The sequence below is a fragment of the Staurois parvus genome, unplaced genomic scaffold, assembly GCF_062004578.1.
Source record: "Staurois parvus isolate SC_StPar_1 unplaced genomic scaffold, SC_StPar_1.0 ptg000091l, whole genome shotgun sequence".
Taxonomy (NCBI): Eukaryota; Metazoa; Chordata; class Amphibia; order Anura; family Ranidae; genus Staurois; species Staurois parvus.
The window spans coordinates 4,959,488-5,080,000 of NW_028317887.1; the positions used below are offsets into that span (position 1 = coordinate 4,959,488).

At 41.3% G+C, this 120,513-nt stretch overlaps 1 protein-coding gene across 3 annotated transcripts; it reads left to right on the forward strand.

Moving 5' to 3' along the window:
• Positions 1-470: 470 nt before the first annotated feature.
• Positions 471-91,933, forward strand: TBC1D2 (TBC1 domain family member 2). Of its 3 annotated transcripts, XR_016311779.1 has the most exons (15): positions 471-742; positions 8,554-9,003; positions 23,588-23,729; positions 25,361-25,493; positions 37,043-37,134; positions 41,727-41,917; positions 49,515-49,895; positions 52,223-52,333; positions 65,573-65,763; positions 71,314-71,784; positions 74,869-74,989; positions 79,178-79,363; positions 83,333-83,454; positions 84,975-86,503; positions 90,324-90,458. XR_016311779.1 is itself a non-coding variant. In XM_089670584.1 (14 exons), exons 2-14 carry the CDS (start codon positions 8,590-8,592, stop codon positions 90,523-90,525), a joined length of 2,757 nt encoding a protein of 918 aa, XP_089526710.1. In that variant the 5' UTR covers positions 471-742; positions 8,554-8,589; the 3' UTR covers positions 90,526-91,933. The 3 variants fall into 3 exon arrangements, 2 of the variants coding, with proteins under 2 accessions (XP_089526710.1, XP_089526711.1); XM_089670584.1 differs by lacking the exon at positions 84,975-86,503 and having other exon boundaries at positions 90,324-91,933; XM_089670585.1 differs by lacking the exon at positions 84,975-86,503 and having other exon boundaries at positions 25,364-25,493; positions 90,324-91,933.
• The last annotated feature ends 28,580 nt before the right edge of the window (positions 91,934-120,513 follow it).

The following is a 120,513-nucleotide window of genomic DNA, read 5'->3' on the forward strand; positions in this document are numbered from 1 at the left end:
CAAGTGGGTGATTGCTGCTAGGGAAAAATATGGATCCACAGAGTGATTCATTTCTACATGCCAAGTTTGTTTTATCTGAGTGCAAGTTTATGATTTTTTTTTTCCAATACAAAATGTATTGATTAGCTCCAACAGCCTGCTTAGATTTTCTGTTTTTCTTTAATGTGACCTCCTGTTGTCACGAAGGCTGTTTTTGTTGTGGCTACACATATGCGGTAATAGTAGGCACAACAGCATTCCAGAGAAAGCTGTCAGGTGAGAATCAAAACTGAAGACGTATGTCTGTAGGTATATTTACCGTGAAAACTTTCCCTTTTTTCGTGCAAAGTGATATAAAAATCATATAACAAACCCTATCAGCATGTGAATATGCTTTCAAAATGCAAGCATGTCATGATTGCTCAATAGCAGAGGTCAACAGGCGCTGGCTTGAAGGATTGCTGAGCCCTCCCCAGACACTGGGAGGATTTCCTAAGGGAGACGTCATGGTATGTATGGCAAAATCTAGCTGTTGGGAAATAGACTGACAATGACACATAAATGAGAATATGACTGTCAGTAGCGGCACCGATTTCTGTGTGCACAGTGTCATAAGACCATCTAGAAGAAATACCAGGCGGATGGAATGTATTTGAAGAATATTATCCTGTATTAACTTGCTGAGCTGATTCACGTCTCACTGTGATCAGGAAGTCAGGAGGCTTTGTGGATCCACAAGAAGCAGCATTGCTGTGCTAACTGGGTATGTCTGCCTTGAAAGTTTAACATATTTACTCATTACCTTTATCAGGCTTGTGATTATGTATGTTGTTTGGTAGTTATTGATATTACAATTATTATTATTTATGTCAATATGTTTATTATTTGTGTTTACTGTTTTATTTATTTAGTGACAAACAGTTCTTTGGGAAAATATGTAATGCTTTGTCTTCTGTTTTCTGATAAACACTCATATTGGTGTTTACAACACTTTCTATGATGTTCATTGTTTGCTGATTAGTGTTTAAAGTGTTACTAAACAGTAAAATCAGTCTGTATATGCAGTCAAGCATGCTTGTTATACTCACTGTGGAACCTAAGGGGTTAATCATCTGCATTGTGTAAAAAGGTTGTTTGATCCTGTCTTCTCTATTCCTCCCCTTTTTCAAGTGACCACCACTTATCTCCAGACTGAACCGTAGGCATGCGCATGCTCAGTTTGATGTATATTGCTAGAGAGGTTTATTTTTTTTCTTGGGAGAGTGCATGTGATCAGCACAGAGCCAATCTGCACTGTCCAGACAGAGGGTCAGGTGTTTCACATCCTCCTAGAGCAGAAAGAAAATTCCTCCTACAAGCTAGTGCTGGGCTAGATACTGACAGAAGCCACAAGACTGCTATATACTGCTGATGAGAAAAGGTATTTAGCAGTTTATATTTACTAAAATAATTGCATTTCCTTGTTCTGTGTACTGTGGGTGACCAGATATAGTGAATGCAGGGTCCTGGGTTTAGTAACTCTTTAATCTTAGATTGTAAGCTCCAAGGAGCAGGGCCCTCCTAACCCTCTTGTATTGAACTGTATTGTTGCTGTATTGTCTCTCGTTATATTGTAAAGCGCTGAGCAAACTGTTGGAGCTATATAAATCCTGTATAATAATATTAATAATTGGTGAGTTTCATTCACCAAAAACACTCGCCCCTGTGGCCTCTTTCACATGGACGTTCTGTTTTTTTCATCAGTCCAGTCACGTTTTTTCAAAGAAAGAACAGATCAGTTTACATCTATTTTTTCATCAGTTTACATCTGTTTTTAATCAGATAACATCAGTTTTTCCATCAGTTTACATCTTTTTTCATCAGATAACATCAGGTGTTTCATCAGTTTACATCTGTTTTTAATCAGATAACATCAGTTTTTCATCAGATAACATCAGTTTTTCATCAGTTTATATCTGTTTTTCATCAGATTACATCAGTTGTTTCATCAGTTTACATCAGTTTTTAATCAGATAACAGCAGTTTTCTTCAGGTAACATCAGTTTTTCATCAGTTTACATCTGTTTTTCATCAGATGACATTCGTTTTTTCATCAGATAACATCAGTTTTTCATCAATTTACATCTTTTTTTTCTATCAGATGTCAGTATTTCATCAGTTAACATCTGTTTTTTTCATCAGATAACATCAGTTTTTCATCAGTTTACATCTGTTTTTCATCAGATAACATTAGGTTTTTCATCAGATAACATTAGGTTTTTCATCAGATAACATTAGGTTTTTCATCAGATAACATTAGGTTTTTCATCAGATAACATCAGTTTTTCATCAGTTTATATCTGTTTTTTCATCAGATAACATTAGGTTTTTCATCAGATAACATCAGTTTTTTCATCAGTTTACATCTGTTTTTCATCAGTTTATATCTGTTTTTTCATCAGATGACATTAGTTTTTTCATCAGATAACATCAGTTTTTTCATTAGTTTACATCTGTTTTTCATCAGATAACATCAGTTTTTCATCAATTTACATCTTTTTTTTATCAGATAATATCAGTATTTCATCAGTTAACATCTGTTTTTTTCATCAGATAACCTCAGTTTTTCATCAGCTTACATCTGTTTTTCGTCAGATAACATCTGTTTTTTCATCAGTTTACATCTGGTTTTTATCAGATAACATCATTTATTAAAATATTACATGCAATCAATAAAACAAGGATTGTACATAGAACAATATCGGACCTCTGAAAAGTATAAGCATGCATATGTACTCAGTACTTGGTTTGGGCCCCTTTTGAAGCATTTACTGCCTCAATGCGGCGTGGCATGGAAGCTATCAGCCTGTGGCACTGCTGAGGTGTTACGGAAGACCAGCATGCTTCAATAGCGGCCTTCAGCTCTTCTGCATTGTTCGGTCTCATGTCTCTCATCTTTCTCTTGGCAATGCCCCATAGATTCTCTATGGGGTTCAGGTCAGGCGAGTTTGCTGGCCAATCAAGCACAGTAATCCCACGGTCATTGAACCAGGTTTTGGTGCTTTTGGCAGTGTGGGCAGGTGCCAAGTCCTGCTGGAAAATGAAGTCAGCATCCCCATAAAGCTCGTCTGCGGAAGGAAGCATGAAGTGCTCCAAAATCTCCTGGTAGATGGCTGCGTTGACCCTGGACTTAATGAAGCACAGTGGACCAACACCAGCAGATGACATGGCTTCCCAAATCAACACAGACTGTGGAAACTTCACACTGGACTTCAAGCATCTTGCAGTGTGTGCCTCTCCATTCTTCCTCCATCTTCCTCTTTTCTCATCAGAAAAGAGGACTTTGGACCACTGAGCAACAAACCAGGTCTGTTTGTCTTTAGCCCTGGTAAGACGCTTCTGACGTTGTTTGTTGTTCAGGAGTGGCTTGACAAGAGGAATACGACATTTGAAGCCCATGTCCAGGATCCGTCTGTGTGTGGTGGCTCTTGATGCACTGACTCCAGCCTCAGTCCACTCCTTGTGAAAGTCCCCAACACTTTTGAATGGCCTTTTCCTGACAATCCTCTCCAGGCTGCGGTCATCCCTGCTGCTTGTGCACCTTTTTCTTCCACACTTTTCCCTTCCACATAACTTTCTAATAATGTGCTTTGATACAGCACTTTGGGAACATTTAACTTCTTTTGCAATTACCTTTTGAGGCTTTCCCTCCTTATGGAGGGTGTCAATGATTGTTTTCTGCACAACTGTCAGGTCAGCAGTCTTTCCCATGATTGTGATTCCTACTGAACCAGACTGAGACCATTAAAGGCTCAGGAACCCTTTGCAGGTGTTATGGCTTAATTAGCTGATTAGAGTGGGACACTTTGAGCCGAGAATATTGCACCTTTTCACAATATTCTAATTTTCTGAGATTGTGGATTTGGGGTTTTCATGAGCTGTAAGCCATAATCATCACAATTATGACAAATCACGGCTTGAACTATCTTGCTTTGCATGTAATGAGTCTATCTCATATATTAGTTTCACCTTTTAAGTTGCATTATTGAAATAAATGAACTTTTGCATGATTTTCTAATTTTTCGAGTTTCACCTGTATATATTCTCCCCTGCTCTCATGGAATCTCCTCCATGATTATACCCCATCCCATAGGCGGGATGAAACGTGTTGGGAGAATGGACTGGATGGAGTCTGGCCTGAGGCTGCTTTTACCATAGTTTGGTGTATGTTGCTAGAGAGTTTTTTTTTTTTGTTCTTTGGGAGGGTGCATTTGATCAGCACTGTCCAGACAGAGGGTCAGGGGTTGTGCAATCTCATAGGGCAGTGAGAGGAGAAAGAAAACTCCTCCTACAAGCTTTAACCATTACTCTTCTGGACACTAATAGAGGTCACAAGACTGTAAAAAGGTATTTAACAGTTTATATTTACTAAAATAATTGCATTTCCATGTTGTGTGTACTGTGAGAGACTAGATATAGTGAATGCATAGTCCTGGGTTTAGTAACACTTTAAGCACAAATCGGAGCAACTATGTGAATGTAGAGCTGAGGGAAGTTTAAAATCCACCTCAGCTTTAATGTGTCATATGGGAGGACTTCCCTCACTTTGCCAGATGTCACTGGTGAGTGAAGTTTACAGAGGAGAGGGGAAATTGTGATGTGTGTTACATACTATTGACCTCTGCAGACTACATTACTTACTCAGGACCGCTGCACTGTGCATTGCTTATTCCTGAGTCCTGCACTCTGCATTACTTACTCCTGACCCCTACACGCTGCATTACATACTAATGACCTCTTTACTCTGTATTACTTACTCCTGAGCACTGCACTTTCCATACTATTGACCTCTGCACTCTGTATTACTTACTCCTGACCCCTACACGCTGCATTACATACTAATGACCTCTTTACTCCGTATTACTTACTCCTGAACCCTGCACTGCGCTGTCCATACTATTGACCTCTGCACTCTGCATTACTTCTGCCTTCTGTGCTGTGCGTTGCGTATTCCTAAAACCTGCACTCTCCAATAATTACTTCTTACCATGACACTCTGCATTACATACCCTGCACGCTGAGTTACTTGGGGCCCATTCACACGAGCCTGGCTCAGTGTGGTGGTTTAGAGGCATGTGCTTTATGTTGTGTATTAGCGGTGTTAGGGCAAGCCATTCATTTGAATGGGCTGCTCAACGTACTATGATAGACCAAAAAATTGTGCATGTAGCATTGCTGGCAACGCACCACAGTGACCCCTGACCTATTCATACCTTTTAATGGAGCTTTGCTAGGTTATCTCCTTCACAAAAAGTGTATTGTACCCAGGTGATCTTTGATTTTTTTAAATGTTGTTTAGGTAAATCTCTACCTCTCAAGGATTACCTTACCCTTGAGAGATGAGTTTGAACTGCCCAGCTTTACTTTAAAAAAAACTTCCTACTGGGCAAAGTGGAGTTAAATACCTTTCTGGTTCTACTTTTCAGTCCTATTGACAGTAGTCCTAGTCATCCAACAAAGTATACTTTACATGCTTTGTTGGGTGACTATGACTAATGTCAAAAGGACTGCAAAGTAAACTCAGAAGGGTGTTTAATGCCACTTCACCCACTAAGTTTGTTTTAATGCGTTAGTATGCCATCAATTCAGAGTGCTGAGCAGCAGCTGTGACTCACGTGTACATGCGTGGGAGTGATGTTATTGCAGTCCCACCATTCAAACTCTGCTGCCAGACTCTCCGCTGTCAAAATACACTGACCGGCACTGCAGCTGATCGAAGAAGGCTTTTCAGCAGGACTGTTTGACAAAAGACGATCTCATGATCGACTTCTCTTGAACTGGGAGGGCTACACACAGATCAGAATTCAGCCTGTCCCTACTGAACTGGATGATTTTAGGCCCCTGTGTACCCAGCTTAAATCAACATGAAGATTAGATGCATCTTGAGTTTTGGACTTTTTATAGTTTTAGTTTTTTGTGAAAAAGACAATGTTGCCTGTTAAGTTCTTCCACATTTGACACCCTTTGACTAGAACATCTACTTAAAAAATGAAATTATTGGGGATAAAGGTATTTAATTTGTGGAATGTTATGGTTTCTTTTTCCAATAAAGTCTATTGCCTCCCCATTGAATGGTTTGCCTGAGTGCATATTGATAGGTGTCTTCCAGCGACATTCCATCAAGTGACTTTCTACCCTGCTTTATTTCTGTTACATTTACATTGTAGTCCCTCTCACTCTCAGCTTCCCCACCAGTCTTATACCCACCTGTCCCTTATTCATAAAGGTATCTGACTAGATCGTAGAGTTGTATCTCAAAATATTCCCAGCCCTGCCTGGGTATTGCACCATTCATTCATTCCTATAGTGCTTCCAAATACAAGCTTGTTCTCAGAAGCCTCACAGGAATGAATGGCAGAACAGAGCACATGTAAAGGGGACTACAATATTAGTGGAACTGCACCTTTGGCAAAGTTATACTTTAAAGTATACCTGTGTCCAGACTATGCACATGAACAACTTGCCCTCCAGAGGATTTGCCCCCCTTCCTGACCAAGCCATTTTTTGTGTTATGGTGCCACGTTGCTTTAACTGACAATTGCGCGGTCATGCAACGCTACACTCTAATGAAATTTAAGTCCTTTTTTCCCCACGAACAGAGATTTTTTTTAATGCTATTTGATCACCTGTGTTTTTTACTTTTTGTGCTATAAAAAAAAAAGACCGACAATATTGAGAAAAAAACAATATTTTTTACTTTTTGCTATTAAACATGTCCAGTAAAAAAAATATTTAAAAAATCTAATTTCTTCATAAATTTAGGCCAAAATGTATTCTGCTACATGTCTTAGCTGAAAAAAATCACAATACATGTAAATTAATTGACTTACGTGAAAGTTATAGCGTTTACAAATGGTGATATATATACTGGAATTTGTCATTTAAAATTTTTTTCTACTAGTATTGGCGGTGATCAGCGACTTAAAGCAGGACTGTGGCAGGCATTCTGACACTGGGGGGAATTGACTTGGTGTCACTAACATCCCCAGTGACACCAATACAGTGATCGGAGCTAATGAAAAGCACCGAAACTGTACTAATGACACTGGGCAGCAAAGGGTTAACATGTGGGGCAATCAAAGGGTTAACTGTGTGCTGTTTTACTGTGTCATTTGTGTGCTTCACTGTAAGCACAGTTCTTTGCATGGCAGTGTGCATGCAGTGTGCAGGAGTTGACAGGGGAGAGATCTGTATTGTTTACTTATACAGTAGTTCTCTCCCTCTGTCCGGTAATAATCCTCGATCAACGGGTGCCGGTGAGTAATCACCGTCCAGGACAGACAGCCGAGGCCGTGAACAGTGGCCGTGTGCCCGCACCCGGAAATGCAAAATCATATATATAAATGTGATTTTGCGCACCCGTGCCGCCCTGTAGCAGTGTTACTGCTATAGGGAGGACTGGAAGCGGTTAAAATGTGTACATATTTGGAACTAGCAGTAAAAAAAATGTAACCAAGCCCTCATTCACCTTCATAGCCATAGACATTGTGGATAAATTCATCTTCACGTTCACAACAGAGGAGGTGAAATCACCTTATTTCTCTGTAAGCAGAATCTTGGCAACCTGATCTTTATTATAAACACGCAGCAGGTACTTCTAAACGCTCGTGTTTACAGTGTAAATATGCTGGTGTACTTTGGTGCTGGGAGCTCCTGGTGCTGCGTACAGCTGTCTGTAGACATGCATAGGTGTAGGTCTTAAAGTGGCAGCTAAAGTGGTGCTTGCATACACACATAAATTCTTGAACACAGATTATCTGCGGTGAGAGACTTTTATCTGTACATACGTGCCACTTGACGCAAGTAACGGTGCATACTTGCATACTGCTGCCCAGGGGCGGACTGACCATTTGGAAACTCGGCACTGCCCGAGGGCCCGGGGTCAGTAGGGGGCCCCATGAGATGCCCCTGGTACCTTTTTCATAGGCTTTTTTGAGTTTGGGCAAGGACCCATGATCCCTTATTGCTCGGGGGCCCCATGAGTTGTCAGTCCACCCCTGCTGCTGCCTACCCATTCATGTGTATGGGTGGCTGTATACAGCAGCAGAGTCTCCCGTGCTCCAAAATACACCAGCATGTTTACATTGTAAGCAGGAATATGTCTGTGTGCATGAGCCCTAAGCTGTTAGAAACCAACTGAAATTTGATTTTTTTTTTCTTTTTTTAGGGTTTTCATGGTGCCTGAAGGCACAGAGGTCAGGAGTAGTTTGTTTTAAAGTAACTTTTATTGCTTGTTAAAAATGTAAATACTTCAATGTTCATGACCTGGGTCCAGATGCACTTTAATTACTTTTAACTGATGAATTACTAATTGCCAAGGCTTTATAACAAGGAATGTGCAACCTTTCCAGTGTCTTTTTTTTTTTCTCCATATCCTTGTAAATATATGTTTGGTTGGCAGCCATATTATTCACAACATACGCAGACAATGCTAATCGCGCCTCAGTGCTGCACAACGCTTGTTTTTTTACTTTTCTTTATATATTGGAACATCAAAGACACATTGGATTGACCACTTTTTTTTATTAATTTTAGGCAGAACAAGAATGCGCATTTAATAAACTATAAAAAATGGCTGGAAACGATCAAGCAAATGACGTTGCTGAGGATGGATTATCAGAAGTGAGAGATCAGGACACACATTTAAATGAGTACATTATACCATCCCAGGTGAAATGTGAAGGCACCCCAGACATGACACCGGAAGGTCTTTCTATATCTCCTAGCAAGGATGATGAAAAACTAAAGCCAAAACTGCTCTGTGGGTACCTTTACAAATTGGGGATGAAAGGACCTCTCAAAGCTTGGAAGTATCGATTTTTCTCCTATGATGACAAGAAGTTCCGCTTACTGTACTACAGGATGGCTTCAGATGTCTGCCCACTGGGAAGTATAGATCTTTGTGCAGCTACATTTCATTTCAGTATGGAATCAGAGGAGGGAGTGTTTGAAATTAAAACGCCATCAAAAACTTTTATCCTAAAGGTATGAATAATGTCAATGTGAACCACACAGAGGTTTTTAAATAACTTTAATTATAAAAATCATTCAGGTTAATTAAACGTATTGCGTATTATGGCAAACAGCAATGTAGAGTGCACATTATTTTGTGGCATTGCTAGAATTGTGAAAGACCTGGGGCACCCAGAAAAAGGCAAAGATGTTGCATAGCATGCCTCGGCAAATGATAGATTTGGTCACATTGCACCAACAGTGGAATTGGCTTAAAGAGGCATGGGTACATAAAACCTTATTCCACTCTTGCATATGCTACAGTCATTGTACTAATAAAATATACATGTAATGTATAATATAGCATATAGAGTGCAGGGGTCAAGCGTTTGTAATGTACAGCTCAGTGTAGAGTGCAGGGGTCAGGAGTATGTAATGCACAGAGTGTAGGGGTTAAGTGTATGTAATATACAGAGGTCAGGGGTATGTAACATACACAGTACAGATGCCTGGAGTAAGCAATGCATAGAATGCATGGGTCAGAAGTACATAATGCACAGAGTGCAGGGGTCATTAGGATGTAATGAAAAGGGGAGAGGTCAGTAGCATGTAACATACAGAGATCTGGAGTATGTAACACATGGAGTATAGGGGTCAGGAATATACCTGTCTATCCCTCAATTACAAATCCCTGCACCTCACCACCTCAGAGTTCCCCATCCCTCCATCAGCCCCCTCTCAAGCACTCACTAGAACTCATGCAGAGCAGTGCCCATGCAAAGTGAGTGCAGCTTCTCTTTGGCTGTATCATTTGATACAGTACCGCCTAGGAGCTCTCTCTGTTTTGGACAGCCACTCTGATTTGAGGTCCGGTGGGGGTGCAATATACATTGCTGCTATGGGGGAGTCCCTGTAAGGCTGCCCATACATTGATCTTTTTTTTTTAATTCAATCCATATTTATTGTGAATGTGGGGATCCTTTCTGCTGTTGTATTGTGTTCATACAGTGGGGAGCCTTCCTCGTCATCAGAATACAATGATCAGTGTTGCAAGCTATAGGTTGATGATCGTTCAGGAAAATCCCGACAGGCTGGTTGTACACAAGTCGATTGATAGATCAACTTGTGTACAATCACCTTGACCTTACATGGATAAAAATTTGGTTGGTCCCTGCTGAACTGGTAGCATTTCGATCCATGTATGGCTAGCTTAAGTTTTTCTATTCCATAAAGAAGTCACATGCAAATTGACATGAAGGCCCATCTATGATATTGATCATAAATCCATCACAACAAGCTATAAAGCTGATCCTAAGTTCAAGCAGGGGTAGTAACAAACAGTTTTATAAAAATAATAGCAGAAATTGCACATTGTCCCTAAGATATGTGCATTATGTTGGATATTAAAGGTGAAGTTCACTTATCAACATGCTTACCATTTTCAGTACATACCTTAGTTTAGACCCAGTGACCTCATCACTTCCTTTCTTTGCTACTTTATACAGTATAGGCACACCATGGTTAGTGAGAGGGACCACTGGGTTCTGTACATAGCTTCCTGAACACATCACACCACCCTGCCTCCGTACTCCTCAGAAGAGCCCTCAGCTCTGATGCAAAGAAGGCAGCTAGTGTTGGGCAAATATCAAAACTCTTGATGGGGGGATGTCAGTCTGGAGGAGTGGGCATTCCTAGGCAGGCAGTATTTGCAAACACACCATCCTAGGTAAATTACCATATTTGATGCTGAGTTTCCATGATTGAAAGAACTTAACTTAAATGCTGTGAATGAAGGGGATAGCCCATGGATAATCAGTCTAGGGAGGACATGGCTAGATGATGCTTGATGTTCCCTAACCAATAAATTAGGTAGGTTCTATCTACCTTGTTGTAACTTCTAACACACAAGGGGGGATTTACTAAAACTGTACCACACAAAATCTGGTGCAGCTGTGCATAGTAACCATAGTAAACCATCTTTCAGCGCTGATGCACTTTGAATGACAATTGCGCGGTCATGCAACACTGCACCCATATGAAAATTTTATAATTTTTTTTCACACAAAGCTTTCTTTTGGTGGTATTTAATTGCCACTGGGTTTTTTATTGTTTGCACTATAAATGAAAAAAGAGCAAAAAATTTGTTAATAAAAAAGTTTCTATTATAAAATAAAACAGGTAAGTTTTTTCTCCTTCACTGATGTTTATTGATGAGGTTGCACTGATAGGCAGCACTGATGTGCGTTGGTGAGGCTGCACTGATGGACACTGATCAGGCGGCACTGATAGGCTGCACTGATGCACCAGCACTGGTGGGAATTGATGAGGAGGCACTGATAGGAACTACTGCTGGACACTTTTGGGGCTGCACTGATAATCAGTGCCTTGATTATCAGTGCAGATGCCCTCTGTGACACTTGCCGGTTATCGGCAGTACTTTCCTCACAAAAGTGCTTTCAATAACCAGCAACTGTATTTACTTTCCGATCAGCTTTGTCATTGGACAGAGCTGATCGTGTGGTAAAAGGCCTGCTGTGATTGGCCTTTTACCTTGTCATGTGATCAGCTGTGTCTGTAGGACACCCTCCCAGAACTGGACAACCACGTTGTAGTCATAATTCGGCTATAGCCCGGTTGTCAAGTGGTTAAAGGATAAGTTCACCTTTCGTAACATGTTATATTGTTATACTGTATGTTACACCCATATTCAGGGTGTAACATGTTCTAAAAGGTCTGGCCTGCAAAAAAAAAAGTGGATTTACACCATATTTTGTGTGCTCCACTTTTACTAACTCTCCCTTTATGATGTGAGAAGTTCACAGTATGCAGTGAAACTGGAGTAAGCAATTTCAGTACAGAAGACTGCAACTGTGCAAAAAAAGGTAAAACTGAGCTCAGATTTAAAGTATAACTAAAGGCAAAACTTTTTATTTTAGTTTTGGAGAGGGATTAGAACATCTATTATGTTTTTATTGCTGTATGTTCCCCTGTTAGGGAGAATCTCCCTATTTGTTCTGTTTACCGTTATCGAAAGTGAAAGTAAAAGAAAATCCCAAATTTTGGCTTCTACCTAGAAAAGTAATAGAGAGGAAATCTTCCAATGGAGACACTGGACCTGGTGGTCCCCATGCAATTCCCTTAATTTGCAGGGATTTCCTCTCACTTCCTGTTTGGCTTTGGGGCAGGTAGTGAAGGGGGATCTCCACAATAGGGCACAGATGGCCAAAAAAAAAACCCTCTCTTGCTCTAACCAAAATGGGGAAAAACAGGTTTTGCATATAGTTCTACTTCAAGCAATTAACTTGACATTTTATGAGATGACTGGAAGTGACTGGAGTATTCAGTATTTACAGTCAAGAAGGGGAAAGGGCAGAAATGAGCGAAAGAAGAAAAACAAAATTATAAAAGGGGAAGAGCGTTTACAGCCAGAGATGTTGGTGGCAGGTGTTTTAATATAATGTTTAGTAAGCTTGGTGGTTATTTTTGGTTATATATAGTTTGAAAAAGTTGAGAGAAACCGTATTAACGCAGATACAGAGAGAGTCCCAGATATAATTGTTTATTGAGACCTTATCTTGTAGGATGACCATATGTCACTCCATGTTTCTACTAAAGCACAATTAATACATGAGAATCTCTTAACTGAAATGTGAGTAAATACCATTAGTAAAATTAAAATAAATTTTACAAAAAAAAGTCCCCAGTAGGTAGGTGGATGGGAGGGCAGGGAGTTTAGCAAACAGGTATAAATCCTTATTGCTTCTGTTCTGTAGATACTGAGATAAGGCATGCTTCTGCACTTGTTGTAAGTGGGAGTCTCATAGGAGGATCAACTTCCTGTAATCACATTATTACCTTTAGTACTTTCTTGACATTCCTGCAGCATTCTTTGAAGGAGTGCTCACCGAAAATGAAACACTCACTGCAGGAATATGGCAGGGATGGCTTTAGTTTGACCTCGTGATCTGTACAGATGTCTGGGAAAAGCAATGAGTCAAGGTAGATGAAATTATAAATCCTGTCTGCAGAGTACTATGGCCTTAAACTGGCCATAGTTGAATTTCAGCTGATTCTTGCTGGATTGGTCGAAGTGTCCGCCGTGGGTAACCCTATTGGCTACACCAAGATCAACAAAAGTAAATTTTGCTCTCAACCTTTGTTGGAGTTGAGAGGACATTTGTCAGCTGAACAGTGCCTGCATCCAATCAGATGCTGGCACCGTACGGTATTCTGAAGTTTGGCGGCCCCTGTAGTCAGAATACAATAGCCCAATAGATTCATCCATCTGTGCTATTAACCTGTGGGCTGCACTAAAAATCTGTGTGTATGGCCAGTTTTAGTTACAAGGCAATTCATTTGAATTGTTGCCGTTTTTGGAAAATTATGGCGGTCTGAAGGCTGTCAGGGTGTCTGAACTAAAGGTAGTTTGAATAATATTAAATAAAAAATGGCTTGTGTGGCAATTAAAATTATATCTCTTTTTGCAGTTTCTGACCAATCGAATTTACATATCTTTTTATATGATAGTGGGCTAAGCTTCTGAACCAAATATATGTTTACTCCTTGGGAAAGGGGAAACAAAGTTGGGTATTTCTTAAAAAGCATTTTAGTTATGTATATTCAGTTGTTGTACACATCAGTGGGAGTCCTTGAAACAAGCTGACATCTACAAGGGACAGTTGCCAACCTTTGTAAGTCACCAGTGGTACATATTTTTTAAACATATAGAGAAGAATTAGAACTTTTGTCAAGTTTTTATTGTTGTCCCTGATGGGGAGAGTTACCCACTCTATTTGTCCTGCTGACCACTGCAAGGATTTGTTTTTGTAAGGTTCTCGGAGTGCAGCTTTAAGAAGGGAGAACCTTCTCTTTGTAGAGATTTCTTCTCATATACTGTTGCTTCTTCAAAACAGAAAGTGAAGGAAAATCTCTGCAACAAGACAGCAAAAAATAAGCTGACAGGGTTTTAATTAAAAGCATTTCATTATTATTATTATTTGACAGGTACTTATATAGTGCTGACAATTTACGCAGCACTATACATATTTATTATACATTCACATCAATCCCCGCCATCAAGGAGTTTACAATCTAAGGTTCCTAATTCACATTTATACATACACATACTAGGACCAATTTAGACAGGAGCCAGTTAACCTATCAGCATGTCTTTGGAGTGTGGGAGGAAACTGGAGGAAACCCATGCAGGCACAGGGAGAACATGTAAACTCCAAGCAGGTAGAGCCATTGTTGGGATTCAAACTGACAACCCTAATGGCCACTAACACCATTGCTGGGAGTTACTAATAATCCAGTTGACACCAACAATGTGGCTTCTTTAACTCCCACTTTCTCGTCAGTGTAATCTGATGCCCTATTTTGTCTAAAACATAGCAAATCAAAGGAGGGGAGGTGCAACCCTACAAATCATATACCTTGAAGCCACACGCACGTGATTGACCATGTCAACTTTTGACAGTACCCACAAGTGTTCTGTGGGTAGCTCAATGCATTTTTAAAAACCCTTTAAGATGACCCTCATAATTTATTTTCAAATGTTGGCAACACTGGTTCTGTTGTGTGCACTTCCTATGCGCATCCCTAGTGCCAGAGCATGTGCCCCACATCTCCTGTCGTTTTTTTTTTTCAATTTTACAGTTTTAGCACTGTAGTGTCATTAACACATGCACTGTAACGCAACCGGCTTCTGTTATCAGATCTCAGATACAGCGGCACATCAGAACTGAGGAAGGGCTCCCCTAGGCTACGTGTTGGCTTTGATCCCATGACCCAGAGTGGAGGCCTTCCCCTCACAATGCACTGCCACTGTATCTGGAGTCTGGTGAGTGGAGACAGGAGGGATGAATGGGAAGGGGGGGGGGGATTTGGGAGTGACAGTAGAGCTCTGTACAGGAGAAGAGGATTTGCGGGTGAGGGGGAGAGAGATTTGTACTAGGGGCTTGGGGGCGGAGCTCAAGACTGAGTGGGTTATTTGGGGATAGGGGTGGGGGAAAATTATTGGTTGTGCACTGGCTTGTGTGTTACCTACTCCTGGGTCCGGTGTCACCCCGTGTGGTCGGTGTCAACCGGTGCAGGCCGCACCCCCCGCACCTGCCTCGGGGCACCCCTGTATATATGACATACTCTCCTGACCACTGCATGTATTATGGTATAGTTTTCGTTATATACTTTATCAAAGGGTTTAGTGCAGCCTTTTTCAACCAGGGTACCGGTTGCCTTGAAGTTTCTTCAGGAGTACTTTGGCAAAATGCCTAAAAATTGCCCAAAAATTGTATACAAGCCAGCGGGAGGATCAAGCCTGCCTTTTAGGTGCACAAGTTTTCATTATGCACCATTACAGCATTTCAGCCATTGGCATCCTAACAACCAATGACGCCATCAGTTGATACGGAGGATGTCAGTCGCCTGCACGGCATCGTTGTTTGACCCTCCTCTGCCCCTCTCTGTCATTAATGGGGTCACATTAGCTGAGTAATACAGAGAAACTGCAGGAGAAGAGAAGCACTGGAATACTCATCAGTATTCATGTGCAAGTGTATTTGTTTGGAAGAATAAATCCCCTCTAACATTGGGTGTCCTACATATGTGGATGTTGCTGCATTAGGTACAACTATTTAAATAGTTTTTTACATTTTACCATGGGGTGCTTTGAGACTGTCCATAATTTTAAAGGGTTCCTCAAGATTGTTCATAACTTTAAAGGGTGCCTTAACTGAAAAAAGGTTGAGAAACACTGGTTTAGTGTATCAACAGTTGCTGGTTGCTAAGTAGTCATTGACTATTTTATTTTTTGTTTGCTTTCTTTTATTAAAAACCGCAAACAATATAAAAGTGGAACAAGTCAAGAAACTTGATACTTATTATGAAGCATACAGTATTATTATTATTATTATACAGTATTTATAAAGCGCCAATAGTTCGCTCAGCGCTGTACATTACAATGGGGGACAGAACAATAACAATACAATACAATGCAAAACATGAGGGGATCGAGGCCTGCTCTTTTGAGCTTACAATTTAGGAGGGAGGGGATGGTGGCACAGGAGGAGAAAGCTGTGGGGGATGGAGTGGTAGGAAAAGTGGAGGAGGTCGGCAAGTTAGCAGGGGGTGGGGTAGGCTTCCCTGAAGAGGTGGGTTTTCAGGGTGCGCCTAAAGGACAGGAGAGTAGGTGATAATCTGATGGGTTGGGGCAGGGAGTTCCAGAGGATGGGTGACACCCTGGAGAAGTCCTGGAGGCGGGCATGGGAGGAGGAGACCAGGGAACTAGAGAGAAGGAGGTCTTGTGAGGAGCGGAGTGTGCGTGCTGGGTGGTACTTGGATATTAGGTCAGTGATGTAGTTCGGGGCAGTATGGTGGACAGCTTTGTACATCAGTGTTAGCATTTTGAATTTGATCCGTTGCGCAATCGGAAGCCAGTGGAGGGATTGGCAGAGGGGGGTGGCGTAAACGGAGCGGTTGGAAAGGTGAATGAGTCTGGCAGCCGTATTCAGGATCGACTGAAGCGGGGATAGCCAGCGGAGAGGCAGGCCAGTAAGGAGGGAGTTGCAGTAATCGAGTCGTGATATGATGAGGGAGTGGATGAGCTGTTTAGTGGTTTCTGGGGTTAGGAACGTGCGTATTTTGGCGATGTTGCGGAGGTGGAGTCTGCATGAGTTTGTTAAAGATTGGACTTGGGGCTGGAAGGATAGGTTGGAGTCCAGAATGACACCAAGTACTCTGGCCTGCGGGGCGGGTTTGATGGTGGCATTGTTGGACATGATGGAGAAGTCAGTGGGGGGTGGTGTGCGGGCTGGGGTATGCATAAACAGACAAAAATATCAAGTGTAACATATGACAGTAGTAATACAATAAAAATGACAAAATGTCAACATAGATCTAAATACAGAATGCGAAGTTGTCTAGCAGCCAGAAGGCTATGACATAAATCCCTTGTAAAGTCTCCTTACCAGCAAGTCTGGTTTTCCAAAGCTGTCTGTCCCTTTGTCACATTGGTATTAGAGCTCAAGTGACCAGTGACTTCTTAAATAAGCAAATTATGCATATGTGAGAGTTAGGATTTAGGTTTGATTGAAAAGAAGTGTTGATCATCCCTCTGGCAACAATATGGTAGCGCCTATAACCGCTTCTTTTTTGTTTTTTGTGAGATTACATGCATATACTATAAAGTCATGCTGGAAATTTTTTGATGAAATTTGCTAAACATAGATTTGCTTTAAAATGCAAACCATTCAGTTTAACCTCCCTAGCAGTCTGATTATGTCAGTATTTCTGTGCTCAAAGCGGTACATTTTTTGCAGGGAAATATGTATTTTTTTATTGTAGGCCTGTAATTCTTAGGAATAACTCACTGAATCTGTCCGAACAAGAGTCTAGTAAACATCCCGGGTATGATAAAATTTGAAACGTGAAATCATAAATTATAATTTAATATATAATAATAAAAAATAATAATATAATAATAATACATTTAATTTAATAATATAATCAAACCAAAAACACTGAAATTTGAAATAGAGCGCCAAGTTCGCACATCACTGAGTAAAGTCGCAAAATCGTTTTCAGTGTCTGATGATGAATTTCCCCACAAATCATTATCACTCAATTCTGCAAGTGGTTCTCGAGCTGGTCTAAAACGGCTTTTGACCTAAAGGGACGCTTTTTGGACGCCATGGACATTTCTCAGTTTCCAGGCAGAAAGAACAGTAAAAATGCAGGCAGGGCACAGGACAATGCACTAGGGACAAAATGTATGTGAAATGGTTTGATACAGTAATGTTTTACTATGTGATTTTAGTGTATTTAGTGAATGTCACTTTTTGTCATTTTCAAATTTCCCACCGTTCCGTCCCCGTACGTCCCAACGCTCGCAGGGGACGGAACCCAGAAGACAGATGCCGGCATCCGCCGGAGGACATTGCAGGGGACACTGCAGGAGGGACATCGTGGGAGCGCAGGACAAGATAAGTGACCGAAGGATCCTGGAGCAGCGCCACATGGTAAGCCCGAGTGTAGCTCGGGGTTACCGCATGTGGTACTGAAACTTTACCCCGAGCTACACTCAGGAATACCGCCAGGGAGGTTAATAAAGAAATAAAACTGACATACACCAAAAAAAAAAAACTAAAAGCAGGCATTTAGAAGTGTCTGCACATACTTTTATTGGTCTAACCTAGGATTGAAGACTTTCCGCCTGCTGCCATGTGACAGTTCTGGATCAGTCATTAGCATCATCACATGGGTGAATAGGAGTGTCACATGCTTCTCCATACCCAGAAGTGCAGCATGAATGGAGCTGTGGGGGGAGCAAAATAGAGACAAATATGTTGCTTGATTGGGAGATAGTTATAGTGGAGCTTCACCCAAAAGGGGAAGTTCCGCTTTAAGGACTGCTCCCCCGCTCCCCATTAAGGATTGACACCTTTGGTTGGCAGGGGGGAGCGGGTACCCGAATTTGACAGGTACCCGCTCCCAATTCCGGTCCGATTGCCTGTAGTCCTCCCTCCCTGTAGTCTTTTGGGACACGTGACAAGTCCTAGAAGACTACAGGACCATTCATGAAGAGCAGTGCTACTCGTGCATGCACAGTGGGTACCCAGCTGTGAAGCCACAAGCTATCACAGCCGGGTGCCACACTGAAGATGCCAGTTTCCTGGAATACAGGACGGCCAGTGAAACGGGCTGCGGGGGACACACCGAGGGACAGGTAAGTGGCTGTTTTTTAAAAGTCATCAGCTACAGTTTTTGTAGCTGCTGGCTTTTGTTTTTTGACAGGGTGAATAGAACTTCTCTTTAAAGTGTTACTAAACCCAGGACTCTGCATTCACTTTATCTGGTCTTCCACAGTACACAGAATATGGAAATGCAATTATTTTAGTAAATATAAACTGCTAAATACCTTTTTCTCATCAGCAGTTAGAGAAGTCTTGTGACTTCAGCAGAGCACTGGTTAAAGCTTGTAGGAGGAGTTTTCTTTCTGCTCTAGGAGGATGTGAAAGTCCTGGAGGATGTGAAAGTCCTGACCCTCTGTCTGGACAGTGCTGATTGGCCCTGTGCTGATCACATGCATTATCCCAAGAAAAAAAAAAAACCTCTCTAGCAATACACACCAAACTGAGCATGTGCATGTGACTACAGATTCAGTTTGTATCAGGTAACGGTGTTCATAGGGCGCTCTGCAATGGTATGACCTCCAGGAGAAAAGAATCTTGGGCATCCAGTGGAGGGAAGGGAGGCCAGATGACATAGGAGCACGCTGTGCACTGGAGCAGCTCTTCATGTGTGGAATCAGACTCTAGTAAAGTAAATAGCAAGGAAGGTGCCTCTAAGTGCAGTATGCAACAGTTTATTGAGTAGTAAAGGTTAAAAGCAAATTACAAGATAGCAGTAAGATAAAAGCTCATCGGGTATAATTCCAGGGAGACGCACTGAGCTGACCAGCGGTATGAGTGTGGTGGAACAAGATGGCCTCTGTACTTCCTGAAGAGGCGTGGATCACACAAGCCGGAAGTGACATCAAGGGGGTTGCAACACGTTTTGGAGCATGTGCAGACATTCCATCCTCAGACCATAAACCCCTGTGATAGGATCCATTAATTATAGTATGTAGGGGCGGGAACTGGAATAATTCCACGCCTCTCCTAGAAGTACGGTGGCCATCTTGCCTGTGTGTTCCACCACACTCACTCACTGGTCAGCTCAGTGTGTCTCCCTGGAATTATACCTGATGAGCTTTTATCTGACTGCTATCTTGTAAGTGCTTTTAACTATTACTACTCAAAAAACTGCTGCATACTGCACTTAGAGGAGCCTTCCTTGCTATTTTTCTTTACTAGAGTCTGTATCAGGTGGTCATTTCAACAAGAGGAGGGGCAGAAAAGTCAGGATCAAACAACCTTTTTACACAATGCAGAGGATTAACCCCTTAGGTTCCACAGTGAGTATAACAAGCATGATTTACTGCATATACAGACTGATTTTACTGTTGTGGGTTTAGTAACACTTTAACCGCTTGCCGCCCTGCCACTGTATATATACGTGTGCAGGGCGGCACTGGGGCTTTTTGAAACGGGTTCTGCCCTCCCGACGTTTTCGCCGGCAGGGGGCGCGCGCGCCCGCCGACCCACGGGTGACACCATTTGATCCCGGAGGGATCAATCATTCGATTTCAGCCACTAATGTCTGGCTGAAATCAGATGATCGGTCCCTGTCCTATCCTGTCCTGTGTTGACATTTACACAGGACAGGATATGATGTCATTCTTCTCTGCCTGGACACATTCCGTTCCAGACAGAGAAGAAGACATCCAAACAGTGAGTAAAACAGCACATACCCACAGTTAGAACACACCTAGGACACATTTAACCCCTTGATCGCCCCCCCCCCCCCGTTAACCCCTTCACTGCCCTGTCACCAGTGTCACTGATCAGTGAATCGATTTTTACTGATCACTGTATCAGTGTCGCTGGCGACTTCCGATAGTGTTAGCGCCCCTCCCAGATAGCGCCAGTTTGCCCGCCAGTACACCAGTAATCCCATTTAACCCCTTTATCGCCCCCCCAGTTAACCCCTTCACTGCCCTGTCACCAGTGTCATTGATTACAGTGAACAGATTTTTACTGATCACTGTATTAGTGTCACTGGTGATTTCCGATAGTGTTAGCGCCCCTCCCATATAGCGCCAGTTTGCCCGCTAATGCACGGGATTTTTTTTACCAAAAACATGTAGCAAAAAAGGCATAAATGACAGTATCTATACCATAGTTTGTAGACACTATAACTTTCACACAAAGCAATCAATATACACTTATTGGGATTTTTTTTACCAAAAACATGTAGCAGAATACATTTTGGCTTAAATTTATGACTAACTTTGAGTTTACGATATATTTTTTATAGCTGAAAGTAGAAAATATAGTTGTTTTTCAAAATGTTTGTTTTTTTTGTTTATAGCGCAAAAAATAAAAAGCGCACAGATGATAAAATACCATCAAAAGAAAGCTCTATTTGTGTGAAAAAAAGGACGTAAATTTTGTTTGGGTGCAGCATTGCATGACCGCGCAATTATCATTTGAATTAGTGCAGAGCCAAACAGCAAAAAAGGCCTGGTCATTAAGGGGGGTAAATCCTCAGGAGCTCAAGTGGTTAACTGAGTTACTTGTGCCTACATATGAAAAGTAAAGGGTCACTTTGAAGGAGGTATGCAGTTGCATTCCCCCTATGTTAGGTCCTTGTCATACTGTGGGTCTAAAAATCTAGGTGCCAGTCACTTTAATCACCTCCCGTCCGCCATATAGTAATATGACGGACGCAAGGTGGTTCTCTCGTTCTGGGAGGACTTCATATAACGTCCTCCCATTCTCACCGCGCATGTGCGGCTCAGGGAGCGCGCAGCGCGGTGATCGGTGGTGCGCTGTATCCCTCGGTCACAGCGGATCACCGATCATGGAAAGAGCCGAAGATGTCGGCTCAGTCATGTGATCAGCTGTGTTCAATCACAGCTGATCACATGTAAACAGGGAAATGCCGGTTATCGGCATTTCTCTCCTCTCGAGCTGTCACTCTGACAGCTCGAGAGGAGAGCCAGTAATCGGCTTTCTGCGGAGGGGACATGTACACTGATCATCAGGGCACTGATGATCAGTGTGCCCTGATGATCAGTGTAGCGCCAGCAGCGCCACCTGTCAGTGTCCATCAGTGCCACATCAATGCCACATATCAGTGCCTACCAGTGCACATCAATGCCACATATCAGTGCCTATCTGAGCTGCCTTTCAGTGTCACCCATCAGTGCCAGTCAGTGCCACCTATCAATACCAATCAGTGCCGCCAATCAGTGCCACCTATCAGTGCGCATCAGTGCCGCCTATCAGTGCCTGTCAAGGCTGCCTATCAGTGCCAGTCAGTGCCGCCTATCAGTGCCATATATCAGTGCCATGTATCAGTGCTGCCTTTCAGTGCCCATCAGTGATGCCTGTCAATGCCCATCAGTGCCACCTACCAGTGCCTCCTTATCAGTGCCACCTATTAGTGTCCATTAGTGCAGCCTATCAGTGCCCACCACTGCAGCCTCATTAGCGCATATCAGTGAAGAAGAAAAAACACTTATTCACAAAATTTTATAACAAAAACTAAGAAAAAACTTGAAAAAATGATAAAAAGAAAAAAATTATAAAAATTTCATATGGGTACAATGTTGTATGACCGTGCAATTGTCATTCAAAGTGCGACAGCGCTGAAAGCTGGAAATTGGCCTGGGCAGGAAGGGGGTATAAGTGCCCGGTAGGCAAGTGGTTAAAGAGACCCCAGTTTCTTAACTCGAGCATATCATTTGTAGCTCTTAACTTGCATTAAATAATGACCACATACCCCAGGCACTTACAAGGTTACAGCACAACTAGATTTGCAGTTGTCAAAGTACCTGTGTCTGCTTGACTGTAGATTATAGCAACAGTAGTATTTAAGCAGAGAAGGTTCATGTGCAACCTGTGTAACCTCCACAAAATTCCCAAACAATTTTGGGTGGTATCATTTTGCATACTACTGGATCTTCTGCCGACCAAAGCCAATACTGATGGAAAATATTTTGTCATTACAATTGTATACAGCAATGTATCTTACAATTTGGAACTCTCTGATATTTTTAAGACTTCTCTATAATTCTATCTATATTACTGCACTTCATTTTCCTTTTTTTGTCTGTGTTAAGGCTGCATTCACACTTTGAGCGTTTTATAGCTTGAAGCGCGAAGCTCCAAAAATGCTCAAACTTAAAAAATCAATTGTTCTCTATGGTGCCTGTTTGTGTGATCAGGTGTGAACAGGCACTTTAGAGAACACTTGTGTGAATGCAGCTTAAGAATCTTTTATTATATCCTCTTTCTAAGAAACTTGATCTGTTTTTTTTTTTTTTTTTTTGGCTTCTTTCTCAAAATCCTTATTACTAATACAATTTCTAGAAACTCAAATACACTGGGATTTCCCTTTATAAGACTTTTAGGGAGGGAACCGGTTGCATAAAGGTTTTGTATTTCCTGCTGTAGTTTTGAAAATAAAGATGTCGTAAGACTTCCATCATTTTATTATATTACTTTTGTTATGGCAGTCAAAAAATGTTTTTGATTGTCAAATGATAATGTAATTTTAGGTTCCTGTTAAACATTGCAAAAAATTTTTTTAAATTAATGAAACCTTCTTGAACAATAAAATAATCAATATATCTTTGAGAAGATAAAGTAGTTCTAAATGCAGAAGGTTATTTTTTTACCTTAATGCAAACCATTGCACAGAGTAGGTAAGTGTAACATGTTTGTCATTTTAATAAAAATGTTTTGATCCTTTACAATCACTTTAAGATGTGGTATAGGTATACAGAAAGCTTATTGTCACCAAAAATTCTTCACTCTTTCCTCAGGTACAGTTTAGCAAACAACAGAGCACTAGTAGTGCCCATCCTCCTGCACCAGGAGGTAGTGATTAGTATAATAATAATAATAATTAATACAAGTACATGTACATTTTCTTTTTTACAAAACTATACATTTGCTTTTGATTGGTTTGTCAGTAATGTTCCTTTATTAAACTGTGCCTCTTTATTTAGGCAAGTAACAACCATGCAAAGATGTACTGGTTGCAGCAACTACAACTGAAAAGAGGATTTAGTCAAAATGAACAAAAAATCAATTTCCAAAATGTGTTCTCCTCCAAATTCTTTGATGTTAAGTCTACCTCTAATGATATGGGTAAGTATAAAATCTGGGTAGTCTTTTCAGCATGACCAGATCATAGTTTATTCTTTTCACAATTTATCTGCCATTCTAAAATTACTGATGTGTCTTCTGCTTGAAAGAACACACAAAGAAATTCTATAGCATTTGTTGTATTCTAAGGGGATATGAACAATATAAGTCCCCTTTGATTTCTGATAGACCAATTTAAGTATTTATCTTTCAGTTTGCTCTGTCGTAAAGTGGACTTTGTAACTTTACACGTTTGCATGAATAAATTCCCGATGTGTCACAATATACATTGCCAGCATCATGTTTCAGAAAATCTTTACTTTTTATTGTTTACAAAGCAGTGCTTAAGCTCCAAACAAGTGAGCTGAGATGGTACCATCAGTGTGATGCAGGCAGTAGGATTTTCTCAGTCTCTTAACCACTTGGCGCCGGCGCCTCCCGGCCCTTTAAGGGTTTCAGAAGCCGGGAGACGGGCAGGGTTTTAGGGTCATGTGACCACCATGATTCGCTGTCACGGCGGTCACATGATCGGGAAAGGTCCTGATCACAAGAGGAGATTGGGACCTTTCCGTGAGTACCGGACATGTGTGCTGGGAGCGCACAGGGCGCACGCTCTCAGCACGTTTTTTTTAATTGCACGCAAATGTGCGACCGCTCGGCGTCAAGGCCCAGACACTGAGAGGCCACACATTTGCGTGCGCTTGGCGTGAAGAGGTTAAACCCCAGTGAACAGGCTGGTGCATTGTAACTGTCAGTATTCGTACCACTAGAAAGTGACATGGGCTCACCCAAAGCACAGAGCCGAAAAGAAAATGTTTGAATTTTTATCAGAGTACCACTCAAGGAGTGACCCTAGTGTCCCCCATGCTGCTTTGCTGCAAGCTGACATCAGGTCATGGCCCTTCTGGAATAGGGTGGTTACATTGTGATGAAAGGTTATGACATAACGGAAGGTCAACGTCTGAGCAGAGATGAAGGCCTTCAACAAGCATGAGAGTAGTTGGAATAAAAGCAGAGGTTGAGACAGGCAGCAGGCTAGAGAGGAATCATTACCCAGGCAAAGGTAGAAGCAGATGGCAGGCAAGAAAGTTATTGGTGTCCAGACAGAGTTTGAGGAAGGTGGCAGGCAAGAGAAAGACAGTAAAGAGCAGAGTTGGCAGTAGGGGCAGGAGATATGAGCAGAATAAGGCAATCTGGGTCAGCAATAAGCAAGACATTACAACAGTTTTCTCTCCCAAGTAGTGATCAAGAAGAATACCTTTCTGTGTGCAAGGACAGCTTTATTGTTCAAGTTCCACCAAGAGAATTGACAATCCAACCTACTCCTTCCACCAATGTGCTTTGCCCCCCAGTGGAGGAAACTGGAGTACCCGGAGGAAACCCACGCAGGCACAGGGAGAACATGCAAACTCCAGGCAGGTGGTGCCGTGGTTGGGATTTGAACTAATGACCCTAGTACTGCCAGGCGGAAGTGCTAAACATTTAGCCACTGTGCTGCCCCATACACGTATGGTGTAAACAAGCCCTAACAATTTAAAAAGACCTCTCCGATAATATATCACACATTTATGGCTTTACTCTATTCTTTGTATGTTTTTTCATTAATAGCAGTAACTGTTTTTTGTTTTTTTAAGGAGATGAGAATTTTTTGCCTCCAGTGAAAACACCAACCGAACTAGTAGGACTAACAGTGGCCTCTATGCCAGCCCCTCAGGAGTCAACTTCTATACAAAATATCTCTCTAAAGCATCCATGGAAGGAAATACAGTATGTGGACATTATGAATAGATTGTGGGCACATGTAAACTGCAGGCATTTCACTCATGGACACCAAATTGTGTTTTCATATTAATACAGCTATATAAAGTGCTGATATAATTGGGTTGGAGCAATGTTACTTGCAGGCAAATTAATGGTTTATGAGTTCACAGTTTGATATGTTAAAATATTTGGTGTACACAATTTGTTATAGTATTAATCTGAGGGCAAAGAAACCTGCTAATTAAGTCTTGCGACAGACACATGGTTTGTCACTGTTTAAGGCTTAAAGCTGACTAAAATTTGTGAAATTTGACCAGTTCAGTAGGAACCTGCTAAATCAGTGTGTGGCCATCCCCTGCTCAACAGAATTCGACCATTTGATTGGCTTCTGTGAAAGGGATATTTTTGAAATTTCCAGTGTATTCTGACAGCTGCATGCAGAACTGTCAGAATACAGTGTCCCAGTAGGGGAGGATTCCTCCATCCACCTCGTTTGTGCTGGCTGACCGAAAATAAAGAAACAATGAATGACCAGTTTACTTTAGCAGTAGACCTTGCTGCCACCTCTGAAAAATGATTCACTTTTTGGATGCATTTGACAAGTGGTGACCGGCTATTTTAACCCTGTACATGGCATGTGACACACCATTTGCACAAGGTTACGGTATGCAACCATTCACTAGAATGGCTCATGTTCAGCAAGCAGTAATTATAAATGAACAGGCTGTGTTGATTGTTGATTCATAATAGGGACAGATGACTCAGTGGGGCTTTGCGCTGGCTGTACCTCCTCTTACAGGCGCTCCATAATTTGGGCTTCAAAAAGGGTGGAGCTACAGCCAACATATATAGGTGTGTTTTAAGAACAATGGGTCCATTGATCAGAACAGAACCAAGTGCTGCTTGGTTCCTTGGGAGTTACAGTTAGGTCCATATATATTTGGATATATACAGTGGGGCAAAAAAGTATTTAGTCAGCCACCAATTGTGCAAGTTCTCCCACTTAAAAAGATGAGAGAGGCCTGTAATTGGCATCATAGGTAGACCTCAACTATGAGAGACAAAATGAGAAACAAAATCCAGACAATCACATTGGCTGATTTGGAAAGAATTTAGTTGCAAATTATGGTGGAAAATAAGTATTTGGTCACCTACAAACAAGCAAGATTTCTGGCTCTCACAGACCTGTACCTTCTTCTTTAAGAGGCTCCTCTGTCCTGCACTCATTACCTGTATCAATGGCACCTGTTTGAACTTGTTATCAGTATAAAATACACCTGTCCACAACCTCAAACAGTCACACTCCAAACTCCACTATGGTGAAGACCAAAAAGCTGTCGAAGGACACCAGAAACAAAATTGTAGACCTGCACCAGGCTGGGAAGACTGAATCTGCAATAGGCAAGCAGCTTGGTGTGAACAAATCAACTGTGGGAGCAATAATTAGAAAATGGAAGACATACAAGACCACTGATAATCTCCCTTGATCTGGTGCTCCACGCAAGATCTCACCCCGTGGGGTCAAAATGATCACAAGAACGGTGAGCAAAAATCCCAGGACCACACGGGGGGACCTAGTGAATGACCTGCAGATAGCTGGGACCAACGTAACAAAGGCTACCATCAGTAACACACTACGCCGCCAGGGACGCAGATCTTGCAGTGCCAGAAGTGTCCCCCTGCTTAAGCCAGTACATGTCTGGGCCCATCTGAAGTTTGCTAGAGAGCATTTGGATGATCCAGAAGAGGATTGGGAGAATGTCATATGGTCAGATGAAACCAAAATAGAACTGTTTGGTAGAAACACAACTCGTCATGTTTGGAGAGAGACAATGCTGAGTTGCATCCAAAGAACACCATACCTACTGGGAAGCATGGGGGTGGCAACATCATGCTTTGGGGCTGTTTCTCCGCAAAGGGACCAGGACGACTGATCCATGTACAGGACACAATGAATGGGGCCATGTATAGTGAGATTTTTAATGCAAACCTCCTTCCATCAGCAAGGGCATTGAAGATGAAATATGGCTGGGTCTTCCAACATGACAATGATCCCAAACATACTGCCCGGGCAATGAAGGAGTGGCTTCGTAAGAAGCATTTCAAGGTTCTGGAGTGGCCTAGCCAGTCTCCAGATCTCAACCCCATAGAAAACCTTTGGAGGGAGTTGAAAGTCCATGTTGCCCAGCGACAGCCTCAAAACATCACTGCTCTAGAGGAGATCTGCATGGAGGAATGGGCCAACATACCAGCAACAGTGTGTGCCAACCTTGTGAAGACTTACAGGAAACGTTTGACCTCTGTCATTGCCATCAAAGGATATATAACAAAGTATTGAGATGAACTTTTGATATTGACCAAATACTTATTTTCCACCATAATTTGCAAATAAATTCTTTCCAAATCAGCCAATGTGATTGTCTGGATTTTTTTTTCTCATTTTGTCTCTCATAGTTGAGGTCTACCTATGATGCCAATTACAGGCCTCTCTCATCTTTTTAAGTGGGAGAACTTGCACAATTGGTGGCTGACTAAATACTTTTTTGCCCCACTGTATAATGGATATGGGCTCAAAGTGCACACTCTCAGGTTTAATTTGAGGGTATGTTCATCCACATTGGCGGAAGGGCTTAGGAATTACAGCTCTTAAGAGTAGCCACCCCCCCTTTTTCAAGGGACCAAAAGTAATTGGACAGTTGAATCAAAAGCTGTTTCATGGCCAGGTGTGGGCTACTCCTTCATTATTTCTTCATCAATTAAGCAGGTAAAAGGTCTGGAGTTGACCTGCATTTGGAAGGTCTGCATTTAGAATCCATTGCTGTGAACCTACATCATGCGTTCAAAGGAGCTGTCCATGCCAGTGAAACAGGCCATTGTAAGGCTTCAAAAACAAAACAAATCCATCAGGGAGATAGCAGCAAAATTAGGAGTGGCCAAATCAACAGTTTGGTACATTCTGAGGAAAGAAGAATGCACTGGTGAGCTCAGCAACATAAAAGGAGTGGACGTCTGCGGAAGACAACAGTGGTGGATGATCGCAGCATCCTCTCTATGGGAAAGAAAAACCCATTCACAACATCAAGACAAGTGAAGGACACTCTCCAGGAGGTGGGCGTATCATTGTCAAAGTCTGCAATCAAGAGAAGACTTCACAAGAACAAACACAGAGGGTTCTCATTCATAAGCCTGAAGAATAGAAAAGCCAGATTAGACTTTGCCAAAAAACATCTAAAAAACCAGACCAGTTTTGGAAAAGCACTCTTTGGATGGATGAAACTAAGATTAATCTGTACCAGAATGACGGGAAGAAAAAAGTGTGGAGAAGGCTTGGAACAGCTCATGATTCAAAGCACACAACGTCATCTGTAAAACATGGTGGAGGCAGTCGGATGGCATGGGCATGCATGGCTTCCAGTGGCACTGGGTCATTGGTTTTTATTGATGATGTGACAGAAGACAGAAGCAGCCGGATGAATTCTGCAGTGTTTAGAGAGATACTTGAATAGAAAAAAAACAACAGTGAGCGCTAATCCTGAAAGCGGCTAAGCACTCTAAGCAACCAATATGTACTTAAAATGGAATAACATAAAATAGTGCAGCGCTAAAAGTAGTGATAATAAGACAGATATAAGTCCACTGAAAGTCTTGGTCATATGGACGTGTCCAGTGACAAATGAGGATTCAGAATTGGTGATCCGTGTGGAAACGGCTGAAAAACGCACTCACCAGAAGTAAGACACATAAACGCAGTGTGCATCTAGAGCTCATGGATCCTCAATCCAGAAGGGGATAAAGCTGGTCCGGTTACAGGAATGGTGGATCCCTCCTCTGTGGATGCAGCAACAGATCCTCCTTTTCCCAATTAGGTGTAGGATTCCAAGATCAAGATTCTGCAAGCAAAAGCTCCTCAGGGGAGTTTTAGGGAAGGACACCCATAGTGTAGTAGGTTATAAAAAGCAGCTTTATTAAAAACTATAGTATCCAATTCAAAGTAGGCAGGTATCATAAAGATGTGTCAGCAAGACAAACTAACCCTGACACTCTGAATAATGGCCGCCGGGCCTCCACGTGGCTCCGGCGGCGTAGCGTCTCGACGTCCAGGCTCCTCCTTACGCGTTACGTGCGCACGCACATCTTCAGAGGTATGGAACCATTGGCGTGATGACGCGAATAGGCGCATATAAATAGGCATAATGACGCATGCGCGGTTACGTATGCGCCAGTGTGCAATAACTAAGGCGCGTGTGCGTGGCTCCGTCTTCCATTTTAATGGAGCTCGAAGACACAGGATAGAAGGGCAAGAGTGCCCTATAATTGACAGATGAATGTCAATGAAGACAAGTTCAACAACAGTGTGAAATACACCTATTTGAAAGACAATCTGTTTCAGATCTATATAAAAATCTAAAATAGGCGCGATAGCGCCAATGTGTTGAACTTATTTCCAATTAAATAGTATAATTTGAGTAAGTGTATATACATGCGTCATTATATCTTTGCAAGTTAAAATTTATCAACATTCAAAAAGACATCATATGTATAAAAGTTATGTGCCAGAAAAAAGTTCTCAGAGGATAAAACTAAAATAAAATAAAAAGACTGCAGAACTAAATCTGCACCAACCTCGAAACTAATGACACATGTGAGAATCATTAAAAGATCAATAGAAATTGCTTAGATAGAAACGCATGTGAGAAGGTCAAACCATGCGTCTATAACATGGAAAAAGGGGAGAAATTAATTGTTTAAATTTACGTCACCCATTAGCAATGAAGCAGTTAAGATCTAGGTCTATATTAAGCCCCGCTGGATGGGAAGTACCCAATTCAAAAATGTGTTTAGTCTCCAGCTGGGAAACTGCTCTCACTTTATGTGTACCCCTCCAATGTGGGGTGACTAAGTCGATCCCCACAAACTTGAGTGATGTGGGATCCCTATGATGGAAACGTCTGTAATGTAGGGATAATGAATGGTCTTTATATCCATTTCTGATGTTAGCAATGTGTTCCCGAAGGCGGTCTCTAAGCCTCCTGGTGGTCCGGCCAATATATTGTTTGGAGCACGGGCATTCAAGCAGATAGACTACAAATTTGCTGTCACAACTTATAAATTTATCTATTTCATATGTCTTGTGTGTTTGACTGGAACTATAGGAATAGGTTTTCTTCTTTCTACTTCCATTGCACTTACAGGCGATGCACCTATTACAGGGGTAAAATCCTTTCATATTAAACAATGTGAGTGATTTAACAGGAGGGTTAATAATGTTAGGAGATATTTTATCTCTAAGAATGGCTGGTCTCCGAAAAATTACTTCAGGTGTATCAGGAAGTATGTTATTCAAAACTGGGTCTGATTTTAATATATTCCAATTTTTCTTGATGATATGTTTAACCGCTCTATGTTGAACAGAGAAGGTAGTGATAAACGGACAAAAAATGTCATTTATTTTCTTAGAATTGGTACCTAAAAGTTCCTCCTGACTAATCTGGGTGATTTCTGTGATAGTATTATCTAGGGATACCCCATTATAGCCCTTCTCCAAAAAACGTTCTTTCAAAATATTAGCTTGTATCTGAAAATCTGAGGTGTTTGTACAATTTCTTCTCAGTCTTAGCAATTGTCCTTTGGGGACGTTAGCAAGCCAGCTGGGATGATGGCAACTATCCAAAGGAATATAACTATTCCGATCCGACGACTTGAAAAACGTTTTGGTGATAATTTTGTTGTCTACCCTCACCAAGGTGAGGTCTAAAAAACTAACTTCTTCATGACTGAAGTTATAGGTGAGTCTGATATTTTGATTATTATAATTCAAGGTAGTGAAAAAGTTATCTAGCGATTGTGTATTCCCATTCCACAACAAGAGAATGTCGTCAATATATCTCCTATAGAAGACCAATTCTGGCCAGTCCCTGGAGTATATAATCTCTTCGCCCCCAGTCTTGCCAATTTATTTATGTCCTTCTGGGAAGAATTTCGCCCCCATAGCCACACCCTTTATTTGTAAATAATATTTGCCATCAAACCACATGTAATTCTTAACCATTGCAAATTCAAATAATTCTATAATGAAATCAATATGTGTAGAACCAAGAGGGCTCTGCTGTCTTAGGTAACATTCTGCGGCTCTCATTCCATCTGCATGGTTAATGTTACTGTACAGCGATTCAACATCTGCTGTAACCAATATTGTAGATGGAGTGATAACTACATCTTTAATGGCATTTAGGACCTGTTTAGTGTCCTTGAGATATGAGGGGGTGTGGACTACTAGTGGCTGAAGATAATGATCTATGTATTGTCCGATCTTGGAGCAAAGGGAATTGATCCCGCTGATTATTGGCCTTCCCGGGGGTCTCAAAGGGTCCTTGTGAATCTTAGGTAAGATATAGAGGATTGGTATTTTAGGTGCCTTGGGACAGAGAAAGTCCCTTTCTTTTTTGTTGATGATATCTCTCTCAAAGCCTGTCTTAATGATAGCTTTCAGGGCGTTCTTAAAGGTCGTTGTAGGATTATAATTGAGGGGAAGGTATGTGGAGGAATCTTTCAAGATGTTGTATACTTCCTCCATGTAATCCTGTTTGTTAAGGACTACTATTCCTCCACCTTTATCCGCAGGGCGGATGACCAAGTCATTTTTCTCTAACAGTGTTTTAGTTGCACGTTTAAGACTTGCATCTGCATATACTTTTTTAATCTGTAATTTCTGTAAGTCTCTTAAGGTTTGATCTCTAAAGAGACCCACTGCAGAATTAGTTTGTGGTGGAGGGTTGAATGTAGATGCATTACTGAGGTTAGAGGAATTCCTATTTTTATTTGTAGTTACATCTTTAGCAATGGGATTAGTTTGAAAATGTCTTTTTATGGACAATTTTCTAGCGAACTTGTGCACGTCTATGAACGTCTCAAATTTGTTAAGGGATCTAGCCGGTGCGTACTTTAATCCTTTATCTAGGAGCTTCAGTTCATTATCTGAAAGGGTTGTAGTACTCAGATTAAAGATACCTTTACCTATTATACCTTCCTCCTTTTTTGGGTATCTATGTATTCTTCTTCCTCCTTTCTTTCCTCTTGGTCTGCGCTCCTTTTTCTTATCCTGCCTGATCCTAAAAAACGTTGTTCCTGATTATTATAATAATGATAATCATTAGTATTATGGACCCTAGGAGTTACTGGAGGGTAATAGTTAGGAGCAGGATTTCTCGGAGGGTTGTAAGATTTTTTGTGTGGTTTTTTTATAATTCTTGTTTAGAGAGATACTGTCAGCCCAGATTCAGCCAAATGCAGCAAAGTTGATTGGATGGTGCTTCACAGTACTGATAGACAACGATCCAAAACACACTGCAAAAGCAACCCAGGAGCTTTTGAAGGAAAAGAAGTGGAATATTCTGCAATAGCCGAGTCAATCACCTCATCTCAACCCAGTTGAGCATGCATTTCACTTGCTGAAGGCAAAACTAAAGGCAGAAAGACCCACAAACAAAGAACAACTGAAGAAAGGTGCAGTTAGAGCCTGGCAAAGCATCAGAAAGGAGGAAACCCAGTCTTTGGTAATGTCCATGGGTTCCAGACTTCAGGCAGGCATTGCCAGTAGAGGACTCTCAACAAAATATTAGAAATGAACATTTTATAAATGATTATATTCATTTGTCCAATTACTTTTGGTCCCTTGAAAAAGGGGGGATGGCTACTCTTAAGAGCTGTAATTCCTAAACCCTTCCTCCAGTTTGGATGCACATACCCTCAAATTAAACCTGAGAGTGTGCACTTTCAGCCCATATCCATTATATAACTATAGCTTCAATATGTTTTGGTAAATACCTGAAAAAATCTAAAATTGTGCATGTGTCCAAATATATATGGACCTAACTAAATAAAATGCAAAGCATTTTTAACAATGCTTCTTTAAACTTAATGGGGCTACTTTTCCATTCCCCACACTTTTTTTTACAAAAATAACAATGAATAACCTTTTCATTTGCACAAGCATTTCAGGTTAATAAAAATAAACTTATTGGCTTTCACCGATGACCTCAATATTTGGATATTCTAGTTTCCTGACTATCCTGCTGATGGTTTGACAATACTTTGAGTACTCTGAGTTACCAACCCAGAACAAGCATGGGGAAAAGGAATTATGACGCTTCTCTGACTCATTAGTTTGGGTTTTTGACTTTGAAGTATGGAGGCCAGGCACATTCAGGCAACTAGTATTTTTCCAGATGAGACTAAAAATGGCAGCCTTCACATTTCCCTTGTGACTGGCATACAATATTGAAGGTTTTGTAAGTTAACCCAGCTGACTTTAAGCTTTGTAATCACTGTGAGGAGCAGTTCAAAGGGCCCATGCACACCACATCGCTGTGTGTTTCTACCCATGTTATTGCTTTGAAGGACATTGTGTTAGGCAGCCTATTAATTTTGAGTTGATTGTGAATGCATAAAAAAAAAAAAAAACATAGAACCTGTTCTTTTTTCAAAAAACGTACAGAATATTTGCATTTTGTGTTCTGGTGTATTGCAGTGCAGTGTATATGTGCACTGGAGCACAGTTATCAGTGCAATTAATAAATGGCAACACATATATACAGTCTGTAACCATCGTGCATGCACATGTGTTGTGTCATAAAGAAGCTCCTAAGGAAACAAAGCACTAGAAATGTTGTTCTTCAACCTTTTAAATGACCAGGGCAGGTGTAAAATTTGATGGTTAAGGGAAGAGAAAAAACATTTCCTAGCTCTATAACAGTTTGAAGCAAATCCAGATTTCCATTGACATCAGTCTTTTTCATTGTGGAAATGCTTATCACTTGTAGCTGTAAATTTAGCTGCAGTACATCTTTTGCGGTTTGACCTAGTTAATGTAACCTACAGTATATGTTTTATTTTGTATATTTTTCACTCCCTGCTTCCTATCCAGCTCAACAAAACATCTGGCTTAAGATCTATTAACTTGCAGATTTTTGAGTTGTAGAAATGAAAACAATGCAGCTTTTAGCAACTGTGAACATAAAGCAAGATTTTTGTCATTGGTTCAGAATGGCAAGCCATGGCATTTTTCTAGAATCTCTTATTTCATAAATATAAAACATGATGCTGAATGATCATCATGATAGTTAACCGCTTCCTGTCCACCCTATAGCAGAAATACTGCTACAGGGCAGCATGGGTGCGCAAAATTACGTATATATACATGATTCAGCATTTCCGGGTAGGGGGCACGCGCGAGCCACATGTGCACCCTACCTGCGCCACCATTCGTGGCCGCGGATGTCTATCACCAGGTCTCGCACGGTGATTACTTGCTGGCGCCTGGTGGTTTCCGACGATCTCCGACGGGGGGGGAACTGTTTTGTTTATGAACAGTTCTCCTCCCTGTCAGATTGGGCACACTGCTTTGGATGGCTGTGCACAGCACACAAATAACAAATATGTTATACTTACCTGTTCTGTGCAATTGTTTTGCACAGAGCAGCTTTGATCCTCCTCTTTTCAGGTCTCCCACAGGTGCTCCTGGCCCCTCCCCCTGCCGAGTGTCCTCTGAGCAAGCCTCTTGCTCTGGGGTATCTTGCGCATGCTCACTCCCAAGCCCCGCCACCCCAATCCCTCCTCACTGGCTGTGATTGACAGCAGCGGGGAACCAAAAGGCTCTCACTGTGGTGTCTGTCAGTGGCTCCTTCTGCTGTGTCTCAGCCAATGAGAAGAGAGAGACCAGGGAGAGCTGCTGCTCCCATGCACATAGCTGGATCAAGATCAGGCTTAGGGTAAGTATTAGGGGGGCTGTGAGGGAAGCTGCACACAGAAAGATTTTTACCTTCATGCATGGAATGCATGAAGGTAAAAAGACCTTCAGCCTTTACAACCACTTAATTGTATCTTTTCTATAGTTTTGGTTGGATTGTTTTGGATGGAGAAGGAAACTGTTTAACCCACTGTTAGATTTTTATTGCTGTCCCCCTGCTGTGGAGATTCACCCCTCTTTGGTAAAAAAAAAAAAGAGGGAAAACGCAACATTTTAAAGCTGTGCCTAGAACTAGATGTGAGGGAAATCATCCAATGGTGACACCTGGTCCAAAGGCAGTTGTCTACGACTGGAATTTCCCATCACAGTGAGAGATTTTCTCTAACTTTCTGTTGCACCCCTTGGACAGGAAGTGAAGAGAAAATTTGCCAAATGGTAGACATACTTTTATTGTGTGACTGTAAATGTTATTTTTGTTTTTGGAGCATGAAAGGTTCTGGAAGAATTTACCAGGCCTTGGTCTTAAAAAAGGTTGAGAACCACTGCTCTGGTTGACTTAAGAATGTGAACGCAGAAGTCTCAGATCTTGACTATAAATAATATACAGACTGACTATTGCAAGTTTGCTGCTAGTGATCTTGACTGCATTTTTTTAGTATAGAGACATAATGTAGATAATTTTGATTTTAACAGTCTGCCCAAATATAAATGGTATTGCATGCTTCACACTACAAATAAAGTCTTGCTGCTTAGACCAGCCATTCTTAAACAGGGTTCCTGCAGAGACTGCTGGGTGTTCCATGAGCTGTGGCTGATTGATTTCCCATATCATGGTACCTGCATAGTTCTAGGGCCAACATGACCCAATGATCTTTTTAGCTGGCTGTAAGGGTGACGTCCTTCCTATTGACAACCAATGTGAGGATCATTTTCTCCATTGTTACCCATTGAATTCGTTTTTTTAAGGGTTCTTTGAGACCTAAAAATTATTTCAAGGTATCCTCTGGGGCTCTAAGGTTTAGAAAGCCTGGCCTAGAATATCTGTGTAATGGGCTAGACTGCATTGTTGAACCATTCCTTTCCATTTGGATATACTGTAATCATTACATGGGCAGTGGCTAGTTTTAAGACTTTGTCTATCTTCGTGGATCTTATAATAAAATGGAATTATGCAAAATGTTTACCATTTGTAACTATCTGCACTGTAAGTGGAGGAATCATGTATGCCAACTACTACACATTTTGGTGTGTTTGGTAACTATCATAGGAGTAGGAGTTAAAACTTTCTTCTGGAAATACCTGTAAGTCTATCATTTTGGTCCAATGACCCAAGTATATAAGCAGTAAATGACCCTGAGCAAGTATGCTGAGTTGCTGATCTGAATACTTGCTGCAGGTTAGTGTCTCAGAAACTATTAATACCAGGCAGCAACTAGTAATTTCAGGTTTCAGATGGGGCTCAGTAATGGCAGTCTCTATATTTCTTTCTAGTCTGATTTCATTAGAGGGGAGTGAAAGTAAGAACGGTGACCTCGTCAATGTGGCCTTGCTACATTAGAGTCCTAATTGATGACCAGGCTGTATGGCCAAACTGCAGGGAAAAGGAAATTACCCAGCTCAACTGTGTCATGGCACTAGAGTGTCTAAATAAATATATGCATCTCAGTCATCTTTCCAAACACATATTTAGCTGTTGGCCTAGAGTTTAGCTTTCAGGAGCTGCTGCTTTAACTCTGATTGTCAAATAACATGATTATAGGTTGGATTTCTTTATGATGAATTTCTTTTCTTTTTTCTTTTCTTTTTCTAGGAATACAGTTCGTAATTTCTGTGGCACAAAGCCTTCTCCACCAATTAGCAGAAGTGTTTTTCATTTTGATGATTTAGAACCAGCTGCTGATGGTAAATTGTGATATTTACTTTTTTTTATCCATTTAAATTCTCTTTTTAAAAGATTAAAATGTGTTACACAGGAAGCACAGCAAGAGGCTAAAAAGTTGTTTGTGCTACTAAGGTGCAGATTACATAATCCACTTTTCATTTGAAAATCTCTACTTTGGAAAAATTGTTTCTGTTTGAAATAGAATGGTTTAGCAAAGATATTTTTGACAGACCTAAAAGAAATATGAGAGCAATATGTAGACTGTCTGAAAGGGCCCTGGTTTGGACAGAGGTTCTCACCAAGCTGGCCCAGGTCATGTCCAGGTTCTTCTCCAGATAGGATACCACAAACCTGTCTTGTTGGAGAGACTTGGCTATTTTGTGTCATGGACATTCCAGGCCTGAGGCCCACCCCTTACTCACTTATTCTTCAGCCAGAGGCCTGTTTCCTGGAATAATACATTTCTGCTCAAAATGGCTTTTCAAAGATTTACTGTAGAGTAACTTGTATAACACACTGGTTGAATAACATTGATATTCTTCCTCACAGCGCATAGCATAACGGTTTCATCACACATTATGTCTTATTGAACAGCAGCCACCTTCTCAAGCACTCCCTCATGAGTTCTTCAGCCACAGGTCCATTCTTGGGCATTGTCCCATCCTTTTGAGACACAGACAGGCAGCAATGGGAGTCATAGGCTTCTGCTGTTGTCAGTCAAATCCTGTGAGGATGGAGCAGGGGGTGTGGCCAAGCCACGTGTGTGTCTATGGAAGCACAGAGTCTGGCTGGGGAGTGTGTCCACATTGTTGCTCCTTCAGCGCACGGTTTGCTAAGGGGACACTTGTGGGAAGAAAGATCAGTGAGTGGGGAACTCCAGAAGAGGAGGTAAGGGACTGCTCTGTGCAATAACATTGCACAAAACAGGCAAGTATAAAAAAATTTTTTTAATTTGAAATAAAAATATGATCATTTACAATCTCTTTAAGCCTCTGGACAGTCCAACCCCATAGGGGCTCTCTTTCTGACACAGATCACAGACCTACGTGAAGTTGGTCAAGGATGATCTATTTCCATGCTCTTTTCTGCTCAGAGCTGTACTCACACCAGAACATAAAATGGACATAAATCGACACACCCACATCACCAGGGAAATGGTATTCCTAAAAGGGCATTGCACCTGCCAACATGTTTTTGCTGACTAGGGATGAGCTGCTGGTTTAGACAGAATTTTGGTTTCAGACTGAATGTTCTTTGTTTGGAGGATTGGCAAACAGCCAAAATAAATTTGTGTTCATTTGGAGTTGAATCTGCAGTGGATATAGACTGATACATTTATCAGTGGTATTATTACTGCTGCTAAAAGTGACATTTTCCTCTAAGGTTGGTTGTTAGAAGGCCGGCAACTCCCAGCTTCCTACCTCATCTCTGTCCTGGCCCCCTCAGTTGTCAGCCAGGTACTTGAGCTGATAACCACACAGTGAGAGCAGGTTCACATCAGGAATTGCACAGGAACTCACTTCACACTGGATCACACCAAAAGTAGTGCATGCACTACTTTTAAAAAACAGATTGCATAGTACTGCAGTACCATGTGATCTGGTGCAGGCAAATGCACTGCATTTGGGGTATCATTAGGAATCTATTAACACCCGCAGCAGATTGCACACCCAATGCGTTTGGAAAGCGGTGCAGGAAATGTGCATGTAACACAGGTTCCCACGCCATGTTCTGCTGTGAACCAGCACTCAAAATTTTACTTGTATGCATTGATAGTACAGCTCCACCTGTAGTTCCCCCACCTTATCTCCACTTGTTCTACATTATGAAGATTAACCATTTGACGCCCGGCCAATAGCCGTATGGCGTCCGGAAAAATGCACTAGCTTTCCGGGAGGCCACCATTCGGCATGCTCACGCACATGCGCAGTCCGCCCGCTTGCAGAGCCGCGCAGCGGCGCGATCTGTCACCGGCCGTGTACCTCGGACACGTCCAATGACAGATCTGAGTATCGGCCCCGTTTCCGGTACCATGTGACCTGCTGTGACCAATCACAGCAGGTCACATGACAGTTGTGTACAATGGATGGCTTCATTCATGCCATCCATTGTATACTAATGTCTAGCTGTGAATGGTCACAGCTAATCACATGCACATGTCATTTGATTAGCTGTGGCCAAATCACAGCTAAGCACAAAAAAAAAAAACAAAAAAAAAAAACCCTGAATGAATCGATGTCATTCAGGTAAATGCTTGCTTAAAGCAAAGTAATTCTTTGCTATGAGCAAATTGTGTAAAAAAAAAAAAAAAAAATACTGATCACTTCCCCAAAGTAGTACAATGTTACTATGGTAACATTGTACTACTTTGGACATAGTGAAATATGAAAAACAATCCTAGAAAAAAAAAAAATGTAATAAAAAATTTAAAATAATTAAAAAATTTTTAAAAAAATATATATTTTTTTCACACTGTCACCAGTCAGTGTCCCTGATCACCGCAATGCCAGTTATAGGATGACGCTGTACTGCACTGGTGACAGTATGAAAAAAAAAATAGTGAAAATTATTTTTTTTATTCATTTTCTGAAAAATTATGACAAAAAAATACAACTTCAAAAAACTTGCCATTCCTCTTATGAAGTACGTCGGACTGTCTACTCTGCAAAAAGGGGTCATTTGGGGGATATCTGTACTATTCTGACATTCTTGGACTTCAAGAAATTAGATTGGCTGTCAGTACTTCAGGATTGATCAATTTTCAGATATATACCATAGTTTGTGAACTCTATAACTTTCCTACAGACTAAAAAATACATCCTAATTTGGGTTATTTTCACCAAAGACATGTAGAAGAATACATCTCGGCCTAAATTTATGAAGAACAATTATTTATTTGCAAACGTTTATAACAGAAACAAAGAAAAACATGTTTTTTTTCAAAATTTTCAGTTTTTTTTGTTAATTTAGCAAAAAATAAAAACCCCGGCGGTGATTAAATACCACCAAAAGAAAGCTCTAGTTGTGTAAAGAAAATGATAAAATTTTAGTTTGGGTACAGTGTTGTATGACCGCGCAATTGTCATTCAAAATGTGAGAGCGCTGAAACCTGAAAAATGGCCTGGGCAGGAAGGTGTAAAATTGCCCGGTATTGAATTGGTTAAGCACACCTCCTACATTCCATAGTGCAATGGACAGTGGCTCAAAAGCTTATCATTAGATCCAGGCTTTGTCATGTGCTTAGGCTTTACAAATAGTCACCCTGAGGAAATTGTGATTGCATAGCTACTTCAAAAGGGCTGTGGTCAGTGCTGCCAGAGAATGTGCAGTAAGTAAAAATATGTGCTTATGCCACAAAAGAAGCCCCAGAGGTGGTTTGTTTACCAGGTTTCTGGGTGCTCATGCTGAAAGGATGCCCTGGCTCCAAGCGAAGTCCACAATTCAAGAAATGTGGTTGCACACTCACATTTTCAGGTTAAGCAAAAAGTTTAACATGCTGGATGGAAATCAACACAGAGCCCTGCCAGGGAAGCCTTTCACGTTTCACCACAAGTAGGCTTATTCATAGATACAGGAGGGGGGAAACCTTTCACATATATGTTTATGTAACTGAAAAGCATTTAAAGAAACATCTCCAAAAAGCAACATACCAAGACTTTGCTAAAACTGTTTCCAAGTGTGAAAATCCACCTCTTTTATGCTCAATAATGAGAATCTATCCCCCTAACTGGATTACCGACCTTCTCCCTAGGTTGATGTTTAAGACTTTTGGGATTACGGGCAAAATCGTGATTCTGCCCGGTAAAATGGAGGCATGACTCATGCTTGAGTGCCATTCATCTTTAATGGCACCCCAAATTTGGTGCAATTTTGCTGCGATTGACATGTCACAAAATGAGCGTTTAAAAACTTGCCTAGTTCAGGGCAAAAATTTGGTTCCTGAGCTTATTTTCCCCAACAAATGCACATAGGGCAGCCCATTCAAGTGATTAGGCTGCCCTTTACACAACACACAGAAGTGAGTACGAATCATTAACAAAAAATTGCAAGCAGGAACACACATTCCTGCTACACAAATTTTGAACAGGGCCTAGAGTCATGTATATCAATAAAATGCCTTGTCATGTTCTTGTTTGAGTTTTTGTTTGTCCTGATATGATCAAGAAATGATCAATAGCTTGTCCTGTACGTATACGATCATACAGCACAGCCCCTACTTTTTGGCCTCCCTTTTTTTTTAGTAGTCCCTCCTAGATTGTAAGCTCGAAAGAGTAGGGCCCTCTAACCCCTCGTGTGCTGTTTGTTGTTGCTGTACTGTTTCATGTATTGTCCCCCCCCTCTATTGTACAGCGCTGAGCAAACCCTTTGGCACTATGTAAACTCGATGTAATGTAATGTAATAGTCGGCATTTCTATTTGAGCTATTATACACACACGCACAAACATTCTACTTTTAAACAATATAAATGTAGAACATTAACTTAATGTAATTTTTATATTCCTATAAATTCTCCATACCGTGATAAACCAAAGTTCAATCTACTGCTATTAAGTTTTGTTCTTTATGTGATGATAACAGTAATATATAATCAGTTTCTGTTTGGTTTTCCAGTAAGAGAAGCAGTAGCAAAGCAAGTCCCAAAGATGTCTCCATCGCTAAACTTTGCCAGGAAGGCAAGGAAACAAAATGGGTGCTCAGCCTCTAGTAATGACAGTTTGTTGCTGGAAACCATCCCTTTTGAAAAGATATCTGATCCCCAACAACAGATACGAGCATTAACAGAGGAGTTAAAGTCTCAAAAGGTGCACCTTTCTAAATCTTCATTTCTGGTTTGGAGTCATGCAGTATTTCTTCCTCTTATGCATACTTTGCAATAAATAGTTTAAATTAATTAAGAGCAGCTTTAATAATTTTATTTCCAAACAGATCTTGTTGTAGCAGAATTATTTGTGAACCAGCATTAAAAGTACCCTTAGGCTTCAAGCACACAGATGTTTAGAGGCTTCAAAGCTCTCTAGTGTAAGATCCTCACTGCTGTCCCGTGTTTCAGCATACAGCCGACCATACAAGCTCATGGCTGTATATGGCCATACTTAGGTAGTATTGCGCTGTAGGTATTTTACAGATTATTTACACATCTAACAAATATTGTCGCTAACATGTAAAGTGTTCCCACATTCAAATACTATTGTACAAAAGAATGCAGCGCAATAATATATTCGCAAATAAAGCTAAATATATAAATTATGAATAAACATAAATCTTGCTGTGTGACAGTGTGATATGATTAAATAACCATATATGTGCATAAACTGTGCTCCATATACATAGCATCTCAAAATAACATATTATCAATGACGCACCATTCCCATAATGCTTCCTGTATCACCCATGCGTTATTTGCAACATATCCACTATGCGTCTAATATCAACAACCAGTGTCCCAATAATATGATAGCACAATCCTTGGTGAACCGTCCCTTTAAGACTTCAGTGCTCCAAGTGCTTATGTGCAATCACTCCACTGTGTATATTCATCCAGTGATTCCCAGTGCTTAATCCACCTCCAACACCCTTATGCGATCACCTTGTGGAATGACCCGAACCGTCAGGTCAGACCGCGCCTTTCTCTTTAACCCGAGCGGGTATGCTGGTATACAAATCTCCAACTCCTCCTGCACCTCCAAACTCCAAAACGCATCACAGATAAATGAAAAAAATGCTCCAAATAGTGAAGTATATCAAAAATGTATATGCTTTATTAAAACACTGTTTATTTGTGTCCACCTGGGACACTACAGGATCAAGGACTCTTTGTATATTAATATTTGTGAATGAACTGCATGGATCCCTTATTCAAAATGGCGGTACGTACACTTCCGGTTCTACGGCTTAACGTCATCGGCGTACCCTACGCGTTACGTCATGACATGTGACTTCATCAGGAGTTGCCGATTGGATGACAAGCCTTCCTTTTATTCCCATTCACTAATTACAATCTGTATCACTTGTATATATTTTATATAGTTTTAGTTGGTTGTTGAGAGAACAGGATCCCCCTGTGTCCGTTGCCTTATAAGGACGAGCATTGGCATATACAATAGTATAGGACTACAAGAAAATGGCGCCCGAGACCATGTGATGGTTTCCAACAAAATGATATAAGTGATACAAATTGTAATTGGTGAATGGGAATAAAAGGAAGGCTTGTCGTCCAATCGGCTACTCCTGATGAAGTCACATGTCGTGACGTAACGAGTAGGGTACGCTGATGACATCAAGTCGTAGAACCGGAAGTGTACGTACTGCCATTTTGAATAAGGGATCCATGCAGTTCATTCACAAATATTAATATACAAAGAGTCCTTGATCCTGTAGTGTCCCAGGCGGACACAAATAAATGTGAGTAGAACATTTTAAAGTGTTTTAATAAAGCATATATATTTTTGATATACTTCACTATTTGGAGCATTTTTTCATTTATCTGTGATGCGTTTTGGAGTTTGGAGGTGCAGGAGGAGTTGGAGATTTGTATACCAGCATACCCGCCAGGGTTAAAGGGAAAGGTGCGGTTTGACCTGACGGTTCGGGTCAATCCACAAGGTGAGCGCATAAGTGTGTTGGAGGTGGATTAAGCACTGGGGGTCACACGGAATCACTGGATGAATATACACAGTGGAGTGATTGCACATAAGCACTTTGAGCACTGAAGTCTTAAAGGGATGGTTCACCAAGGATTGTGATATCATATTATTGGGACACTGGTTGTTGATATTAGACGCATAGTGGATATGTTGCATGGGTGATACGGGAAGCATTATGGGAATGGTGCGTCATTGATAATATGTTATTTTGAGATGCTATGTATATGGAGCACAGTTTATGCACATATATGGTTATTTAATCATCACACTGTCACACAGCAAGATTTATGTTTATTCATTATTTATATATTTAGCTTTATTTGCGAATATATTACTGCGCTGCTGTCAGGGCTCCCAGGTGTGACCAGAGGTGTGTGACTGACGCAGGGAAACGCAGACTTCAGATATGTGATAAACAATATAATTTATTAACACTAACAATACAAACATAAACGCAGTGCAATACTAAAACATAATACAGTGCAAACAAACCAAACCAACCACCCACAGATAACAGTACATACAAGCAAGCGTCGTCAGGCAGGCCGGGTCAATATCAATAGGGCAGGTAGGTACAGGGGGAGCAAGCGGAGATGGGTCGGGGTCACAGGCCAGGTTCAGCAGGTAGCTAGCAGCGTAGTACAGAGGGTCAGGCAGAGGGATGGTCAGGGTCACAAGCCAGGGATCAGAACAGGTAGCAAGCAGCGTGGTACAGAGGGTCAGGCAGAGGGATGGTCAGGGTCACAAGCCAGGGATCAGAACAGGTAGCAAGCAGCGTGGTACAGAGGGTCAGGCAGAGGGATGGTCAGGAGCGAGCCGGGATCAGAGCAGGAGAAGTCAGCAGCGGTTCAGATCAGGCAGGGTCAGCAAAGGAACAGAAACAGGATGCAGGACAGATACAGGGCCCAGGACAAACACAACACCAAGGCAGAGTCTGTGGGTCTGGCCATCCCTTAAATACCCCAGCATAATCAGTTCCAGGTGTTAGCTGGCTGCAAAGTTGAGTCTCTGATTGCTGGGAGCACCCGCTGGCCAGCCCTGGTACTGCAGCTCATAAGGCAGCTGAGTCCCACTATTGCTGGCCAGTCCATTCCTGACAGCTGCATTCTTTTGTACAACATACTTGTATAAATACCAAGGGCTTCTGCATCAGTGTTTACTAGCACATGTGGGGAAATTCCAGGGGATTTTATCTTAGAGGACTTTGAAGCCTCTAGACATCCGTGTTCGTGATGCCTTATGCCTGCCATAAACAATGCCACAACCATAGGTTGCAGAAAAGAAAATCACTTGATAACCCCATCAACACAGTCAGTGTTGATGGGGAAGCCCTATCGCAGAGCTGTTGTTCTCTCCCGCCAGGGGGGTTGGGCGCTGTCCCTGCTGGGAGAACACAGTGATTATTGCTAGCAGCTATGGCCGAAATAGCATGAAAGATCCGACAGCCAGGTTATATCAAAGTTGTACAACAGTTGAATTGGGTACAATCAGCCTGCCCATAGATGGTTCTAATCTTGGCCAGACCGTCCTGAACCAGCCGAGATTCAAACCATATATGGCCGGCTTTAGATGATTGTTCTGGTGCCTTTAAATTCAATCAGATGTCTCTGGCTATTATTTTCCATAGTAAAAGCCAATTTGCCAGGCTTTATTCAAAACAGAATCACTGTTCCCTAAGAATAAGGCTGGCACTGAGGCTATCTGTTAAGTGCTTGGACATTCTAAGCTTTCCTGTTTATGAAAAAAGTGTCATTGAACCACGCATGTATGTCTGAAATCTGTAGTATGGTATAATAAAGAAATCTCTGAAAATGGGTGTGATTGCTTGCATAATGCAAATGCATCCGTTCAATCATCACTTGGAAAAAGCTATAGCATAAATGTTGAGAGAAAAAACGAATGTCAGAAACATTGTGGATGTTGTCCTATGCTTGTTAAAGGTTAAGTTCATCTTTAACCACTTCAAGTCCGGACACTTTCACCCCCTTCCTGTCCAGGCCAATTTTCAGCTTTCCGTGCTATCACACTTTGAATGACAATTGCGCGGCCATGCAACACTGTACCCATATGAATTTTGCAGCATTGTTTTGAGATGGATACAACTTTTATTTTGGTTGTATTTATTCACCAGTGGGATTTTTATTTTTTTGCTATATAAATGAAAAACTCCAAACATTTTGAAAAAAAAAAAGTGTTTTTTCTTATAACATTTTGCAAATAAATAATCTTTTTTCATAAATCTTGGCCAAAATATATTCAGCTATATTTTTAGTAAAAAAAAAATAACCCAAATTAGTTTATAACCAAAAATTATAATTTTGTCAAATTTTGTTTACATATTTAATTTTTTTATATTATTATGTTTTTTTTTAAACATACTGTCATCCTAGCAGTACAGTGTCACCATAGTGACACTGTACTACTTGTGGGGGGTGATGAAGATTTTTTTTTTTTTTACACCTATTGCTTTTACACCCATAAAGGCTGTAAAAGCAATCATTTCTCCTTCTCTCTTGCAGCCATTGAGAAATACTGTGCAAGCTGTGATTGGTCACATGGTACAAGGCTGTTGTGAATAGCCTTGTATCATGTGACCTCTGTGATCATTCACAGATTTCACAAGTAGTGTCAGAATTGACATCTTGCTTACTGCTATTCATGTGATCACAGATTGGACCTCACACAGGCAGCAGGCACCGGAGGACACAGCAGGCACCGGATCGCAGTGCTGTTTTCTCCCAGGGAGAGCGCGTAGGCAGGGAAGCAGGAGGATGTTTATAAACGGCCACCCGCCCCTGCACTGCTCCCATCTGGCCTTTTATATACATGGGCCGTACAGGAAGTGGTTAAGAAAAAAATAATAAATGCACATATTTTTGCAGGAAAAAAATATACAATTTTTGTTTTCACAGGAACCTGGGATCAGTAGACTGTGGGTGCAATTTCAGGCTCCCACAAACTCTCCCTGCAGCTCTCTGTCTGTACCTCTATACAGGCTTTCATTTAGAGAGCGGAGGATTGTCAATTGACTACTAATGTGATTAAAGAACTCACGCTCCATTTAGAAATACAAGTATGTCTTGTAGCTTCTTATCTTGATACTGTTGGTCAGTAACTCTCTTGATCCAGCAATTCGCTTCCCTACACAGATCCATACAGGAAAGCTCTTTTTTGAGTCTATTTCACATGCTTGCAAAGGCTCAAGGTTTTTCTTACCTTCATGCATGCAAACCTATGCATTCTATGTATGAAGATAAAAAACCTTCTGTGTGCAGCAGCCTCTCCCCCCAATCCTTACATGAGCCCTATCGCAATCCAGTGATGTGCACAAGAGCCTCCGCTCTCTGGAGACTCTCCCTCCTAATTGGCTCAGACAGCAGCGGGAGCCAATGAGGAGAGGGGGCAGGTCCAGGCTGCAGCTCTGTGTGTGAATGGACACGCAGGGAAGCAGCCTGGTTAGCAAGCCAGCTTATGTGCCCCAATAGCAAGCTGTTTGCTCTGGGGGCACTTGGTAGGAGGGAGGGGCCAGCACGGGGGACCCAAAAAGAGGAGGATTGGAGTTGCTGTGTGCAAAACCACTGCATAGAGTAGGTAAGTATAACATGTTTTTTTTTTTTTAAATTGCCTTTAGTATCACTTTAAGGTTCTTATCTTAACTGAAGCCCTGATGAAGGGGGAGTTTTTTCTGACCCCCAAAACATGTTGATTGTTTTTGTTAGAAAAAAGTAATTTGAACTCTTTTATCCTTTGGTCTAGTAATCTGTGAATGAGTGACACTGCTGTGCAGGCAAAGCCATGCCGATTTTAAAAGTGACAACAGCTATGGGGAACAATAATCCTGCACGCTGTCATGGGGGAGTACTCGGGGGCACAGAGGTTTGTTTGGCAACATGTTGCATGGTATACAAGTGTAACCTGTAATATGTTTCTAAAGGTGGCATTTGTTTCCCCAAAACAGAATAGAATATATGCATCAGAGGGGTAAATAATTTTTTTAACCATGACTTTGGATCATGAATGACTGGATTGAAAAATTGAAGGAGCTGGACAAAAGATTGTCAGGCAAAAAGTGTCTGCCTTGAATCAGATGCAGCTGCTGTTTGGATACTGTATTTTGACAGCGGGCAGTGATGACCATCAGAATACGATAGCAACAGCAGGAGATTCATCCATCTGTACAGCTTAATGAGGATGAAGGAATCTTACATTTCTTTAATTTAGCCAGCAGGCTGAACAAAAGAAAAATCCATGGGTGTATGGCAGCATGGATAAACTGTCATGCCCTGACCTCTTGCTGTGACACTATTTTTAACTTTTACTAAAAGAAAATTTGCTAAGCTAGTGATCTGTGCGTTTTTCACCCAAAATCCACTAAAGAAGCACATAGATGATTCAGTTTTTGTTTTTGTTTAACCAGGCAGTTAAACGAAAATAAAAAAAAAATGACCCAATCCCCCTATCCACAAATTTGAGGTAAATGGGGGAATCACTTCTGCTAATCTATTGTGTTCTAACAGTGGAGAGTTCCCCGCCATCAGAATACACTGATCAGCACTGCCAGCTATAGCCAGCGGTACTGATCAAACAACATTTATCTGTCAGGCTCAGTAAATCAACCTCTGTACAACAACTGTCCCCATAGATGGATCGAAATTCATCCGGTTCCTGCTGAACTGGCCAAATTTCGATCCATGTATGGCCAGCTTTAGGCAACATATTACCCTATGAATTAAAAAATCTGTGAAATTATTAGTCATGCTCAAGCAGTTAACTCTAGCTTCTCTTTGTCTTTAACCACTTGCCAACCACCCTATAGCAGAAATACTGCTACAGGGTGGCAGCGGTGTGCAAATCACGTGTATATATACTTGATTTTGCATTTCCCGGTACTCCGCCATTCTCAGCCCTGGCTGTCAATCACCGGGCCCCTAACAGTTCTCCTCTCTGTCAGCTAGGGCACACTGCTGTGGATGGCAGTGCACAGCACAGCCATCCACAGCAGTTTGATTACAGTGAATCACACACACACTGCCCCATAGTAAAACACTCCCAGCACCGAGTTAACCCTTTGATTGCCCCTCATGTTAACTTCTTCCTGCTCAGTGCCATTAGTACAGTGTCAGTGCTTTTTTTTTTTTTATTAAGCACTGATCACTGTATTGGTGTCACTGGGGATGTCAGTGACACCAAGTCAGTTCCCCCCAGTATCAGAATGTCTGCCGCAGTCCCGCTATAAGTCGCTGATCACCGCCATTGCTAGCGAAAATGCAAAAAATGAATCCCAGTATATATACCGCCATTCATAAACGCTATAACTTTCACGTAAAATAATTAAACTACACGTATTGGGATTTTTTTTTAGCAAAGACGTCGCAGAATACATTTTGGCCTAAATTTATGACAAAATTAGATTTTTTTTATTTTTTTACTGGACATGTTTAATAGCAAAAAATAGAAAAAAAAATGTTTTTTTCTCAAAATTGTTGGTCTTTTTTTTTTTATAGCTCAAAAAATACAAACCGCACAGGCCATCAAATACCACTGAAAGAAATCTCAATTTGTGGGTTAAAAAAGGACATACATTTCATTTGGGTGCCATGTTGCATGACTGCGCAATTGTCCGTTAAAATAACAGCGCCGTAACACAAAAAATGTCCTGGTCAGGAAGGGGGGTAAATCCTCAGGAAGGCAAGTGGTTAATCTTAAGATATTTTGATGCAGGAATATTACATGTTTGCTCTTTCTTGTATGCTAGGATCTTGTAAAGCTTCTCCATCGAGCACTTGAGTCTGCTCACCAGGAAAAGAGAGCCTGCAATGAATACCTGAATGCTGCAGAGGAAAAAGATAGACTTGAAATGATACGTCACAAGATTAGGCAAATCGAAGACCTGAAGCAACGAGTCGAGGTTCTTGAACAGGAGAAGAAAGATCTGGAACAGTGTGCCAGCTTCAAGGAATTCCACATTGATGAACTAAAAGAGCATATTCAGCTATTAATGGAGAAAAATAATGCAAAACAGCAAGTTATCTTGAAACAGAATGAACAGCTTCTCAGCCAAAGTGATCCAGATGTCTCAAACAGCATCTTAAAAGACACCTTACAGCAGCATTACCGAAAGATTGAAAGCTTAATGGTGAGATATCTTTGAAACATATCTGTAATGAAAAGCAAAGCAGCAATAAAATGTCCTAAACTGTATGTAAATTCTGACAATAAATGTATTTTATTTGCTTGTTAAAGAATATGTGAACTCAACATTTCATCTTCCTGATATGTGAATGCTGCACCAAGTATTTGTATGAAAAATAGTGGAAGTTGGGGAGCGCTTAGAACATCAACCCAGTATGGGATGGGGAATGGACCGCAGTAGGATATGTTAGTAAAAGGTCAATGTGAGAATGTCATCCAAGTGAATCTTAAAGGGAGGATGTATGGGTATACAGTCTTGTGGGAAGAGGTAGTCAGCTGTAGGAGCTTGTAGGTACTCCTGTGCACAAATAGAGAAAAGAGACAGCGGCGCCACTCTAGGTGTAGAAGGTTAAAAAGCACACATATTTAATAGTTAAAATGCACCCACAAGAGTAGAGGATTTAAAAGCATGTCATGGTTTACAGAAAGGTTTGATGTACTGGCAGTCCTATGTGGTGCTCCTGGTTGGTACCCGTCACTCCGGTGGTTTCCAGGGCTTGGGGGGTAGCAGAGAGGTTCAGGTAGGCTCAGACAGATCACGTCGCAGCACAAACTGGACTTCCAAAATGGCGCGTGTGCGAAGCATGCGCACTACTTCCTCAGGCCTTCGCATGCTCCGAATGCATGCTATTTTGGAAATTGTGCTGTGATGTGATCTGTCTGCACCTCTCTGCTACCCCCCGATTCCTGGAAACCACCGAAATGATGGGTACAAACCAGGAGCACCGCATAGGACTTGCCAGTACACCTTCTGTAAACAATGACATGATCCTAAATCTCCTACTCTTGTGAGTGCATTTTAACTATTAAACATGTGTGCTTTTTAACCTTCTACACTTAGAGTGGCACCGCTATCTCTCTTCTCTATTTGTATGAAAAATATCCTGTTCTCTTTGTACTGCTTCCTTTGTAAAATCACTAGTGTTTCTGCCAGCCGCTCTGTTTTCGTATAAAAAATTTACCACACTAGGCATGAGAGCACAGTGTGGTCAGTTTTCTAGATATGCTGGGCGCTAATTCAATGATCAGGCTTGTTCTGAAACCGCCACTCCCTGCACAGCAATTCACTGGGAAGATCAGTGTGCTGCTGTTTCTTCTCCCTGAGCTCCTTATGCAGCTGAGGACAGAGGGTGTGTGATCACTTATAAAAAAGGAAAAACGGGTTGTTTTTCAAGAATGGGTTGTTTTACAAGGTGAGGGTTTACATATTCTTTAGGTATACCTTTGAAAGTGCTTTATTATATCTGGTCACCACGTGCGAGACAAAATAACTGTTCGTTTAGCCAAAAAAACTTGTGGGCTGATAACGTCCTGTGTTCCAAGCTAACTATATTGACTACAAAACACCTCCCCTATGTTAAGGAGAAGGTGAGAAGTTATGCAGTCCTAACACATTTTGTGCCTAAATGAGGAAAGAACAAAGAGAGGGCGCACAGGCCTAGTGCATTACCATAAAAAATGTTTAATAAAAAATAAAATAGGTGTTGTACTCACAAACGACAATATAGTCAAGGCACATCATAAAAGAACAGCTGGGTCAACACCGCGCTGAATAACAGTCCGCAATGGGGAGTGTAGACATCCAATAGTCTGACGCGTTCAGAGGACTTGCCTCTTCCTCAGAGCCAGAGTGGTAATACACTAGGCCTGTGCGCCCTCACTTTGTTCTTTCCTCATTCAGTATATTTTGATTCCCCTGGTCCATTTGAGGGCAGCAAGGTGTGCATGTTCCAGGACATTCTTAATGTGGTTGTAGCATCGAGTCTATCCCCAAGCGCAGGAGCATTTGTGTTTGCTGGTACATTTTCTTCGTAGGGTGACAACACTGCTGTTCCTAGATACAATATGGTTGTCACCCACCCAGGACAGGAAGTGTGTTTCTGGCAGGATCTCCAAGTGAAAACAAAAAATAAAGAAGTGTGGGGGAAAAAAAGAAAGAAACATAATTCACCATTACATCTAAGGAAAAGCAAGCTACAATACATAAAATTTTTGTTCCCGGATTTAGGCGCGCTTTAGTGTTGGACAATGCAACCACATTTGTGTCACACTGCTCACCTAGTGTTAATAAATCTGCTACCTTTCCAAGATATCACAAAGTGCTAAAGTGTCATGTATTTGCATACAAAAAAACAGCTATTTATATGTACTGTGACCAGATGTGACAGACATATGGCTTTTTAGTATTCCAAGCAGATCCTGGTTGCACAAAATGATATACAAATGTATGGATTAACTGTAACCATTTCATTTCTTGTTCTCTTTCCAAAGGATGACATAAATGCCTACAAAACGCAGAACCAGTTTTTAAATTCTGAAATCCACCAAGTAACAGAGCTATGGAGAAACACAGCTGAGAAAGAATCTGCTCTTCTAATGAAGGTAACAGTCTTGGTTTTGTGGCTGGAGGATTCCTTCCTAGGGTCAGCTCTGATTAAAATGAATGTTTCAAGGTTGTACGAGTGCAGTTAGATTGAAATATGGTGGCTTGTTCTATCATTCCTCAGGAGCAATAATGACATCTCCAACAGAACTCTCATGCTCACCCAATTTTTCTGGCTATTAGAATGTCAAAATATGGTGTCACCCTCCCTTTATAGATTCACTATTACCCTAGGTTCACACGTTAGTTATCAACATGTGCTTTGAGGATTAAAAGATATTAGTTAAATATTTAAAATAATTTTAATAAATAATAATAAAACAGTTACTTTCACAAAAAGTAATATGGCAAACTTTTTGCATTTGTTCTTTTTTATGGTTCAATAGTTTTTTTTGAGTAAATAAACAATATTACAAATGCATTTAAATTTTTCGGATGACTTACAAGAAAGATCCAACAGGGTGGAATAAGGCATACAGTTGCAAGAAAAAGTATGTGAACCCCTTGGGATTACGTGGAGTTTTGCATGAATTGGGCATAAAATGTGCTCTGAACGTTATATAAGTCACAACAATAGAAGACCACAGTCTGCTGAACATAATACTACACAAACATTAGATTTTGCCATGGTTTAATTGTACATAACATGTAAACATTCACAGTGCAGGGAGGAAAAAGTATGTGAGGCCCTAGCTGAATGACTTCTCCCAGAGCTAATTGGAGCCAGGAGTGAGCCAACCTTGACTCCAATCAGTGTGATGATATTGGATGTGTTGCTGACAGCTGTCCTGCCCTTAAAAAACACACACCTGTTTTGGGTTTACTGGTTTCAAGAAGCACTGTCTAATGTGAACCATGCCTCTCAGAAAAGAGCTCTCAGAAGACCTACGATCAAGAATTGTTGACTTGCATGAAGCTGGAAAGGGTTACAAAAGTATCTCCAAAAGCCTTGATGTTCATGTGTCCACGGTAAGACAGACTGTCTACAAATGGAGAAAGTTTAGCACTGTTGCTACTCTCCCTAGGCGTGGTTGTCCTGTAAAAATGACTGCAAGAGCACAGGGCAGAATGCTGCATGAGGTAAAGAAGAATCCCAGAGTGTCAGCTAAAGACCTACAGAAATCTCTGGCACATGCTAACATTTTTGTTGACACATCTACAATAAGGAAAACATTAAACAAGAATGGAGTACATGGGAGGACACCACGGAGGAAGCCATTGCTGTCGAAAAAGAATATTGCAGCACGTTTGAAGTTTGCAAAAGAGCACCTGGATGTTCCACAGTACTACTGGCAAAATATACTGTGGACAGATGATACCAAGATTGAGTTGTTTGGGAAGAACACACAACACTATGTGTGGAGAAAAAAAGGCACAGCACACCAACATCAAAACCTCATCCCCACTGTAAAACATGGCGGAGGGAGCATCATGGTTTAGGGCTGCTTTGCTGCCTCAGGGCCTGGACGGATTGTTGTCATTGATGGGAAAATGAATTCCAGAGTTTATCAAGACATTTTGCAGGAAAACGTACGACCATCTGTCCGCCAACTGAAGCTCCGCAGAGGATGGGTGATGCAACAGGACAATGACCCAAAGCATACAAGTAATTCAACAAAACAATGGCTGCAACAGCACAGAATACGACTTCTGGAGTGGCCCAGTCAGAGTCCTAACCTCAACCCCATTGAAATGCTGTGGCATGACCTTAAGGGAGAGCGGTTCACACCAAACATCCCAAGAATATTGCTACACTGAAACAGTTTTGTGAAGAGGAGTGGTCCAAAATTACTCCAGATCTTTGTGCAGGTCTGATCTGCAACTACAGGAAACGTTTGGTTGAGGTTATTGCTGCCAAAGGAGGGTCAACCAGTTATTAAGTCCAAAGGTTCACATACTTTTTCCTCCCTGCACTGTGACTGTTTACATGTTATGTGCAATTAAACCATGGCAACATCTAATGTTTGTGTAGTATTATGTTCAGCAGACTGTGTTCTTCTATTGTTGTGACTTAGATGACGTTCAGAGCATATTTATGCCCAATTCATGCAAAACTCCACGTAATCCCAAGGGTTTCACATACTTTTTCTTACAACTGTAAGATGTTTTTCTTTTCTTTTTTTTGTTCTGTTTGTCACATTTGTCAAATTCAAGCCTTTTTGAAATGTTGCCCATTCATAGGAATACAGAGCTGTATTTAGAAATTATACTGGCCAGGCTCTTATGGTCAAATTTGAATTTTACTATAGCCTCCACACCAGTGTCAGATTTAGACCTTGTGAGGCAGAGCACTTCAGGTTTTAGGGACCACTTATACACAGAGTTGGTTTACAGTCTCAATAACAGTCACACAGCATAAGCACTCTATATATGGTTCGCTTGAGCTGCCAATTCTTTTTTTTAAATCATACAATATACCAGTCCAGAATAAAAACCTTTTCAGATGATGGCTAGCAAAATGTTAATTCCCAAGATACATTTAATAAAATAAATGTTTTATTATAATATTTATATTATTTTATATATTTTTTTTATATTGGTTTGTATTATTTTTGTATAGAGGGAGGCCCCTTCTGTCAGGGAGGCCAGGGCAATTGCCCCTTTTGTCCCCTTATAAATCCTGCACTGCTGCTCACCATTTGGTTTTATTTTTTGATATTGTAAGTGGCAGGTATTTGCCATGGGTTCTACATAATTGAGATGAAACAGATTTCATTGCAACTATGTAAAATATTTGTCACATTTATCAAGTCATAAAGACAAACACTGTTGCCAGTGCAAATTAAAACAATTTTTAAGCATCCTGGAAAGACCAGTAATTACTCAGACTGAGCTGGAAGCACAAATGTAGTACATATTTTAGGGTTCGTTCACACTAGGATGCTGTGTGGGAAATGCGCATTCCATGCGCGTTTCCCACATCGCATTCAAAACGAGTGTGTGAGCTGATATGGGTGGTAATGTATTCCTAATGATAGCCTGAACACAGATTGCAAATGCAAATTGCAAATGATGACGTTCAGAGCACATTTTACGCCCAATTCATGCAAAACTCCACGTAATCCCAAGGGGTTCACATACTTTTTCTTGCAACTGTATATAAGATATCCATCATGTTAGGTAAGTTGCGGTTACATATTAGAAATGTAAAATATACAGAGCGTACTATAAAAGGAAAACAAAATGGACAGTTTCAGTAAAGCATAAGCTTTTATTCTTTAAGTAGGGATTCTGGGAATTTCTTGAAAAACTACATCCTTTGCTGTTCCAAACCTCTGGTCTACACAACACATTTGTACTGGTCTGTGTCCTGTTGGTAACAAGGCCGCAGAGCAGGAGGCTTAATCTGTTCACACGGAAATGGAAAGCAGCCAGAGCGGTAAAGCTCACAAGGGAACGGAGGGCTGCCAGCTGTGGTTGGAGGCAGTGTGGTGCGCGATTCGGTGCATCCAACAGCTCCCTTTATGTTTTTGCTTTGTACAAACTTTATTTGAAGCATTCAAACGTACACTTCAATAAAATGCAGCATATCTGCATTTTATTGTGGCATGCTGCAGCACAAACATAGGCTGCTTTTGCAGTGTGAATGGGACACATAGGAAACAATTGTTCCCTTTGCAGTGACAGATGTTTTATAATGCAGTGAAACATCTGTCATTGCACACTATGTGAGTTAGCCCTTCAGCTGCATGCAATACTGCCTGAGCTCCACCTCCTGTCAGATCAGCAACAGTATTAGATTGTCATTGGCGAACCGTACTGTACACTGTGTATACAAGGGATCTAGGTTGCGCGCTGCTTATGAGAATCTAATGCCTGATGATTTGAGGGATTTTGAGGCTGTGATGCTAGCGCTGGGGAGTAGCTGCAAATACAGATCATTAGCACAGAGACTCCTATGAAAACCCTATCAGTGAGTGGCAAATGACTGCATCTGGTGACAGGCTATATCACTCCCCCTCCCTTGGTCCCTGTAAAAACTGCCTTCCACAAAACCAGTCCCTGGTGCCAATAAGTTTGAAAAGTTGGGGACTGCTGGTGTAGACATCCTGATAGGCTTATGACCATAATGAAATGTTTACATAATTCTTTTTAAAGCAGTGGATGGGTTTTATTTCTTCTTTAGAGGCCCACTAGCAAACAATATTGTATTCTGATAACTTTTGGAGTTAATACCTGCAAAGACAGCATTCAGTATATTAATATTTATTTTCCATGGCTTTATTTAAATTTTTTTTCCACATTCAGGGCTCGTTTACACCATGGTGCAGAGACATCAGTTGTTTCTGCATGTGTTTTGCAAGGGCACAACAAAATCAATTGTTCTTTATGTGCCCTGTTCATACCACAACACTAGTATCATGTGCAGATTATTTCTGGTCAGGTATCTGCAATGTGTATAAAACTCATTGAAGCGTGTATGAAAACTGATGTAAACTGTTGTCTCTGCAAGTGAAATCTGCACATCAGTTTTTCTGCACGCATCGTGTGAATGAGGCCTTACATGCAGGACATGCTGTCCAATAAATTGGCAGTTACAAAGGTTGGAAAAAAATGTTAAAGATAAATATTTAAATAAAAAAAAAAAGATAAATAATAGTGCCACGCTTCTCAAATATCAATAAACGTTACAAATACAAAAATAAAACAAAATATAACTAATATTACGGTGATTTAAATGTTCGTGAGTCTCAATCGTATTTGAAATATCACTAGTATTGTGACATCATCTTCTTAAATCAATATCCGTGTTCTTATGAAAACATATACATCTTCAGAATCCAATATCAGTGCTCCTTCACCAAACACCACAATTGTGCTCTCCCCTGAATAATTTGACCTCAATGCTTGGTCATACTGCACTTGTGTCCCTTTAATGGACTGGGGTGGCAATGAACCATGAACAGGAATCTTCTTTCAAAGTAAACAGATCACCTTCTCCATACACCTCTTACTACTCCTTTCTCCTCTGCTTGACATAGAAAATTAATGGCTAATAGTGTCTTATCCTTATAAAATATCAGTTTATTTAACCGCTTCCACGCTGCCCTATAACAGAAATACTGCTACAGGGCAGCACGGGTGTATAAAATCACGCGCACCATACCCGCGCCGCTATTCATGGCTTCGGCTGCCAATCACCAGGTCCCGGCCGGCCTACGATCTCCAAGGATTACCGAAGGGGGAGAGACCTGTGTATAAACAACACAGATCTCTCACCTGTCAGCTCCAGCAAACTTTAGTACATAGCTGCCATTAGTACATTGTCAGTGCTTTTTATTAGCACTGATCACTGTATTGGTGTCACTGGGGATGTCAATGACCAAGTCAGTTCCCCCCAGTATCAGAATGCCCGCCGCAGTCCCCCTATAATTTGCTGATCGCCGCCATTATTAGTAAAAAAAAATGTAAAAAAAATTCCAGTGTATATATGGCGCCATTTGTAAACGCTATAACTGTGATGTAAACCAATTAATTTACACGTATTGGGATTTTTTTTAGCAAAGACATGTAGCAGAATACATTTTGGCCTAAATTTTATGATGAAATTTGATTTTTAACTTTTTTTACTGAATATGTTTAACCACTTCCAGTCCAGACACTTTTACCCCCTTCCTGTCCAGGCCAATTTTCAGCTTTCAGTGCTATCACACTTTGAATGACAATTGTGCGGTCATGCAACACTGTACCCATATGAATTTTGTAGCATTTTTTTGAGACAGATAAAGCTTTATTTTGGTGGTATTTATTCACCACTGGGATTTTTATTTTTTTTGCTATGTAAATTAAAAGATCCAAAAATTTTGAAAAGTGTTTTTCTTATCAAATTTTGCAAATAAATAGTATTTCATCATAAATCTTGGCCAAAATTTATTCCGTTATATTTTTTGTAAAAAAAAAAAATAACCCAAATTCGTTTATAACCAAAATTATAATTTTTAAACATTTTTTTTTTACATTTCTTTTTATATTTTTTATTTATTTTTTTTTTTTACATACTGTCACCCTAGCAGTACCGTATTTACCCATAAAGGATGTAAAAGCAATAATTTCTCCTTCTTTCTAGCTGTATTCTTGCAGCCATTGAGAACTACTGAGTGAGCTGTGATTGGTCACAGCTTGTCACATGGTACAAGGCTGTTGTGAATAGCCTTGTACCATGTGACCTCTGTGATCATTCAGAGATTTCACACGTAGTAAGCAATGATGTCACAAGTGACATCTTGCTTACTACTTTGCATGTGATCACTAATTGGCCAATCAGCGATCACATGATCGGGACCTCGTACAGAGGTCCTGTCCGATGATCGGTGTTCCACTGTGTCCGGAGGACACAGCGGGCACCGGATCGCGGTGCTGCGCGCTCCCAGGGAGCGCGCACAAGCAGGGTGCAGGGAGGCCATTTATAAACGGCACTGCCACCGTCCGTCCATTTATATATATATATGGGCCGGACGGGAAGTGGTTAATAGAAAAAAGTCAAAACTCTCTCAAAATTGTCTAATCTTTTTTTTTTTTTTACAGAGCAAAAAATAAAAAACGCAGAAGCGATCAAATACCACCGAAAGAAAGCTCTATATGTGGGAAAAAAAGATGTAAATTTCATTTGGGTGCAGCATTGCATGACCGCACAATTGTCAGTTAAAATAACGCAGCGCCGTATTGCAAAAAATGGCCTGGTTAGGAAGGGGGGTAAACCTCAGGACGGCAAGTGGTTAAAACTTAAAATGGCCACTCACATAAAAAGGTGCTGAATGGCACCACATATATTCAGCACAATAAACATAACATGGATCCATATGTATCGCTCATTTCGTGTATCCCTCGATCCTCCAATGACCACCTATAGCTCGCAAAATTTGTGGTTGTTTGTTGGAAAGAAAACCTATAACACTGATTTAGCTGCTATTTTATTTGTGTGGTATACCTTTTTCTTGCTTCAAAAAGAGAAATAAAACAGTTGCTGCAATTGCCTAAAATGTTTTTAGCAGGTTTTAGTCTTAAATTTGTTTTGTACGTAAACCTGAACTAAAAGGTACAAACAAACTGCAAGCAGGCGAGCTATTTATCACAAAGGAGACATGCTAAATAGAAAAAAAAACAGGTAAAAAAAATGTGCATTTATTATTTTTGTCTACAGGACCCTGGGAAGCATTGCACCAGTAATCAGTAGATGGCTGATGCCATGCAGGTCTCCTGCAGACCTGTCAGAGACATCTCCCCATACTGTCAGTCAATGGGAGGGGGGGTGGTGGGCGCAGCTGTGGCTACGGGAACATATTACATGTTCCACCCTAGAAACGGGTGGAACATGTAACATGTTCCAAAGGTGAACTTATCCTTTAACCACTTGCCGCCCTGCCACTGTAGAAATACGGCGGCAGGGCGGCACTGGCAGGCAAAACCACATTTTAAAACGCGTGTTTTGTAAACAGGGGGCGCGCGTGAGGCGCGCCGCCGCCCTATCTGCCCCGCCGATCACCGCTGCGGATGTCAGTCGCCGGGTCACAGCCGGTCTTTACCGGCTGTTACCCGGCGATCGGCGGCAAACAGTGACAGACAGCACAGCTGCAGTAGCTGTGCTGTCTGTCACTTCCCTGACAGCTCGAGGACGAGCTGATCGAGAAAGAAGAGTTTCTCTCTCTCGATCAGCCTTGTCCCATCCAGCACACACCCCAGCCCCCTAGTAAAACACTCCCCTCACTCAGATAACCCTTCCCTGCAAAATAAAGTTAACCCCTTCCTCCCCAGTGCCATTAGTACAGTGTCAGTGTTTTTTTTTTTGCACTGATCACTGTATTAGTGCTTTTGGGGATGTCAGTGACCCCAAGTCAGTACCCCCCAATGTCAGAATGTCCGCCGCAGTCCCGCCATAAGTCGCTGGTCGCTGCCATAAGTCACTGATCGCCGCCATTATTAGTATAAAAAAAAGCTAAAAATCCCAGTATCTTTGCCGCCATTTGTAAACGCTATAACTTTCACGTAAAAGTCCAAAATATTGTTTTTTTTCCCTCAAAATTGTCAGCCTTTTTTTTTTATAGCGCAAAAAATAAAAACCGCACAGGCAATCAAATACCACCAAAAGAAAGCTCAATTTGTGGGGAAAAAAAGGATGTAAATTTCATTTATGTACCGTATTGCATGACCGTGCAATTGTCCGTTAAACTAGCGAAGCGCTGTATAGCAGAAAAATGGCGTAAATTGCAGTATTTATACCATAGTTTGTAGACGCTATAACTTCCACACAAAGCAATCGATATACACTCATTGGCATTTTTTTTACCAAAAACATAGAGCAGAATACATTTTGGCCTAAATTTATAACCAACTTTGAGTTTACTATATATTTTTTATAGCTGAAAGTAAAAAATATTGTTTTTCTTCAAAATTTTTGGCCTTTTTTTGTTTATAGCGTGAAAAATAAAAAGCGCACAGGTGATCAAATTACACTGAAAGAAAGCTCTATTTGTGTGAAAAAAAGGACGTAAATTTCGTTTGGGTGCAGCATTGCATGACCGCGCAATTATCAGTTGAATTAGTGCAGCGCCAAGTAGCAAAAAGAGGCCTGGTCATTAAGGGGGGTAAATCCTCAGGAGGTCAAGTGGTTAACTGTACAGTGAGTTATGCATACACAGCTCAGTGTACATTGTCAATGAGATGCCTGTGTGCCGGGAAGAATGAACTCCTTGCAGGAATTTTGTTATCCCAAATCAGCCAATCAAAACAGGGGAGGACTAGGCATGCGGAAGAAATGTTGGTGCTAGTGAAGGACCTACAGATTTCAATCCGCTGGTGGGGAGTATTTGCAGCTTTAGTTCCACTTTAAACAATTATCTACCAAGGAAATTTTAAAAATTCTTACACACATTAAAGTCTGCATTTTTTTTTTGCTGTAAATGACCTTAAAGCCCTAAACAAATACCGTATTTGCCGGCATATAAGACGACTTTTTACCCCTTGAAAATCTTCTCAAAAGTCGGGGGTCGTCTTATACGCCGGTATACGGCATACTGACAATTTTTAGGGGGGCGGCGCGTTGCCGCCGCCGCCCCCCCCTTCCCCCAATGGAAGGGACACTAAGTACAGGGGTGGGCAGCGGCTGTTTCTTACCTGGTTCCGGTCCCACGACGATCCGGTCCAGGAAGCGCGGCTGCGCCTTCCGTTCGGCCACTGGATGTTCGTGCGGCTGCTCGGCTCCGCCTCCTCACCAGTGATTGGCCACCAGAACTGTAGCTCAGGAAAGGCACACAGGCGGCCAATCACCTGCGAGGGGGTGGAGCCGAGCGGCCCCGCGAAAATCGAGTGCAGGACCAGCAGGTAAGTGGTCAGTGTAGAGGTGCTGCTGCAACCACATATGCTGGCTGCAGCAGCACCATACGAGAACAGGGTCAGCAAGTGTCAGTGGGAGGAATAGTGCCCCATCATTGGTGTCACTGATACCAATGATGGAGCACTATTCCTCCCACTGATACCAATGATGGGGCACTATTCCTCCCACTGACACCAACGATGGGGCACTATTCCTCCCCCCCACTGACACCAACGATGGGGCACTATTCCTCCCCCCCACTGACACCAACGATGGGGCATTATTCCTCCCCCCCACTGACACCAACGATGGGGCACTATTCCTCCCCCCACTGACATCAACGATGGGGCACTATTCCCCCCCGCCCCCACTGACACCAACGATGGGGCACTATTCCCCCCCCCCACTGACACCAATGATGGGGCACTATTCCACCCCCCACTGACACCAATGATGGGACACCATTCCTCCCACTGACACCAATGTGACACCAATGTTGGGACACCATTCTTCCCACTGACACCAATGATGGGGCACTATTCCCCCCACTGATACCAATGATGGGGCACTATTCCCCCCACTGATACCAATGATGGGGCACTATTCCCCCCACTGATACTAATGATGGGGTACTATTCCCCCCACTGATACTAATGATGGGGCACTATTCCTCCCACTGACACCAATGATGGGGCACTATTCCTCCCACTGATACCAATGATGGGGCACTATTCCTGCCAATAATGCCAATGATGGGGCACTATTCCTGCCACTGATACCAATGATGGGACACTATTCCTCCCACTGATACCAATGATGGGGCACTATTCCTGCCACTGATACCAATGATGGGGCACTATTCCTGCCACTGATACCAATGATGGGGCACTATTCCTGCCACTGATACCAATGATGGGGCACTATTCCTGCCACTGATACCAATGATGGGGCACTATTCCTGCCACTGATACCAATGATGGGGCACTATTCCTGCCACTGATACCAATGATGGGGCACTATTCCTCCCACTGGTGTGCATTGGAAGAGGGGTAGTCTTATACGGCGTGTATAGCTCAAACACTAAATTTTAGCAGGAAAAGTAGGGGGGTCGTCTTATACGCCCAGTCGTCTTATACGCCGGCAAATACGGTATATATTTTCTGAAACCAGAATCCCTGTAGAATGAAATGATGGTAGTTGCATTTTTGTTTGTTTATCAAATCGATATTTGCAGGAAAAAAATAAACCAAAATGAATTTTAGTGCAAACAAACATAATATAATATACAATTATAATACCCAATGTTTTGGTAAAGTATAAAAGAAGAGTAAAAAGATACCAAACATCTCCAACCTTAAAATTGTGTGCACCTGTGAAATTGCAAAAACCTCTGGTACCCAAAATTCCTTATAGGCTCCATATTCTCCTTGTTTTCAGTCTGATGTTTACTGTGGCACAATTTTTGTTTATAAACATGAGCATGCTAAGTGTCTGTTTGCCATGGGGTGTATATAAGGGTCCTTTTAAATTTTTCTTTTTACATTTTTACACTTTATTTTTTTTTCCATTCCACTTTATTACTATCACAAGTGGGCTAACAAGCCCCTATGTGATAGCATGAGCAGATGACAAGTCTTTTTGGAGAAATTAGGGATCTTTTAGGCACCCAATGTCACACCTACCTTCCACTGTAGATGACCAAGCACAGATTGAAGTCCTGGAAAAGTAATCAGGTGACTATTAGGCTGTTTTACTTAAAAGCTGAGGTTTAGCTGTTAAAATCAATACTAAGCTCACGGTTACAACAGCAGCTTAACACCTTGATTACTGGGACGCTTATAAACGTACCTTGCTAAACAAGGAGTCAAAATCAACCTAAGTCTATCTAAGACCAATATGTTAGGGGAAGTGGAAAAATAACAGATCTACTGGCAGGATTACAGGTATAAAACTTTGGTACAAGGGGGGCTCAGAAAAACTGCTGTGCCCAATGCTCCTGCATCATATACTGTATATAATGTTTTTCCAGTTTAAAGGATAAGTTCCCCTTTTGGACAAAAATAATAAACGCACATTTTTATGCAGGTAAAAAAATGTGCATTTATTATTTTTGTCCAAAGGAGCCAATTAGTAGTAAGAGCTGATATACTGACAGGAAGCTTCAATGAACTACGCCGTGGTAGTTCATTGAAAACTACAAGCTCACAGCTGTTAAGGCTGTTGGGACTTGCAGTTCATTCATTCACGGAAGTCTGTAAATGAATGACACGACCAAGTGGGTGTAGCTCCACACGGCCACACTGTTTTCAAATCTGCCAGATAGTATGGGGAGACTTCTCATATTATCTGTCAGAGGGGGGGGGGGGGGGGAGGAACAGCTACATGTTCCACCCTAAAAACAGGTGGAACATGTTCCCAAAGGTGAACTTATCCTTTAACCTCCCTGGCGGTATGATTATTTCAGATTTTTGGTGCTGAAAGCGGTACCATTTTTTTGCATGGAAATATGTATTTTTTTAATTGTAGGCCTGTAATTTTTAGGAAAAACTCACTGAAATCTGTCCGAACAAGAGTCTAGTAAACATCCCGGGTAGGATAAAATTTGAAACACAAAATCATAAATTATAATTTAATAAATAATCATAAAAATAATATAAAAATAATAAAAAATTGAATTCAATAATATAATCAAACCAAAAACACTGAAATTTGAAATATAGCACAAAGTTCGCACATCGCTGAGCAAAGTCGCAGAATCGTTTTCAGTGTCTGATGACGAATTTCCCCCAGGAATCATTATCACTCAATTCTGCAAGTGGTTCTGATTTACTATCGCTGTTCTCTAGCTGATCTAAACCGCTTTTGACCTAAAGGGACACTTTTTGGACGCCATGGACATTTCTCAGTTTCCAGGCAGAAAGAACAGACAAAATGCAGGCAGGGCGCCGGACAAAGCACTAGGGACAAAATGTATGTGAAATTGGTTGAGACAGCAATGTTTTACTATGTAAAATGTAAAAAAAAAAGGACATTTTTTAAAATTTTTAAATTTCCCGCCGCCGGCGGCGCCCGTACGTCCCGACGTCACAGGGACAGGACACAGAAGCCGGATGCCGGCATCGGCCGGAGGAGATGGCCGGGGACGCTGCAGGGGACACATCGCGGGAGCGCAGGGTAAGGTAGGTGAAGAACAAATGCTGGAGCAGTGCCGCATTGTATTCCCGAGTGTAACTCGGGGTTACCGCTCTTGGTACTGAAATGTTACCCCGAGCTACACTCGGGAATACCACCAGGGAGGTTAAAGTGTTACTAAACCCACAACAGTAAAATCAGTCTGTATATGCAGTAAAACATGCTTGTTATACTCACTGTGGAACCTGTATTGTGTAAAAAGGCTGTTTGATCCCTTCTTCTCTGCCCCTTCTCTTGTTGAAATGCCCACCTGATACAGACTGAATCCGTAGTCACATGTACATGCTCAGTTTGGTATGTATTGCTAGAGAGGTTTTTTTTTTCTTTGGGAGGGTGCATGTGATCAGACCAGGACCAAGCAGCCCTGTCCAGACAGAGGTCAGAAGTTTCACATCCTCCTAGAGCAGAAAGAAAAACTCCTCCTACAAGCTTTAACCAATCTTCTGCTAAAGTCACAAGGCTGCTCTAACTTCTGATGAGAAAAGGTATTTTGTAGTTTAAAATCAGAGTCGCACCGATTTTTGAAATTCATTCCTGCACTATTTTTTGCAATTTCAGGTGCGACTTGCATAGGCAACTGTGCATGAAGTCGCACACATGTCTGCCAAGTTGCACCTGAAGTTGCACGGACATGTGACTTCAAGTAAAGTTGCACAATTTCAAAGTCAGATCCAGTGTAAACCAGGACTTAAAGTACTTTTTTCTAAATCCAATTTTCAACCTTTTTTTCTTCCAGTGCTCATACTTGGAAGCTAGAAATTGCCAAATAGAAAGCAAATATTTAATTGTGTTGAGAAAGTTGCAGGAAGCTCTGCCATATCTGGATTCTGAGTACTGTGAAGTCATAAAAAATCTGATAGAAGATGCCTTGCAATCTGACATGAAAAAGGTCCATAACCAACTGGATGTACATTTCAGTCCTCTCAGGTGGGTAACTATTCAGCATGTGACATTACTAAGTCTCTTTTGCTCACCAAATGCAATGGCTTTCTATATAAAGCAAAAATAATGTTTCACATTGATTTAGAAGAGGCATAATTGAATTAGTAGTGTTATGAAAAAAAAATCCAGTTTTTGTGCAACTACAGGATCTATATACATCACCCTCAATCAGCTGCAGCATTCTTTGCTCATCAATTCTCTTTAGCATAAAATTTTAGCATATAATTTTTGGGATATATTTATTTTTACAAAAATATACCATTTTGTTAAACTGGATTGTAACTCAAAAAAGTGAAGATTTGCTTTGTAATAGTAAAAATGTAGAAATGTTAAAGCGGTATTAAATCCTAAAACAAACATTTTATACTGTATATTGGAGCGTAGAAGTCCTTAAATGTGGTGGTTGCATTCGTTTTTTTTCCCTTTATTTTCACCTGGTGATATGGTCAGTAACACACTTGCTCTCTTAGGGTATCTCCACTCTGAATGGAGAAGCAACAGAGACACCTGTAGTCAGCAGCATTGCCAATCTAGGGAGAGGGTAGTTTAGATGGACTTGCAGATTTTGATGGACTTAAAAAGTAAGGCTGAACTCCAGCAAATATGCTTTAAAGTGTTACTAAACCCACAACAGTAAAATCAGTCTGTATATGCAGTAAAGCAGTCTTGAGATACTCACTGTGGAACCTAAGGGGTTAATCTTCTGCATTGTGTAAAAGGGTTGTTTGATCCTTTCTCCTCTGCCCCTCCTCTTGTTGAAATGACCACCTGATACAGACTGAATCCGTATTCACATGCACATGCTCAGTTTGGTGTGTATTGCTAGAGAGGTTTTTTTTTTATTCTTGGGAGAGTGCATGTGGTCAGCACAGGGCCAATCAGCACTGTCCAGACAGAGGGTCAGGGGTTTCACATCCTCCTAGAGCAGAAAGAAAACTCCTCCTACAAGCTTTAACCAGTGCTCTTCTGGACACTGATAGAAGTCACAAGACTGCTCTAACTGCTGATGAGAAAAGGTATTTAGCAGTTTATATTTACTAAAATAATTGCATTTCCATGTTCTGTGTACAGTGGGAGATCAGATATAGTGAATGCAGGGTCCTGGGTTTAGTAACACTTTAAGTATTTACAGCAACAGTTTTTGCCTTTTGGATAAAGGGTTTCCATAAATGAACACTTGCTGAGCATTGTAAGCACCTCTGTCAGTGTTAAATGGTTTCTCTAAACTCTCTAACTGCCACTTCTGCTGGAAAGCTTGGTTTGTTAAATAAAGTTGAAAATAACAGACTTACTAGCCAGTTGACCAGGTGAAAATAAAGGAGGGGGAAGAAAATGAATGCAGTTACCAAAACTGGTATATATCATTGTATCGCTACCCCTGTAGGAGCCCCCTGTATCTTGCCCAGGCTTTACCCTAGATCAGTGGTTCTCAACCTTTCTAATGCCGCGACCCCTTAATACAGTTCCTCATGTTGTGGTGACCCCCAACCATAAAATTATTTTCGTTGCTACTTCATAACTGTAATTTTGCAGTGGGAGGACTAGTGCCCCATCACTGATGTCAGTGGGATGAATAGTGTCCCATCGTTGGTATCAGTGGGAGGAATAGTGCCCCATCATTGGTGTCAGTGGGAGGAATAGTGTCCCATCATTGGTGTCAGTGGGAGGAATAGTGCCCCATCGTGGGTGTCAGTGGGAGGAATAGTGCCCCATCGTGGGTGTCAGTGGGAGGAATAGTGCCCCATCGTGGGTGTCATTGGGAGGAATAGTGCCTTATCGTTGGTGTCGGTGGGGGGAGGAATAGTGCCCCATCGTTGGTGTCAGTGGGAGGAATAGTGTCCCATCATTGGTATCAGTGGGGGGAATAGTGCCCCATCATTGGTATCAGTGGGGGGAATAGTGCCCCATCATGGTATCAGTGGGAGGAATAATGCCCCATCATTGGTATCAGTGGGAGGAATAGTGCCCCATCATTGGTATCAGTGGGAGGTATAGTGCCCCATCATTGGTATCAGTGGGAGGAATAGTGCCCCATCATTGGTATCAGTGGGAGGAATAGTGCCCCATCATTGGTATCAGTGGGAGGAATAGTGCCCCATGATTGGTGTCAGTGGGAGGAATAGTGCCCCATCATTGGCGTCAGTGGGAGGAATAGTGCCCCATCATTGGCGTCAGTGGGAGGAATAGTGCCCCATCATTGGCGTCAGTGGGAGGAATAGTGCCCCATCATTGGCGTCAGTGGGAGGAATAGTGTACAATCATTGGCGTCAGTGGGAGGAATAGTGCCCCATCATTGGCGTCAGTGGAAGGAATAGTGCCCCATCGTGGGTGTCAGTGGGAGGAATAGTGCCCCATCGTGGGTGTCATTGGGAGGAATAGTGCCTTATCGTTGGTGTCAGTGGGGGGAGGAATAGTGCCCCATCGTTGGTGTCAGTGAGGGGAGGAATAGTGCCCCATCGTTGGTGTCAGTGGGGGGAGGAATAGTGCCTCATCGTTGGTGTCAGTGGGAGGAATAGTGTACAATCATTGGCATCAGTGGGAGGAATAGTGCCTCATCGTTGGTGTCAGTGGGAGGAATAGTGTACAATCATTGGCATCAGTGGGAGGAATAGTGCCCAATCATTGGCGTCAGTGGGAGGAATAGTGCCCAATGATTGGCGTCAGTGGGAGGAATAGTGCCCCATCATTGGCGTCAGTGGGAGGAATAGTGCCCCATCATTGGCGTCAGTGGGAGGAATAGTGTACAATCATTGGCGTCAGTGGGAGGAATAGTGCCCCATCATTGGCGTCAGTGGGAGGAATAGTGCCCCATCGTGGGTGCCAGTGGGAGGAATAGTGCCCCATCGTGGGTGCCAGTGGGAGGAATAGTGCCCCATCGTGGGTGCCAGTGGGAGGAATAGTGCCCCATCGTGGGTGCCAGTGGGAGGAATAGTGCCCCATCGTGGGTGCCAGTGGGAGGAATAGTGCCCCATCGTGGGTGCCAGTGGGAGGAATAGTGCCCCATCGTGGGTGTCATTGGGAGGAATAGTGCCTCATCTTCGGTGTCAGTGGGAGGAATAGTGCCCCATCGTTGGTGTCAGTGGGGGGAGGAATAGTGCCCCATCGTTGGTGTCAGTGGGGGGAGGAATAGTGCCCCATCGTTGGTGTCAGTGGGGGGAGGAATAGTGCCCCATCGTTGGTGTCAGTGGGGGGAGGAATAGTGTCTCATCGTTGGTGTCAGTGGGGGGAGGAATAGTGCCCCATCGTTGGTATTAGTGACACAAATGATGGGGCACTATCCCTTCCACTGACACCAATGATACTTACCTTGCTGACTCCTGCTCCAGCCTGGGCTCGCTCTCTCCCTCTCCCATCTACAGCCTGCATACCTGGCTGCAGCAGCAAAATTTGCACTTACCTGTCAGCTGTCTTCCTTCTCTGGCCTCTCTCTTCACTGGCTCCTGCAGCTCCCTCGATCTTCTTTGATCTACGTGTGCTGCCGCTCGGCTCCTCCTCTCCAAGCTCCACCTCCTCGCTGGTGATTGGCCGCCTGTGTGCCTCTCCTGAGCTACAGTTCCGGTGGCCAATCAGCGGCGAGGAGGCGGTGACAGGGGCAGCATATCATCCCGCCCACACATCGCCGGAGACAGGAGCGGTGTCTCGGTTCCTAAGACCATCGGAAATATGTGTTTTCCGATGGTCTTAGGCGACCCCTGTGAAATGGTCGTTCGACCCCCAAAGGGGTCGCGACCCCCAGGTTGAGAACCGCTGCCCTAGATCTTCTCCTGCAGCCTAGCACTTAGCATTTCCTAAAGCCAGGTATACACAACTTCCACTCATTACTCCCATGATCAGTCTAAGGGGTTGTAGTTTTTTTTATTGTTTTTTTTGTTTGTTTTAGAACTGGGATAGGGAATGTATATAGTGGGATACTCTGAATTGAACTATGCACACTTGAGGACAGCTTTCTCTAAGTAGATCTGTGTAGCAAACTGTATAAAGCCTGGAGCAATGTCCCTCTGTAGAAATGCAGAACTTAATGGACAGTTACTCTTCTGGACACCGGCTGGTGTCCCTTCTAGCTTACACCAGCAGCTGACTATATAGGTCCCGGGGGGGGGTTGTTAAACAGCACAAGTCCCAGCTTCCATGTAGAACAGTCTGTACTCACAAGGCCCTTGTTGCAGGTCCCAGACAACAGCACTGTGAGCCACATAGGATCTCTCACTTAACAATTGTAGCTTCCTGTTAGGTAAAACAGCAGCTTTTCTGCTTATTAGTCTCCTTATAAGCAGGAGTCCACACTATACTAAACTAGACTACATCCTAGCAACCTACCCAGGAGGGTGCTGAATTTTTGTGTTTAAAGATGAAGTTGACCTTTTCCAGAAAACCAATGGCTTCTAGTTTCCTAGCAACAAGGCAGGATGAGGGGGATTGCTAACTGGGAGCGTCCAGGATGGTGCAAAAAGCCTAACGTTATGAGAATAAAATTAGCATTTTACAAAGCTTCACAGTTCTTTTTAATTTCTGCTAGGGCCCCCTTGACTGCAAAAGCTATTGTCTGAAAAAAGTGCACTTAGCCTTTAACCACTTGCCCTCCTGAGGATTTCTCCCCCTTCATGACCAGGCCATTTTTTGCGTTACGGCGCTGCATTACTTTAACTGACAATTGTGCGGTCATGCAACACTGCACCCAAATGAAATTTTCAGGGGGGCGGCACCGATTTTAGTGTTGCCTAGGGCAGCACATGAACTAAATACACCACTGCTGGTGACTAAACCTTTGTCCCCTGCCTGTCTATGTTTGGGCACAGTGTTCAGAGTTCACTTCCTCTTTAGAATACATGGCTCTTTTTATAGTTACAGTATATTACCTTGAAGTATATTTAAACTCCAACAGTGAACTCTTTTGTTTGCTTTCATTTGGTCTGTTGAATATATTATTGAAAGAGTTTATTATATATTTTAATAATAATTATTAAAGTGCAAAAAATACCCATTGATCCTGTCAGAAATTGAGTGTTGTCCTGGTCACTTGGTTTGTTTAGCAAGATACTAGTATTTGCATTTGTGGCATTTTCTGTACTGTAAAGGTCTTCAAAGTGATAAAACATGAAGACAATTTGCATGTAATGCAGGAATGTACTGCATATGTGTTTTTTATTTTTTAATTTGCCCTGACATACACTCTCATTGGCTATCCATCAGTTTGTATTATAGATTGTAAGCTCCGAGGAGCAGGGCCCTCCTATCCCTCTTGTATTGAACTGTATTGTCTCCCATTATTATTATTATTATACAGTGTTTATATAGCGCCAAAATGTTTGCTCAGCACTGTACAATATAGTGGGGGACAGTACATGAGACAATACAGTGACAAGATACGAGAGGGCCCTGCTCTTTCGAGCTTACAATCTAGGAATATTGTATTATATTGTAAAGCGCTGAGCAAACTGTTGGCGCTATATAAATCCTGTATAATAATAATAATAATACTATATGAATATAATCTTCTGCCTTTTATTTTGGAATTAATTTGGTTTATATTTTTAGTGAATATGATGACTATGGCTTTGTTATAATACCAGAATATGAGGTTGAACACTTGAAACTTTTAGCCAAAATTCAAGCATTAGAAATTCGATCCAACAAGCTCCTCACACATGAAGTTGTGGACAAACCTTTAAGAATGAAATGGAATAGTATCGAGGAACTAAACCACTCTATGGAGCTGAAGAACTTAGCGAGGAGTGGAATTCCTCCAGAACACCGTAAACGTGTATGGAAATGGCTCACTGCTCAACGGATTCACATCAGATCACACCATTACGCAGATCTTCAGATAAAATGTGAAAGTTCTCAGCACCCAGCCTCTCAGCAGATTGAACTTGATATACATCGAACTTTGACCAATAACAAGCACTTCAGTTGCCCTACATCAGATTTTATTCAAAAGCTGAGGAGGGTGCTTCTTGCATACTCATGGCAAAACCCAACCATTGGGTACTGTCAGGGACTGAACAGGTAAAAATAGACAAAAAAAAAAAGAACTATTGTTTTTGAAATGTAATTACATTTTTGCCTGAAAGCATGCCTTGCAATCCCTTTTAAGTACATGGAAGCAATGAACAGTACAGCGTAGTTAAAATGTATTCGGCAGATACTTTAAGGGTTCATTCGCACCACCTGTGGTGGGACTGCGTTGGGAAGCTATTTCAGTGAAGTCCCACTGTCACGGGTTCACCCGCACGTCACGCCCACAGTGACTAGCTAACCAAGGAGCGCACGTGTGTCCTTGACTTGGGGTAAGAGGGAATAAAGGGGACTTAACTTTGAATATATAAAACCGTATATAGGACCAGTTGATGTACTTTCACAGTCCGCACTACCTCTAGGCCACCACCGGAGGGAGACCCCACTCCAATCCAGATGGCTGACCACACACTGGCAGATACAAATCTTATATACAATCTGGTGCACTGATTAAAGTTGAGGAGCAGCTTAGCAATCACACAACCTTCTAGGATCCCTCCAGCTATCCTACAGCTAGAACCCCGGTGTTTTTCACTCTTCCACTGCCCCACACCAAACACACCACAAACGTTAGCTGGCCACCACCCAACAGTTTATCCACAGAACGGTCTGTTGAGACACCACACACACACACACACACACACACACACACACACACACACACAGATCTCAGTCTGGCAGATCTGTTACCTTTTACAATCTGCACGCAATCTGCTAACATGCAGTGCAATTGCATACAGAGTGGCAATGAGCTTGACCGAGCATATAAAGGCACTAACATACAATACAATCTAATCTCTCCGAAGATATGAGCCTGTGCTTAAATACACAGAAGTCACTTATTAATTTTAAGATTTAATATCCCGAAAGTGGGCAGTGCATAAAATATGTACAAAGTATAAAAAGTTACAAAAAATACAAGAAGACACACATAGACTATTCACTATAAAATAAAAGGGAATAAAAGACAGAAATAAAACCTTTACCAAGATTTATCCTGTGACTGGAGCGAGTCAGAGAGTCAGCAATCCGTCAGTCAAATCGAACCGGCTCCATACGAATTACAATGTCCCAATTTCAGAGTCCTCAATTTATGGGGATATGGACATAGGCGGGACATTAGTTGGCCAATTGACCCTGGTGGGTGTTCCTGTACCCGCCCACAGAATGTTCTGGGTGCCGACCTGCCCGAAGTCAATTGGACCAAGACCGGCTTGAATCACCAAGTCGGGGATTGGATTTCCGATACCAGCGCATCAGTCCTATCACGACAGTACCAATCACTGTTTGGCTGTTGCAATCCAGCGCCACATAATGATTTCCTGCATTTTTTTGGCATTCTACCTAAGCCACAAATACAGTTTTTATATGCCGATGTAACCCACAGAGTGCTCCATCAGAAGGAAGTATTTTCATCTCTCTACAACTAATATTTTAGCCTTTATGAGAGATGAAACATTTCCTTTGATCCACTGATATACTTCAAAGCTCTGGTCTCCCGCTGTCATGAAGCCAACCTGTCTCCAGCCGTTTCCTTCCTGGTTTCCCGAGAAGGTGACAAACCTTATTAGCACCCAGGTGCCACTTCCAGCCTGAGGAAGCTGCTCTGTCTCTTTTCAGATGCTAATTGATGACCATCTGTCTATGAATACCTTATTTCTTTAATGACCAGGACTGAAACTACATTTAGGATTACATTGTCATATTTTCTACAGGTCACATCTTATCTACTCAAATCTGTACATTTATGTCACATCTCCCTATCTGCCTGGTTGACACCACTGTGCTGTGTGGGATGAAAAAAGTACTGCGTACTTTTTTCCATGCAGCACAGTGCAAGGCAATCAACTGCCATGCACTTCGTGGCCAGCAGTTGCACTTTGAGATGTCTGTGTGACATTTCAATAACATTAATTTAAAGAACAAAGCAAGAGAACAGTGTTATGTGCCATGATTGGCGCATCATCATTGTGCTGATCTTGCACCCTCACACCAACTGCTGCACTGTAATGCAGTGATTGGTGTGAAAATACCCTAAAGGTAGCAAAATCATGCCTTCACTGGAATCATGAAGGCACTTTATTTTTACAGTTGAGAAACCATTGGAGCTGAAGATGGAGAGAAGTCAGAAGTCCTAACATTGACTGCTTGTCTATGGTCAAGGCCTTTGGATTTACTGAAGTCAGTTGATTAGTAAGACAGACAGAAAACTAACATTTTTAGAGAGTTAAGCAATAGGCCCTTATTCATTTTCTGTATAATGAAATCCTAGATCTTAGAGTCCTAAAGTCCCAGATTTAGATGCATTTAGACTGTAAAGTGAAACTCAAAGCAAAAACTGTTTTTGGATAAAATTTTGAAGTGTTAGGGCCACAGTCTGTGTCTTCATTTCCAGGAATGGTTGTGAGAGGAATCTCCCCAATGAGGAAATAATAAAAACAAGACAGAGATTGTAACCCTCTCGCCCTGTTGAAAAAATGGTCTTATTGTTCTGTGTCCCCCAATTCTGCCATGTACTGTCCTGGGGAGCACATAGGGGGTCCAGAGAACAAAAACATTTAACAGAGTTTCTTACCATTCCCCATTACATTTTACCACAATATGTACAGTATATACTAATGACTAGAGTTCCACTTTAGACAAAACATGCCAACAATAAAGAGGAACTTTTTAAAATCGGTTTCCCTGATGCTGGGTTGTCCTTAATTCAGATACTCACCCACCCAGTGGATCTAGTTATCCTGCTGAGATCCACTTCACTGCTGCCACCGCTCAGGTTCCGTGCTTCCATTTTCTTCTGTGACATCATCAGCAGGTGGCCATCCTTTCTGGGTTCAGGTAGCCGCCTCTTGATGATGCTCCGCTAGGTTTGCCCCTCCTCCTCATTTTATTAATGGAAGCCTATGCCTTCTGGGATATGTGATGTGCAAATCCCAGGAGGCACAGGGAGCACTGCATGTATTTTTCGCCTAGTCGAGAATGGATAATGGGGGACTTGCCAGAACCTGTACACTGGGGGGGGAAAAAAAAAGCACAAAACTAGTGAAAATAACCATGGCATTCATTTTCTTGCAGGTTAGCTGCCATAGCACTTTTGGTTTTGGAGGATGAGGAGAGTGCATTTTATTGTCTAGTTGATATTGTTGAGAACATAATGCCACCAGAGTACTATAGTAATAACCTAACAGGATCACAGGTAAGATCATTTTTTTAAAAGCTTATAGCAGAAAGTACAAGAAAGAGGTTGACACAGACCATTTGCTTCTTGATCAAACGCCTGCACATGAGCATGAGTTACATCATCCCATGCCAGCCAATTAAGATGGCCAAAGACTGGCACCTAGGAAGAACCAGTGAGTGACCTAGCAGGCCGTTGAAGCTAGAAGCAAATATTATCCACTGTTAACTGAATACAGGGTGGTGTCCCTTCCCACTGCAAGGGCTAAATGCTCATTTTGCTCAGAGGATGATGAACAAGGTGATACACTTTATTTCACACTCCTGCAGACTGTCTCCAATTCATGCAACTGTAAGTCTATTATTTTACAACTTCAATTAACAGACAAAGTAGTAGTTAAGGGGTTGAGAAACCCCATTTAACACACAGGGGTGCTTACAATGCTCAACTTTTATTCAATTAAGTGAAGCCTTTACTGATTGGCTATAATTTGTTAGTCAAGTCAAATTCAATCTGCAAGTGCATCTAACACTACCCTCTCCACAGAATGACAATGCCACTGCCCAAAAGGTGTCTCTGTTGCACCTCCATCAAGAGTGTAGACTCCTAAAGACAGGAAGTGTGCAACAGTGCAGTCAAAGTGCAATATGACTACAGGTGTACCTCGGTTTACGAACGCCTTGGTTAACGTAATTTTCGGTTTACGAATGAAAATTCATTGAAAATAATGCCTCGGTTTACAATTTTTTTTCATAATATGAACGGATTAATTGTTTTTCAATGCATTCACAATTTTTTTTGATCATGTCCCTGTACAGTACTATACTTTTAAAGTGCACTTTATAAAGAGTTTTGAACAGATAAGACTTTTTTTGACCTCCGGAACGGATTAATTGGTTTTCAATGCATTTACGAATTCATTTTTAATCATGTCCCTGTACAGTATTTATGCCTTTAAAGTGCACTTTATAAAGAGTTTTGAACAGATAAAATACTTTTTTTTTATGTTTTTCTGACCTGACCTGTTTTTCTGAACCGCGTTTCGGTTTACTAATTTTTCGCAATACGAAAAGTCCTGCAGAACGCATTAAATTCGTAAACCGAGGTATGCCTGTATATTTTTACTGCTTCTAGGTCGCCTCTCAATGCCATTCACAATTGCTAAAATGGGTAGCGAATGGAGAAGCCCAACACACAGGAGCATTAGTGTTCTCTAGCATGACAGCGAGGCAAAAATAATATTGCTTGCAGGGTTTGCCAGGTGTTGATATTTCGCAAACCACCTCTATTCACTTCCAATGAAGCACACAGTAAATGCACGCATGACATTTACTTTGCATTTAAGGCATGGGTACAAAGCATCAGAAGTGATCATTTTGCTATTTTAAAAAATAATTAAAAAAAGAAAAAAAAACTCTCATAGGGCTTGTATACACTAATAGGGGATGGGTAGCAAACTCTGCAGTTGATCCGTGTTTTTACTACTCCCCCTGGGGTGGCAGCTGCCGCATTGCTTTTTAGAGATGACCACTAGTATGAACGAGCCCACAGGGTGTTTGAGGAGTGTCACTTCACACCACTTGTATACCTCTGCAACCTATTCGAAATACTCTTTAACTCTAAAGGTATTCAGCGTGTGAACTTAGCCTTTAAAGTGTTATTTAACCCAGGACCCTGCATCCATTATATCTGATCTCGCACAGTACACAGAACATGGAAGTGCAATTATTATAGTAAATATAAACTGCTAAATACCTTTTCTCATCAGAAGTTAGAGCAGTCTTGTGAATTCTAGCAGTGTCCAGCTGAACACTGGTTAAAGCTTGTAGGAGGAGTTTTCATTCTCCTCTGAGGATGCAAAACCCCTGACCTCTAACTAGTGCCGATTGGCCCTGTGCTGATCACATGCACTCTCCCCCAAAAAAAAAACCTCTAGCAGTACACACCAGCTGAGCATGTGCAAAATGCCTACGGTTCAGTCTGTCTTATCAGGAGATAAGAGGTGGACACGAACAAGGGGAGGAACAGAGCAGTCAGGATCAAATGGCCTTTTTACACAATGCGGAGGATTAACCCCTTTGCTTCCACAGTGAGTATAACAAGCATGCCTTACTGCATATACAGGCCAATATTACTGTTGTGGGTTTAGTAACACTTTAAGGTTGTGTTGTTTGCTGAATATTATTTACATTATTAGTTATGCATTGGATTTAGGTGTCATTCATGCAAAAATCAGAAGAGCATTCACAAACATTTACTTGCAGCTGCAACGTAATTCATATACACTCTACTTCTCATCTTCACAACAGCAGCCCTAGATCATATGAAAAGAAAAACAAGATTGTGTCAATTACACAGAGTATATGTGCCAATGTCTCCTAACAGTCCTGCCCACCTCTATACATTCTGCTGCATACATCTTAATTAAATGTATGAGCTTGCATTGCTTTAACAAGAATTAGAATGTAAATGTATGAATACTGGAAAAGATTAACCGCTATTGAAATTTACCTTTTCACTTTATTTGACAGTGAAGGATGCACTCGATTGCATGGTACAGCTATTTGTAGATTTAAAAAGGCAAATAACAGTGATATTTGCATATTAAGATGTACCCTTTATTTCTGTGTTTTAAACAAATGTATTGTTTAAAGTAAAATATGAGTCTAAATAAGGAAGTTTGCAACAGAATTCTTACAAAACTTTGATTACAACACCAACACTGGTTACTCAATGGCTATTAATAGATGTATTATTAAAAGTTCAATATGAGGCTAAATAAGGAAGTTTGCAACAATTTGAGTTATTTGCTAATCCTCTTTATTGATGAAACAAGACCCTGTAGAGCAGGGGTGTCAAATTGGCGGCCCTCCAGCTGTTACCAAACTACAAGTCCCATGAGGCATTGCAAGGCTGACAGATACAAGCATGACTCCCAAAGGCAGAGGCATGATGGGACTTATAGTTTTGCAACACCTGGAGGGCCTGCCAGTTTGACACCCTTGCTGTAGAGCAGGGGTGTCAAACTGGTGGCCTTCCAGCTGTTGCGACACTACAAGTACCATCATGCCTCTGCCTTTTGGAATCATGCTTGTAACTATCAATCTTGCAATGCCTCATGGGACTTGTAGTTTGGCAACAGTTGGAGGGCTGCCAGTTTGACACCTGTGCTGTAGAGGAAAGCTGACAATAGATAGTAAGTCTATAAGTGACCTCACCACCCAGGTATTGCAACCGTTGTCACTGCTCTCTCCTCTTCCCTGAAGTCGGTGCTGGGTGTTGATCATGTGACCAGTCCAGAGAGCCCTTAGATTAGATATACTAATTAGCCTGTAGAGGAAAGATGTATAAGACTTAGAATGAGGGTGGGAGCAGGTTTAAGATTAGATAAATTTAGACTGGACTTCCACTTTAACAAATACACTACACCACCACAGATATTCCCAGAAACTCCTGACAGATCTCCTAAGCCAAAAAACTACCCACCAGTTTTGTTTTTTTGCTACTTATTTTATATTCCCACAAGATAAAACTGCTATCACTAGTGTCTTCTGTGCTCAAAGACATACTTGATTTTAGGATATGAAAGAATTTTTCTGTGTGCCTTTCAGGGGCAAGAAAGATTTTCAGATGTCAGAAAATTAGTTATGTCTTAGATTGTCGATAGATGGTTAAATGAAATAAAAAGATTCCAGGGAAAATGGAAAATCCAGCTGATTGGCTGCAGCCACTGATGAAAAAAAAAAAAAAGACTTTTCAACGTAAACCTCCTACAGAACTCAAACAATCAATTGTCTTCTGTTAAACTGGAATGACCACACACTGATTCGTGCTAAACCAGCCAAATTGCAATCAGTGTAGGACCAGCTTAAGCACTGTTACTGTCTATTGTCACTCTAAGCTAAGAATATTTGAAAACACTTCACACAAAAGAGCTTGCTTCGTGCAGCTGCAATATCGAACCAAAATGATCAGACTGGTATATAACTCAAATGAGTATTAACATTGAACTCTGTTATGTTCTTCATCAAAGAGTATTCAATGGTTTATTTTAGAAACTATTGCTACGTTTGACAGCACATTTTCAGAAATACAAGACTGACCTCTCTCTTATCACTTACAAGTTGTTTCTGGTAGTGTCTGTTGACAGCCTGGTTAGTGATGTTCTTTTAAGAGTGTTGACATGGAAATCTGTTATGTCCTCAGGTGGATCAAAGAGTATTCAAGGATTTCTTTTCGGAAAAACTGCCTCGTTTGACTGCACATTTTCAGCAATACAAGATTGACCTCTCTCTTATCACTTACAACTGGTTTCTGGTAGTGTTTGTTGACAGCCTGGTTAGTGATATTCTTCTGAGAGTGTGGGATGCCTTCCTGTATGAAGGAACAAAGGTAGGGATTCTTCAGAGAGCTAACCAAAATCATTTTGTAAAGCGTTTCACAAACTGTTGGTACTATATAAATCCTGTATAATAATAACCAAAATTAATATGAAGTGGTGTAGAAGTGCATGGTCAGCTTGTTATTTGGGTAATAAAGGAAGAATCATTTCTGTGGTGCAATTTCAGAAGGTATAGTGCCAAAGGCTTTTGAAATAAATAGTATTTATAAAGAACATTTGATATTTCATTGAATGTTTTCATAAGAAAGATGAAAACACTTAAAGTGACATGAAATAAAAACTATGAATAAATGCTGTAATGCATGGTGATTATACTCACTCACCTACTATAGGATTTGTCTTCTATATTCTGCAAAAAAACCTGGTTGATCCTGCTGTTCTCTGTCCTTCCCTCCTGTCTGTGTCTCCACTGCAGCTGGAGATTCTTCAGAGCAGCCATTACCACAACTAGTGAGTGTGCTCAGTTTCCAGTGTGTTTCTATACTGAGCATTTCCTCCCTGAACAGCCCATGTGACTATAGGGTCATACATGTGGGTGTATACACAGGAATAAATGACAGCCCATATTCTCCTTCCTCCTCCACACCCACTAAACAGCTCTACAATATGGGGGTGGGATATACCATCTTGACTGACATTACTTCCCTGTAATTCTAAGTACATAAACACAATAGACATAGGTTGGAGGGGCATGGATCAGTCTGTGACTGTCAGAACCTTCCCATAGCTATCATCACAATGTTTGTTAACCACCTCCCATCCGGCCGTTGTATATAAACGGCCGGACGGTGGCAGTGCAGGGTTGGGTGACCGTTTATAAACGGCCTCCCCGCACATTGCTTGTGCGCGCTCCCTGGGAGCGCGCAGCACCGCGATCCAGTGCCCGCTGTGTCCTCCGGACACAGTGGAACACCGATCGTTGGAGGGGACCTCTGTACGAGGTCCCGATCATGTGATCACTGATTGGCCAATCAGTGATCACATGCAGAGAAGCAAGATGTCACATCTTGTGACATCATTGCTTACTACGTGTGAAATCTGTGAACGATCACAGAGGTCACATGGTACAAGGCTATTCACAACAGCCTTGTGCCATGTGACAAGCTGTGACCAATCACAGCTCACTCAGTAGTTCTCAATGGCTGCAAGAATGCAGCTAGAGAGAAGGAGAAATGATTGCTTTTTCATCCTTTATGGGTGTAAAAGCAATCCGTGTTAAAAAAAAAAAAATCTTAATCACCCCCCACAAGTAGTACAGTGTCGCCATGGTGACACTGTACTGCTAGGGTGACAGTATGTAAAAAAAATAAAAATAAAAAAAATAAAAAAATAAAAAATGTAAACATTTTTTTTAAAATTATAACTTTTGGTTATAAACTAATTTGGGTTATTTTTTTTTACTAAAAATATAACGGAATACATTTTGGCCAAGATTTATGATGAAATACTATTTATTTGCAAACTTTTTTAAGAAAAACACTTTTTTAAAAATTTTTTGGACTTTTAATTTACATAGCAAAAGAAATAAAAATCCCAGTGGTGAATAAATACCACCAAAATAAAGCTTTATCTGTTTCAAAAAAAATGCTAAAAAAATTCATATGGGTACAGTGTTGCATGACCGCGCAATTGTAATTCAAAGTGTTATAGCACTGAAAGCTGAAAATTGTCCTGGACAGGAAGGGGGTAAAAGTGTACAGAATGGAAGTGGTTAAAGTAATACTAAACACACTGCTTAATTTACATTATCCCTTCTCTTTCTGTATGTGGACGATGGCACTGTAATAATTTTAATAAAAAAAAATCTAAATACCTTTTTTCTTAATTGATATACAGCTGTCACATGACCCAGCTCTTTCCCAGCCAGTCTGCAAGGAGGAGCTTCTAGTTCTCTGCTACTGCTCACATGTTCAAAATAAAAAAACAGGCTTCAGGATACAGAGTAAAAATAAACGATTAATATTAATAAACTGATTTAAATTGTCATCCAAATATATATTTGAAATCAAATATCTTTATTATTTTTTTTACCAATAACATGGTGTGGAAAGATTTCTGCCAGTCACAGACTGTATCACTCCCTCCAGCCTGTGTCTTAGAATAACAGGGAGGTGAAACCTCCATCAATCTACACGTAATATTCAACACCATTGTGTTTAATTAGTGGGTATGGAGGAGGAGCTGGCATCAACCAATGGGTATACGGCTACATGTGTGACTTTGTAGTCACATGGGCTGCTCAGATTTTGATCAGGGAAAGAATGCTGAGGATAGAAATACACGGAAAACTGAGTATGTGCACTAGCTGCCAACACTGCTCTTCAAAATCCCCAACTGCAGTGGGGACATGGACAGAAGGGGGAGACAGGATTTTGTGCAGACTACAGAAAATGAATCCCATAGTGACTAAGTATGAACTGCACGTATTAAAGTATTTTCTGATGGTTTTTAATGATGTGGGTTTAGTAACACTTTAACTAAATAGAAGCTTATCGTGCTGATTGTTTCCCTAAAGAAGAGAGAGCTGGGGAAAGTCAGTGTCTGCTGTATATTGGCTATGAGAAAAGGTGCTTAGAATTTTAACGAATACAGGGGCATCACCCTTATATGCAAGTAGAAGGAACAATGGGGCAGCACAGTGGCTAAATGGTTAGCACTTCCACATGGCAGTACTAGGGTCGCTGGTTCGAATCCCAACCACGGCACCACCTGCCTAGAGTTTGCATGTTCTCCCTGTGTCTGCGTGGATTTTCTCCGGGTACTCCGGTTTCCTCCCACAGTCCAAAGACATGCTGGTAGGTGAATTGGCTCCTGTCTAAATTGGACCTAGTATGTGTATGTATGAATGTAAGTTAGGGACCTTAGATTGTACACCCCTTGAGGGTTAGGGACTGATGTGAATGTACAATATATATGTAAAGCGCTACGTAAATTGACGGCGCTATATAAGTACCTAAAATAAATAAATAAATAAATATACAGTACCGTATATTAAACAGTCTGTGTTTAGCAGCACTTTAAAGAACATTGCTACTTTTGCAGTCAAATTTGAAAAAAAACCACTACAGTATCACTACAGTATATGTTTCTTATGTGTTCACATTTGTACAGCATGCCTACTTTTTTTTTTTTTTAAATATTCATACTTTTTTTTTTTTTTTTTTAGATATTTCTTAGGAGTTCTGATTCAAATGCCTATAGATTGTCAATCAGCTCCTGGCCACATCTAGTCATGCCCACTGCTATCTGGATTGGCAGCACTAAGGCTACGTTCACACTAGCTCTGTCAGCAGGCGTCAGACAGGCGTTTGGGAAGCGTTTAAAACCGACGCCTCTGGTTGAGTCAGGAAGAGTTGAAGCCTCCCATTCAAGTCTATGGTGCCGCTCCGCAAACTCCTGGCCAGCGTTTGCGGTGAGGTTGCAAGGCATTTGCGGAGTGTTAATACCATTTAAACTTCATTATAGGCATTTGTGGTGTGGTTTTAACGCTTGGCAAATGCCTACCAACCGCCGCAAAACCGCACATAGGGCGTTTTTGGAGCGTTTGCGGAGCATTAACAACGCTTCACAAACGCCTGTCTAACGCTTGTCCAGTGCTATAGGGGCTTTTGGTAAGAGCTAGAAATAAAGTCAAGTGTGAACGAGCCTTAACTGTTGCTGCAACCCTCCCACTGTGAGCTGCAGTGTCTGGGAGGGGGAGCATGGGAAACGCAAATGAAGGAGGAATTGGCTGACTCATGGGGAATAAAGGAAGTTTTTGTTTACTATATGAGGCTTGTGCATTACATAATACATTGATTGGGACTTGTTTATACTGTCATACAGGATCCTTTAGTTGTATTTTAAATAACATTATTTGGTAAAGGGTTGTATCAAAATGTTAAGCATCACACATGTTGCATCTTACGATTTGACAGTTGTCAGCTGTTATTTTATACTTCTCTCTAACACTTTGACAGGTAATCTTTCGTTATGCACTTGCAATATTTAAATATAATGAGGAAGAGATCCTAAAGCTGAATGATGAAATGGAAATCTACCAATACCTTTCATTTTTCACAAAGACCATCTGTGATGGCAGGTAATTCAGAATCTTTACCAATCATTTTGTTATTTAATATAGCAAAAATGTATTGCACAGAGTTTTAAGGAGTACATAGGGTATGAAAGTACTGCACTGACAAGGTATTGATCTGGACTCGTCAGAGGGGTATGAAACAAATATTGTACTAGTTTAACACTTAGTAATAAATATGTTCTTAAAGGCAAATGCATTACACACACCCATTTAAGTTGCCCTAAAAACAACAGTTATTATGCAATTTCTTTATGTTTTCTATGTTTTCTTTAAGGCAGTCTGAAGAATTGAATAATAAGCTTGTGGGGAGGTGCTCAAATAGGATTATCAATGTAACTTGCTTGATGACTAATGCTGGTCTTTTTTAGATTTATGAGTATATAGCCGAGAAAGTATACATGATATTTTTAAGGCAAACACATGTTTTAGGAGGTTTGCCCAACATATACAGTGTCAGTATTAAAGATGAACTCCAAGACAAAAATGATTTACCCTTCCAGTGGACCCATCCCCATTGCAAGCGTTAACTGCTTATTTTACCTAGGGGATGATAAATAAGGTGATATACCTTATTCTTCACTGTCCAAGCTTAGCCCCTATTCACGTGATTGGTCCCCTGAGGCCAAGGGTTGAAGCATTCTGATGTCATCCCATACAATGCAGTACCAACAATCCTGCATTGTACGAATTGTATGGCTTTATTGCATTGTACCAGCATTCTTACATTGTAAGGATGCTGAGGGTCTGCCTGCATTTCAGGTCACCTTACAGTGGAAGAAATCTCCAGATGCCAAGGAAGCAAGAAATAAAGTAGGTATGTCTCCCTGTTCATCATCCCCTAGGCAAAACGAGCAGTTAATCCTTGCAGTAGGAAGGGAAACTCACTACAAGTGTAAAATTATTTTTTACCCATAGTTCTGCTTTAATAAAAAATTGAACCCTGCTTTATTTTGAATCACTTTCTGTCGCAGATGGCTTCAGTATATCCACATGCACACTGGGAGGTTAGCCTTGGTGCATTAGGCTCTGAAATTTACGTATCTGGGTTCTGGGCATTTGACCCTGTGCCCATAATGCCTTAAACATAAGTACTGCATTAGCCTCTCACATTTAGGGGGCTGAATTCTGGGCATTTGACCTTAGGTGCATAGTGCCCTAAATATAAGTACTGATTGGTTCACAATCCAGCCACAGCAGTTGTCAACCTCACATAGACTTTTACTAGCTGCTGGACTGGATGGGGTGCCTAGGCCTTCCACCCATACCTACATTCTAGAGCCTCATACACCAGGGATAAATGACCAGTGTGCATGAGGCCTTCAGCTCTGAGGAAGGGGACATGTGCCGTGAAACCTGTCAGCTTACCAACTTGGACATATATGGTCAGATGGCATTGTCCCATGGCTGGAGTTATTTGATATGATTGCTCCGTTTTATGTTTGAGAGTGTGTTTTTGATTTTGATAATAAAAAGTGGTGGTGGTAATGCACTAGGTGTTTGTGTCCCCCTGTGTGTTTTTACAGCTACTTTCAAGATTTCCCTGCCTAAGAAGTGCTGCGTCATGCGAAGCATTACCAAGTGTGACACCTTCAAATATGCTAATGTTTGAGCGCTGGAGTGTTTTGGGTACCTGTGACAATGCATGAGGCCCTAGTGGAATAGCAAGTGAATGTACCCAATAGAGTCACTGGCGCCAATAAAACTTGACAGATGTTCTGACCCAGTGGTGTCTTTACGTTTTTTGCTGCCCTAGGCAACACAAAAATCAGATGCCCCCCCCCCCCCCAGCGGAGATAGCCTGACACCGACCAACACCCCCTCCCGGTAACGGAGAGAAAGACACTCCCCTTCATAGCTCCGGACGTCCCCGGGAATGAGAGCCGGGCTTTGCGAACACCATCAAGCAACTTGCAGCCTCTTTTGGATCCCACCTGGTCCCCATGCCGCATATGTCCCTTCTTCCTGGGGTGTGCTGCCCCCCTGAAAAATGCCACCCTAGACAAATGCCTTGTTTGCCTTGTGGTAAATACACCCCTGTTCTGACCCTTTTCTTTGGTTGCTTTGGCAGAAAAGGAGAGCAGAGAGTGGTGTGATGATCCAGTGACCAGTCCTCAGTACTGGTATCTGTCACTACTCCAGCAGTTCTTGTCACTGTGAGAAAATAGAGATGTGTGAGGATCAGTGTGCTGTTTTCTGGGTGATCAGAGGTCTCACTGGGGACAGGAAAAGCCACTGAACCACCAGTAACAGCCGAGGCTGACCTGCGGGGCACATGCCTTCCAAATCCAGTCTGTAATTGATAAGCCAGTGGCAAGTTTCCTTCTTTTTTTTTTTTAATCCATTCTTGGATTGAATTTCAAGATTATTCCTACCAGTAATATGTCTTGCATTATTCTTCTGTGACAATCCACTTTATTCTAACCTGCAGAAAAAAAAATTGAGCTATTGCCTGATAAGTAATAGAACTCTTATTTCACAGAAAAGTTGGAAGGGTGGCAGGGACGTTAAAACGATCATGCTGGACATGAACTTACTAGCAAGATCTGCATGTAATGGACAAGGAATAATGTGCAGGGAAGAATTAGGCAGGGAAGGGCATGTTTCAGAGACAAGGAGGTAGACTGTGCTTCCGTGAACAATTTGAGCCAGGGACTGCATAGATTATCCCGTAAGAAATATATTGTCAGCCCATCGTAATCCTCTTGAAGTAATACCGACTGTATTAGCATTAGTTAGGCTTGTCACGTAAAAAAAACCCAAAACAATATTTCAGAGGCTATGCAGGGTCCCTTTATCAGGTAATATTGAGGCAAATTTGCCTTATGCAGGAACCCAATGCAAGTTAGGAAACATTGCTTTTTATGTGGCATGCCTGACTAATGTTAAGACATACACAGCATGGTTCAGCCGCACCCCCCTGCTCCCTCCTTACAGGATTTGACTGACAGCTGCAGAAGTCTATGGCTCCCACTGCTCTCACTGTCTTCTGTGAGACCAGGAAGTGAAAGAAAACCTGAAGCTGGGACAGCATTGGATCGCAGACAGGACTCGGGTAAGTGCTTAGGGAAAGGGGGGTAGGGGGAACAGTTTGGAGTTTTTTTTACATTAATGCAGATAATGCATTAATGTAACAAAATCTGTTAGACTTTAAAACCACTTAACATTGTTTTATCATTTAGAACCTTTTTGCTATTCACTATATAGCCAAAAGTATTGGGACACCCCTCCAAATCATTGGATTCAGGTGTTCCAATTGCCTCCATGGCCACAGGTGTATAAAATCAAGCACCTAGGCATGCAGACTGCTTCTACAAACATTTATGAAAGAATGCGTTGCTCTCAGGAACTCAAGCGTGGTACAGTGATAAGTCCATTCGTGAAATTTCCCTGCTGCTAAATATTCCATGGTCAACTGTTTCAGTTTGTATTATAACAAAGTGGAAGCAACTGGGAACAACAGCAACTCAGCCTTGAAGTGGTAGGCCATGTAAACTGACAGAACGGGGTCAGCGCATACTGAAGCGCATAGTGCCAGAAGTCTCCAACTGTCTGCTAAAGTCAATAGCTAAAGACCTCCAAACTTAGTGTGGCTTTCAGATTAGCACAACAGTGCATAAAGACCTTCATGGAATGGGTTTCCATGGCCAAGCAGCTGCATCCAGGGCTTACATCACCAAGTGCAATGCAAAGTACCAGATGCAGTGGTTTAAAGTATGCGCCACTGGACTCTAGAGCAGTGGAGATGTGTTCTCTGGAGTGATAAATCATGCTTCTCTGTCTGACAATCTGATGGATGTGTCTGGGTTTGCACCATTTTTGAAGGAATGCACCATTTTTGAGGACGGTGGGCGGAGCCTGAGTATGGCGGCGGAGGAGAGCTCAATGTAGGAGCTCTCGGACGGAGCTCCGTGTCCTGACCTCCCTAGGTCCCCTGTGATCCCCCCGAGACATGTGGATAGTCTGGTGACTTGCCTCTTACCCTGGCCTGGCGGCTCCCCGGGACGGAAAGTGGAGGTGTGCGGGGGGAGTGAGGAGAGTGGCTGGTGAATAGCGGTGAGAGAGCGGTTGGATGCTGGGAAGTCGGCGCGAGCATTAATAATAGCTTTTGTGCATTTTTATTGAAATTGTAAATGTATGAAACATTTGTGCAAGTATTATTGGATGTACAAATCAACAACATCATATTACCATACCTATTGTACAGGTCCTGTGCTTTCAGAAAATAAATTGTTTGGAAAATCGTTTACAAATCTTTAAAGAATATGTAAACCCAATTCTTCATATTCTTGATATGTGCCTGCTGTACTATGCACTTGTATAAACAATTATCCTGTTCTCTCTGTGAAATTCCTGGTGTTCCTTCCAGTCCCTCTGCTTTCCTATTAAAAACTGACCACATTAGCATGGTCAGTCCTCTGTCTGTGCTGGGAACTCAGTCTGCTCTCTTCCAATGATGAGATTGTGATCACTTATAAAAAAAAATATAAATACAATATCCCCCTTTTTTTTTTTATATCTATAGACAAGTGTTTTGCTTTTCATTTCTATTTTAAACTGAATGGGTTGTTTTACAAGGTGGTGGTGGGGGGGGGTCACTGTAAAGATGGAAAGTTCAAGTAACATTTGTTTTATTTGTACTTTGGGCAGGTTTACTAGTAAAGTATGTTTTACTGGAAAACTATGTCTTTCTTAATATCACTGAAAAATAGGGATGCTACATTACAGTCAGGTCCATAAATGTTGGGACATAGACACAATTCTAAAATTGTTGGCTCTATACACCACCACAATGGATTTGAAATGAAACAAACAGGATGTGCTTTTACTGCAGACTGTCAGCTTTAATTTGAGGGTATTTACATCCAAATCAGGTGAACGGTGTAGGAATTACAACAGTTTGCATATGTGCCTCCCACTTGTTAAGGGACCAAAAGTAATAGGACAGAAAAATAAGTATTAAAAAGTGAAAGTTTGATTTATGATTGATTGCAAATCCTTTGCAGTCAATTACAGCCTGAAGTCTGGAACGCATAGACATCACTAGACGCTGGGTTTTATCCCTGGTGATGCTCTGCCAGGCCTCTACTGCAACTGTCTTCAGTTCCTGCTTGTTCTTGGGGCATTTTCCCTTCAGTTTTGTCTTCAGCAAGTGAAATGCATGCTCAATCGGATTCAGGTCAGGTGATTGACTTGGCCATTGCATAACATTCCACTTCTTTCCCTTAAAAAACTCTTTGTTTGCTTTTGCAGTATGCTTTGGGTCATTGTCCATCTGCACTGTGAAGCGGCGTCCAATGAGTTCTGAAGCATTTGGCTGAATATGAGCAGAAAATATTGCCCGAAACACTTCAGAATTCATCCTGCTACTTTTGTCAGCAGTCACATCATCAATAAATACAAGAGAACCAGTTCCATTGGCAGCCATACATGCCCACACCATAACACTACCACCACCATGCTTCACTGATGAGGTGGTATGCTTAGGATCATGAGCAGTTCCTTTCCTTCTCCATACTCTTCTCTTCCCATCACTCTGGTACAAGTTGATCTTGGTCTCATCTGTCCATAGGATGTTGTTCCAGAACTGTGAAGGCTTTTTTAGATGTCGTTTGGCAAACTCTAATCTGGCCTTCCTGTTTTTGAGGCTAACCAATGGTTTACATCTTGTGGTGAACCCTCTGTATTCAGTCTGGTGAAGTCTTCTCTTGATTGTTGACTTTGACACACATATACCTACCTCCTGGAGAGTGTTCTTGATCTGGCCAACTGTAGTGAAGGGTGTTTTCTTCACCAGGGAAAGAATTCTTCAGTCATCCACCACAGTTGTTTTCCGTGGTCTTCCGGGTCTTTTGGTGTTGCTGAGCTCACTGGTGCGTTCCTTCTTTTTGAGAATGTTCCAAACAGTTTTTTTGGCCATGCCTAATGTTTTTGCTATCTCTCTGATGGGTTTGTTTTGTTTTTTCAGCCTAATGATGGCTTGCTTCACTGATAGTGACAGCTCTTTGGATCTAATCTTGAGAGTTGACAGCAACAGATTCCAAATGCAAAAAGCACACTTGAAATGAACTCTGGACCTTTTATCTGCTCATTGTAATTGGGATAATGAGGGAATAACACACACCTGGCCATAGAACAGCTGAGAAGCCAATTGTCCCATTACTTTTGGTCCCTTAACAAGTGGGACACATATATGCAAACTGTTGTAATTCCTACACCGTTCTCCTGATTTGGACGAAAATACCCTCAAATTAAAGCTCACAGTCTGCAGTTAAAGCACATCTTGTTCATTTCATTTCAAATCCATTGTGGTGGTGTATAGAGCCAAAAATGTTAGGATTGTGTCGATGTCCCAATATTTATGGACCTGACTGTATATAAGATACTGCACATGTGCTATGTAATATAGAGGAAAATGTAAACCTCATACATGCAGCAATGGAAATAGTCATTTTAAATTATGTTTTTTGGCCTTTCAATACATTTTATTACCTATGACTATCATTGTAGGGTCTCTGTTTTGCAGTGACATTTAGAGATACTGAAAATTATTGAAAGACAAAAAATGTACTTTACAATAAAATACTTTACAAGAAAATCTGCCCAAAAGAAAAATAAAATAAACTACAATACAACCCTCCCATGGGCATTCCCATTAGAACCCATTCCATTTCCTGAGACTTGAAAATTATTGCAAGGGTTCCTTTTGAGTAAAAAGGTTAAAAAAGGCTGCACTAAACTTAATGAGATGACAGAGATGGCTATGCTGATTTAACACCATGAAACAGAAATGAATTATATGCACAAAAACGTAAAGAAATGGTCCTTTAAATGCCCATATATATTGTATTACTTTTCACCCTTTCTCTTTCCAGAAAACTAATGAACATTGCCTTCAATGAGATGAACCCTTTCCCAATGAAGCATATAAGAAATCGCCGAGCTGTGCATTTGGAGAAATTTAAGGCAGACCTGGCTGAACTCGAAAAGATTAAGCAGGAATATTTTAGGCAAAAGGAAGAGCTTGGAAGTGGCGATAATGACCTGGGAATTAGTGAGGATGAAGATGATACTTGAACATTAATAAGGAACAACTTCTAGTTGCTTTAAACGAGTATTAAATATCGGTTTGATGCATATCCCATTAAATTTGATGAAAATATATGGCTCCAAAGGTTTTCAAGCCACTATGTACAAATTACTGTAAGCAAAACTACAATACTTGGTGTTTTGCAATGCCGGATACTGTATGCCATTCAAAGATATTTCAATATTTACTTTAAGACTGTAAGTATTGTATATACATTTTAAAAAAATCCCATTGTATGTTCCTTTGTAAATTATGCTCTTGTTACATTCTGTCCATGAAATTTGGAATAATGTTTGAGCTTTATCATTTGTTTGTTATAAATTTCAAAAGGTTGGGTATCCAGTGAGCCATGATAGACTGCACTCCTCAGAGCTGATATTTTTTAGTAGATTTCTGTTGATACAAATAAATAGGATATTCAATTAATTAGATTTAGTGTTAATTTAATGATTTTTGTGTCTAATAGATTAAAGCTAGGCACACACTAGATTTTTTTTTCTCATTCAACCCAGCAGGAGAGATCGCCATACTAACACAAGCAATGTTAGTGCAGCGATACTGTGCCTTTGTATTCTGACAGGGCAACTGCTCCCCGCCAAAACGCACTGATCAGCACTTGCAGCCATTGGCTGCCAATGCTGGTTTTCCAGCATGGCTATACAGACAGCTGTACACATGGGCTGGAAATTGGCCAGTTCCTGCCAAACTGGACAATTTTGGCCAATTTTTGGCCCATGTGTACAAGGCTTTGGAGCTTTAGATTTATAGCTCGACTTTATGATGATAGAGTAATATCCAATTTACTGTCATGACCAAGTGCTATTGCCATGCCAGGAATATTTTTTTAGAAATAGGATATGTCCATCAAAATTGCAAATAAATGCCAACTTCATACAAATATACATATATTTATTACATACTATATAATTCATCCTTCTAAATACAGCACTTGTAAGCCTATGGTTGAGAGAAGTTTGACTGTTTTTTTGTACCCTAGATTGCCAATATCTGTATAGTTACATAGTTGCATACTTAGACTTGAAAAAAGGCCACAAGTTGATTGAGTTCATCCAACAGAAAAAGTAATGAACAAATAAATCAAATGTGTTGGATTTTGCTCCAATGGGGACAAGAAATGTATTTGTAATCCCCTAAACAATCAGATATTCCCTGAATCTCTTTGGAATATATTTTCTACTTTATTTTCAAGCAAGGACCTTTGCACAGAAGAAAAACATTACTGATACATCTTGCCTGCCCAGCATTTGGCTATGATGGGAGGATTGCTGCAAGGCATGGGCATACCAGTGGTCACTTTAAAGTTGTTAGCAGGCTTCAGCAATGTACCTTTTGCTAAATATGTTTAATGATCAAATAAAAAATACATTTTGTCAATTTTCTTTTTCTTCTTATTTGCACAAATAAAAGTCGATAAAATATGACTTAGAAATAAAAGACTATCTGTCCCAAAGAAACTATGTCAAGTTTGGCTATGTTAACTACAAAATAAGTTAGCAAGTGGCAATCTCTCAGAGCTTGAAACCTGAAAATGTTCTGGTAGGCTTTATATACAGATTTAAGATATTAAGATTCAAGATAAGTAGGCAACTAACTCACTGTTTAACACAAACCTTCTGAGACATTACTTAAATGAACTTGTGCTACCACCTGTCATACTGCCTTGCTCCTAGGTGATTCACTCCGCATTTGAATCATGGAGACTAGGGGTAATCTCAGGGGAGAGTACTTTTTTTTTTTTTTGTTTTTTTTTGTTTTTTTACACAGCACTAACTAACACAAACATAACTAATCCAACATATCATTGCAATGTTTTAAAAGAGGCATATGGCTCCTGAATGCACTATAAAGAGTAAAGATGAATAAAGTTTTCACATGGCCATTTAGTGGCGATAATACAAAACATTGTAAAGTAATTGTACACAGTCAATATGTATCTACAGTTGCAAGAAAAAGTATGTGAACCCTTTGGGATTACGTGGAGTTTTGCATGAATTGGGCATAAAATGTGCTCTGAACGTCATCTAAGTCACAACAATAGAAGAACACAGTCTGCTGAACATAATACTACACAAACATTAGATGTTGCCATGGTTTAATTGCACATAACATGTAAACATTCACAGTGCAGGGAGGAAAAAGTATGTGAACCTTTGGACTTAATAACTGGTTGACCCTCCTTTGGCAGCAATAACCTCAACCAAACGTTTCCTGTAGTTGCAGATCAGACCGGCACAATGATCTGGAGTCATTTTGGACCACTCCTCTTCACAAAACTGTTTCAGTGTAGCAATATTCTTGGGATGTCTGGTGTGAATCGCTCTCTTAAGGTCATGCCACAGCATTTCAATCGGGTTGAGGTCAGGACTCTGACTGGGCCACTCCAGAAGGCGTATTCTCTGCTGTTGCAGCCATTGTTTTGTTGAATTACTTGTATGCTTTGGGTCATTGTCCTGTTGCATCACCCATCCTCTGCGGAGCTTCAGTTGGCGGACAGATGGTCGTACGTTTTCCTGCAAAATGTCTTGATAAACTCTGGAATTCATTTTCCCATCAATGACAACAATCCGTCCAGACCCTGAGGCAGCAAAGCAGCCCCAAACCATGATGCTCCCTCCGCCATGTTTTACAGTGGGGATGAGGTTTGATGTTGGTGTGCTGTGCCTTTTTTTCTCCACACATAGTGTTGTGTGTTCTTCCCAAACAACTCAATCTTGGTTTCATCTGTCCACAGTATATTTTGCCAGTAGTGCTGTGGAACATCCAGGTGCTCTTTTGCAAACTTCAAACGTGCTGCAATATTCTTTTTGGCCAGCAATGGCTTCCTCCGTGGTGTCCTCCCATGTACTCCATTCTTGTTTAATGTTTTCCTTATTGTAGATGTGTCAACAAAAATGTTAGCATGTGCCAGAGATTTCTGTAGGTCTTTAGCTGACACTCTGGGTTTCTTCTTTACCTCATGCAGCATTCTGCACTGTGCTCTTGCAGTCATTTTTACAGGACGACCACGCCTAGGGAGAGTAGCAACACTGCTAAACTTTCTCCATTTGTAGACAGTCTGTCTTACCGTGGACACATGAACATCAAGGCTTTTGGAGATACTTTTGTAACCCTTTCCAGCTTCATGCAAGTCAACAATTCTTGATCGTAGGTCTTCTGAGAGCTCTTTTCTGCAAGGCATGGTTCACATCACACAGTGCTTCTTGAAACCAGTAAACCCAAAACCGGTGTGTGTTTTTTTAAGGGCAGGACAGCTGTCAGCAACACATCCAATATCATCACACTGATTGGAGTCAAGGTTGGCTCACTCCTGGCTCCAATTAGCTCTGGGAGAAGTCATTAAGCTAGGGCTTCACATACTTTTTCCTCCCTGCACTGTAAATGTTTACATGTTATGTGCAATTAAACCATGGCAACATCTAATTTTTGTGTAGTATTATGTTCAGCAGACTGTGTTCTTCTATTGTTGTGACTTAGATGACATTCAGAGCACATTTTATGCCCAATTCATGCAAAACTCCACGTAATCCCAAGGGGTTCACATACTTTTTCTTGCAACTGTATGTGGTAATATATATATATATATATATATATATATATATATATATAAAACATGAGCTTAAAACACATGAAAACCACAAAATATACATAGTGCCAAAGTCCCAACAAAACATTTATATAATTTCTTAATACTCCATATCCTTATACATCCTTTTACATATACCAAACAATATATTGAACCATCTGTTCAGAAGAGAAAAAAATATCTCTCCCTTGGTTCAAAAAAAAAACAAAAAAACACTCCATAAAATCTCCTCCATATCATAGAGAACCATTCAAATAACTGTGAAAAATCCTTTTTTAGAATAATATATCAGATATAAAAAAGAATTATAACAAAAAAGAAGAAAAAAGGAATTAAAGGGCCCAAAGGTAAGTGTGAACATAATAAGACGATGAGGGGATCACAATATGTGTAACAGACCTTTGCACAACAAGGACAGGAAAAAAGGAATACAATACAAAATAATTTAGGGGTTTATGAGAGAAGGAAGGAAAAATAATACATATACTGTATATATATTTTTATTTATTACAGGTACTTCTACAGCGCCGTCAATTTACGCAGAGCTTTACATATAGGTAAATATATTTCTAAAGGTGCTATTGACATGAAATTTTCACCAGGTCAGTAACAACCCATGCAATCCATACATACAAAGAAGCCAAAACAAATAAGTTCAGAAATTCCATTGTGTATAATAAAATGGAATCATACAGCGAAAAAAAGTATTGAACACATGAAGAAAGGGAGGTGCAAAAAGGCTTGGAAAGCCAAGACACCAGCTGAAATCTATTAGTAATTAGAAAGCAATCCTGCCCCTTGTCAGTGCAAATTAATACCATCTGGTTCAGTCTCAACCGATGGCCTATAAAAAGGTGTCTCATTACCAACGTGTCACACAAAAAGCAAAGAGCTCTCCCAAGACCTTTGCAACCTTATTGTTGGAAAACTGATGGCATTGTTACAGAAGGATTTCTAAACTTCTGAATGTTCCAGTGAGCACTGTTGGGGCCATAATCTGGAAGTGGAAAGAATATCATTTCACCATAAACCAGTCACGACCAGGTGCTCCTCACAAGACTTCAGACAGAGGAGTGAAAAGAATTATCAGAAGAGTTGTCCAATAGCCAAGGACCACTTGTGGAGAGCATAATAAAGACCTGGAATTAGCAGGTACAATAGTTTCAAAGTAAACAATAAGTCATGCATTCAACCGCCATGGCCTGTAAGCACGCTCACCACACAAGACTCGATTGCTGAAGAAAAAGCATGTTGAAGCTCGTTTAAAGTTTGCTGCACAACATTTAGGCAAGCCTGTAAAATACAGAGAGAATATAGTCTGGTCAGATGAGACCAAAATTTAACTTTTTGGATGCCATAATACACACCATGTTTGGAGGTCAGATGGCACTGCACACCACCCCAAAATCACCATAGCAACAGTGAAGTTTGGAGGTGGGAACATCATGGTGTGGGGCTGTTTTTCAGCATACAATACTGGCAAACTTCATATCATTGAAGGAAGGATTAATGGAAAAATGTACCAAGACATTCTTGATAAAATCTGCTGCCATCTACCAGGATGATGAAGATGAAACGAAGGTGGACATTTCAGCAAGACAATGATCCCAAATACAAAGCCAAGGAAACTCAACTGGTTTCAAAGAAAGAAAATAAAGCTGCTGGAATGGCCCAGCCAATCACCTGACTTGAACCCAATAGAAAATCTATGGAAAGAACTAACGTTCAGAGTTCATAGAAGAGGCGGACGGAACCTTCAAGATTCGAAGACTGTTTGTGTGGAAGAATGAGCCAAAATCACACCTGAGCAATGCATGCGACTGGTTTCTCCATACAGGAGGCATCTTGAAGCTATTACCAACAAAGGATTTTGTATAAAGTATTAAATAAATTTCAGTTAGCGTGTTCAATACTTTTTCCCTGTGTCATTCCATTTTATGACACATAACTTAATTTCTGAATTTATTTATTTTGGTTTCTTTGTATGTATGGATTGCATGGGTTACTGCTGACATGTGGTGAAAATTTCATGTCAGTAGCACCTTTAGAAATATATTTACCTAGAAAAGTTAGTAATGACATGTTCAGTACTTATTTTACCCGCTGTATATATATTGTACATTCACATCAGTCTCCAACCCTCAAGGAGCGTACAATCTAAGGTTCCCTAACTCACAATTGTACATATACTAGGGCCAATTTAGTCAACCTACCAGCATGTCTTTAGGAGGAAACTGGATTACCCTGAGGAAAACCACACAAACACAGGAAGAACATGCAAACTCCAGGCAGGTGGTGCCGTGGTTGGGATTCAAACCAATGACCATAGTGCTTCCAGGAGGAAGTGCTAACCATTTAGCCACTGTGTTATATATACTTTTTATATAATCTAACAATAATACTGATCATGATTTATTCATAATAATGTGGCATGTCCCATTCAAAGTTAATTTCATACAATTTAATACAAGTATCCAACTTAAAGATTCAGAATACTTAATTCCTATTTAACATATAAAAATGATCACAACCCCTCATTGGACAGTCAATCCTTTCTGTTATCTGGACTCTAAATTATTCCAAATGGTGTGTTGCAAAATGTCTCGCCACATTTGTGTTATCCTGTCCTAACATCAGAAAGATGATAACAAAAGCATCTTGTTGTCCTGCCCACATATTGTTTCTTACATTATACACAAGAGATGACAAACATACTCTAAGGGTCTCCTAAAAGGAAACAACTAGAGAAACATGATGTCCCACATTTGTAAAGCTTTAGAAACAGTTCAACACTTTCAGAAAGTAAGATTTTTTACTAAAAGGTCAAAAGGGTGCAATAAAAATATTTACAGAAAAAGATGTAGCCAATATATATAAATATACAGAAAATAATAGCACAGCAAAGAGATAACAGAAAGGAATTTAGATTGATAAAGTACTTGCCAAAAGCCTTGGGTTAAGCAGCTTTCAAGTTTTCAGAGCAAAAGGACGTTTACTCCCAAAGTTGGTTCTGATGTTAAAAAGGGAGAATTCTTCAACTTTCTTCAACTCAGCTTAGCTTTTCTAGGAACTCCACAGGGTGTCTCCCTGACTCAGAGAACCAATCGCCTCATTTGGGGAGGGGGTTGTGTAGGCGGGGAGCTCAGGCTTTGACCAAAGCCTCCGCAAATCATACTAAGGCCAATAATTTTTCCTAGGTACATATAACATTCTATCCATGAGTAGATTAATACCCAGAATCATCTGCTGAATGGTTAGATTCGAAATATGAAATATCTGCTTGAATGGTTAAGGAGATATTATTTTCTGCTCTCCTGTGTATGTCAGATAGGAGGTGTAAATATACCAGGCGACTTGTCTTACAGTGAGCCATCCAAAAGTGTGCTCCATGTTTGTGTAATTATTTCCTATTTGAAGATATAAAATTATATGGGAAAGTGAGTTTTTAAATGCAAGTCTCTTTTTACGACTCCTTGGAATGTCTTTTGAAGCTCAGCGAGGGCTCGGTTTATGGCGTTACGACCCCTTCTCCTGCAAGGGTCTCGTAGACAGAGGAGCACCAGCTAGTTGTGAGATTTATAACCATGACGCCCTCCCAATGAGTTTGCTGCCTGTGATCTACATCAAACAGACCACATGTCACTCAACAGAGAGGGAGGGGGGATGAGGAAAGCTGATTTGGGAGAGAGAGATACAAAATGGAGGGGTTTGGAGCAAAATGGATGACCTCGTCCATCTCTTTGTGCATGATTACTACAAACAGTACTTGTTGTTATTATTATTTATTCTTATATAAACTCTTAAACTTACTGTGCTTCATTGAAAAAGTTAACAATACTTAAGAAACTCATTTATAACAGCTCGCAGTCTGCATTCATCTACCTGACAATGCAATAGACATGTACATTTCATTTTGATTAGTTTTTAGGATGAAAATAACATTTTTGGAGATTCAGATATACCTTAGATTGAGGGTTAGGGACTGATGTGAATGTACAATATATATGTAAAGCGCTGCGTAAATTGATGGCGCTATACAAGTACCTGAAATAAATATGAATCTCCGAATAGATATAGTAATGAATGTCAACAAACCCGAAAAGAAGTTATAACGAAATTACCAAATGCATTTGTTTCATTCGGATGGCGTCACATGCTGTGATAGTAGTTGGACCCATGGGGAAATTAATTTGTTCAATAATTCAAATTCAGATCAGAATTATATTCCATTCGTTAATTTTGATGAACATGACGACAGTCAATATTGTCAAATCAGCTCATGCCATTTCTCTTGGTGGGTTAGACTATTGAATCCTTCCGATAACATATTGCTATCTTCCATATAAACTGCAATTTTTTTTATTCCACCCAGATCAACAAATATAGGAAATGAATTCTGAAGATACGAAATGAGTTCCAAAAATGAATCAGGTCAACAAAACGAATATGACGAAACAAAATTTCCAGTGTGCACATGTCTACAATGCAATGATTGGAGTTAGCATAAGCAGATCTGCCTATGAATGCTTTTTTCATGAGATATCTGCCCATCCATTACCATCCTACTGAAATCTTGCCTAAAATGTTAAAGGAGAAGTATGGGAATAAAAAAAAAAACCAAAACACACACACATACTTACCACCATGCTGCATGAACATTGAAGGACGTGACTGTTCTGTCCCTCCAGTGCTCACTGAAGAGCTCACTGGAAAGCAGAGGGTCAATCAGGCAGCTGGGTGAATCCTGACAATATGGTTGGGATCCTTCCTGAGCCCGGAGCAGCTCTGTGATGTCAGCTAAAGCTGTAGGCATCTGGGTCACAGGAGAGCAAAACTAAGTGCACTCCTGTGACCTAGAACAGAAGTATGGTCAAAAAAGCTTTGGCCATATGTCTCTTTTAAGATACAGTGGTGTAACTTGGCTATCACTGGGAGTTAGTTCACCAAAGGATGTACACAGCTATGGATCCTACCATTATTACCCAATGGCAGTGGGAGATGATGACCCAATTTGCAATGTCCAGGTTTTGCTTTTGATTGCACTATAAATGTACCTAATGTTGCTAAAAAGTGAATAGGGTGTGGTATAAGAAAAAAATAACGTGTAGCAAAAAAGAAATGGCAATATAAAAAAAGTATACAATTCTCTGATTGCATTTTGTATTATTTCAAAAATTGCACATATTAGGAAAGACAGTGGCAGAGCCATGCTTTTATGCAGTGGAAGAAAATCACACATTAAAAATGAAATCAAATATAGCCTATTGTGTGTCTTTTTTCAAAATGCTTTCCTTTTTATGATATTTTTGTAATGGATATTTTTATTTAAAAACATACATAATAAATCCTTTTTTTTATTTTGACACAACAGTAACAATGATGTAATTATCGAGAAACCTTACTTTCAAAGTCAGTCATCATAATACAGAATGTAAAGAATGCAGCCAAGTATCATTCTTAGCCATGTGGTTTTTTTTTTGCCACACCTTGACATTTACTGAAGCATTGCCTTCTTCAACATAATAGCACTTGTGCAACTGAACAGCTAAGTGCAGTTCATTGGTCAATAGGAAATTTTTGTTGAAATACAGGATTTTCTTGAACTGTTACACTTGTGAAGTTTTCTTAAACTTAAAACAATGTGCATTTATGTGAAAAGCATTGCACCCACAATTAGTGTATTATGGGTGCAATGTCATGCTCCTGATAAACCTTTACTCCAGCTCTTTGCCCGTAATATTATGCCAATTTCAAAAGAGACAGCTGCAGAGGAGAAGAACCCCCGCACTCTGTCACAGGGGAAACTCTGGGGGTGGAAGGCAAATGGTTAGTAACATGTTACACCCTACATACAGATGTAACTTGTAACATGTTTCTAAATGTGAACTTTAAAGAAAGAGTATTTAAAGAACCTGCCATATGTGGAATTGCAAATGGCTGGAAAACTGGATTCAGCAAAAGGTAGTCAGCTTACTATATAAAAGGGGATCACACGTTCACCATCTGACATTACTGAAAGGTCACAAATGATATTTAGTGTATGTAATGCTAAAAACTGTCAGACACTACAGATATGCCATAGAAGATGGCCAAAGACTCTGGACATGCTTCAAGAGATGTTCAGAGACTGGGGACATTCTACAGAACACAATCAGACACTGAAGACACGGGACTGGATAGAGGAAGTAGTTTGAGGCTGAAGACATGCTGCAGGAGACGGTCAGTGGCTGGAAGTATGTTACTTGAGACTGCTATGACTGCTATTCAAATCCTTTTACAAATCAGTGTTCCTACAGGTTTACTCCCTACAGACCCTTCAAAATTTATTGGTGCAACGTATGATATTCCTCTCAGCAAGATAAAGAAAAAAACATAACAAGAAGAGCAAATGGTCAGAACAATAAAGTAAACAGGTGTGAAATAAACAAACCAACCCATTAAACTAGCACAAGCCAAACATTTTAAAAAATATTACTTTATTATTTTCCTTCATTGTCCTCAGTAAGAAAATATGCAGGAAAAACTGACTAGTGTATGCTGGGGACTGAGGGCCAAACAGCAAGTACCAAAGACCCCATTTTGACCACCAGGGGCTTAAACCCCCATTTTACATTACAGTGGGCGAGAACTGGAATTTTGCATTTAACACTTGCTAAGAGAACTCTTGAGTACTTGGTTATGTCACAACCATGCTGTTTTGCTAAACTTATTGACTCCTGATTTTGAGGATCTACCGTACTTTACATGAAAGTTATTTATTTAAACCACATTCTCTTTTTGCTCTTGCGTCTAGTGACCCTTCAACACCTGTAAGACAATGGGTTGTGCAGTAAAGTAAAACCCCTTTTCACATTGTAAAACCCTAATCCCCTTCAGCAACTGTACTAACCAGTGAAGAAAGCAAGCTAGTGAAAACAGTAAATAATAATACAGAGCTCATATTCTACACATAACATTGATATAAACGCCAGTAACATAAGCAAAAAGACATAAGAGACTTCAGAGCGGGTATACGAAAACTTGATCATAAGGTCCTAAATCCACACAATGGAGGAGATTTACCGAAGCTGGTTCACCTGTGCATGGTACCCGATTAGCTTCTAACCTCAGCTTGTTCAATTAAGCGTTGGCAATAAAACTTAGAATCTGATTGGTTTCTATGCACCTAACTTTGCACTCTCCAGCTTTAGTAAATAAACCCCTTTGTGATTTTTATTTGCACTAATGAAATAAACATAGCATTAAATTAAGATTTCGTAAACAGGGTCAATAAAGTCCATAAACCATGCAATGTGATGATGTACTGAAGATCATATAAAACACCAGACACAGTGCCCACTGTCACCAGGTGAAATCTACACTCAAGAAAATGCAGTGGCCACTTTTGCTAGGCTTTGTTGCTTCCCTGGTCATCATTTTTTTATGTATGTATAATGGAAGTGCTGAAATAGTGCTGATGGTGTAGGTAAAACCTGAGAGTCTGTTAAAGTAGCTGTAAACCCTTACATATACTAGTGAAGTGACTGGCCTTGGGTGATACACAGAAATTAAACAAATCCTACTACATAATTTGTACATGTTTATCTGCAGCAATCTCTCCTCTATATCAGTTCAAAGCCCAGAATTTATACAGTTTGTCTATGCTTTCAGAAAGCAGGGGCAGGGAGCTGAAGTTACATTCTGCAGAGCTCATTGACGGCAGCTTAGAGCTGATTGAAGGGAAGGACACCCCCCTTCACACAGCAGACAGGAACAGAGCTGAGACGGTCAAGCACAGGCTGTGTACTGGAGCTCCCTTACCCATCAAATTTTTTTTCTTGGTGTCACGAAGACTTGTTAGAAGTGACTCATGTAGGTAGCAGAGGAATGAGGCAAACAAACAGAAATTACATTTAGTGTTCTAGATTCAGACAAGTACATGTGGTCCAGTTATGGATATTCACGTGGTGTTGGTACAAAGAAGCTTCTGTGCAGAATTGAAGGGAAGGAGGAGAGTTATAGCAGTTGGGGTTTAAATAGAGTAAAGATGATGGAAGTTGGAGGAAGAAGGGAGGAAAAAGGGTGAAGTGGAATGGAAAAAAAAAAGACGCGGAGGGGTGGTTATGGGGAAGTAGGAAGGGAAAGACCCTTTCTTTCGGCCATCTTGTAAATGATCCAGGAAGCATAGAGAAAATGGTTGTTTGGGGGTATTCGGAATGTTCATACCTGTAGTTAAGGCTGACAGGAATACAACTTTGTCCCAGAATTTAATTAGGAGGACATTCCCACCAAATGTGGATCATATTCACCTCTGGACCAAAGCATCTCCAGCAGCAGTGTTGGAGTGAGGGAAAAGAAGTGTGGAAGATGCTAGGATGTTAGAATATAAATGTTCTTTTCTTGTGCTGAACAGGCCAAAGGAGGCAAACTCCTTGTTCTAATTCTTACATTTTGGAACAGGCCCTAAGCCTAGTTGACACAATCAGAAAATCATATAAAAATACTGCTTTCAAATCGATCTTATGATAATCTGATCATTAGTACGCAGTGTTTGAGAGTCGATTATGACAGTTCATCCAAAATTATTCGAAGGGACAATCATGAAAATTTTTCTCGTACCATACCATATCGTACAATTTTCTTTTAATCAGCACAGTTTTCACACCAAAAAACAATACAAATACAATACAATACATCACTTCTGAAGTTGTATTCTGTCGTACAAGAATTTTCATAAGTTGAGTAACCTCTTAATTTTTGATATGGAGTCCAGCATGCAAAAAAACCCCAAACAATGATCATTTGTGTGATATTTTCATCATGTGTACAAGGCTTTAGTTCCCTAGACCATTTCTCTATAGTTAGGGTATTTGCTTTGTGACAAATTGAAATACAGAAAGATTGCACGTGTTGGTATATTAGGATGCCACATAGGATGTGGCAGAAGCTGATTGAGATTCGTCTACATATACAGGTGAAACTTGAAAAATTAGAATATCGTGCAAAAGTTCATTTATTTCAGTAATGTAACTTAAAAGGTGAAACTAATATATGAGATAGACTCAGAGTAGCAAGATAGTTCAAGCCGTGATTTGTCATTATTGTGATGAGTATGTCTTACAGCTCATGAAAACCCCAAATCCACAATCTCAGAAAATTAGATTACATGCAATCAATAAAACAAGGATTGTACATAGAACAATATCAGACCTCTGAAAAGTATAAGCATGCATATGTACTCAATACTTGGTTTTGGCCCCTTTTGCAGCAATTACTGCCTCAATGAGGCGTGGCATGGAAGCTATCTGCCGGTGGCACTGCTGAGGTGTTATGGAAGACCAGGATGCTTCAATAGCGGCCTTCAGCTCTTCTGCATTGTTCGGTCTCATGTCTCTCATCTTTCTCTTGGCAATGCCCCATAGATTCTCTATGGGGTTCAGGTCAGGCGAGTTTGCTGGCCAATCAAGCACAGTAATCCCATGGTCATTGAACCAGGTTTTGGTGCTTTTGGCAGTGTGGGCAGGTGCCAAGTCCTGCTGGAAAATGACGTCAGCATCCCCATAAAGCTCGTCTGCGGAAGGAAGCATGAAGTGCTCCAAAATCTCCTGGTAGACGGCTGCATTGACCCTGGACTTAATGAAGCACAGTGGACCAACACCAGCAGATGACATGGCTCCCCAAATCAACACAGACTGTGGAAACTTCACACTGGACTTCAAGCATCTTGCAGTGTGTGCCTCTCCATTTTTCCTCCATACTCTGTGTCTTTGGTTTCCAAATGAGATGCAAAAGTTGCTCTCATCAGAAAGAGGACTTTGGGCCACTGAGCAACAGACCAGGTCTGTTTTTCTTTAGCCCAGGTAAAACGCTTCTGACATTGTTTGTTGTTCAGGAGCGGCTTGACAAGAGGAATGCGACATTTGAAGCCCATGTCCAGGATACATCTGTGTGTGGTGGCTCTTGATGCACTGACTCCAGCCTCAGTCCACTCCTTGTGAAAGTCCCCAACAATTCTGAATGGCCTTTTCCTGACAATCCTCTCCAGGCTGCGGTCATCCCTGCTGCTTGTGCACTTTTTCTTCCACACCTTTCCCTTCCACACAACTTTCTATTAATGTGCTTTGATACAGCATTTTGGTACATCCAACGTCTTTCGCAATTACCTTTTGAGGCTTTCCCTCCTTATGGAGGGTGTCAATGATGGTTTTCTGCACAACTGTCAGGTCAGCAGTCTTTCCCATGATTGTGATTCCTACTGAACCAGACTGAGAGACCATTTAAAGGCTCAGGAACCCTTTGCAGGTGTTATGGTTTAATTAGCTGATTAGGGTGGGACACTTTGAGCCTAGAATATTGCACCTTTTCACAATATTCTAATTTTCTGAGATCATCACAATTATGACAAATCACGGCTTGAACTATCTTGCTTTGCATGTAATGAGTCTATCTCATATATTAGTTTCACTTTTTAAGTTGTACTACTGAAATACATGAACTTTTGCACAATATTCTAATTTTTCGAGTTTCACCTGTAGGTGGGGTGTGAGCAGTAAGTGAGATTGTCCCATTTTTAGAATTTGGATTTTCCCATTGGTCATGGAGCGCTGCGAATTATCAACATTTAATATTTGTTTTTAGTTTAATGAAACCTTTACAAAATCTGCCCCGGAGGCTATGATTATTATTATACAATGTTCTCTTGTGTTTACAATTTCCTGTGATCGCTTATAACTACATTCAATGAAAGACTTTATTTGCTAATTGTAGCAATTATGTGTTCCAAGAGAGGTCTGCAATTTCATTTGTGCTGACTCTCTTGAATGCTAAGTAGTATATTACATACATTAAATCAGAAAAACACTTTTTTTACGCTTTATTTTAAATACAAGATAAGGCCGTGCTCTAGTGATACAAATAAATAAAAAAAAGTGTATGTTGTCCAATGTCGAGAAAAGGAAGGATAGGGAGGAACTGGGGCTTCAAACTATTTGAAGTGCTTTCGACATGGCAAACTAAACACATCCACAACAAGATATTCAAGGATTTTTAGGCAGAAGAACCTAGAACTTTTTTTGGGTTGGAGGGAAAAGGGCTGGAGAGCCCCAGATCATAAACTTGCATGTCTTATTTGGTGTAATGGGAATTTGCTAATTCAGGGTTTTTAAGTCTAACAACACAACTGTAATACAGTATATTGCAGGTTACCTGCCCCTTGCTTGTGGCACTGCAACGTTTTAACCTCTTACACATGATTGGAATATCAGACGAATGATCGTCTGTTTTTTTGTATGCTAGTCTCATATCAAGAGTGAGGTTACTAAAGTTACGAAAATTCTTGTATGACAGAAAGAAAGTGATGTAATATATTTGTTTTGTATTTCTGGACGAAAACTGTACGGATTAAACGAAAATTGTATGATCTGGCATCATACGAGGAACATTTTTGTGCTTGTCCCTTCAAGTAATTTTGAATGAAAGCTGTGTACTAACGATCAGATTATCATACGACCACTTCGTATTTTCGTACGATTTTTTGATCGTATGTACAAGATGTTATTTTTAGATAGGAACACAAATTCTTAAACGTTCGAGCCAGGAATAACATTAGCATTATGGAATAAAATCTCTGAAACAGAGCATCCACTAGTTAGTTGCCCTGAAGTGTCTAGGTCTAAAGGCCTTACAAGATAAATTACATGATCTACGACCTTCTAATTTGTTCACGAAACCAATCTCTGTTCTGTTATCCATCTGTCCAGATACCCTTTGCAGCTGCAATGCTGGTAAACACTTAGCAGCATTGCAGTAAAGGTGTCAGGGCAGGGCTGTGGAACGGACAGGTAGGCCTAGTGGCAGGGTAACGCACTGGCTGACGACAACCACCACCAACAGACTGAAGTCCCTCAGGGCGCGGAGTCTAAGTCCCAGGCTGCCCTTCACCAGGGCCCCTGATGGTGGGGATGGACTTGACGCAACCAGGGACCAGGTCGCGGCCCCCGAGACACCCCAGCTGCGGTAATGGCCGCCGCCAATGGCGTGTAGCTGGTGAGAATGACAATAGCGTAGTCAGACAAGCCGGGTCAATAACAACGGGACAAAACAGTACAGAACAGTAGACAGAGAATCACAGGTCACGGGCCGGGTTCAGCAACGGAAGGTCAGATCAAAGGGAAACACAGAGAATGGTCTTAGTCACAAGCCGAGTCAGAATACCAGAAGAGTCACGAGCGTATACACAGAGCTGTAGCAAGACCAAGACACAAGACACAAGTGCAAAGAGCATGTGCAGATCCCAGGCTTATATGTACTCAGCCACGCCCCTCTGGGGGATGGACCTCAGAGACCTGAAGGCATAAAAGATTCCCATCATGCTCAGCAGAAATCCAAGATGGATGCTAGCACATGGAGTAACAAAACCTCTGGGAAAAGGTAGGACCTTGACAAAAGGGAGGCAATCTGAAACTGAGGTTTGTGCTATCCCTAGGTTAAAAAAACTGTATCTTACTTTCTTGAACTGACGGATAGGAATGTTTGGATAGTGACATCACAAAAACTTTTTAAAGGAAAAAAATGGGGGGTTTTTAACAGTTGCAGGAAAAAGAAAATGTTTGTAACAGTGATTATAAAAGTGAATGAATGAAAAACGAACACCTTGTTTTTTCCATTTTAATTTATGGATTACCCCAGGATTCTGCACTAATTCTAGATGTAATTAATTATAATGTAGCACCCTTCTACATGGCTAGGAAGAGCTAGAATTGTAATTCTCAGTTAGAGGAGCTGTGTAACAGCCCAGGTGCAATAGTCAGGGGGTCAAATTTCAGTCAAGGGCTGAGAGGTTCTGCAGACTAGCTCTCTGAGACTTCCCCCTGCTCTAGGGTTTTGGATAAAATTCTAGAAGCAGTGGGAGGGGTGGCTGGTCTGCACTCTCAAGGGATCCTGGCCAGTCCCCAACAGGAGGCTTGGCATGTGGCCAGGACAGCCCTTAAGAGTGTTTTGAGTTTGCTCAGCAGGAGCAGGTGGAGGAGAAGGAGAAGGAGGAGGAAGAGAATTTTGGAGGAAGATGGAGAAGTGAAGCTGGAGAGCAGGAGCCTGGAAGGGAGCACAGATGCGAAGGTGCTCACCTACAGGGAGGGAAGCTTGGAAGGAGGAAAGCTCAGGACTTCATTGGCCCCCAGAGCGAGGACCACCTATGCAGCAAGGAAGGAGTGGCCCATCAGAAGGCCTGAGAGAAGCCACCAACCCAGCAGCTCATAGAAGAAGGACGGAGTGAATAGACCTGCACCCCCTGGGGCCAGTAAGGGAAGGAGCACTCTGCTGGGAAACTGGATTAGCTACTACCCGATACTGTCTTCTCTTAAAGTGACAGGCACTGGATCCCCTGCCCAGGAAATCCCGCAGAACAGCTGGATAAGGAGTATCTAGGGTATGGGGTGGTACAACAGGAGATGCTGGCTATCTCTCCAAGAAGAAGAATATGTTCTTTTGCTGTTAAAGGGACTTGTACATCATTCAGGAGATTGTCCTCTGTAGCCATTACCTTTGGGCATCCCATACCCCCCTTACTCCATCCAAGTTAAATTCCCCATATAAAATCCAAAAAAAAAACAAGATCAAGGGCTGTCTCCTGGATGCAAGTCTGAATGGAAAATTTGTGTTGTCTGGCTGTGCAGGACTATAGGGGGGATCCAAAACTCAGCAACTCCTAAGGGGGTAGTACTACAATAATTAATTACATCTACAATTTGTTGTAAAAACCGGTGACGACAACATCAAAGAAATGGAATAGTAATCCTTCATAAACTGGAGATATAAATCTGGAAAATAGATTTTTGTAGTACCAACCTGGGGAATCTGAAACAGTTAAAATAATTATGGCAACATTATATCAAATAGATGACAAAGGCAAAATGAAAAATTAGGAGAAAAGAGTAAAATTCCAATTCCATTTTTTGCCACATAATAACAAAGAGAGGTGATTTTTGCTAACTGGTTTGACAAAGACATGCAGCTTGTACTTTGCAATGGCATTTATGGCTGTAGTTATACCTTTTTTCAGAGTAGTTAAAATTTTTTTTTTTCTTTGTAGGTCAGCACATTCTATCAAGCTGCTTCTGTTTCCTGCCAGTATGGAAGCCGAAACCAAACCAAGCAAATAACAACAGTGCAGTGAGTAACTGCAGTAATACATCAGTGTTTGACAACACTGGTTTCTATTGAGATCATGTGTGCTAAGGTGTAAGCTGATTATTTGATCTGCTGACTTTTCAACTATTTCTGTGCATGAAGTGATTTGCAGAACCTGTCCTTTAATGCATGTTTCTTAGCACAGAAGAAATAAACGTAATCATTATGTGTACAAGAGAGCAGGATGACATGACTGGTTTATGACCGTGGACACTTTAGTATTGTCAATGACAGTTGCAATCAATAAGACCCTCAGGTACCAAGGTGATTGAGATGACTGGTATTGGTTAGTAAAAGGCTATAACTAACTTGGGTGCAGTCAGTTCTAGTTCCCATAGTAAAGCAGCTACAGTTAAGGCAGTTCAAATGCATCTTACTCCAAGGATAATATAGACATAGGACTATACACTTGAGTACAAAAGGACATTTGCACATAAAAGCAGGGCACTATATTGTACTTGCATATACTGCATATGTAATATCCATCTCTGCTACACCCACAGAGTCCTGTGAATTGTATTAGTAGATATCATCTTGCTCTGTAGTAGTCAGTATTGGCATAGGCATGTATCCCTGCCCCAAGTCAAGGATGTTCAAACCAGTTTCCAATATGGCGCCAGAGTCTGCAGGTTGCATCTGAGCATGCTCCGCAGTGGCATGACTTCTGCCCTGTTGGCTCCACTTTTAAAAGCAATTCTTGTATTTATTACTTTGCTGCACTGGCGGTTTTGCTTCACAGAGGCTGAGAAACTGCTTCTCTTCTGGACTGTACCTTTGTATCATTCTTCCTGGCACATTGCATGTAAGCGTTTGGGGCTATGTTAGTTTGTCACTTTGCTGGGTTTCACTTGTCTGTCTATTCATGGACTATATCCTTTAGGTGTTACTATCCTTTTGTCTATGGAGACTGCTGCCCAAGCAGACCACCCTCAGCTTACAAGGTAAGAGGTTGGGTAAATAGTCAACATAGATTAAAAGAGAGCCACATGACTGATGCTGTTGTATCTTGACAGCCCTCCAAGGTCATCTAGATCCTGCTTCAAACCTCTTTCCCAACCTCAAAAGGGTACCAGAGACCTTCCCCTTTATCGGTGAAATTATCCAGGAAGAATGACAAAAACCTGACAAAAGGCATCAACGGGAGGTTCGCAAGATTATACCCATTGGGAAAACCCAGGGTAAACCCTCTGATCAAGGCTCCAGTGGTTGGCGCATCTTTGATGCGCTTAGCCAGGCACGTCACCCTTTCCATGGAAGATGCAGTAACATTCCAAAATGTGTTAGACCGCAAAATAGATTTTGAAATGAAGCAAGCATATACTTCAGCAGCATGCGCCTGCAGAATGGCGGCAGTTGGGAAGGCTGTGTGCGGTTGGACATCCAACGTTGAAAAGTTTCTGATTGATGGGACAGACCAGGAGAAGATAATATCAGCCCTCCAAGAACTCAAGTTGGCAGAAGACTTTGTTGTGGAAGCATCTGTAGACTTAATTACCTTGCCTACAAGAGCAATGTGGTCATCCGTCATAGCCAGAAGAGCTCTTTGGCTAAAACCTGCGACGGCAGATGCCGCGTCAAAGTCTAATTGGTGTAAAATCCCCTATGATAGCGCCAACTTATTCAGCCGGACTCAGCCATTTCCAAAGTAACTGGTGCTAAGTCAGATCTACTTCCGTCAGACAAGAAACCCAAACCCCAGAGGGGTCCCTCCTATAGACACAATCTTCCAGAGAAGCCAGATCCTACAGGCCAGGAATGGAATTCAAGAGGAACTGGAAGAAGGGCCAATCTTCTCTATTAGGACTCTAGAAATCCAAGTCTTCTTTGGGGGCTGACCTGGTAAAGTCTTTTTGAGGGCACACCCGCCCAGCCCATGGTGGTAAGTGCCACGCTCAGACACTACACACAGGTGTGGGCAGAGCATGTGTCAGATCCACAGGTTGTGTCCACCATTTTGTTCGACCATCGATGGCGGTTCAAGGAGAAACCCCCAAGCGATAATTTCAGATCAACCAGGCTTCCCTCAGATCAGAGAAGAAGGAAGATAATGATCAAATACATCATGGACCTTCTTCAGAAAATCTGAGAAGTGCCAATATCTCAGCAGGTCACAGGATTTTACTCCCCCTTGTTCCTAGTAAGGCAAAAAAAACGGGATCTTCGCCCGATACTAGACCTAAAAGGCCTCAACAGGAACAATTGTCTTGACTCCTTGAAGATGGAGAGACTTCAATCAATACTGCTAGCAATAAATCAAGGAGTTGATGCTGTGTGTAGACTTATCCAACGCATATCTCCACGTGCTGATTCTTCCCACCTTTCAGAGGTACTTGCACTTCGCCATCAATCAAAGGCACTTTCAGTTTTGAAGCTTACCTTTTGGGATTTCTATGGCCCCAGGACCTTTATGAAGGTTCTGCCTCCAGTTCCCTGATGCTCATGAGAAAGAAGGGGCTGAGGATCCACCATTATTTGAACGATATCCTGCTGCTTGCTAGGGGATATTCTGGTACAACATCAGAGTCTCTGTCAGGAACCATAAACCAGGTGGAGAGAGAAAGTGCAATTAAAAAAAAAATCACACCTTTAATGAAACAGCAGAAATAACACCGTTCAGGAACGTAGTCAAAACAGGAGCCAAGGTTTGGATGCCAGAATATGTAATCAGACATTCCAGTGTCAGCCAAAAATCAGGAAAGGGAATCAGAAGAGAAATCAGCCAGACCAAGCTCTACACAAGAACACAGGCAGGAACATATTAGAGATCATAGACCATGCAAGGGCAAGGAGGAAATGAGCTAGCTACCAAAATAGCACAAAGGGCTGGCTGTAGGCTGGACTAAAGAGGCAGGTAATGGTATCCAGGTGTGTCACTGTGGAGAAGAGTGGCTGGTAATTTACTGGCAAATAAGCAGCTTTTAAGCACTGAAAGAAAAGGGCTGCTCCTTAAGTAGCAGGAGCCTAGCCCTGACACATTCCTAATCTACACCCTTTAGACCTTTGGGTGGAAAACAAACTGTAAGAAGAGCAACTTATACTCTAGGCAAAGGATGGTCTTTCTGGGCTCATTACTGGACATGCAAGCCAACTTCCAAGGGAGAAGATTAACCCTTTAATCTGCAAAGTAAAAACACCATTGTTGGCAGTACCTATAAAAAAGTCAGACCCTGTCTCAGCATCCTAGGGTCATTGACCTCCACATTCCCTATGATTCAATGGGCCTAGTGGCACACAAGAACCTTCCAAAGTTCCTTTCTTGTACAATGGGATGAAGTATCAATGCACCCAATAATCATCATCCCTTGCAGAGTGAAACATTATCTTTGATGGTGGACTCGGGTCCGCAACCTTCTGAAAAATTGCACGATCATTTCTTTGCACCCAGAGGTAGTGACTTTGGATGCCAGTCTGGGAGGATGGGGCGCACATTACCAACAACAGGCAGCCCGGGGCACTTGGCGTTCAATAGTGAATAGGGAATAGTTTTGAATAACCTGGAACTCAGGGCAGCTATGCAAGCCATGCTAACTTTTGGTCCTCCGTTGAAGGACAATAAGGTACTCCTACGTCTGGACAGCAAGGTTGCAGTAGCCTACATTCAGAGACAGGGGGTACCAGGAGCCCCACTTTACAGTGCATCCTGGACTGAGCCCAGACACACCTAATAGATCTAATTTCAGTATACATTCCAGTAGCGGAAAACCAACTAATAGATTAATTGAGTCTCAATTTCCTGTCCAACAATGAGTGGTCTTTGAGTCCCCAGGCCTTTTCCTTTCTAACCCAGAGATGGGGCATCCCAGAAATAGACTTAGCGGCAACTCCAGCCAACACCAAATTCTCAAGGTTTCTGTTGAGAGCTCCATGTCTCTCAGCAGAGAGCATAGACTGCCTTCACCACCCTGGGAGATTCAGCCTGGGCTACATATTCCCTCCAATACCTCTAATTGCGAGTTTTTTTCCAAGGCTCAGGAGGTCCTCAAACACAGTCATAGCGGTAATTCCATTTTGTCCATGGAGGCCATGGTTCACGACACTGCTGTACCTCCGCGTGGAAGATCCAGTATCTCTTGTAGTAACCTCCTGTCCCAGGGGCAGTTTCTGCACCCAGCTCGGGAGAGGCTGCACCTGATGGCCTAGAAACTGAGAGACAAAAGTTCATAGAGTCCAGTTGCTCTAACCAGACAGTAGCTACCTTTCTTCAGGCCAGAAAAAGCTCCACAAACAGCACTTATCAAAAAATGTGGCAGAGCTTCCTCTCAGTTGCCCAGCGGCAGTCCGGGAATCTGGCATCCCCAGAAATGGCCCAAGTTCTGGAATTCTTCCAAATAAGGCTCGACAAAGGCCTGAATTCAAGTACCTTAAAAGTCCAAGTGCCAGCCCTATCAGCCGTTGCAGGAATTAAATGGGCTGCGAATCCCCTGGTCATCCAATTGATTACAGCATGTCGAAACATTAGGTCACCCAGAAAACAAATATTGCTTGTTTGGGATCTGCCAGTAGTCCTGGAAGCATTAACATGCTCTCCTTTTCATCCGCCACATTTGACCTCAGTATGGGACTTAACGCTAAAGGTGTGTTTCCTCATCGCCGTAAACTCAGTCAAGAGGGTATCTGAAATTCAAGCTCTTGATACTAAAGAGCCTCACCCTATATTCTGTCCGGACAGAGTAATCCTAAAACCGTCAGAATGGTTTATTTTGAAGGCAGCGTCAGACTGATTGAGGAACACCGCATCCACTAAATATTGGATTAAACATAAAGGCATATCTGACAGTCACTGAACCATTCAGGATAGCGGATAAAGTTTTAGTAATCAAAATCAAATACTGCTGAAGCACTTTAAATACAACATAAATCAAATATCATATAACCTCATATCATAACCCTTTATCATACCCTTTGTCAGGTTTCTGTGATGTAAAAAAATTAGACAAAGATAAATAATTTCAGAACCTTTTCCACCTTGTTGTTACCATATTGTAACCTAAAAACTGTACAACTCAGTTGAACAACAACTGAAATCTTTTAGGTGGAGGAAAGTAAAAATAAAAAACTAAAATAATATGGTTGCATAAGTGTGCACACCCTTAAACTAATACTTTGTTGAAGCACCTTTTGATTTTATTACAGCACTCAGTCTTTTTGGGTATGAGTCTATCAGCATGGCACATCTTGACTTGGCAAGATTTGCCCACTCTACCTTGCAAAAACACTCTAAATCTGTCAGATTGTGAAGGCATCTCCTTTGCACAGCCCTCTTCTGATCAACCCATAGATTTTTGATCAGATTCAGGTCTGGGCTCTGGCTGGGCCATTCAAAAAAACTTTAACCTTCTTCTGGTGAAGCCATTCCTTTGTTAATTTGGATATATGCTTTGGGTCGTTGTCATGCTGAAAGATGAACTTCCTCTTCATGTTCAGTTTTCTAGCAGAAGCCTGAAGGTTTGTGCCAATATTGATTGTTCATAATTCCCTTTACCTTGACTAACGCCCCAGTTCCAGCTGAAGAAAAACAGCCCCAAAGAATGATGCTGCCACCACCATGTGGGTATAGTGTTCTTTTGGTGATGTGCAGTGTTGTTTTTGCACCAAACATATCTTTTGAAATTATGGCCAAAAAGTTCAACCTTGGTTTCATCAGACCATAACACATTTTCTCACATGCTTTTGGGAGACTTCAGATGCGTTTTTGCAAAATTTAGCCGGGCTTGAGTGTTTTTTTTTTTGTAAGAAAAGGCTTCCATCTTGCCACTCTACCCCATAGCCCTGACATATGAAAAATACAGGAGATTGTTGTCACATGTACCACACAGCCAGTACTTGCCAGATATTCCTGCAGCTCCTTTAATGTTGCTGTAGGCTTCTTGGCAGCTTCCCAGATCAGTTTTCTTCTCGTCTTTTCATCAATTTTGGAGGGACGTCCAGTTCTTGGTAATGTCGCTATTGCGCCATATTTTCTCCACTTGATGACTGTCTTCAAGGTGTTCCATGATATGTCTAATGTCTTGGAAATTCTATTGTACACTTCTCCTGACTGATACCTTTTAACAATGTAATCCCTCTGATGCTTTGGAAGCTCTCTGCGGACCATGGCTTTTGCTGTAGGATGCGACTAAGAAAATGTCAGGAAAGACCTACTAGAACAGTTGAACTTTATTTGGGGTTAATCAGAGGCACTTTAAATGATGGCAGGTGTGTACTGAGTCCTATTTAACATGATTTTGAATGTGATTGCTTAATTCTGAACACAGTTACTTCCCCATTTATAAGAGGGTGTGCACACTTATGCAACCACATTATTTTAGTTTTTTATGTTTACTCCCCCCCCTAAAAGATTTCAGTTTGTATTTCAATTGAGCTGTACAGTTTATAGGTTACATTAAAGGTGGGAAAAGTTCTGAAATGATTTATCTTCATCTCATTATTTTTACATCACAGAAACCTGACATTTTAACAGGGGTGTGTAGACTTTTTATATCTACTGCATGTGTGTGTGTATATATATATATACACACGCACACACACACATATATATATATATATATATATACAGTCATGGCCGAAATTGTTGGCACCCTTGATATTTCTCCAGGAAATCATGTATTTCTCACGAAACGTATTGCATTAACACATGTTTTGCTATACACATGTTTATTCCCTTTGTGTGTATTGGGACAAAACAAAAAAAGGGAGGAAAGAAAGCAAATTCGACATAATGTCACACAAACCTCCAAAAATGGGCTGGACAAAGGTATTGGCACCCTTTCACAACTGCGGATAAATAAGAATGTTACAAGCATGTGATGCTCCTGTAAACTCACCTGGGGCAAGTAACAGGTGTGGGCAATATAGAAATCACACCTGAAAGCAGATAAAAAGGAGAGACGTTCACTTAACCTTTGCATTGTGTGTCTGTCTGTGCCACACTAAGCATGGACAACAGAAAGAGGAGACGAGAACTGTCTGAGGACCTGAGAACCAAAATTGTGGCAAAATATCAACAATCTCAAGGTTACAAGTCCATCTCCAGAGAACTAGATTTGCCTTTGTCCACAGTGCGCAACATTATCAAGAAGTTTGCAACCCATGGCACTGTAGCTAATCTCCCTGGTCGTGGACGGATGAGGAAAATTGATGAAAGATTGCAACGCAGAATAGTCCGGATGGTGGATAAGCAGCCCCAAACATGTTCCAAAGACATTCAAGCTGTCCTGCAGGCTCAGGGAGCATCAGTGTCAGCGCGAACTATCCGTCGACATTTAAATGAAATGAAACGCTATGGCAGGAGACCCAGGAGGACCCCACTGCTGACACAGAGACATAAAAAAGCAAGACTACAGTTTGCCAAAATGTACTTGAGTAAGCCAAAAGCCTTCTGGGAAAACGTCTTGTGGACAGATGAGACCAAGATAGAGCTTTTCGGTAAAGCACATCATTCTACTGTTTACCGAAAACGGAATGAGGCCTACAAAGAACAAAACACAGTACCTACGGTAAAATATGGTGGAGGTTCAATGATGTTTTGGGGTTGTTTTGCTGCCTCTGGCACTGGGTGCCTTGACTGTGTGCAAGGCATCATGAAATCTGAGGATTACCAAAGGATTTTGGGTCGCACTGTAGGGCCCAGTGTCAGAAAGCTGGGTTTGCGTCCAAGATCCTGGGTCTTCCAGCAGGACAATGACCCCAAACATACGTCAAAAAGCACTCAGAAATGGATGGCAAAGAAGCGCTGGAGAGTTCTGAAGTGGCCAGCAATGAGCCCAGATCTAAATCCCATTGAACACCTGTGGAGAGATCTTAAAATTGCTGTTGGGAAAAGGTGTCCTTCCAATAAGAGAGACCTGGAGCTGTTTGCAAAGGAAGAGTGGTCCAAAATTCCGGGTGAGAGGTGTCAGAAGCTTATTGATGGTTATAGGAAGCGACTGATTTCAGTTATGTTTTCCAAAGGGTGTGCAACCAAATATTAAGTTAAGGGTGCCAATACTTTTGTCCAGCCCATTTTTGGGGTTTTGTGTGACATTATGTCATATTTGCTTTTCTGCCTCTGTTTTATATTTGTTCCAATACATACAAAGGGAATAAACATGTGTATAGCAAAACATGTGTTAATGCAATACCTTTTTTGTGTGAAATACTTGATTTTCAGGAAAAATATCAAGGGTGCCAACAATTTCGGCCATGACTGTATATATATATATACACACACATACACACACACAGTTGTGTTCCCAATAATAGCAGTATGTTGAAAAAAGTGGATAAAGCTCAAAATCCTTCTAATAGCTTTTATTTCCATACACACAAATGCATTGGGAACACTACACATTCTATTCCAAATCAAAACATGAAGAAAAATATCAAATGTGTTGTTCCTCTAAAACAATTGAAGAAAAGTGAATATTAGACTTTTCAAAAAAATAGCAGTGTTTGTATTCTTCTTTACAAACTCAAACATTCACTATATAAACTGAAAAATGTTTGAAGATTTTGCTTTCCTTTGAATCACTTAATTAATATTTAGTTGTATAAGCACTGTTTCTGAGAACTGCTGTACATCTGTGTTGCATGGAGTCTACCAACTTCTGGCACCTGTGAACAGGTATTCCAGCCCAGGATGATTGGACTACATTCCACAGTTCTTCTCTATTTCTTGGTTTTGCCTCAGAAACTGCATTTTTGATGTCACCCACAAGTTTTCTATTGGATTAAGACTCGGGGATTGGGCTGGCCACTCCATAAAGTCAATCTTGTTGGTCTGGAACCAAGATGTTGCACGTTTACTGGTGTGTTTGGGGTCATTGTCTTGTTGGAACACCCATTTCAAGGGCATTTCCTCTTCAGCATACGGCAGCATGACCTCTTCAAGTATTCTGATGTATTCAAAATGATCCATGATCCCTGGTATGCGATAAATAGGCCCAGCACCGTAGTATGAGAAACATCCCCATATCATGATGCTTGCGCAACCATGCTTCACTGTCTTCACAGTGAACTGTGACTTGAAGTCAGTGTTTGGGGGTCGTCTGACAAACTGTCTCCGGCCACTAGACCCAAAAAGAACAATCTTACTTTCATCAGTCCACAAAACATTGTGCCATTTCTCTTTAGGCCAGTCAATGTGCTCTTTGGCAAATTGTAACCTCTTCAGCACGTCTTTTTTTCAACAGCGGGACTTTGCGGGGGCTTCTTGCAGATAGCTTGGCTTCACATAGGCATCTTCTGTAACAGTACTCACAGGTAACTTTAGACCTTCTTTGATCTTCCAGGAGCTGATTGTTGGCTGAGTCCTTGCCATTTTGGCTATTCTTCTATCCATTCGAATGGTAGTTTTTTGCTTTCTTCCATGTCTTTCAGGTTTTGGTTGCCATTTTAAAGCATTTGCGATCATTTTAGTTGAGCAGCCTATCATTTTCTGCACTTCTTTATATGTTTTCCCCTCTCCAATCAACTTTTTAATCAAGGTACGCTGTTCTTCTGAACAATGTCTGGAACGACCCATTTTCCTCAGAATTTCAGAGAGAAATGCACTGTAACCAGCATGTAAAAACATTTGCTGCCTTCCTTCCTTAAATAAGGGCAATAATTGCCACCTGTTTTTCAAAGAATGAATGACCTCACTAATAGAACTCCACACTGCTATTATTTTGAACATGCCCCTTTCAATTAGTGATTCAATTACACAGAACCAGCAGCATGCATGTCATGACTGTTGGGTCTGTTGGATTTCTATTATTATTATTATTATTATACAGTATTTATATAGCGCCAAAGGGTATGCTCAGCGCTGTACAGTAGCAGTATTAGTATTACTCTACTAAACCTGCTAGTAAATTATTTGCCATGTAGAAATTGTCAAGGTCCTACCTTTTCCCTGAGGTTATGTTACTCCATGTGCTGGCGTCCATCTTGGATTCTGCTGTGCATGATGGGAATCCTTTTTATGCCTTCAGGTCTCTGAGGTCCACCCCCCAGAGGGGCGTGGCTGATGACATATAAGCCTGTGGCCCGCACATGCTCTTTGCACTTGTGTCTTGTGTCTTTGTGTTACTATTACTCTGTTCTGACTCTCGTGACTCTCCTGGTATTCTGATTCGGCTTGTGACTTGACTATTCTTTGTATTCTCCTTTGATCTGACCCTCTGTTGCTGAACCCGGCTTGTGACCTGTGATTCTCGTCTGCTGTCCTGTACTGTTTTGTCCTGTTGTTGTTGACCCCGGCTTGTCTGACTACTCTTTTGTTTCTTCCACCAGCTACACGCCATTGGCGGCGGCCATTACCGCAGCTGAGGTGTCTCGGGGGCCGCGACCTGGTTCCTGGCTGCGTCAAGTCCATCCCCACCATCAGGGGCCCTGGTGAAGGGCAGCCTGGGACTTAGACTCCGCGCCCTGAGGGACTTCGGTCTGTGGGTAGTGGTTGTCGTCAGCCAGTGCGTTACATTGTTAGGCCTGCCTGTCCGTTCCTCGGCTCCTGCCCTGACAGAAATATCATTTCTACCAAAAACAGTGATTGATCAGGTTAGTGATGTCTGACTGCTATTATTTTGAACACAACTGTATATATATATACACACACATATACATACATATACTATAGCTCTTAAAGCATTAGGAAAAAAAAAAGTATAGTCCAATGTGAGAGTCCCATACACCAACCAATCTTCATGCGATCTTCAATCGATATATTAAATCTTGTCAGAACAACAATATGACTTTCTTGAACGTGAACAAACACCACCGTGCCCATTACCACACTCATGGGTATCTCCTCATCTTATATCATAGACCCCCCTGCAAAAGAAAGGTCAATTGCGCTTTTATATTAGAGACCACGATCTTCTTGTGCATTCACCTGGTCATTATCGATCTCCCAGGAATAGATATATTAAAAGGAAGCAAAGAAACATCCAGTAGTGCAAACTGCTAGTTTAGTTCAATAAGAAAGTTAAAATTCCACTCACACGTAAAAAGTTCATAGAGGCATGTCACAGGCTATTAGCATACTCGACTTTCCAAAATGGCATCTAAGCTTCGCCCAGTGTGATGAGGTCCCTCCCCGTCTGAGGTGCTGTACCCCAGTCATCTTTCTCAAAGGCTCAGGCTAGTCAGTACCACAGTCATATATCTACTGCATCCTGATTGAAATAGCAGTATTTTACCCCCCACCCCCACCACTACCATCTTTCTTGAGATTACATGCTGCTCAGAAATTAACATCTAACCAAAGATAATCACTAGGCAAGAAATATGGGCGGTTCTGATCAGAATGTCAGAGACATTCCCTAGTTCTTATGGGAAAGAAACAGGTGAAATGTCATCTGATTAAGAGCTGAATAAGCAATGCACTAATAGCTTACAATGCCATAAAAAGAGCATATACAGTTGCAAGAAAAAGTATGTGAACCCCTTGGGATTACGTGGAGTTTTGCATGAATTGGGCATAAAATGTGCTCTGAACGTCATCTAAGTCACAACAATAGAAGAACACAGTCTGCTGAACATAATACTACACAAACATTAGATGTTGCCATGGTTTAATTGCACATAACATGTAAACATTCACAGTGCAGGGAGGAAAAAGTATGTGAGGCCCTAGCTTAATGACTTCTCCCAGAGCTAATTGGAGCCAGGAGTGAGCCAACCTTGACTCCAATCAGTGTGAAATTGGATGTGTTGCTGACAGCTGTCCTGCCCTTAAAAAACACACACCTGTTTTGAGTTTACTGGTTTCAAGAAGCACTGTCTGATGTGAACCATGCCTCGCAGAAAAGAGCAGAAAAGAAGACCTACGATCAAGAATTGTTGACTTGCATGAAGCTGGAAAGGGTTACAAAAGTATCTCCAAAAGCCTTGATGTTCATGTGTCCACGGTAAGACAGACTGTCTACAAATGGAGAAAGTTTAGCACTGTTGCTACTCTCCCTAGGTGTGGTCGTCCTGTAAAAATGACTGCAAGAGCACAGCGCAGAATGCTGCATGAGGTAAAGAAGAATCCCAGAGTGTCAGCTAAAGACCTACAGAAATCTCTGGCACATGCTAACATTTTTGTTGACACATCTACAATAAGGAAAACATTAAACAAGAATGGAGTACATGGGAGGACACCACGGAGGAAGCCATTGCTGTCCAAAAAGAATATTGCAGCACGTTTGAAGTTTGCAAAAGAGCACCTGGATGTTCCACAGCACTACTGGCAAAATATACT

What these genes read in the sequence shown, in the direction of transcription:
- TBC1D2 (XM_089670584.1), top strand. Translation starts at nt 8,590, where the DNA reads ATGGCTGGAAACGATCAAGCAAATGACGTTGCTGAGGATGGATTATCA. An exon ending in TTTAGAACCAGCTGCTGATG is followed by an intron (nt 37,135 to 41,726) that starts GTAAATTGTGAT and finishes TTGGTTTTCCAG; the next exon opens with TAAGAGAAGCAGTAGCAAAG. An exon ending in GAAAGATTGAAAGCTTAATG is followed by an intron (nt 49,896 to 52,222) that starts GTGAGATATCTT and finishes CTCTTTCCAAAG; the next exon opens with GATGACATAAATGCCTACAA.